Source organism: Eschrichtius robustus, chromosome 13 (genome assembly GCF_028021215.1).
Source record: "Eschrichtius robustus isolate mEscRob2 chromosome 13, mEscRob2.pri, whole genome shotgun sequence".
NCBI classification, from domain to species: Eukaryota; Metazoa; Chordata; class Mammalia; order Artiodactyla; family Eschrichtiidae; genus Eschrichtius; species Eschrichtius robustus.
The window spans coordinates 100,573,285-100,713,569 of NC_090836.1; the positions used below are offsets into that span (position 1 = coordinate 100,573,285).

General features: G+C 53.2%; 4 protein-coding genes and 1 pseudogene across 10 annotated transcripts; 1 reads left to right on the plus strand and 4 right to left on the minus strand.

Moving 5' to 3' along the window:
- Positions 1 to 571: 571 nt before the first annotated feature.
- TTLL1 (TTL family tubulin polyglutamylase complex subunit L1) lies at positions 572 to 44,181 on the minus strand. Of its 6 annotated transcripts, XM_068561000.1 has the most exons (13): positions 44,037 to 44,181; positions 40,641 to 40,672; positions 35,906 to 35,979; positions 35,367 to 35,507; positions 32,449 to 32,565; positions 19,222 to 19,430; positions 17,358 to 17,538; positions 16,033 to 16,167; positions 15,156 to 15,264; positions 10,907 to 11,050; positions 7,219 to 7,305; positions 5,256 to 5,419; positions 572 to 821 (listed from the first exon to the last, which is right to left on the minus strand). In XM_068561000.1, the coding sequence occupies exons 5-13, from the start codon at positions 32,559 to 32,561 to the stop codon at positions 692 to 694; spliced, it is 1,272 nt and encodes a 423-aa protein (XP_068417101.1). In that variant the 5' UTR covers positions 32,562 to 32,565; positions 35,367 to 35,507; positions 35,906 to 35,979; positions 40,641 to 40,672; positions 44,037 to 44,181; the 3' UTR covers positions 572 to 691. The 6 variants fall into 6 exon arrangements, with proteins under 6 accessions (XP_068417101.1, XP_068417100.1, XP_068417102.1 ...); XM_068560999.1 differs by lacking the exon at positions 35,367 to 35,507; XM_068561001.1 differs by lacking the exons at positions 35,367 to 35,507; positions 44,037 to 44,181 and adding an exon at positions 43,812 to 43,940.
- A 7,410-nt stretch (positions 44,182 to 51,591) lies between these two features.
- LOC137775873 (mitochondrial import inner membrane translocase subunit TIM14-like) lies at positions 51,592 to 61,539 on the minus strand (annotated as a pseudogene).
- A 24,620-nt stretch (positions 61,540 to 86,159) lies between these two features.
- On the minus strand, positions 86,160 to 95,040 carry MCAT (malonyl-CoA-acyl carrier protein transacylase). Its single transcript, XM_068561742.1, has 4 exons — positions 94,584 to 95,040; positions 93,306 to 93,393; positions 90,469 to 90,686; positions 86,160 to 87,472 (listed from the first exon to the last, which is right to left on the minus strand). Exons 1-4 carry the CDS (start codon positions 95,001 to 95,003, stop codon positions 87,053 to 87,055), a joined length of 1,146 nt encoding a protein of 381 aa, XP_068417843.1. The 5' UTR covers positions 95,004 to 95,040; the 3' UTR covers positions 86,160 to 87,052.
- A 6,993-nt stretch (positions 95,041 to 102,033) lies between these two features.
- Positions 102,034 to 113,737, plus strand: TSPO (translocator protein). 2 transcript variants are annotated; one of them, XM_068560617.1, is made up of 4 exons: positions 102,034 to 102,136; positions 110,579 to 110,789; positions 112,687 to 112,825; positions 113,303 to 113,737. In XM_068560617.1, exons 2-4 carry the CDS (start codon positions 110,608 to 110,610, stop codon positions 113,489 to 113,491), a joined length of 510 nt encoding a protein of 169 aa, XP_068416718.1. In that variant the 5' UTR covers positions 102,034 to 102,136; positions 110,579 to 110,607; the 3' UTR covers positions 113,492 to 113,737. The 2 variants fall into 2 exon arrangements, with proteins under 2 accessions (XP_068416718.1, XP_068416719.1); XM_068560618.1 differs by having other exon boundaries at positions 102,063 to 102,136; positions 110,561 to 110,789.
- A 3,852-nt stretch (positions 113,738 to 117,589) lies between these two features.
- Positions 117,590 to 135,672, minus strand: TTLL12 (tubulin tyrosine ligase like 12). The gene is made up of 14 exons (XM_068560615.1): positions 135,384 to 135,672; positions 131,494 to 131,666; positions 129,170 to 129,368; positions 128,167 to 128,326; positions 127,953 to 128,086; positions 124,910 to 124,986; positions 123,607 to 123,723; positions 123,276 to 123,470; positions 122,828 to 122,939; positions 121,928 to 122,079; positions 121,474 to 121,555; positions 119,787 to 119,855; positions 119,047 to 119,185; positions 117,590 to 118,583 (listed from the first exon to the last, which is right to left on the minus strand). Exons 1-14 carry the CDS (start codon positions 135,591 to 135,593, stop codon positions 118,432 to 118,434), a joined length of 1,971 nt encoding a protein of 656 aa, XP_068416716.1. The 5' UTR covers positions 135,594 to 135,672; the 3' UTR covers positions 117,590 to 118,431.
- Between the last annotated feature and the right edge of the window lie 4,613 nt (positions 135,673 to 140,285).

The following is a 140,285-nucleotide window of genomic DNA, read 5'->3' on the forward strand; positions in this document are numbered from 1 at the left end:
TGGCCAACGATTTAATCAATCATGCCTGTGTAACGAGGCCTCCATAAATATCCCCGGACTATGGAATCTGAAGAGCGTCCAGGGTGGTGCCCCCGGAGAGGACATGGAAGCTCTGTGCCCCTTCAACCACACCTCGCCCTGTGCATCTCTCCCATCTGGCTTTTCCCGAGTTGCATCCTTTATGTAAACCAGTAATCTAGTAAGCAAACTGTTTTCCTGAATTCCGAGAGCCCCACTAGCAAATTAATTGAACCCAAGGACAGGGTTGTGAGAACCTCCAACTTACAGCCAGTTGGTCAGAAGCACAGTTAACAACATGGGCTTGCAGTTGGCGTCTGAAGTTGAGACGGTGGGGGCAGTCTTGTGCGACTGAGGCCTTACCCTGCGGGATCTGACTCCAACTCCAGGCAGACAGCGTCAGAACTGCGTTAAACGGTAGGACACCCAGCGCCGCAGCAGAATTGCTTGGTGTGGGAAAAATCTCCATACATCTGTTCTCAGAGTGTTGTGGGTGTGAGCGTAAAGGAGAAACAGGGACTTCTTCCCAATAATAGGCTCCTTAACCTTCCAAAGAAATGCCTTTATTTATTTACAGGGTTTAGGAAAGGAAAAAAGCTCTAGAAAAAGGAAGTTTCCAAAATAGGTCTTCAGCAAGGGTGGGTGCAGGCTGGAGTCTTGCTCTCGCTGGTGGTCACTTCCAGGTTGTGAGGACGGTCCTCCCGGAGTCTCTCGATCGGCCCCCTCTGGGCCCCAGCGACTGGCCCGGCCGACTTCTCAGCTCTCGGTCAGCCCCGTCGCCCTGTGCCAGCTCCTCGTCGTACCTAGAAACAGAGAAGCATCTCCAGGGTTCAGCGGCAGTGTCGCCATGGCTGCGGTGCGGCAAAGGCCTGTCACCCGGAGAAGCAGCCTGGCCCCGTCCCACACGCCTCCAGCCCACCAACCACTGCCCCAGGCCATGGAACACGAGTACAACCGCGTCAAACTGTTACTGTGGGTGGTCCCCACCCCGGCAGCTGACATTTCATGCAGGCCGCCAGACTGAATTTGGCAGTGACCCCAAGGAAAGGAAAGAGACCTCAGGGGAGCGAGGGAGAGGAGTGATGTCTGGAAATACTTTACACGCAGCATCTCGCTCAGCATCTGTGGGGCGCGGATGACTAACTCCGTTTCAGACAGGGCACAGGGTGTGAGTGGCCTGCGCAGGAGGAGGCCAGGACAGGGAGAGGCCCTGCAGCTCGCTCACAGGCAAGGCCAGTGCCGCCTCCACCAGCTGTGACCCCCCCCCCCAACTCCTCCCCACCAACGTTCCTGCATCAGGCTGATGCAGCACTAAAGCACAGCCTGGATAGAAAGCACAGCCTGGGCTTTTGCATCAGAAAGAACTGGCCTAGAACCTCAGCGCCCCTGACCATTTTGGCATCTGGGTGACCCTTTCTTGCTGGGGTGGGGCCCCTCTTTTGGGGGTCCCATGAGGGTGGTGAAACCCACAGCACCTGTTGTGTGCCCTGGCACCACGCAGGCTCCAGCGAACAGGGTCTCCTACACCCCCCGCTGTGGCTTCACATCACCCTCCTGACTCAGACCAGGAGGTATTATGATTCCCACTCCCTGTTTGAGGAACGTGGGGCTCAGAGGGGTTTAGTCAGTGTGCTAAAGTCACACAGCTGGTACACGGCAGAGGTAGGATTAAATAAAACTCAGGAGTCCGGATTCCTAATTCGGAGCTTTTTACCCTGTAGCTCAGAGTGTGAAGTTCCTGTCACTGCTGAAGTGCGTGCGTAGGTATCACTGCTGACCACACCCTGAGGAGCCTCTGCTACACGTGTGAAGACGTTCACATCAAACGCAAAAGGTACTAAGATGCTCAGTTGTGTTGCATTAGCTACATCTTGCTGACTTCTGGAAGAGGGTGTGCTTCCGTTATAAGCTCATTCCCAGAGTCAAAATCTGTGGGTTGAGTGTGGGTTAGAGGCCTCTGAGGTTGAAGAACACATTCCTGCATTGGGCTTCTGGTGGCAAAGGGGGCTGAAAGGGGAGGGGAGGGAGGAGGAAGGCCAGTCGCTGAGTGTTATCTACGTGGCAGGCACAACGGGGTCTCCCTCTGCCGGACGTAGATGTCAGACCACAACACGTGGGCCCCCCTCTCCTCCCCGTCTCCCTACAGAGAGACGAAGCTGGACAGAGGACTCCCCGGGGACACTGGCGGTTCTGCCTGTGGGGGGCTCTCCCGGAAGGCGCCCTGGCCCCTCCCCTCCCCCGGGGACTCCCGTTCACACGTCATCACTCTATTGCCTGCGCGCGTCTGCAGTACCGACTGAAGGGCTGGAGTGACCCCTCCCCGCCCCCCCCCTCCCCCCGTCTGCTTCATGGTCCTCCCCCGCATCTCACCCGTGGGGTGGCGTGCAATAAGAATCTGCTGAGTAAACAGAGGGGAGACCCACAGGTGGGCTCCCAGTTTCACTGGGTATTTGTGCGGCTTAAAAACAAAACAAACTGAAATGAGCGTTTGGCAAGCGGCTGGCATCCGGGACGGGCTGCTCCCAGGGGTGGTGTGCCCACGGACAGAGCGGGTGTGGAGGAGAGTCAGAGACCGGATGGCTCTTCTCAGGCCCCTCCTGTGCTGGTGGGCTGCTCTCCTGGCCTTTCGACAGGCAGAATCCACTCACTGTCAGGGTTCAGAGCATTTCTCTTTTGAAAGGCTGTTAAAGTAGAACGGGCACCTTCTGAACTGGGCCCCGGAGGGAGCAGATGCAAAGTGCCAGGCCCCGTGGTCCCAAGGCCAGGACGGCGAGCTGGGGCAGCGGCAAGAGCGCCTGTTTCTGGGTGCCACACCAGGGCCGCCGGCACCCTCGCTGGGACGCTCTGAAGGGCTCCTGTGAGCACGAAGCAGAATGCAGAGAGGCTGGCACGGCAGGAGGGCAGGGCGGGGCCCTCCCCACGCGCCCCAGGGCTGTCAGCCCACCCGGGGCTCTGACAGGCCCTCTGAAGCACCGGGAGCGGGTCCTGAATGGAAGGATTCAGAACTGTCGGCCCCGCGCTCGAGCTTTCCTTATCACCTCAGCTGGGGAGAGGGTGGCTGAACGGATTGAGGGGGGCCCACCTTTTTGTCTCTCTAAGTAAAAGCACTGAGGCTTCGGACCACTGTGTCTTCAACTGGAAATGGAGTGTCTGCCCACTCCCTCAAGGAGGCAATGGGTTGATGGGGGCAGAGGGTTCCACAGGGTTCCCACAGCCCGCCTCCCCGCCACCCTCAGCTGGAGGAAGGCGGACCCACCAGACCCTGGCCAGACTCTTTCCCCACACAGCCCCCCATCTGTCTCAGGACTGGGCCCACGAGGCCCTCCGTCACAGTCTGACGTGAGTCCTCCAGCACAGCCCCAGGTCAGGTCACCCACGTGTCACCCTGCACGCCCACAATGCCAACCCCCGAGGCTCTGGACGGGTCCCATCCTGGCCCCACCAGCAAACTCTCCCTCCCTCTGTGCACTCAGAGCTCTGTCCATCGTCAGCAATGGACAGAGCACCCTCCATCCTCCACCTCATCCTGGAAGGTCCCCTTCACCTTCCTGCTCGGCAACCTGGCTTCCCCTGCAGCCCCTGGAGTGGGCCTGTTTTCCCTCCCACTCTGGAGGAGACCCTCCCACCGCAAACCTCCTTCCCAGGTCAGCAGAATTCACCACCCTCACCCGGCCTTGTTGGTCACCTCTAATCCTCTGTGTCACTGCCCCTAATTCCTTAAGATTCAGCCTCTCGGCTCCCTGTTGCTGGTGACCACAGTGACCAAACAGATGGGACCCCGATTCCCTGACCTACTGCCCTCTCCGATGACCTTGTCCTCCACCCCAGCTCAGCCCCGTTCCCAGGGCACCCGACCTTGCCATGTTTGGCGACCGCAGCCCCTGCAAAACCTCGGCCGCCAGCCTCACTCTGACCTCTGCCCCTTCTCTTCCCAGTTCACTGTCCTACAGCCCTGACCCCTGACCCCATGACCCCTACCCACCCCCGCACTGTCCTCATCTGCTCACACCCTGATGCTTCCTTGCCCTTCTCCCGCACCTGGCGAGCACCCCACCCTGGGCACTTCCACCCTCTGCCTACTCTCTACCTCACCTGCATGGCAGACGTGCTGGAGGACACAACCGACCGGCCAACTGGTCGCCCTTTCAGTTCCCGACCACCCTCCCGGGGCTGCACACTTACGTCCACACGGCAGCAGCGCTACCAGCCAAGAGCCTGGCATCTGTGTGCTGTGTAAAGTTCACTCACCACTTCTTCATTTTTTAAAAATGTTAAGTTAAACGTACGTGTTTACTTTTACAGACTCACGTAATGTGATCCTAGCATATTCAGTCCTTCGGGATGGGTGCTGTTTCCCTCTCTTCCTGGCTCCCCTTCCCCGGCCCACACCCCTGCAGCGGTGGTGTCCATGCTGACCCCCTAATGCGTGTCCCTCCATGCTTCCTGGCCCGTCCACTCTCAGAGCAGACACCACACGTGGAAATGCCCATCACACCGAGGGAGGGGGCACCGGGACCACTGCCCGTTTCACATGGACCACATCAGGCACCCTTTCCTGCAGCTCGCTTTCCTCCCGGGCCCCCGGCACAGCCCCAGGTCAGTCCTTTTAAGGTCCACTCACTCTTCTATGGTGAGAACGAACTGGACTTGCTCGACCACTGCCCTCCTGATGGGTTCTCACTTTCCCCCGCTTTATGTCACTACCAACGTGCCACGTAACCCCTCTGAGCCTTTGTTTCCACACGTGTAAGATGGAGCCATTGACAACCCTCACCTCACAAAGTTGCTGGAGAAATGAAATGTGACAACACGTGTGTCAAGCCCTCAAATGCTACATTTCTTTTCCTCTCAACGCTGTAAGACAGGTCGTATTATCCTCATTTAAAAAAACGTACACACGGAAGCTCAAAGACATCGATTAGTTCCTCAGTGTCACACAGCTCTCGGGGTGGACCAGGGCGTGGCCAGCCTCTGCTCCACGGCAGGTGACCAGCTCCTACTGCCCCAGCAGCGAACGTGGCAAATGCTTTGTTAACGTTTCTCAGGCACAAGACTAGACAGAGGCCTGGTTCAGCACGCAAGCACTTGTCTGCTACAAGATCAATCCCGTAACACCGAAAAACAAAATACTCTACCCGATAAGGTGAGTCCACATATACCTAGAAAATCCCAGTTGGGCCCTGGTATCCCCCCAATCTGACACACACGAGGCCAGCTGCACAGACACACAAACTTACAGAATTTCGTAATTGCCAAGGACTTCCTTTGGGGGTGATTTGTTCCATTTACAGTCTGGAATTTCGCCGTTAGGGACGGCGATGTTGAGGGTGTCATTAATCAGGTTATACTTAAGGATTCGGTCGTTGGCAGTGCTGGAGGTGAGGGATGGGGACGCGTTCACCTACAAGAGGAAAGAGAACACATCCTTTGGCTGGACCACTTACTCGCCAGGAGCGAGGGCCCCGCAACACAGATAAGGTTGTGATTCACACTGTTCATACCTAACACCTTCAGGGAGCATTTCGTGATCTATCTCATTAGCTGTTAGATGAAATACAAACGATATTTAAAGACAGGACTAGGAACAGAAGCTACAAATCCGTCACCACGCAAATAAAAATCGTAGGTCAACATCCATCACAAACATAATTTCAGCATCTACCTGTGTGATGAGCTCTGTCCTCAGCACCAAAAGCTGCCCAGAGCTTTGCTGGAATCAGTGACCCAGTGGCCCTGACCAAGCAGCATCGTGGGTTGAAGGAAAAGGAAAAGGACCCCTTCTGCTGAGAGAGTAAGTACTACCTCACCAACAAAGCAACATTCTGACCAGGTGAGGAGCCCATCCAGGCCTCTGAGGAGGTCAGCCAAGTCACAAAATCCACGTGTTAAAACGTGGCCATTTACTCCGCCGAGAGTCCCACGGGCCCTCAGTCAGCACCTATTTACCCTTATTTTAGGCACAGTTGTAATGACTTTGGTGGGCTGTTTTCTCAGGCCGTGAGAGAGAAGAGACAGCAAATGTGCAAGTTGTTCAGGCTTCCCCCCTCAGTAGTCAGACTGTGTCTTTGTGCCGCCAGCAGGGTGGACCTCGGGTGCCCCTGAAATTACCACCGTGGTTGATCGTATAATGCTGTAATTCTTATTACAAATATGCTACAGTTAAGACCTGTTATTATTTTAGAAGTAATGTTCACAATTAAGATCCTAGTTCATCAAGGAAAGCTTGAGTTCCATTCAAGTTATTTACTCTGTTTAAGATGGAGGAAAAGAAATCATAAGTATGTTATATCTAAGGACTGACCTATCTGTCTATCTGTATGTACATTTATCTACACACACACACACACACACACATATACAGCTTGCCCTCCCGTAACCTGGTTCTCCTGGCAGCTCCCTGCAGGGCCCCCGCTGACTCCCCTACAAGGGACCACTCACTGCCACTTGCTCTTGTGACTCAGCTTTGGCTGGAAACAGGACTGAGCTAAAGGGCCTGAGCCGTCCCGTCCACATGGGTGTGGTGAGAGGACACGGCACTCAGGGGCAATAGCGGGGAGATGAGTCACCAGAGTGGGAGCCTGCACCCTTTCCGCCCATCCAGCCCTGCGCCCCTCAGCGGCCTGAGCCCCTCTTCCTGGTAGCAGAGCAAAGCAGGACCACCCGGCAAGGTGGGCTCCGTGTCAGGGCCTCAGATGGGTGTGCCAGCGCCCGCTGCCACTGTCATCAGGAAAAGGGTGTATGCACCTCGCCCTTTCTAGAACGGCCATCACTACATCCTGTCTACGCCTTGAAACAGGCAAATGAGTCTCCTTCCAAACTACGCCTTCCTCCCAAGAGGTTAGCGCCCCTTATTTCCGGACAGAACGCTACCGCCTCCCAAGGGCTTCTGGGTCTGTGAGCTCCTTTCCTGAATGGGAACAGCGTCCGACAGGGCCGGGCCCCAGGACCTGGGCTCACCCGGAAGCACCCATTCGGAAGGGGGAGGATGGCTCGGGCTCTGTGGGCTGGGCTCGCCGGAGGTGACAGACCGGGAGTGTGTATTCCCCAACCATCAGCAAACCGTCAGACCTGAACATCTGCCCCCGTCCTGCCGCGCCCACCCCGGCCTGGGAAACATCTGGCTGGGGCTGCGGAGCCCGAGGCACAGGCACCGGGAGGGTGTGGGGCGACCAGGCACGCGGGCATGCAGCGCGCGGGTACCTCGATCAGCCAGGGCTTCAGCTTGTCGTCGATGATGATGTCATAGCCGTAGCACTCAAAGCAGTGTTTGTCGTTGTTCATCACAGGCTGCAGGGAGAGGACCGGTGGGTTACAGAGCCAGAACTGGGGGGCCCAGCCGAGACCCACATCATGGAGATGCGGGACGTTAAAGCGGCAGGACCCTCCTCACGGTGGTGATGCCAGCGGCTCACTCCTGTGACCAGCGGCTCCCCATCTCCGCCCTCCCCCCTCCCCCCTTCCTCCCAGTGTTTCTCCCACAGGGTCAGGGATGGAAAGGGGGTTCGTGAAGCAATCACTGTCTCCACGTCTCATTCATCAGAGGCTTGACGACCAGCAATGAACGTCTCCATCGGCACAAGACCGTCCTCAGAGTGGACAGAAGTCCAGCTCCAAGCCCAGGCACCCAGAGTTCAGGCCTGTGCAGCTTACACACACACACACACACACACACACACACACACACACATACACACACCCAGAGCCCACCAGGCTGTCAGTCCCTTTACAGACCCCTCGGGATGAGCTTATGAACCTCTGTTCTCTGTGACAAAAGTCAAAAGTCAAATCCATTTACTTAAAAGTTTTGGATTTTCTTAGGTTTCTTTTTTTTAAATTTATTTATTTATTTTGGGGTCTTCATTGCTGTGCAAGGGCTTTCTCTAGTTGCAGCGAGCAGGGGCTACTTTTCGTTGCAGTGCGCGGGCTTCTCACTGCGGTGGCTTCTCTTGCGGCGGAGCGTGGGCTCTAGGCGCACGGGCTTCAGTAGTTGCAGCACGTGGGCTCAGTAGTTGTGGCTCGCAGGCTCTAGAGCGCAGGCTCAGTAGTTGTGGCACACGGGCTTAGTTGCTCCGTGGCATGTGGGATCTTCCCGGACCAGGGCTCAAACCCGTGTCCCCTGCATTGGTAGGCGGATTCTTAACCACTGCGCCACCAGGGAAGTCCCTTCGTCTCAGTTTTTAATTCCATTTCAAAAACTGTTCTCCAAGTGCATAAAAAACCCACCAGCCGCTCGTTTACAACACAGATTTCCAGGCTGCCCAAGCTGCCTGGATTAAACCCTCCAGGAGAGGCCCAGGCAGCAGCAGGGCTACGCACTCCCCGGGGACTCTCATGCACCCCACAGCAAGGGGAGCACACAGACACGACCGTGAGGATGGTGAGGCCTATTCATACGTTAGTGATGCGTGGACTCTCCCTAAAACACTGGACTTAGAACAGGAAACGTCTAAGGGGGAGAGAGCCCAGTGCAGCCCCACTCACTGGAGGAAAACCAGGCTGGGGGGCTGTTTCATCACGTGGAAATTTAGTGGAATTGCTGCATTTCCACTGAAAGCCTGGTGTCCTAACCCGGCCAGCGCACACACCACTGTCCCCCAAAGCCTCTGCAGCACAGAGGGAACAGAGGAAAGTCACTCACCCTCTGTCATCCCCCAGCCCCGCTGTCTCTGGCCCTCTGAGCATTCTGCTCCCCAGCTCTGCCTCTCGGCTTCTCCGTGGGCCCCCCACGTGGTCCACGCCCTGCACCAGGCCCTCCTCACGAGTTACCGCAGCCTCCTGTTTCCCTGCCTGCCTCTCCCCTAGAGTCCCTGAAGGCAACAACCTGGTAAAAACAAGGTGACCAAATATTTGCTAAATTAATAAAAACTGCATAAATAAATCCCTGCTCCCCAAAGCCTCAGAGCCTTAGAAATCCAACAGCTTTTCAGCTCAGGAGGCTGAGGCCCAGGAGAAGACGCCCAGAGGCGCCCGGAGGATCCAGCCTCGAGACAGGCTGCATGTCCGGGGCCAGGACACAGGTTTTCTTGATTAAACAGCCAACCGTTTCTCAGAGTCCTGCCAATCAGGCCAGGACGGGAGCGGAGGCACTAAGGCTCCCACATCGCCTGTGTTACAGCCGCTGCCATTTACCTTCCCAGCCCGTAAATTAGCCTCCGCAGAGCGTGTTCACACAACCAGCCCGAGACATCAGGGTCGAGATCCCAATTTCACAGAGGAGACCCCCGAGGCCCACGGAGGGCAGGCACTTGTGCCACGTCGCCAGGCGGCACATGGTGGCTTCGGCTTGAAATCTGAGCCCAGGACTCCCCACACATCTGCACCATGACCCCCACCCAAGCGTCGAGGTTCAAGGCATGGCTTCCGTGGGGTGAGAGACGTGGAACGTGGCCCCTGAGACGCCTCTCTCCAACAGCTAACTAGACTAACTAGACCCTGGGTTTTTCCCCGTCGAGTCCTCCCTGTGGGCCCGAGACGCAGACTGAAGGCACAGGCAGGGCTCATCAGCACTTGGTGAAACAGGAAGAGCTCGATTCAAGACACAGGAAAGCCAAGGTGTCCACTGAAGGGTCACCTTTCCTGTCCATAATTTTCTTTACACAGTTGTTTCAACAAAGCTTTTCACGTACAGGGGAATTAGTATAAGTTGGCATTTTCAAAGATAAAAATGGGAGAGCAAATTCCCCAGTGGTCCAGTGGTTAGGACTGCCGTGGCCCAGGTTCAATCCCTGGTCGGGGAAGTAAGATCCCGCAAGCCGCACAGCGCCGCCAAAGGGGGGGGGAAATAAAAGGGGGGAGAGAGGGCCTTAATCTTCCGCTGAGAAGCTTTCACATAAATATTTTCACACAGATCCACCTCGCTGCCAAACCCACATCACACTTTCTCCAGAACAGCAATCTCCCCACGTTTCTGACTCCAGCGAGTGAAGCTCTTTTCACAGCCCCTCCACTCCAGTGTGTGGGCGTTACTCCAGTCTGCCCACCGGTATCTGCACCAGAAATAGCGGCCTGCATGCTGGTGCTCCAGGGTTTATTTTCTTTTCCTTTGAAAATAGATGCACACCTGCTTTAGAACAGTGAAACGAAACACAAAAACTGCAAGCCAGCCAACAGATATGAGACTTGAGTAAAAAATAAGAGAGGATCTCTCCAGCCCTAAATGTCTATGAAATAGCAAAGCAGGAAGCCTAAAAATAGGGAGGCTGCTGAAAAGTCCATCTCCAAAGCATCACCTATGACAAAATACTCATGCTCGACTCAGTGGGCACAGAAGAGCCGATGATGACGTCACGAGGTCCCTGCCCTTCTGCAGAGGTTCCAGGGCCACGGCAACGCCAGCCAGGAGCCAGCCCCTCTCCCTTCCCGAGGCCACCCTGGCCTCTGGCAGACGTGTAGGAGGTGAGACCATAAAAACAGCTATTTTTGGGCTTCCCTGGTGGCGCAGTGGTTGAGAGTCTGCCTGTCAATGCAGGGGACACGGGTTCGAGCCCTGGTCTGGGAAGATCCCACATGCCGCGGAGCAACTGGGCCCGTGAGCCACAATTACTGAGCCTGCTCGCCTGGAGCCTGTGCTCCGCTACAGGAGAGGCCGCGATAGTGAGAGGCCCATGCACTGCGATGAAGAGTGGCCCCCGCCTGCCGCAACTGGAGAAAGCCCTCGCACAGGAACGAAGACCCAACATAGCCATAAATAAATAAATAAATAAATAAAATTTTTTAAAAAACCAAAAAAACCCCCAAAACCCTCAAGTAAGAAAAAAACAAAAAAAACCCAGCTATTTTTAACAAAAGAACCACCTGCACCCCCAAATCCCAAACTCTTGCTGGGCTTGCGTGGTCTCCTTCGCTCTCTCTGCTCCCGGCCCCGCCCCCCCGCGCTCCTGGGACTCACCGCCACGGCCTTCAGGGACTGCACGATGACCCAGTGGATCTCGTCGAACAGCTTGCCAGTCACCTCCCTGCCTCGGGTGCTCTCCAGGTACAGCCGCAGGTTGTTCACGGCCCACTTGCCCCCGTGGATGTGGTTGTAATCCTCCTGGCCACAGAAAAGGGGGTGGGGCCCCAGGCAATGCTCCCAGAGGCACCCCGCGCTTGCTCTCACCCTTGAGCGTTTCCTGGTGCCCCTCGGTGTGCGGGGCGGGGTGGGGGGGGTGGTCAGGCACCCGGGAACAAAGCAGATGGGCCCTGCCCCTTAGAGATCTGGGCCTCCTACACATGCAATTTTTAAAAAATACAGTTGTCCCTCGGTATCCACAGGGGATTGGTTCCAGGACACCCCTTGGATTCCAAAATCCTTGGACGCCTAAGTCCCTTATATAAAATGACACCGTATTTGTCTGTAACCTACACACATCCTCCCCATCTCCTGTGTACTTTAAATCATCTCTAGATTACTTATAATACCTAATGTGATGTAAATGCTATGTAAATTGGTGTAAACACAACAAAAAGGCTACAAAAATAGTTGCCATTGAGCAGCAAATTCAAGTTTTCCTGTTTTGGAAATTTCTGGAATTTTTTTTTTTTTCCTGAATTTTCTTTGTTTGGTTGCTTCACGCAGCTTGCAGGATCTTAGTTCCCCAACCAGGGATGGAACCCACGCCCCCTGTGGCGGAAGCGCAGAGTCTTAACCACTGGACTGCCAGGGAAGTCCCTTTCCGAATATTTTCAACCCACGGCTGGTTGAACACACAGATGTGGAGCCCTGGGATATGGAGGGCCGACTCTACTCAACTCTGTAGTGTTCTCATAATCAATGCTTCATCCCCTACAGTGCATGCTGTGGATGGAGTGCCACCCAGACACCCCTTCAAGACCAAGGCGCTCCTTCTTGCAGCACAGACCCTTTCAGGTAGCTGCCCTTGGTTAAAAGGACCTGCTTAGTCCAACCCCTCCTCGGGCAGCCCACAGCCGGTGAGGGGTTGGTGCCCGGGTATTGGCCCCTGTCTCTGTCTGGGACAACTCTTCAGGGGCACCCAGCTGCAGAGCGCGCTGAGGTTGGCTGGGGCCCCTGCTGCAGCTGTGTCCCCACTTGACCCCCCTCTGCCCCATCCGGCTCCCCCCAACTCCTGGTGTTGCCCCTGACATCATGCCCCAGTAAACCTCCTGCATGCTCATCTCTGCCTCTGTTTCCTGGAGAAGCCAACCTGGGACACACCGTGCCCCGGGCACGATGGTTTAAGAGACCCACACGTGAACCTCCCTCACAGCGTCCCAGCTGTCTGAGAGACTCGGGCTCAGAGAGGCCCTGTTACTTGCCCAAGCTTTCATCCTGGCTGTGACAGAGCTGGGATCTTAGCCCAGGTTTTCCGATGCCAGTTCAGTGCTCTTTCTATTTCTCTGACCCTGAACATTAATTCTCCACACACTGCCTCTTTGGAGGCAAAAAGCTAGAAAATACTGAAGTATATTAGAAAGTTATGAGATGGAGATTTCATTTTCTAAGTATAAAGTTCGTAACTGTGAACTAAAACAAAATCAGCCTAATAAGGAACAAACTCAAAGCAGACTCTGTTTACATATAAAAGCAAAGAATTATCCATATTTTTAAAAACATCTTTTCAAGGTCAGAGACAAATTCCTTTTACATGTCAGTTCTTACTAAAATGCCTTAAAAGATGAGGTGCCCAAGCTTGTTCACCTCAAACAGGCTCTCAAATATATTACTTGGTGTCTGTATTCCTAAAAAAAGGACTGTATCCCTAAAATAAATTATAGGAAAAACTAGGCTAACTGTCCAGCAATACCTTTTCTTTTCCTATATACAGATTCTCTTCACTATCAAGACAAAATTTGTTTACTTAAAAAAAAAAGTTCCAGAGGCATAAAGTATACACTTTATGCAAAACACTGTCTTACACATGCATAGATATAAAAAGTATAGATACAAAGTAATGATACAAAAAGCGCCTGCCTTTTGGCCGTAGGAAAGTTATTTTATCAGAATTATCTCAGAACATTTTTCTCCTATCAACTTGCAAACATTGCGCATTTCAGGACCCACCCCTTCTCTTTCAGCTCCTCCCCCTCCACCCGGGGAAACCCGCCAGCAGTCATGGTTAAGCCAGCCTCCTGGCAGGCCCCAAACCCCACCCCTGCACTCTCAAGGCAGCACTGAGGTCTCCTGACCTTTCCTTACACTCAGTCCTCTGCAGTCTGCCCCTCTGGCTGGACTCTGAGCTTCCTGAGGGCATGGATGTGTCTCGTCATCCTGCCCCAGAGTGCGGGGTGGCGCTCTGCCCCCAGGGGCCCTCCGTGGGCAAGCAGATCCACTGGTCCGCAGCATTTCTGTGTTCAATACAACATCTATTCTCTACGCAATGTTAAATTAGAGCCATGTGAAGCTTTCATTCAAGGGCGAAACAGAAGTTTCTCGGAGTAACCTCTTTCTTACATTAAAAAGCGAAGCATTTAGAAACAGGAAGAATATGGAAAGCACCGCTGCTTCCGGTGCATGTAGAGATGCCAGGCTGAAGACAGCCTCAGCTCTCTCCTTCCGTCTTTTTACAAGAATGGTTTCTTTTCCTTATTGATGGAAATAGTGACCTCATGTCTGATGTCCTGAGAAGGCTCATCAAATGGGACCCTCCCACTTTCAGTCTGGCCCCCCCAGGGTGAGGCGGCTTAGCAGGCCAACACATCATGCACTGTCCTCAGGACACCAAGTGGACTCGAGGTCGGTCACTGTCATTTCCCACCCCTGCCCAGACTTCACGAAATGTGCTACTTGGCTATGAAGGGTGTGGCGTCAATGCTCAGCTTTCCCCAGATGGCTGAGAAGTTCTGTGCTGTGTCACCTGAAAGACCATTTTCCCAAATTCATATGAACAAGGCCTTGGCCGAGTCACCCCTTCTCCTCTAACTGTGAACACTGTAACGACAACACTCTCTCAGTTTGCTCTCAGGAAAACCCGATGGGCAGCTGAACTGGGGTCAGCCCCCCAGGGAAGCCAGTTGCCACGACCAGCAAGGTAAAAACCAGGGCTCCTGTTTGAGAGGGAGGCTGGGTGACTTGCCCAAGTCACCCAGAGGTTAAGTGATGGGCATGGGATTGGGCCCAAGCTGGTCTGACCAAACCCTTCAGTAGGTTACTCAGAAAAGCTTGTTTTCTATCAATATTTATCCTCTTTCTACTCAAATGATAAAAAGACTAGGGTATTCAGGCTTCCATTCAAGCAAGACCCAAATAGAAGAGTCTTTCCTATAGAAATGAGACCTTCAGGCCTTGTTCGCCAGGACTGGATTATAGCCCCAAAGCCTGCACGGAACCTACCACGTCCTGTGTCCCGGCCTCTGCTGGCCTCTACAGGGCCCTCTCACTCCACCCCCCTCGCTCGGGGGCTCCAGCTGCCCCGACTCCTTTCAGTTCCTGCGATGCTCCTTCCTGCCACGGGGCCTTGGCACGTGCTGTGCCCTCTGCTAGAATGCTCTTTCTACTCCTCCACCCAGGGAACCCCCGCTCAGACTTCAGCTCTCTGCTCAAGGCCACTTGTGCGGCGGCCTCCAACCACCTGGACTCCAGGCTCCTTCATTCCAAGCTCCTCCAGGCCTGCATCTCTACCTGCAGAACGCGCATCTCAGTTGCAGTGTGATAATTTGATGACTGTCTTCACCCCACAGGCTCTAGGCTCCATGAGAGTAGGGGTGAAGGAAGTTTTTGCCCATATCTGTAGCCCTCAGCATGGGACCAACCCAGACAGGTGCTCAGTATCTGGTCTTTAACTGAATGACCAAGCACAAGTCCTCTCATATAATCCTCCCACAAGCCCCACAAGGTAATAATACTATCTCCTTTTACAACTCGAGAGACCCAGGCTCCGAGAGTCAATTAACTTGCCCAAGGTCCCAGAACTACTTGAATGTGGGACTTTCTCCAAATGCCCCACCCCCAGTGGGACAAGCACACTGGATATTTGGGGCTCCCCCTCCCAATCAGTGCCAGAGCATCTTAAATACAACTCCTATACCCACCCACCCTCTCCTGCAAATAGAAAAAGGAAGAAACCCACAAAACCCTCATCAGTGCCAGGGCATCTTCAATTCAACTCCTATACCCACCCAACCCTTCCTGCAAATAGAAAAACAAAGAAACCCATAAAATCAGTCCATTTCCTTAAGCTCAAGGGAAAAGAAGCACTTACCCCGTGTTTCTGAATGGCAACGTTGGTGAGATGAACAAACATGTTGTCCAGCTCACTGGTACTCGGGGTGTATTTTACTGTGCAAAAGCGGCAAAATCCAAGTTTATACCTAAGTGGGAATTCAGATTAGTTCAATACTCTGAGGACAAGCGTAAACAAAATACAACACTTTTTTTTCTCTTAAAAGAGCTGCTTTTTGTTTTAAACTTTTTAAACAGCTGCTTTGTTATTTTTTATGGTTCTTTTTATACAACAGCTTTATTAAGATATAATTTATGTGCCATATAACTCATCCACATAAAGTGTACAACTCAACAGTTTTTGGTATATTCAGAGCTGTGCAACCATCACCACAATCAATTTTACATCTGCATCACCCCAGAAAGAAACCCTGCGACCGTCAACAGTCCCTTCCCAACCCTGGTGTTGGGCAAACACTGATCTACTTTCTGTTTCTACAGTTTTGCCTCTTCTGGGTGCATCATATAAACGGAATTGTACAACATGTGGCCTTCTGTGTCTGGCTTCTTTCTCTGAGTATCTTTGTAAGGGTAAGAGTTGCTTTTTGTTTTCAAGGTTCACATTCGTGTCAAAGTTACTGCCTTACTCAACATGGATCACATGCCAGGCACTACTCCTCGTACAGGGAGTTCGACCAACCCTTGCAAGGTCTCCGAGGAGTAGGAAGTATCGCGTCAAAGCATGGTCTTTTTTTTTTTTTTTTTTTTGGCCACAGCACGCATTATGCAGGAATCTTTGCTCCCCAGCCAGGAATCGAACCCGGGCCCCCGCAGTGGAAGCCAAGTCCTAACCACTGGACCACCAGGGAATTCCCAAAGCACTGTCTAAAGAATGGAAACAAAACTCCAGCTCTTACATGTAGCAGCGCAGTGGGCGGTACGTAGACACCAGAACATACAAGCGCAGGTCAAACTTCCTGCCGCCGATTAGTAATGGGTTGTTAATGTACAGAGAGATCACGTAGGCTTCCTTGGTAGACTGAGTCATGAACCTGGGCGTGTCAAAGTCGAGGTTAGATGCAAAGACCAGAGGTCTCATAGAGAACAGACTTGTGGCTGCCAAGGGGGAGGGGGTCAGGGAGGGATGGATTGGGAGTTTGGGGTTAGCAGCTGCAAACTATTATATATAGGACGGATAAACAACAAGGTACTACTGTACAACACAGGGAGATATATTCAAATATCCTGCGATAAACCATAATGGAAAAGAATATGAAAAAGAATCTATATATGTATAACTGAATCACTTTGCTGTACAGCAGAAATGAAAACAGCATTGTAAATCAACTGTACTTCAATAAAATAAATTTAAAAAAAAAAAAGACCAGAGGTGTTTAGTCGGCTGGTGACAAGCTTGCTGCCTCTCATTAAGTGAGAGGCCGGTTCACGGGGAGAAAACAAGGGTGGGGGTGGGTGGGTATCCACAGAGGAACCCCCGGGTGCTGGCATCATGCAGTCAGACTTAAATGCAGGACACAAGGAGGCATCCCTGCCACTCCTGGGAATTCAGGGGAGCCATCGGCCCACCCGGAAAGGATGGCACCAATGGTGGCCTCCAGGCGCTTGCCGGCAGTTAAGGACCTCGAAGAGGCAAAGAGTGAGCCTTAGACTAAATCTCCTAGTGTCCTCCGTTCTGAGGGGCCCCCAACCCTGAGAGGAGACCTGACCTGACCGCCACTTGGGTCTTCTCTTACACTGACCGCACACACTGCCTGGTGCTTGGGTCCATCCCCACCTCGACCCCGTGAGGCTGGTGCTATTTGTGTCCCCAGTTTACCTGGATGAAGAAACTAAGAGTCTATACAACAAAACTTACTCAGGTGGTGAGTGCCAGACAGGGGTTCAAGCCCAGGCACCCAGGTGTGAAGCATGTGCTTCGCCACCTCAGAAGCACCAGGACTGGACGGGTCTCCCCCCAGCTTTCAGGACAGAGAGCGGCCGGCGAGGCTCCCTGCTCCTGTGACCTTACGCCAGTTTACCCACCATCCCCAGGTGAGATTCTACGACTGGTGACGCTACAGTGGCCACAGAGCCTTGCCCTGCTGCCACGTGTATACCTGCCCAAATGCTGCGCACCTGGAAAAGCAAGAGAGGGCCCCCCCCCCCCCCACCGGCCGTGGCCAAGAGACTGAGGACGACGTGAGATGGCTGGGAAGCACACGCAACGGGCTCCCCCACTTACGAAGATGTTTTGCTGTCCCGGGACCACTTTTTGATTTGCGAGAGCTTGTTGATCAGAAAGATGCCCTTTCCCTGGGCTTTGCCACAAGGCTTCATGATCCAGGTGCTGGAGGGGCTTTTCCTGAACTCCTCCACGAACAGGTTGTAGTCGGCGGGCAGCATGTAGGTGATGGGGACGAAGTCTGAGGGTAACAGAGAGGGGACAACGGTGAGCCAGCCCTCCGGGGGCCACGGACAGAAAGATGCTGCCACTGACTCTTCAGGGCCTGTTTCACTACCTCACGCCCCCGCCCAGCATCTAACAGGGCAAGGGCTTCTGCAGTTCAATCCCGGCACAACACAGGCACACCTCGTTTTACTGCGCTTCACAGATAATGCGTTTTTCACAAACGGAAGGTTTGTGGCAACCCTGCGTGGAGCAAGTCTGTCGGCACCATTTTTTCAACAGCGTTTGTTCACTTTGCGTTTCTGTGTCACGTTTCGATAATTCTCGCAGTATTTCAAACTTTTTCATTATTATTATGTTTGCTATGGTGATCTGAAATCAGCGATCTCTGATGTTACTACTGCAAAAAAATTACAGCTCACTGAAGGCTCGGATGATGGTTAACATTTCTAAGCAATAAAGTATTTTTAAATTAAGGTACGTAGGGACTTCCCTGGTGGCGCAGTGGTTAAGAATCCATCTGCCAATGCAGGGGACACGGGTTCGATCCCGGGTCCGGGAAGATCCCACATGCCGCAGAGCAACTAAGCCCGTGCGCCACAACTACTGAGCCTGCGCTCTAGAGCCCGCAAGCCGCAACTACTGGGCCCACGTGCCACAACTACTGAAGCCCGCGCGCCTAGAGCCCGTGCTCCGCAACGAGAAGCCACAATGAGAGGCCTGAGAACCGCAACAAAGAGTAGCCCCTGCTCCCCACAACTAGAGAAAGCCCGTGTGCAGCAACAAAGACCCCACGCAGCCAAAAACATAATTAATTAATTAAGGTATGTACATTGACTTTTTTTAAGACATAATGCTATTGTACACTTGATAGACTACAGTTTAGTGTAAGGATAACTTTTATATGCAGTGGGAAACCAAAAATATTCATGTGGCTGGCTTTTATTGCGGTATTCACTTTATTTTATTTTATTTTAAAACTTCATTCTTTTTATTTGTTTATTTATTTATTTTTGGCCACACCATGCAGCTTGCAGGATCTTAGTTCCCTGACCAGGGATCGAACCCGGGCCCCTGGCAGTGGAAGCGTGGAGTCCTAACCACTGGACCACCAGGGAAGTCCCATTGCAGTAATTTGCTTTATTTTGGTGGTCTGGAACTGAACCCACCATACCTCTGAGGTCTGCCTGTAATGAGTTTTCTCTTTTAGCTGTGTGCTAAGTACTTTACAAATCTGTATCATTTAATCTCCACAGCAAACTGTGAGATAGGTATTGTTACCATTCCCATTTATCAGATTAGGAAGCGAGGCCCAGAGAGGTCACTTACATACTTTTCCCCAGCTGTGCAAAAGGGATTCTGAAATTACCCGACAGCCCAGCTTTTCTCACCAGGCGGGGCAGGGATGCACTGCACTCCCCAGGCATTGCTGGACACAGTAACGATCCCTCCTGGCAGTCTGTAACTCAGGGAGTGTCCCCCATGCCCAACACCTCCTGTGCACATTCCCAAGGCACTCACACAAACTCAGATTCCAAGTGGAGCCCCCTCCCCCAATTCTGGAGACGCCTGGAATGAAAGAGGTGCCCACAAACACGTTCACCCCTCAAAGCCAACAGGCACCATCTCGCGGTCTTGTGCCACTGGAAAATACTCCACTATCTATTTAAAACGTGAGGCCGGTGGAAAGGACACAAACCCAGGTAGAGGTATTTTCCACTTTCGTCCTTCTCTGCCAAAGGACTCCCTTCCTTCTCCAGCTCTTTCCTGTATCTCTTGATGTTTTTCACCATCAGATCCTTCCGCGTCAGTTCATAGTGGTTCGGGAAATGGTTGACTATTTGATCATCTGAGAGCCGGTAGCCAGTTTCGACACTAAAAACATTGCGGATGGTTTGCACACTCATCCTGAAAGAGAAGCACAGCTTAAGGGATGTGCAGGACAGAAGCTCAGAATGTGTCCACGTGGAGGCGGGTGTCGTTAAAGCCCGGGGACTCCTGACCAGGAAGCAGGTTCCGTCAGAGCTTACCCGTCCCCAAGCCGGCACCGAGCCAGGAGGTGCCTGGCCCACAGCGGCAGGCTGTGTGTCCGCTGACTGTACCTCAACTATCTGAGGCAGGGGCTGTTTTGACTCTCTGCCCTGATTGGTTGTACTCTCTGGCACAGAGTAGATGCTCAATAAATGTTTATCAGTTAATGATAACATTGATTTTGATACCAAACTAATGAAAGTCAGACTCTGAAGTCAGGAAACTCATTCACTCAATATCTGCACCCAAAGTCAGGAAGGACAGGGACCCCCTAAAACCAAAACCCCAGGGACTTCCCTGGTGGTCCAGTGGTTAAGAGTCCGTGCTTCAACTGCAAGGGATGCAGGTTCCATCCCTGGTCAGGAACTACAATCCCGCATGTCACGTGGCAAACCCAAAAAATTAAAAACAAACAACAAAAAAACAGGGGTTAAGGATTAACCAAGATGGCGGAGTAGAAGGACGTGCTCTCACTCCCTCTTGCGAGAGCACCAGAATCACAACTGGCTGCTGGACAATCACTGACAGGAAGACCCTGGACTTCACCAAGGAGGATACCCCACATCCAAGGACAGAGGAGAAGCCACAGTGAGACGGTAGGAGGGGCGCAATCAGAGTAAAATCAAATCCCATAACTGCTGGGTGGGTGACTCACAGACTGGCGAACACTTATACCACAGAAGTCCACCCACTGGAGTGAAGGTTCTGAGCCCCACGTCAGGCTTCCCAACCTGGGGGTCCGGCTACGGGAGGAGGAATTCCTAGAGAATCAGACTTTGAAGCCTAGTGGGAATTGATTGCAGGACTTTGACGGGACTGGGGGAAACAGAGACCCCACTCTTGGAGGGCACACACAAAGTAATGTGTGCATCGGGACCCAGGGGAAGGAGCAGTGACCCTGGGGGAGACTGAACCAGACCTACCTGCTGGTGTTGGGGGGTCTCCTGCAGAGGCGAGTGGTGGCTCTGTTTCACTGTGGGGATAAGGACACTGGCAGCAGAGGTTCTGGGAAGTTCTCCTTGGCGTGAGCCCTCCCAGAGTCTGCCATTAACCCCACCAAAGAGCACGGGTAGGCTCCAGTGTTGGGTTGCCTCAGGCAAAACAACCAACAGGGAGGGAACCCAGCCCCACCCATCAACAGTCAAGTGGATTAAGGTTTTACTGAGCTCTGACCGCCACAGCAACAGGGAGGGAACCCAGCCCCACCCATCAACAGTCAAGTGGATTAAGGTTTTACTGAGCTCTGACTGCCACAGCAACAGTCAGCTCTACCCACCACCAGAGCCTCCCATCAAGCCTCTTAGATAGCCTCAACCACCAGAGGGCAGACAGCAGAAGCAAGAAAAACTACAATCCTGCAGCCTGTGGACCAAAAACCACAGTTACAGAAAGATAGAGAAGATGAAAAGGCAGAGGGCTATGTACCAGATGAAGGAACAAGAAAAAACCCCAGAAAAACAACTAAATGAAGTGGAGATAGGCAACCTTCCAGAAAAAGAATTCAGAATAATGATAGTGAAGATGATCCAGGACATTGGAAAATGAATGGAGGCAAAGATCGAGAAGATGCAAGAAATGCTTATTAACAAAGACCTAGAAGAATTAAAGAACAAACAAACAGAGATGGACAATACAATAACTGAAATGAAAACTACACTAGAAGAAATCAATAGCAGAATAACTGAGGCAGAAGAACGGATAAGTGACCTGGAAGACAGAATGGTGGAATTTACTGCTGCAGAACAGACTAAAGAAAAAAGAATGAAAAGAAATGAAGACAGCCTAAGAGACCTCTGGGACAACATTAAACGCCACAACATTCGCATTATAGGGGTCCCAGAAGGAGAAGAGAGAGAGAAAGGACCCGAGAAAATATTTGAAGAGATTATAGTCGAAAACTTCCCTAACATGGGAAAGGAAATAGCCACCCAAGTCCAGGAGGCACAGAGAGTCCCATACAGAATAAACCCAAGGAGAAACACGCCGAGACACATAGTAATCAAAGTGGCAAAAATTAAAGACAAAGAAAAATTATTGAAAGCAGCAAGGGAAAAACGACAAATAACATACAAGGGAACTCCCGTAAGGTTAACAGCTGATTTCTCAGCAGAAACTCTGCAAGCCAGAAGGGAGTGGCATGATATACTTAAAGTGATGAAAGGGAAGAAGCTACAACCAAGATTACTCTACCCGGCAAGGATCTCATTTAGATTTGATGGAGAAATCAAAAGCTTTACAGACAAGCAAAAGCTAAGAGAATTCAGCACCACCAAACCAGCTCTACAACAAATGCTAAAGGAACTTCTCTAAGTGGGAAACACAAGAGAAGAAAAGGACCTACAAAAACAAACCCCAAACAATTAAGAAAATGGTCATAGGAACATACATATCGATAATTACCTTAAACGTGAATGGATTAAATGCCCCAACCAAAAGACATAGACTGGCTGAATGGATACAAAAACAAGACCCATATATATGCTGTCTACAAGAGACCCACTTCAGACCTAGGGACACATACAGACTGAAAGTGAGGGGATGGAAAAAGATATTCCATGCAAATGGAAATCAAAAGAAAGCTGGAGTAGCTATACTCATATCAGATAAAATAGACTTTAAAATAAAGAATGTTACAAGAGACAAGGAAGGACACTACATAATGATCCAGGGATCAATCCAAGAAGAAGATATAACAATTATAAATATATATGCACCCAACATAGGAGCACCTCAATACATAAGGCAACTGCTAACAGCTATAAAAGAGGAAATCGACAGTAACACAATAATAGTGGGGGACTTTAACACTTCACTTACACCAATGGACAGATCATCCAAAATGAAAATAAATAAGGAAACAGAAGCTTTAAATGACACAATAGACCAGATAGATTTAATTGATATATATAGGACATTCCATCCAAAAACAGCAGATTACACGTTCTTCTCAAGTGTGCACGGAACATTCTCCAGGATAGATCACATCTTGGGTCACAAATCAAGCCTCAGTAAATTTAAGAAAATTGAAATCATATCAAGCATCTTTTCTGACCACAACACTATGAGATTAGAAATGAATTACAGGGAAAAAAACGTAAAAAAGACAAACACATGGAGGATAAACAATACGTTACTAAATAACCAAGAGATCACTGAAGAAATCAAAGAGGAAATCAAAAAATACCTAGAGACAAATGACAATGAAAACACGACGACCCAAAACCTATGGGATGCAGCAAAAGCAGTTCTAAGAGGGAAGTTTATAGCTATACAAGCCTACCTAAAGAAACAAGAAAAATCTCAAGTAAACAATCTAACCTTACACCTAAAGGAACTAGAGAAAGAAGAACAAACAAAACCCAAAGTTAGCAGAAGGAAAGAAATCATAAAGATCAGAGCAGAAATAAATGAAATAGAAACAAAGAAAACAATAGCAAAGATCAATAAAACTAAAAGTTGGTTCTTTGAGAAGATAAACAAAATTGATAAGCCATTAGCCAGACTCATCAAGAAAAAGAGGGAGAGGACTCAAATCAATAAAGTCAGAAATGAAAAAGGAGAAGTTACAACAGACACTGCAGAAATACAAAGCATCCTAAGAGACTACTACAAGCAACTTTATGCCAATAAAATGGACAACCTGGAAGAAATGGACAAATTCTTAGAAAGGTATAACCTTCCAAGACTGAACCAGGAAGAAACAGAAAATATGAACAGACCAATCACAAGTAATGAAATTGAAACTGTGATTAAAAATCTTCCAACAAACAAAAGTCCAGGACCAGATGGCTTCACAGGTGAATTCTATCAAACATTTAGCGAAGAGCTAACACCCATCCTTCTCAAACTCTTCCAAAAGATTGCAGAGGAAGGAACACTCCCAAACTCATTCTATGAGGCCACCATCACCCTGATACCAAAACCAGACAAAGACACTACAAAAAAAGAAAATTACAGACCAATATCACTGATGAATATAGATGCAAAAATCCTCAACAAAATACTAGCAAACAGAATCCAACAACACATTAAAAGGATCATACACCACGATCAAGTGGGATTTATCCCAGGGATGCAAGGATTCTTCAATATACGCAAATCAATCAATGTGATACACCATATTAACAAATTGAAGAATAAAAACCATATGATCATCTCAATAGATGCAGAAAAAGCTTTTGACAAAATTCAACACCCATTTATGATAAAAACTCTCCAGAAAGTGGGCATAGAGGGAACCTACCTCAACATAATAAAGGCCATATATGACAAACCCACAGCAAACATCATTCTCAATGGTGAAAAACTGAAAGCATTTCCTCTAAGATCAGGAACGAGACAAGGATGTCCACTCTCACCACTATTATTCAACATAGTTCTGGAAGTCCTAGCCACGGCAATCAGAGAAGAAAAAGAAATAAAAGGAATACAAATTGGAAAAGAAGAAGTAAAACTGTCACTGTTTGCGGATGACATGATACTATACATAGAGAATCCTAAAACTGCCACCAGAAAACTGCTAGAGCTAATTAATGAGTATGGTAAAGTTGCAGGATACAAAATTAATGCACAGAAATCTCTTGCATTCCTATACACTAATGATGAAAAATCTGAAAGAGAAATTATGGAAACACTCCCATTTACCATTGCAACAAAAAGAATAAAATACTTAGGAATAAACCTACCTAGGGAGACAAAAGACCTGTATGCAGAAAACTATAAGACACTGATGAAAGAAATTAAAGATGATACCAACAGATGGAGAGATATACCATGTTCTTGGATTGGAAGAATGAACATTGTGAAAATGAGTATACTACCCAAAGCAATCTACAGATTCAATGCAATCCCTATCAAATTACCAATGGCATTTTTTACGGAGCTAGAACAAATCATCTTAAAATTTGTATGGAGACACAAAAGACCCCGAATAGCCAAAGTAGTCTTGAGGCAAAAAAATGGAGCTGGAGGAATCAGACTCCCTGACTTCAGACTATACCACAAAGCTACAGTAATCAAGACAATATGGTACTGGCACAAAAAGAGAAACATAGATGAATGGAACAAGATAGAAAGCCCAGAGATTAACCCACGCACCTATGGTCAACTAATCTATGACAAAGGAGGCAAAGATATACAATGGAGAAAAGACAGTCTCTTCAATAAGTGGTGCTGGGAAAACTGGACAGCTACATGTAAAAGAATGAAATTAGAATACTCCCTAACACCATCCACAAAAATAAACTCAAAATGGATTAGAGACCTAAATATAAGACTGGACACTATAAAACTCTTAGAGGAAAACATAGGAAGAACACTCTTTGACATAAATCACAGCAAGATCTTTTTTGATCCACCTCCTAGAGTAATGGAAATAAAACCAAAAATAAACAAGTGGGACCTAATGAAACTTCAAAGCTTTTGCACAGCAAAGGAAACCATAAACAAGACGAAAAGACAACCCTCAGAATGGGAGAAAATATTTGCAAACGAATCAACGGACAAAGGATTAAGCTCCAAAATATATAAACAGCTCATTCAGCTCAATATCAAAGAAACAAACACCCCAATCCAAAAATGGGCAGAAGACCTAAATAGACATTTCTCCAAAGAAGACATACAGACGGCCACGAAGCACATGAAAAGATGCTCAACATCAGTAATTATTAGAGAAATGCAAATCAAAACTACAATGAGGTATCACCTCACTCCTGTTAGAATGGGCATCATCAGAAAATCTACAAACAACAAATGCTGGAGAGGGTGTGGAGAAAAGGGAACCCTCTTGCACTGTTGGTGGGAATGTAAATTGATACAGCCACTATGGAGAACAATATGGAGGTTCCTTAAAAAACTAAAAATAGAATTACCATATGACCCAGCAATCCCACTACTGGGCATATACCCTGAGAAAACCGTAATTCAAAAAGACACATGCACCCGAATGTTCATTGCAGCACTATTTACAATAGCCAGGTCATGGAAGCAACCTAAATGCCCATCAGCAGACGAATGGATAAAGAAGTTGTGGTACATATATACAATGGAATATTACTCAGCCATAAAAAGGAACGAAATTCAGTCATTTGTTGAGACGTGGATGGATCTAGAGACTGTCATACAGAGTGAAGTAAGTCAGAAAGAGAAAAACAAATATCGTATATTAATGCATGTATGTGGAACCTAGAAAAATGGTACAGATGAGCCAGTTTGCAGGGCAGAAGTTGAGACACAGATGTAGAGAATGGACATATGGACACCAAGGGGGGAAAACTGCGGTGAGGTGGGGATGGTGGTGTGCTGAATTGGGCGATTGGGATTGACATGTATACACTGATGTGTATAAAATTGATGCCTAATAAGAACCTGCAGTATAAAAAAACAAACAAAACAACTAATACTAAACTTTTATTGGGTTATTTGTATGGAAATATGTTAATATAAATGTTTCAGACATTACATGAAATTTCTAAAAATCTTATATTTGTATTTGTATGGAAATATGTATGGAAATATGTTAATATAAATGTTTCAGACATTACATGAAATTTCTAAAAATCTTATATTTGTATTTGTATGGAAATATGTATGGAAATATGTTAATATAAATGTTTCAGACATTACATGAAATTTCTAAAAATCTTATATGTTCTGGTATAATGTTATAAGTAATAATCCTAGTTATTACTTTAAAATGTATATCTCAGAAATAACTAATTTTCTTGTCAACTGCATTATTATGAACTTTCATCAAATCTTTAACCGTGGTCATTTTTAAGTCTTTTGTCATTTACAGACAGTTCTGGGTGTACTCTGATGATTTTGCAAATATGTTCCTATAAAAGGGTTTCATCTTCAAGAAATTCATGGAAAAGACTCTGACAAGTACAGGTTTCTGGTAACTGACTGTACTGCTGAACTGAATGAATAAGCATTTTCAGAACTCTAATGAAAAACTGATGAACTCATAAAAGTGCTAACAAAAGATCAAGATGAAAAAAAAAAATTAATTACATGGGACTGAGTGAACTGATGAGGATGAGTATAATTTTTGTGACTTTCTGTCTGAATTAAAAAAAAAAAAAAATCCCACAAGGACTCAGAGGCAAAGAATATACAAATCAATTTTCACTGCAAAGTAAAGGAGCTGTTACAGTGGAGGAAAAAAAAAAAAAAAACCAGGGGTTATTTAAGGACCCTGAGTTGGCATGTGATATTCTTGGAGAGACCCGACAGGCCAGCTAAACTGCAGAGCCCCCAGTGAAATGAGAGTTGAAAGAGAAATGGATTCCTTCTCATCCTCTAAGAAAGCCAGTCTCCCTGCCACATATGTCTGACTTCCCTAGCGCCCCCCACCCCCAGAGAAGCAGGAAGGACGGAAGGGCTGGCACCCACAAGGGAGTCCTGGAGTCACAAGACAAGGTCCTCTCTGTACTCCCTGCCCCCAACCCGCCCCCTCCCCATAGCACCAACCAGAGGGTTTCTTTTGATTCCATAATCATCAGAACAAAAAGGATTAAAAAAAAAAAACTTTTTATTATGGGAAAGCTCAAACACACGAAGAAGTATAGACAAAAGTGTAACAGAACCCCGTAATCCAGCTTCAACAGTCACCACGAGGCCAGGCTTGCTTTGCCTGTACCTCACAGCACTGGCTTATTTTGAGGCACTTCCCAGATAACATATCATTTCATCCAAAATATTCCTGTTAGAATCTCTAACAGTTAAAGACTCCTTTTTATATTATATGATATCCTATTTTATACTGTTATCACAACTAAAAAAAAAAAGGAGCACAGCCAATTCCATTTTGGTTTTTTTTTGCCTGCACCACGCAACTTGCAGGATCTTAGTTCCCAAACCAGGGATCGAACCTGTGCCCCTGCAGTGGAAGTGCAGAGTCTTAACCGCTGGACCGCCAGGGAAGTCCCAGGAGCAGTAATTCCTAAATATCATCAAATATTACTCAGTGTTCAAATCTCCCCAGTTGTCTGATAAATATTTTTTTACAACTTCTGCAAATAAGGGCCAGGCCTTCTGATTAGTTGTTCTCTCTCTCACACATCTCTTTAAATCTATACATTCTCCCCCACCCCTCCTTAATTTTTTTCTATGCAATTTATTTGTTGAAGACACCAGGTAGGGGTTCTCACAGCTTCCTTATTTATCATGCTCCCCAGGGCCCTGTACTTCCTGTAAGTTGGGAGTCAGACCTAGAGGTCTGATGAGCTGCAGGTCGATGGGGGCAGAGCTGCGTCCCGGGGTGGCATCCAGCCGGAGAGCCTCTCCCTTCGGGATGTCAGTGACTAATCAGCTGCACCGCCCAATAGAAACAGAATGTGACCCACAGCTGAGTCACATAGTGAATTTTCTAGTAGTCACATTAAAACAAAAGTTAAAGAGGGACTTCCCTGGTGGCACAGTGGTTGGGAATCCGCCTGCCAATGCAGGGGACACGGGTTCGAGCCCTGGTCCAGGAAGATCCCACATGCCGCGGAGCAACTAAGCCCGTGCGCCACAACTACTGAGCCCACACGCCACAACTACTGAAGCCCACGCGCCTACAGCCCGTGCTCTGCAACGAGAAGCCACCGCAACGAGAAGCCCGCGCACCGCAACGAAGAGTAGCCCCCACTCGCCACAACTAGAGAAAGCCCACGCGCAGCAACGAAGACCCAACGCGGCCAAAAAAAAAAAAAAAAAAGTTAAAGGAAAGAGGTGAAAGTAATTTTAATGTATCTTATTTAACCTAATATATCCAAAATATTATCATTTCAACATATTACCAACATAAAAATTTGTGATGAGGAATTTTACATTTGTTTCTTCGTGCTAAAACGGGAGCATAGGTCACACTCCGGCACATACACCTCTGTCTGGACCAGCCACACTTAAGTGTCCTGTTGTCCTGTGGTCAGCGGCCTCCGTCCTGCACAGGCGTAGATCCTTATGTCGTGAGGGGTTGCAAAACGGTGAAATTCTCCTTTTTCATTCCTCCTTCATTTATTGGCAGGAATATTTCTACAAGGAGAAACTTCCCTGCATCAACAATTTAGATAAGCCATGAATGGTTCCTACAGGGAAGACTGAGTAAGTGTGTGATTCTTTCCCTTTACCAGTTTTCAAAACAGTGAGCTGGTTCCCTACCACCCGCAGACGTGTGATGAGCTGTGTCCTGGGAACCTGTCCCTGCAAAACAATTACCCAACGTTAGCTACTTAAGACAACCACCATTTTATGATATCTCGAGGTTTTGTGGGTCAAGAACTTGGGCAGGGCTCAGCTGAGCGCTCTGCCCCACGCAGCACTGAGGTCGCTGGGTGGGATTCAGCCGGCTGGTCTGGGGGCCCCGAGAAGGCTTCTTCCACATCTGGCACCCTGGCAGGCACGGCTGGAAGGTGGGCGCAGCTGCAACCTCTCTAGCACGACGGTCCCGGGACGGTCAGGCTTCTCACGTGGCAGCTCGGGGCTCCCGCCGGGGGTTCCCACACAGGAGGAGGAAGCTGCTGGTTTCCTAAGGCCTGGATCACACTGACCGGATCACACTGACCGCATCCCACTGGCCAAAGCAGTCACAGAGCCCACCCAAGGTCAGGAGGAGGGGAACGAAGACCCCATCTGCAGAGGGAAGTGGTGTCAAAAACGCTGTGGCCATTTTAACGTGCCACAAATTATGTGGGGCTTTGTTCCGTTTCAGTTCTTTTGGGGGCCATTTTTATGAACTCATAGATTCAAACATGATTCATGAGTTTCAGTCTGCTGTAATTATTCTTACGGAAGCTCTAGTTGTCCCTATTTCGGGCAGAAGGAACTCTGTAAGTTGTCTCCTGAGTTTTATTAACGTGAATCCAGCAGGCCTCGACGACGTCCTTGCTTTCCCATAAGACAAGCTATTCCGAGCTCACCTTGTACATTTCTTCCTGAGGCCCAGCATCAGGCATTTCTCCAAGGAGCAAAGGACCTTTTGTTGTAAATAAATGTTCACCTACTGTGTAGCCTGATTGTAAAAAGGGTCCCAATTGTCCACCCCTCAACTCCCATCAGGAGGTAAAATATATTTCCCCTTGAATTGGGGCTGACCTAATGCCTTTCTTTGGCCAAAAAGAAGGGCAGAAGTGATGGCGTGCCATTTCTGAGACTAGCCCCGAAAGGCCTTGAGAGCTACCACCTCCCTCTTGGGCCCCCGACACCACCACAAGCCCAGGCTAGCCGGTTGGAGGGATGTGAGAGATTTGTGGAGAGAAGCCCCTGTCGTCCTAGCCAAGGGCATCCTAGACCAGCCAAGCCCCAGATGACCCGCCAGGTGACAGTAGATGTGTGAGTGAGCCCAGGCAGGAACGGTGAAGTTCTGCCAGACCGAAAGAACCGCTCAGCCAAACCCACAAACTCATGTGCAGCAAAAAATGGTTGTTGTTTCAAGCCCCTAAGTTTGTGGTGTTTGTTACTCACCATCAGTTTGGCAATGGATAACCCATACACCCCCTCCAGGAGAGCCGGTGTTCACCTGTTTCACTCTCCTTCTACTTCCTGCCCACATGCAAGCTGCTTTTGCATAGCTGTTATCAGAATACAAATACAATTTCGTAATATGTTTTTCTTCACACTTACTGTTATTCAGTTTCCCAAACTGCTTTATAATCGTCACAATTATTTCAATGGCTGTACCGTAATCCACTTGGTTAATCTATTCACCTTTCCCCAACCAGTTAATGTTTAGTTGTTTCCAATATTCTTCCCTAACCAATTTTTAAGACCCGACAGGACACTTAGTGCTTAAAGCATGAGCTCTCAAGATATCTCAAATATCCAAACTTATCATACTGTTTAGCTCTTTTCTTCTCTCTGTCATTCCCTTGTTGGTTAAGAAGAGCTCCAAAACGCTTCTCGGCATGAAGAAGCAAGCACTCAAATCCCCCATCCCTGGCATGTGACCAGCTGCCCAGAGAAGCCGAAAGAACGCGCTGAGTTCTGCTGGGCCCACAGCACTGGGCAGTGGGACACAAAACAGCAAGTACAAAATACTGTCCTGTTCAGCCTTCTTTTCAGAGCTCCCATGAAACAGGGCTCTGGATAAAGGATTTCCCTTTACCTTTGAGAAGAAAGAACGTAAACTTGACACTAAACCATACACAGGCACTGAACTACTCCATAAACGCCCTCCCTCTCTGCAGTCCACGCTCCTGAAGGGAAATTAGGTGGCAGTTTGTTTGTTTGTTTGTTTATTGGCCATGCTGCCTGGCTTGTGGGATCTTAGTTTCCCAACCAGGGATCGAACCCAGGCCCTCGGCAGTGAACGCGCAGAGTCCTAACCACTGGACCGCCAGGGAGTTCCCAGGTTGCAGTTTAAAGGGCAGGTGACTTCACTGCTGTCAGAAGCAAAGCTAGGGTCATGTCTCCATCCACCGCTGGAGCTGGAGGCTGGGTGCTGCCTACTCCGTGCCCAGGCCCGGCCAGGCTCCAGGGATGCTGGGATAAGCCAGGCCAGGTCCTCATTCTCCAGGGGTTCACAGTGACACTGGAAGAGGGGACAGGCCGGGAAATCACAAATCACGGCACTCAGCATTTGCTGCCATGGCACCTGAAGAGAGCAGCCCGGGAGGGCGCGAGAGGCAGAGGTGGCTTCCAGGGCAGGTGTGCTGGTGCACAAAGGACAGTGACGGCACGCGCTGATGGGGCGCCCGCCACGCGCCAGGCCCTGCCCCGAGTTCTGTGCTTCACTGCTTCCTTGAAACCTCAAACAACGGTGTTTGCAGAGAGAGGCCAAGTCCTCTGCTAACAGCCACACAGACGGCAGTGGAGGAGCCAGGGCTGAAGCCACGCGTGGCTCTGGCTCCAGGGTCTGGACATGTAACCCCTGGATGCACTGCGTCTCCAAATGGGGGGCTGAGGCGGCTTAGAAAGCAAAGCACGTACAAAGATGGAAAAGAAAGATAGTTTCAGCAGTGGGTCAACAGGGGAAAACGTGCAGCCTGCTGCACTGGCGGGGAGTAGGGGAGTCGGGGGGAGAAGTGGCTGAGAGAAGCCGAGTAACATCTCTCAAGGTGGCGGCAGGGAGAGTGAGTCTGGGGTGGCGGGATGTACAGGGTGACAAAGCCCCTGCCGACCCCGACGTGTGCCCCCACTGGCCCCCTGCCCCCTCAAAGGTTCACTGCAGCGCTCTGGACCCAGGAGCTGCACAGGGTCGTTGAAGTGTCTGGCTGAGTAACCCAGCAGGGATGTGGAGGCCGCCCCGAGGGAGGGAGCAGACCAGGCCTGGACCAAGGAGGACACAGGACCTCACCCTGAGGAAGTGAGAGGCGGGGAGAGGAGTCTAGGAAGACTCCAGGCTCCTGGCTGGGTGGGTACCACCCGGGACTCAGTGCCCACACCCTGCTTTTCTAGCCTAACTCGCCTTTCCGTGGTTTCTCAGTCAGTCCAGCCAGCACCCTCCTGGCCTAACGAGAGGGAGGTGAAAGGAAGCACCGAGCTCTCCCCACAGTCCTTTCCCCATCCTCCTCCCCACCCCACCCCAGAGGATGCTGACCTCCCCGCCCCACCCCACAGGATGCTGACCTCCCCGAGGTGCCAGGCAACGGGGCACCACTGTGACCAGCACGAACTGGAGGCGGGTGGGGCTCTGTTTCTCACCCAAGTTCCCACTGCCGTGTAACCGCACTCAGCCGTGCTGAGACATCCCGGGACTTCCTGATAACCAGGAGCATGGGACACTCCGCCACGTATACTAACCCAGGGCCTTCTCCCCGCGCGCACGAAGGGCCCGGGATGAGAAAAGTGTAAGGGGGAGGCGGCACGATGGCGTGGAGGCGCCTGCACAGGACAGTCCGTGCGCCGGTACGGGATTAACCACGCTGACAAACGGGCTCTGCAAGACAACCAAACCCTGGTTTATACTTACCAGTAAAAATTCCAGTCCTCGTTCTCTGTCACTTGGACCCATCCTCTCTTTTCAAAGTTATTTATCAGCACCGACTTCTCGATATCAGTGACCCATTTCACTTTTCCTGCCATAATCCTGGAAGAGATCACCTTATCGGAGCCATGAAACTTAACAACTCACGTCCTTTCGCCCAAAGGAGTCCTCTACACAAGGTGAGCAGACGTCCCCCACCCCCAGCTCAGTCCTCCCCACGGTGGCTCTCAGCCAGCGCAGGTCACCCCCTGGGGGACATCTGGCAACGCCTGGAGGCACTTTGCTTGTCAGGACTGGGGTGAGGGATGCTTCTGGCATCTAGAGAGCAGAGGCCAGGGACACTGTTCAACACCCTCTGACGTACAGGATGCCCCGCCCCGGCCCCCGCCAACAGAGCATCCAGCCCCGAAGGCCAGTTGTGCTGAGACTGAGAATCCTGGTTAAGTGGGAAATAAAGGCGATACACGCTGAATGGCAGCTGTGACTTGAGCCACGAGGAGAGGCACAAGGACAGGCACCACTGTGAGAGCGGAGGCAGCTGGGAAGGCTGCTCTGAGCGGGGACCCTGGCGCTGACTTCTGACGGGCGGGTGGGAGGACTCACCCCAGTCTGGACACCCCCCCGTCCCCTCAAGTTCTGCCTATCTCCCTGCTGCTTCCCGATTCGCTACACCAATTCACTCTCTTTAACTGTGGGTGATCTTTTTTTTTTTTTTTTAATATTTATCTATTTGTTTATTTATTTTGGCTGCGCCGGGTCTCAGCTGCGGCATGCGGGATCTTTTTAGTTGTGGCATGTATGCGGGATCTAGTTCCCCGACCAGGGATCGAACCCGGGCCCCCTGCATTGGGAGCACGGAGTCTTAGCCACTGAACCACCAGGGAAGTCCCTAACTGTGGGTGATATTAAGTGTTTGTCTGACCACATCAATCCCGGTGAACAAGCAACGTGGCTCTCACTGTACTTAAAATACACAGCCCCCTGGCCCTCACCTGCTTTTCCAGGTACATCTTGTGCCACCTTCTCCCTCACCCGCTGTTCCTGCCACATTGGACTTCTCTGCCCACCTCCTCTTCTACCTCAGGGCCTTGGCACATGCTCTGCCTGCAGCACTCCGCCCTGCTCTGCCTGGCCAAGCTACCGCCCACTCGTCTGCCAGCATAAGTGAATGTCATTTCCTCCACAAAGCCTCTCTGACTCTCCAGACCAGCTACATGGCCCCTTGGCACCCTGCAGTTCTGTCCTTGCTAGAGGGCAGGAGCTGGCTTTCTTTGTCACTGCTTTGTGCCCAGGGCCTGGCACCGTGCCTGGCATGCAGCAAATGATCACTTCAGAGAGAATGAGTGACTGTGGTCACAGGCCTGTCAGTACCACCATGTGACTCTGAGAAAGTTTCTGGACTTGTTTCCTCCTTTGAATTCTGGTTTTCAAACTGCTGGGGCAGTCCAGGATTCCAGGCTCCCACCCCAGCTCTGACCAGAGAGGGCTGCATTTGTTACACTTCTGTGTACCTCTTCACAGAAGGTGAAGGGTTTTCAGGAAGAAGGGCTTCCGTGAAAAACTGGGCTTGAAAGCCAGGGGACCTGATGAGCCTCGAGGGCCTTTTATGAAAGGAGGCACCTCCCCCATGGACTTGTAATAGCTTCACATTTGGGGCAACTTAACATGGCAGAAAAGGCATGGGACGAAGAGACGGGGATCCAGGTATGTGTTGCCTGGGAGAGGAAAAGCGAAGACACTCTCATGATAGAATCCACCAGGATTCTCGGGGTGCTTCCACCCAGCGTCAGCCCACTCCCTCCTCGCACTGCCCATGAGGCGGGTAGTGTCATCGAGGGGGGACTGTGGTCAAGCATAGGTCCCGGAGCTTGGGTTTGAGGCCCAGCTCCACCACTCACTAGCTGTGTGACTTTGGGCAAGTTACTTAACCTCTCTGAACTTGTTTCCCCCTCTGTAAAATGGGGATAACAACAGTATCTACCCATGTCATAGGCTGGAGTGAGAAGTAAATGAGTGAACACATGTAAAGCACCGAGAACAGTGCCTGGCACGTAAGGAAGCGCTCAGGAAACATCTCATACTACTGTCATCATCCCCGGTTTTCAGATGAGGAAGCTGAGGCTCAAAGGTTAAGAGCCTGTGTAAGAACAGACCAAAGGGACTGATGGTGGCTTGAGCCAAATCTAGGGTGACCCTACTCTAAACCTCTTTCCACACAGCCCATCCCTTCCCTCTGTGAACTTGGCCTTCATCAGGATGATGACAACGCCCACAGGGTCACAGTGAGGAATAAATGGAACCGCTCTCTGCAAACTCTAAGTGCCACATGACGCCACATAAGGCTGCTAACTGATCGGTCATGACCCACGTGCAGGTCAGCAGCGACCACACGGAAATGATGGCAGAAGCACCACAGAAGCCGCGTCCCCGTGTGCCGGTAACTCACGTCTGTACCGGAGCAAACCCCGCACGCCTCACACCCGCTTGCACTGTCCGGGCCGACTGCTGAGGGGAGTTTACTTTTTCACCACGGGTGATTTGCACATACTGCATGTTACAAATTGAAGCTTTGTGGCAACCCTGCATCGAGCAAGTCTTTCGGCACCATGTTTCCAACAGTATTTGCTCACTTCGTGTCACTGTGTCACAATATTCTTGTAATATTTCACACTTTTTCATTATTATGTATGTGCTACGGTGATCTGTGATCTAGTTATCTTTGGTGTTACTACTATAACTCACTGAAGGTGTAGGTGATGGTTACCATTTTTTAGCAATAAAGTATTTTTTAGTTAAGGCATGTACCTCTTTTAGACAAGTTGCTAACTCCCAATACAGTCTGCAGTACAGTGTAAAGACAACTTTTAAATCCAGCGGGAAACTAAAAAACTCATGTGACTTGCCTTCTTGCGATAATTCGCTTCACTGCGGTGGTCTGGACCGGAATCTGCAGTTATGTCTGAGGTTGGCCTGTATTTGATTTCAGTCTGAACAGCCCTGCATCCCTGACCAATCCTGCTCGTACTCTGCCCCCTAGAGTCCAACTGCAGACACAGGATTTCGGTGAGAACCACCCCCAAGCCAGGTAGCGCCTACACCACAACCCACACCCTGCACTTCAAATGCCAGTCTCACTGGGCGACCTCACTCCCGCCACACCTCCCACCTGGAGATGACGCAGAAGTAAGAGCAACAACGCAGAATAATGATAAAGGTCGTACTTTACACGTGTGCTGCGCTTCAGTCATAAAATAGTCTGAAAATGCTTCCAAGGGTACAATCCTAAACCCAATAAGGCTGATGGGGCAAACATTCTCACCTTCACTTTACTGAGCAGGAAACGGAGCCTCCGAGAAGGGTGGGTTTCCTCTCGGCCCCCTGCCCCCTCCACCTGCTGTGTGGATGAGGGGTCACCAAGGAAAACATCTCAGCCCGGACCTACCATAGGTACTTATGGAGCCAACGGGAACGTCCAATTTCTCTTCAGTTTCACCAAATTTTGACTCGGATTCTTACCTAAAATAAAATACACAAATGATTGGCACAAAAACAGACATATGGATCAGTGTAATAGAACAGAGAGCCCAGGGACTTCCCTGGTGGCGCAGTGGTTAAGAATCCACCTGCCAATGCAGGGGACGAGGGTTCGAGCCCTGATCCGGGAAGAGCCCACATGCCGCGGAGCAACTAAGCCCGTGCGCCACAACTACTGAGCCTGCGCTCTAGAGTCCGCGAGCCACAACTACGGAAGCCCGTGTGCCTAGAGCCCGTGCTCCGCAACAAGAGAAGCCACCGCAGTGAGAAGCCTGCGCACCACAATGAAGAGTAGCCCCCACTCGCCGCAATTAGAGAAAAGCCCACGTGCAGCAACGAAGACCCAACGCAGCCAAAAATAAAAAAATAAATGTATTTAAAAAAAAAAAAAAAGATTAGAGAGCCCAGAAATAAACCCACATACCTATGGTCAATTAATCTTTGACAAAGGAGGCAAGGATATACAATGCAGAAGACAGTCTCTTCAGCAAGTGGTGTTGAGAAAGCTGGACAGCCTCATGTAAATCACTGAAGTTAGAACACACCCTCACACCATACACAAAAATAAACTCAAAATGGCTTAAAGACTTAAATATAAGACATGACACCAAAAAACTCATAGAAGAGAACATAGGCAAAACATTCTCTGACATAAATTGCACCAGTTTTCTTAGGTCAGTCTCCCAAGGCAATAGAAATAAAAGCAAGAATAAACAAATGGGACCTAATCAAACATAAGCTTTTGCACAGCAGAGGAAACCATAAACAAAATGAAAAGACAACCTATGGACTGGGAGAAAATGTTTGCAAATGATGCAACTGACAAATGCTTAATTTCCAAAATATACAAAGAGCTCATACAAGTCAATAACAACAACAAAAAAAAACAACCCAATTAAAAAATGGGCAGAAGACCTAAACAGACATTTCCCCAAAGAAGACATACAGATGGCCAACAGGCACAAGAAAAGATGCTCATCATTGCTAATTACTAGAGAAATGCAAATCAAAACTACAATGAGGTAACACCTCACACCAGTCAGAATGGCCATCATCAAAAAGTCTACAGATAACAAATGCTGGAGAGGGTGTGGAGAAAAGGAAACCCTCCTACACTGTTGGTGGGAATGTAAATTGGTGCAGCCACTATGGAAAACAGTATGGTGGTTCCTCAAAAAACTAAAAACAGAGTTGCCATATGATCCTGCAATCCCACTCCTGGGCATATATCTGGAGAAAACTAATATAATTTGAGAAGATACATGCACACCAATGTTCATAGCAGCACTATTTACAATAGCCAAGACATGGAAACAACTTAAATATCTATCAACAGATAAATGGATAAGGAAGATGTGGTACGTATATACAATGGAGTATTACTCAGCCATAAAAAAGAATGAAATAATGTCATTTGCAGCAACATGGATGGACCTAGAGATTATTATACTAAGCGAAGTAAGTCAGAAAGAGAAAGACAGATATCAGATTTTAGATGGAATCTAAAATATGACACAAATGAACATATCTATGAAACAGAAACAGACTCACAGACATAGAGAACAGACTTGTGGTTGCCAAGGGAGAGGGGGTGGGGTAGGGAAGGATTGGGAGTTTGGGATTAGCAGATGCAAACTACTATATATAGAATGGATAAACAACAAGGTCCTTCTGTATAGCACAGGGAACTAAATATACTCAATATCCTGTGATCAACCATACTGTAAATAAATATGAAAATGAATATATGCATGTATAACTGAAACACTTTGCTGCACAGCAGAATTTAACACAACATTGTAAATCAACTATACTTCAATAAAATTTTTTAAAAATTAGGGGAACTTCCCTGGTGGCCCAGTGGTTAAGAATCCACCTTCCAAGGCAGGGGATGCAGGTTCGATCCCTGGTCGGGGAACTAAGATCCCACATGCCGCGGGGCAACTAAGCCCGCGCGCTGCAACTACTAAGCCCGTGCGCTGCAAATACTGAGCCCGCGTGCCTCAACTAGAGAGCCCGTGTGCCACAAACTACAGAGCCCAGGCGCCACAAAGAAGAGCCCGCACGCTACAACTAAGACCCAATGCAGCCAAAAATAAATTAAAAAGAAAAAAAAAATTAGGGACTTCCCCGGCAGTCCAGTGGTTAACACTCCATGCTTCCAATGCAGGGCGCACGGGTTTGACCCCTGGTTGGGGAACTAAGATCCCACATGCCATGCAGCACAGCCAAAAAATTAAAAATTAGAAAAAACATTAATATACAGACGAAACGTACACAGCACAAGATCAAGAGGTGTCCTAACAGTTTATGAATATAGCCAAATGATGACTAACCAGAATATTCGGTGGAAGGCGTCTTCTGTTTAAGTGCCCAACGGAGGATGCCTTGGGTTCCTCTCTTGTCGTGATAAGTACTTCTGAATTAATTACTTATTGGCTCCCGCTGACCTTCCCAAGCTGCCAGGCCACCCCTTCACTTCACGCAGCCCTTGCTCTGGCTGAACGTACCCCCCTCTGCTGCTCCGTGCTCACGCGCTCACCCGCGAACCAGTGCCCGCGCTGTCCCTCCATCCGAACGCCTCTCTCCGCTGCTCTTTATCCAGCTCCACCAACCACGCGGGGCACAGTTCAAAGGCCACTTCCCCCAGGGGGCCATTCTCATCGCCTTCACTGGAATTAGTGTTTCCCTCCTCAGGACCCCCTGCAGACCCTTCCTGCCATCCTTGTCGGCACTCAGAACTTCCCACCTTGCATTTCAGTTCTTTACGTACGTTCCTTCCATAAACGTGTGAGGCGAGGGACTCTCGTAGTCACCCGTTTCCCTCTCAGCCCACTGATTCTAGATTTAAAGGGGAGCATTTGCAGCGAACCCCGCAGTTCATTTGCCCGACCCCATTATCTCCAGCCCTTCAGCACATGAGACGCAAACAATGACTCCTTGTCGTGTGAGTGACTGAATGGACAAGTCCTCAAGGCTGGGTCCTTGGAACCTGACTCATCGCTTCCCTGGAAATGTTATGGGTTGAACTGTGCCCCTGAAAAGATACATTGAAGTCCTAACCCGGGTACCTGTAAACATGACCTTATTTGGTCAAAGTAGGGTCTTTGCAGTTAAGATGAGGTCACTCGGGTCAGCCTTAATCCAATGACAGGTACTCTTATGAGATGGAAAGTTGGACACAGACACACAGGCAGGGAACGCCTTGTGAAGACACAAGGACGGAGAGACAGAGGGAAGGCAGCCATGTGCAGACGGAGGCAGAGATCGGAGGTAATGCTGCAACGAGCCAAGAAATGCCTGGGGCTCCCAGAAACTAGAAGCCGCAAGGAACCCTCCCCTAGAATCTTCAGAGAGAGCACGGATCTGCCAACACCTTGATTTCAGGCTTGTGGCCTCACTGCGCCACCCAGTTTGGGGCACTTTGATACCGCAGACCTAGGAAACTAATACAAGAGACGACCATCCTAAACACTAGGGAAAAATGAAGAATAAGAAATTTACACCCATAAGGAGGTTTACATATATATATTTGGGGAACAGAGCATAGTAAAGTGCTGAGCAAGAAGACAAAAGAGTCATTTACGGTTAAAAAAGGGAAAAATGAAGTAAGGCCCCCTCTCCTTTAAAAGAACCTCTTTTCAGAAATGCCCCAAATCAATGTGGAAACCACCACTGAGAGCAGATGAAAAGGCAGCCTTGGGAAGAGCCAAAGGAGGGACGGCAGTTCCCTCCACACCTGAGGCTTAGAGACCCAGTTCGCTTAGAGACGCGTCTGAGCCACAGAGCAGCCGTGGATCCTGGCATGTCCTCTCCGGGCCTCAGCCTCCCCAGTGAAATAAATGGGAAAGAACTGATTCACTCTGTTACAAAGCAGAAACTACCACACCACTGTAAAGCAATTATACTCCAATAAAAATGTTAAAAAAAAAAAAAAAGGAAGAAAGTGACAGCTCCTGGGCGGTGCTGCTGGGATTACCGCAAGGTCAGGTGGGCGTGGACCTGGCACACAGCAGGTTCTCCGAACAGTCAACTGGGTTTGAAACGAGGGCATCAGGCAGAAAGAGCTTCACCCTGAAGCTGCCCCTGATTCGGCTCTGCACGTGCCTCCTTTCCAGCTCCTCCTCCCGGCGGGCGTGCCGGGCCCCGCCCTCACACAGCAAGTGAGTACGTACTTCTATCATCGCTGAAACAACAGCTACCACTTCCCGAACACCAGGATGCATCAGGCCCCGGGCTGGGCGGTGTGTGTAGATCCTTCTCTACTGGGTACATGGTTACGGCTCACCTGAGGCCGGCAGGCAGGTACTCTCCCCACTTACAGACAGCAATGTGGGGCTTGGAAAGCAAGAGGCAGAGCAGAGACTGCTGCCTTGGCAACCCGCACAGTCTCCCTCCCACACGGGGTGCCAACCGTCATTACATGCATCCCCCTTGTCAGGTGTCATCGACCCCACAGGGCAGGGGGTGGGTCCCCCAGCACCCAGCCAGGGCCAGGCACAATGAGGGGGCTCAGGTATCATCTGTAGAACAGACTAAGGAACCAGCTGGCCAACCCCCACATTACAGAAACCAGGGCTGACGCCTTCCCAACCCTAGGAAATACTAAGCCTTATCTATTTATCAGGTAAATAGATAAATACCTGAGGTCAGATTGTTTTCCTGTGACTTCCTCCTAAAATAGAAGAGAAAAAAAAAGTGGAATTAGCGGTATTACGTGATGAACTTGACACGTTGCCTCTCTACTGGTTCATATGAACTGACGCCTCAGAATTTTAAGCCACAGGGTCGGCTACTTTCAAAACTGAGCATCATAAAAACCTAATCAGGAAAAGCAGCAAGAGATGTGCTGGTCCTCACGCTGCTCACAGCCTGGAGTCAGCGTGGGCTGTCACTACCTGAGGTATGGCAGCCTCGGAAAGCCATCCTGAAACCAGACGGTTGCTGGTTATTTCCAGAACACCGTGGGTCCCACTCCTGGGGCAAGTGGGCAGGATCTTCACAAGCTTGAGAAAAGGTTTCCGCCGGGACATCCCTGGGCGTCCGGGCCACCGATAGTGGTGGCCATCTCCTCCATCCACTGGGCACCGAAGGCCACTCCGTGCCAGGCGGGTGACGGGAGATGGAAAGCCACCCGGGACCAGGTGCTCCTGGACAGTCCCGATCCAGGGAAGGCAAGAGACGCGTTCAACCAGCGGCAGCCCCGGCGGCAAAGTGCTTTAACAACCTAACAAAATCCAACCTCAGTCCTGGGGAGGAAGTAACCATCAGTCCAGTCCAGCAGCAAATCATGCCCGGTCCACCCCCAGAAAATTCCGGATCCGTCTGTGTCTCTCCCCAGCACCCCCACAATCCAGGCCACAACTGGCTTCCTTGGTCCCATTCTCACCCCATTGCAACACAGACCAATCTTTTCAGACACAAAGCAAATCTTGTCACTCCTCTCATAAGCCCGCAGCAGCTTCCCACTGCACTGAGAACAAACCTAGCAGCCCACCCACGGCCTGCAAGGCTGGCCCAGCGTGACCCGGGACCCCCATGCCTCTCGGGCCCTGTCTCCCAGTACCCTTCCCACCTGTCTTCCCTCTCCAGGCCCCAGCCTCTTTCGGCCCCTCACACCCACCAAGCGGCATCCAGTCTTAAGGCTTTGCTCTTCCCCCACATCTGGCCCTTTCTCAAAGGTCAGCTCCTCAGAGTGGCCTTCCCAACCTCAATCCTCCCCCTTTACGGAGCTGTCGCTTTCCTTCTCCGTGGCGCTCACGTTGTACACAGTTGTTTAGTCGGTACTCAAAGCATGGTCCGCGGACCAGCAGCATCTGCATCACAACCTGGAGCTCGTTAGAAATACAAATCTTCCAGCGCCCGCCATGCGCACACAAGAGTGTACACGTTCAGACTCTTTGGGAGCGGGGTCCGGGAATCTGTGTCTTAACAAGCTCTCAGGCGATTCTTATGCAAGCACAAGTTTGAAAAGACCCGGTCTATGAGACTTCCCTGGTGGTCCAGTGGGTAAGACTCCATGCTCCCAATGCAGGGGGCCCGGGTTCGATCCCTGGTCAGGGAACTAGATCCCGCGTGCCTGCCGCAACTAAGAAGTCCGTACGCTGCAACAAAGATCCCGTGTGCTGCATGCAATGAAGACCTGGCGCAGCCAAAAATAAATAAATTAATTTAATTTAATTTAATTTTTTAAAAAAGGGACTTCCCTGGTGGCGCAGTGGTTAAGAATCCACCTGCCAATGCAGGGGACACGGGTTCGAGCCCTGGTCCAGGAAGATCCCACATGCCGCGGAGCAACTAAGCCCATGCACCACAACTACTGAGCCTGCGCTCTACAGCCCGCGAGCCACAACTATGGAGCCCACGCGCCACAGCTACTGAAGCCTGCATGCCTGGAGCCCGTGCTCCGCAACAAGAGAAGCCACCGCGATGAGAAGCCCGCGCACTGCAACGAAGAGTAGCCCCTGCTCACCCCAACTACAGAAAGCCTGCGCACAGCAACAAAGACCCAACGCAGCCAAAAATAAATAAATTAATTAATTTTTTTAAAAAAGAAAAGACCTGGTCTAGTTCATGTATTTGGTTCCTTGGTGACTATCTGTCTGACACAGATATGTCACACTGTGAGCAGCAGTGCTGTTCCGCTTTATCTCCTCCTGAATCCCCAGCACCCAGAACAGTGTCTAGCAACAGCAGGCTCTCAACCAATATGTGATGAATTAACAAAAATAAAGACGTGAGTTCCCTCCACACACACAATCAAACAAGCACTGTTTGTGCCAAGCAGTGAAGTAGGCGCAGCCCAGCCCTACAGGGGCTGTAAGTCCCAAGGGGGAGACCCTGGAAACAGTCACCCATAAACACTTCCACAGCTTTACCCTGGTGAGAAATAGGAAGCCGGGAATTGAGCTGATTTCCGCTGAGCAAGGGAACACCTTGGGAAATCTCTGTGCCTACAACCCCAGGAGGACAGAATTCTGCCAAGAGGCCTTTTACCTCCTGGAGTTATGACTACTCCCAGACAAAAGTCAGAACCACCTCTGAGGAGAAACAGCAGGGGGCGGCGGGGGTGGGGGGGAAGAACTCACACTCATGGGAGTCACTTCACTCTTCTGGGTCCAGCCATCGGAAAATGGGAGCAGTCTCTGCCCTCATCCCCCTACCCCAGACACTTTGATCACTATCAGTTTCAATAAAGTCCCAGCTAGGCCAGGATCCTTGGACACTTGCATTCTTTTCCAGCTAGTTAAGTCTTTTTTGAAAAGGCAAAAAGAGCCATCTTTAAATAAAGTAACAATATAAATGACGACTTCACATCAGTGCCGTGCAGCATTCGGTCGCAGTTGTGTTGCCCTGTCCGTCTCCTCACCCCCATGCTCCACGTACCTGTTTACCAGTGCCTGTAACTCCCTGAGTGCAGGGCAGGGTCAATCTTTTTGCACTGCCACAACCCAGCACCCAAATGTGCTCATTAAATATTTCCTGAACAAAGAACCGCTTTGCAAACAAACCTCCAAACGGCTTACAACGACCAGATACTTTGAGGTCTAGAATGAATCCCCTGTAATGCCCCAGCTACTCTAGGGGTGTATGACTACCACCATCCCACCCCCTCTACTGATGGGAAAACAGTGCCCCAGAGAGAGGTGAGCAGGGCGGGGAACACTTATCTCCTGTCTCCTGTCCAGAGCTCTAGCCACAGGTACACCGCGCCCTGCAAGATGCCAATAGGAACAATACAGATTGCAAATGAATGAAAAAGCGTAGGAGCAATGAAATTCTGGGATAACCAATAATAAGAAGAATGCAATTACAAGGATCGAGCGGCACAAGTTAAGTCACAGGAACTCGGAGGAGGAAGAGGGGCACAGTGGTCAGCGCAGGCTTCCCGGGGAACGCGAGTCCAGCGAGCAGCATCTAAACCGCACCTTCGCGGCCCCGTAGACCAGGGCCCACAATTGTTCGCGCATGCGCACTCGCCCACCAGCACGGCCACACCCTCGGTCCCCAGAGGCGGCGGCCTCAGCGGCGGGACCTACCTGTGGGCGCACAGTGCGGAGGAACGCCCAGGAGCGCGGAGCACGGCGGCCCCACGCCGCGGTCCGGCCCCGCCTCCAACCCCACTCGGTGCTCAGAGGAGGACGCAAACCGCTACCCGGCGCGGACGGGCTCTACTTCCGGGGCGGCGCCCTGGCAACCGAAGACGCGGCCCTGCCAGCGCCGCGACTACTTCCGGGGTCAGACTTTCCCTGCCGGTCTCTACACCCCTATCCCGGTGGCCCGCTACGCATGGCGCTGAGATCCTACGAGGGAGCCAGCCGTCCACCCCCCGGAGCCTTGCAACCTTCAGGGCCCAGAAATGAGGTTGCGAGGGGTCGGGATAGAGCCTGATAGTGGGAGGTAGAGCGGTATGATGCCGGGGGCCCTCGGTCCAGTCGGCTCTTTATCCCCTCTGCTGCTCAGCTTCAGTATCTGTAAAACTAGGACTGTTCATAGCACCTCCCTCGTAGGGTTTGTTGTAAGGATAAGAAGTTGTGCTCAGCAACTAGTAATCAATAAATGGCCTACTCAAAGGTAACCTCATTGGTGAAGTGTTCCCTGAGCGTGGGACAGGTTTAGTTCCTCAAACTAGATATTTAAAACGCCTTCTGTTAGGAAGAGGCAGCCTAGCCTAGTGAGAAATTTAAAACTGAAGCCAGGGGAATTCCCTGGCGGTCCAGTGGTTAGGACTCCGCGGTTTCACTGCCGAGGGCGCGGGTTCAGTCACTGGTTGGGGAATTAAGATCCCACAAGCCGCGCGCGTGTGGCCAAAAAACCCAGAAAAACAAGCCAGGCCTAGATTGAATCCTCGCTTCAAAATCTACTAGCTTTGTGGCTTTTGGCAGGTCACAGTCACTTCTCCTGCCTCAGTTTCTTGTCTGTAAATGGAACAACAGCACCTATATTGAAGGGTTGTTGGAAAGATTATTTAAAAAAGAAAAGGCACAAATACTAATTGCTCAAATACTTGTTGAATTAATACACAATAAAAGAGCATGTACCCCAGACATCTGTCGGCCATGAAAGTGTACTTGAAGGCGGCATGAAAGAAGAGAAACAGAATTTACATCCCTGCTCTGTTATATTCTAGGTGTCTGGGCATGGGAAAATCCCAGCCTTTTTTTTTTTTTTTTTTAATAAGTTTATTTATTTATTTATTTATTTATTTATGGCTGCATTTGGTCTTTGTTACTGTGCGTGGGCCTTCTCCAGTTGCAGCGAGCGGGGGCCCTCTTCATTGCAGTGCAGGGGTTATCATTGCGGTGGCTTCCCCTGTTGTTGCGGAGCACGGGCTCCAGGTGCGTGGGCCTCAGTAGTTGTGGCACACAGGCCCAGCTACTCCACGGCATGTGGGATCCTCCGGACTGGAGTTCGAACCCACGTCCCATGCATTGACCGGCGGATTCCTAACCACTGTGCCACCAGGGAAGCCTCCAGCCTCTTAATTACAGTTTTTTCATGGAGAAATGGGAATAATGATCTCCATCTCTCAAGGGTGGAAAAGTGTTTAAATTCCTAGGTGAATAGCACCTAGGAAGATGTTTAACATGTCTTACCATGTCCTGCCCCTGTGCAGAGTACATGCCACTCCAAACAGCATCACCAGCAGCCAAAATACCAGAAGACTTAGGTGCAGGCAGTGGGAGGAGACCAACAGCACAAGAGCAAATAGTAGGAAAAATTCTGGCCAATGTGAAGAATTAACTGGGAGCTAGGTAGTCCCAGGAGAAAGACAGGAAACTAAGAATCTCAATGCTAATCTAATCGTGTAAATCTAGTTAAGTCTTTAAGGACTTTCCATTGCCATCAAGATAACATTCAGATTCCTTAATATGTTATTAGTTTTAATGTAGTTAAAATCTGTTAACCTTTTTCCTGTATAGTATCTCAGTTTCCTGTTGGGCCTAGCCTAGAAAGATCCATCTTCACAAGTTGTAAAAACGTAACTTATAAGAGGCCAAAAATACAATCAACTAAGTTAAATGATAAACTGAAAATGTGTCCATCATCTGACAAAGCATTAGTTAATATCCACAATATACAAAGAGTTTGCACAAGCCAATAAGAAAAAAATACAAAAATTGGCAGAAGAGTTGGAACCACAAATTCCAGAGCAGAAGGATAAAGCAAGATGGTAAGTAAAAATATGAAAATATGCCCAAGTCACTAAAAATTAAGGATATTAAAATGTTTAATGAGGTATTTTTTACTGACAAAATTGGCAAAAATTTAAGATATAGTTACAACTAATGTTAGAAAGGATATGGGAAAAAGCACTCACATCCACTGCTAATAGAAGTGAATATTAGCATAGCTTTTAGAAGGCTGGCAATTTGGCAATATTCATCAGACTTTTAATACACGTTTAATTATATACTCTTTAACCTATAAATTCCAGTTTTAGGAGTTTATTCTATAGAAATTCTCTCACAGGTAAACAAAGATATGTGTACAATAGCATTTAAAGCAGTATTATTTCTAATAATTAAAAATTGGGGGCTTCCCTGGTGGCGCAGTGGTTGAGAATCTACCTGCCAATGCAGGGGACACGGGTTCGAGCCCTGGTCTGGGAAGATCCCACATGCCTCGGAGCAACTAGGCCCGTGAGCCACAACTGCTGAGCCTGCGCGTCTGGAGCCTGTGCTCCGCAACAAGAGAGGCTGTGATAGTGAGAGGCCCGCGCACCGCGATGAAGAGTGGCCCCCACTTGCCGCAACTAGAGAAAGCCCTCGCACAGAAACGAAGACCCAACACAGCCATAAATAAAAATAAATAAATAATTAATTTAAAAAAATTGGAAAAAATATAAATGCTTTTTAGCAGAAGTCTTATTGGCTAAATTAAAGTTCATCAATTTAATGAAATAGTATTGACCTATTCAAAGGGATAAAGTGGATCTACGTATGCTGACCTGGAAACATATACATAATATATTAAATGAAAAGTGCAAATTACACAACTTTGTATAGTATGATTTTTAAAATCATTAATATGTATATGCATTAAATATAATTTAAGAGGCATAAAAAAAGCCTGAAAAAAGATATGCAGTTACTGTTAAGAGTCATTCTTTTCAGGAGTTGGAATAGAAAGTACTTTCTCGGGCTTCCCTGGTGGCGCAGTGGTTGAGAATCTGCCTGCCAGTGCAGGGGACACGGGTTCGAGCGCTGGTCTGGGAAGATCCCACATGCCGCGGAGCAACTGGGCCCGTGAGCCACAATTACTGAGCCTGCGCGTCTGGAGCCTGTGCTCCGCAACAAGAGAGGCCGCGGTAGTGAGAGGCCCGCGCACCGCGATGAAGAGTGGCCCCCGCTTGCCACAACTAGAGAAAGCCCTCGCACAGAAACGAAGACCCAACACAGCCATAAATAAAATAAATAAATAAATAAAATTTGAAAAAAGAAAATGCTCCCTATTTCACTTACAAAATTAATTAAAAAAAAAAAAAGAAAGTACTTTCTCTTCTTATAGCCTATATTTTTTATTGTCTGAATTTTTTAGTAGCACAAAAGTATTATTTTCTAATTTTTTAAAGCTTCAGTAAAGTAAAGTTAAAAAACAAACTTTTGGAACTTCCATGGTGGTCAGTGGTTAAGAATCTTCCTTCCAATGCAGGGGATGCAGGTTCAGTCCCTGGTCGGGGAACTAAGATCCTGCATGCTGAGGGGCAACTAAGCCCGTGCACCACAACTAGTGAGCCCACATGCTCTGGAGCCCGTGCACCACAACTAGAGAGAAACCTGTTTCGCAATGAAGAGCCCACCTGCCGCAACTAAAATAAAAATAAATAATAAATAAATAAATAATAAAAATAAATATTTTTAAAAATTAAAAAAATAAAATAAATAACTTTTTTCCATTTTGAAACAGCTGACTGAACATCTTTTCACACCCCAAATCTCACTGAAAAGGCAGAAGAAGAAATAGAAAAATACAACAGAAGATTAACTATCCAGGAATCTGAATACCAAAAACATCCAAATAAAGGAATTTCTCTAAAAGGTTTTGTTTTAAGATCATCTGTTTCTGGGAATTCTCTGGTGGTCCAGTGGTTAGGACTCGGTGCTTTCACTGCTGGGGCCGGGTTTCCATCCCTGGTTGGGGAGCTAAGATCCCGCAAGCCCCGAGGCACGGCCAAAAAAAAAAAATCATCTGTTCCTAGATCATGCCTTTGTGGCTATTGAGGATCCGTTTGCCATGCTGTGTTATCACTGGTGTTCTTAGCTCCACCAGGCAGGCAAGAGGGATTGCTCATATGGGGCAGTCCCATCTTCCTCACATGGGGAGAAGGACTCAGGCACAAGGGGAGATGTCACCTGGGGGTATCACAGCACAAGTTATGGCAGATCCCAGTTTATACGTTTTGAAGGATAACCATTGTATAAAGTACTGAACTGCAATTGTGCAAATATACGTTGGTTGTTAAATTCTTTTCAAAGACATGTCTCCCTTTTGGTGTTAGGTTAGTTGAACTAAAGGAATAGTCTTAATCCACTTTCCAGATTTGGTTTTCTGCATAAGTGATCATCTGCTGGAAATCCGTGACCTAGTTGGAAGACTAGGAGAAATACTCCCTATAGACAAAACAGTGAGGAATTCCTGGAAGATGAGATAAGAACAGATAAATGGGCAACCCCAGTAAAAATGAGGACAAATGCTCCCCACCACGCAAAAGAGAGAAGTTCCCCCCAAAATTAGTTTTCTGAACAAAACTCTGAAATTACCCTGAGATAAGAAACAGTGACACGGACAGTTGGCCAGAAAATTAAGTAAGGTAATCACTGGTCGGTCTCCTTAGAGAGCAGACAGTCCTCTGACATTTAGGATAAAGCCGTGCGTCTTAGTCCGTTTGGGCTGCTAGAACAAAAACACCAGCGACTGGGTGCCTTCTAAACAACACATGTATTTCTCGCAGTTCTGGCGCCAGCAGATTCGGTGTCTGGTGAGGGCTTGCTTCCTGATTCATGGATAATCATCTTGCTGAGTCCCCACATGGCAGAAGGAGTGAGGGAGCTCTCTAGCGTCTCATACAGGCACTAATCCCATTCATGAGGGCTCCACCCTCATGACCTAATCACCTCCCTAAGGCCCACCTCCTAATACCATCACATTGGGGATTAGGATTTCAGCACAGGAATGAGAGGGTGGGGGTCGGGGGTGAGGGGAGACATAAACATTCAGTTCAGTCCGTGAACCTTGAGAATAGTTCATAAAAGAGAGCGTTCAGACACTCAGCCAAAAACATTGAAGACCAAGATCATTCAAGAAAGGCACAAAATTCAGCAAAAGGAAAACTGAATGCCAAGGAAACAGTTAACACAGTTAAAATACTAGATCAAGAGTCAGCAAACCACTGGCCAAATCCAGCCCCCTACCTGCTCCAGAAAGCAAAGAATGATTTTTACTTGTGACCGCTTGCAGCCGATTGCAGCCGGTTGTTAGGGAACACGCTAACTTCGGACCCCAATTAAGTGAAATTATCTCCCCTCCTGCCCCCCAAAGAAATCCATTCTTCTCATTAGTAGACCTGTATTACAAAAAAATATATACTCAATTGTTATTATATTTTTATTTCATCAGTTAAAAAGTTGTGATTTTTTTTTAAAAAAGCAATGAAAAGCTAGCAAGAATATCAAATAAAACTTACATTAAGCAAGAAAAATAAATAAATAAAAATTAAAAAGTTGTGAAAATGTGTGGAACTTTTAAGTGGCAGAGCCTGGATTTGAACCTAGGAAACCTGATCGTTCACACTACTGCCTCCCTGAAAAACAAAGAGCCGCCTTCTGGAGAGACGACTGCACTTTCAAGGTGATGCTCTGAGCTTTGCTTGCGGGCATCCCAGGAACCTCCGCACAACCCCTCCCTGGCCCGTCGAGCTCTTTGCGCCCATCATTATTTACGTTTAGCGCCATCTAGTGGAGCCAGCGCTAATCTGGAGCCCGACTGGCCAGGTTCACACCCCACTGCTGCCACTGGTCCCTCCTTGGTTCCAGGCCTCAGTCCTTAAACCCAGAATGTGAATGAGAACGGGAGGATCACAGATGGTGTGTTTACCGCTGGCTCATAGTAGGTGTTCAATAAACACTGTTTCCCGGATGAGACATTCTTTCGATGGCTGGTTTCTGAGGCTGGTTCCTTGGGGCCACGGTCTGCCGGGGGGGGGGGGGGGGGGAGGGGCGGGGAGACTTGAGATACCAACTCGGGGATGGTCGGGGCCCCATCTTGGGGTGATCCGGCCCAGCCCCTTACCAGCCTCTGCTGTCTGTGGCCCTCTCCTCCCTTGGCAGGTGGCCCCACTGCTCCTCAACCCCCAGGGAGGGGTGCTGTTGTCACGTGGCCCCCATACCCTTCTCCACCCCCAACACGGCACATCCTTCACCCGCTCTTTCTGAACGAGGTTAATGGCAAGGTCTGTCCAGGTGTCTTTTTCACTAAGAACCACCAGCCTCCCATTGGCTGAGGGGCAGAACCAGCTACATAATTTGTAGGACGCCATGCAAAACGAAAATGCGGGTACCCTTGTTCAAAAATTATTAGGAATTTCAACACAGCTACAGCAGCTCTAAACAAGTGAGGGACTGATCTGAGCTCAGGGGCCCTGTACGGCTGCCCAGGTTGCAGGCCCATGAAGCCCGCCCCTACTTTGTGCAGGACACCACCCTAAGACCTTAGCCGGAAATCCCCTCATTACACCCTCTCAAGGACCCTGCCTGGTGAGTAGTGTTATCTCATATTTTTTTTTAATGTGGCAAGATACACACAACATAACATTTATTATATTAACCATTTTAAAGTGTACAGTTCAGTAGTGTGATAAAGTATATTCACGTTGTTGCGTAACCAATCTTTAGAACTTAATCATCTTGCAAAACTGAAACTTTTCTCACTAAACACTAACTCCCCATTCCCCTCCCCCCAGCCCTGTTGACCACCATTCTACTTTCTGTCTCTATGAATCTGACTACTTCAGGTGCCTCACATAAGTGAAAACATTCAGAATTTGTCTATTTGTGACTGGCTTATTTCACTTAGCATAATGTCCTCAAGTTTCATCCCTGTTGTAGCATGTGTCAGAATGTTTTTCCTCTTTAAGGCTGAATAATACTCCATTGTATGTATTTATCATTTTGTTCATTCATTCATCAGTCAATGGACATGTATTTGAGTTGTTCCCACCTTTTGGCCATTGTGAATAACTCTGAACATGGGTGTTCAAATATCTGTTCAAGAGTCTGCTTTCAGTTTTTTTGGATATATTCTCAGAAGTGGGCTTGCTGGATCCTATGATAATTCTGTGTTTCGTTTTTTGAGGGGTGTCTACACCATTTTAAGTTTTGAGGCACTTTATTTAAAAAAAGTTGGTACTCAAGTACATAAATGAATAAGAACTTAAAACTCATCATATGGGAATTCCCTGGTGGTTCAGTGGTTAGGACTCCGTGCTTACACTGACGAGGACCTGGGTTCGATCCCTGGTCGGGGAACTAAGATCCCACAAGCTGCGTGGCTCGGCCAAAAAAGAAAAAAAGTAAAATTCATCATACATTTATTTCATTTTTCAGTTTGACCTTCTAGTAAATCTTTAGCATCACTGATTTGGGGCTGCTATATAAGGAGATCCCCCCTTGTTGTGTGATTTAAAAGCATAGCTCGTTAATAAACATTTCTTATTTTTCCTTTATTGGCAGTAGGGCTTACACTAATTACCATGCTAATGCTGCTTCCCATTTTGTCATTTTGGGTTCAAACCCACCTCTGTAATAGCCACCACAGAAGGCACATTTTGGTAGACTTTGAAAAACTTGTTTTACTTGAGGCTCCATGTGTTCCCTGGCTTGCAAAGCACAAGACAGCCGGCAAATCCTGCAGCAGCAGTGGCCAGTCCAAATGCTACCACTGTACTGGCCGTGGCTCCCGCTCGGCTCCCCTGGCTCCACCCGGAGCGAGGTTCATCCCAGCCCAGAGGCCTCGACCACCCTGGCTACAGCATTTTATACCCCCGCCAACAGGGCACAAGGGTTCCAATCTCTCCACGTCCTCACCAATACTTATTTCCTGTTGTTGGGTTTGTTTATTTATTTATTTAAATAGCAGGGATCCTAATGGGTGTGATATCCCCACTCTTTAATATGGTATCTGGAAAAAAAAATGGAATCTGAGGCTTGAAGGCACTAATTAACTTGCCCAAGGCCATGACGCCCATTAATATTATCAATCCATCTGTGACTGGCACTGAATGACCTGCCTGACTCATGCTGCCTCCAAGGGCGGCTTGCCATTGTCAAGGTGCCAGCCAGAACCATTCAAGGATTTTGATGGAGCCCCAGACCAGTTCCCTGAGGCCATGACGAACCTGCGATGGCGCCCAGCATTACTACAGAACCAGCACCAACCCACCACCCTGCTTAGGCTCAAGCCAGCCGGCTGGCCCTGCCCTGCAGGTACACAGACCCCTGCTCCCCCCACCTCACTGGGGTCCCTAATACCCTCACCCCGGGCCCTTGCTGCGTGAGGCCAGAAGGCCAGAACCACGATCCAGACCGAGCATCCGCTAAGGATTGAGGAAGGAACTGGACACTGGAGCCCAGCTCTGGTTTTGTCACAGCCATTTCTGGCCCCAGGGTGAGGGTGTGGGGAGGCAGGCTGCCTGGCCTGGGGCCAAAAGAGTAGAGTCCCTCAGAAATGGGTGAAATGGGGGTTTCCCCGGTGGCGCAGCGGTTAAGAATCCGCCTGCCAATGCAGGGGACACGGGTTCGAGCCCTGGTCCGGGAAGATCCCACATGCCGCGGAGCAACTAAGCCTGTGCGCCACAACTGCTGAGCCTGTGCTCTAGAGCCCGCGAGCCATAACTACTGAGCCTGTGTGCCACAAGTAGAGCCTGCGTGCCCGCGCACCTAGAGCCCGTGCTCCGCAGTGAGAGAGAAGCCCACGCACCACAACAAAGAGTAGCCCCTGCTCTCCGCAATCAGAGAAAGCCCGCGTGCAGCAACGAAGACCCAACACAGCCACAAATAAAAATAAATAAATTGAAAACAAAAAAACCAGAAACGGGTGAAAAGGGAATTCCCTGGTGGTCCAGTGGTTAGGACTCCATGCTCTCACTGCCGAGGGCCTGGGTTCAATCCCTGGTCGGGGAACTAAGATCCCATAAATTGCACAGCATGGCCGAAGGAAAGCAAAACGGAACGGGTGAGAACAGAGCCTCTTGGGAAAACCCCTCAGGAGTAGTATCTTCCCTGATACTGTGGTTGCCCGAGAGTGGGTTGTGAGCTCTGCTGAGAAGGCAGGACCAGCATTAGAAAAGGAACATTGTCATGATCATTTGAAAGGTAATTACGGGGCCCTTACCCCAAGCTTGGCTTCCGTGGGACACACACAGGTCCCTCGGGGGAGAGGGACCATCAGCGCATAAGAGAAGAAGTACTTATGTACCATCTGCGGACAAGAAATACACACGGGCCCCATGGGGCCGGTGATTTCTGACCTCTGCAGCCTGTTCCGGCCTCCTCCACTTCACTCCTTTGTCTATAAGCTTCTTCTGTCACTTCCTCTTTCTCTCCTCCCTTTTATTTGTTTGCCTCACCAGCATGGCTTGCGGGATCTTAGTTCCCCAACCAGGGATCGAACCCGTGCCCCCTGCAGTGGAAGCGCAGACTCTTAACCCCTGGACCACCAGGGAAGTCCCATCTCTCCTCCCTGTTCTTCAAAATCGGTGGTGAGTCTACCCCGGGCCAGGCCCCTTGTACGCTTGTCCTTCCCCTCATCCTCCGCCACGCTGCTCCCCACTCAGGCAGAAAACACAACCCCGAGCACCTTGGTTTCCCATTTCGTGCCCGTGTCCCAGGCCTGGCCCTGATACGCCCTGTGGTCCTGTCCAGAAGCCCGGGCTGCGGGGCCGGGGCCCAGGCTCCCCATCCAGCCCCCAAGCCAGGGCTGGCACAGGGTAGCTGAAAGAGGGGTAAATCTGCAAGCAGGTGCCGGGGGACACATGGCCGCTTCAGGCTTCAGCCGTGTCCCAGCTACACGCCCCAGGCGGCTCACGGACCCAGCAGAGGGAGGAGAGAATCCCCAGGGCTCTGAGGCTGAGAGGGAGTTCAGAAGTCAGAATGCCTGTCACCGCACAGAGTGGACGCACAGACAGCTTCTGGAAAGAGCCTTCCATGCCCAGAGCCGGTGGGCGGGTGAGGGCGGCTCCTCAAAGAGCAGCCGCCTGGGCTGGGGGGGCGCTTCTGCAGGGCCCAGCTCTCAGTCCCCTCCCTTCTCATCCCTTCTGTGCCCACGGGAGCTCTCCCTTGGTCTTCATGCTGCGCTCCCCCCACTGTCCCCCAGCCGGGCTCCCAGGTGTTCAGGCCTTCTGCCAGGTAGCGCCCAGTAGGTGTTCAGTCAGTGATAGAGGAAGGAGCCGCCCCACCACAGGCTGTGGCTTTGGACGCCTAACCTCGGGGTGTTGGTGCGGGTCCCTCCTCTTTCAGATGGAGTTACTAGTAGGTAACAGAACCAGCTTAGGGGGATGGGCGCCGTGAGGATTAACGCAGGGCAGGATATCGAGGACAGTTCAGGCACAGAGGGCGCTTTCTATCGTTATTGTTGTTGTTATTGCTATTCATCATTAATGAAAAAGAGGCCCTCAGATGAGGATCACATGCTCTGTGTGTGTGTGTGTGTGTGTGTGTGTGTGTGTGTGTGTGTGTGTGTGTGTTCACCCACAGCAGGACCCAGGTTTGGAGAGTTGGGATGAGTGTCTGGGAGGGAAGGGACTAGAGTCTAGACCTTCTCTACCAGACAGATCTCAGATTCCTGGAGAATCTGCCCTTCCCTCCCTCCCAACCCCTGCAAAAGGCCCCCAGCACAGACACAGAAGCCCCCGAGGGAGACCGGGCTGATCTTCCCAAGACTCAGGGTCCTGCACGCCCCCCATGCCCAGTGCCCAGTGAGGCTCAGGAATCGAGCCCTTGCAGACACTCTTGCCTCAGCCTCCTCCATATGGCCCAGGCGAGGGCCACTGAAGGATGGAGGGAGCTGGCAGCTGCCAGAGGGATCTGAGCCCAGGTCTGGGGCACTCCGCCTCTGGGGCTCTTTCTTCCATAGTAGCTGGCGGCAGGGGGACTGTGGACAGACAGTTCTGTGAACTGTGGAGGCTGAGAAGTGGGGATACAGGTAAGGGAGGCTCAGGGAGCCCATCTTCTGGGGCCGACCAGGACCAGTCCCGTGTCTGCCTCCTCTGCCTGCCTGTGTCTGCTCATCTCTGTGCCCCATGGAAGGTGACCAGTAAGAACTGGGAAGAAAAGGCCTGAACCCTGATCCTTTTCTTCAGATCTGAGCTCGGTCCTACAGTTTCCTTTCTGGGCCTCGGTTTCACATCCCGGAGTGTCTGTGCACGTGGCCTTGCAGCACTGCCACTGGAATTCAACAAACTGTGCAAGGTGCACGGACCCGGATTTATTTATTTATTTATTTTTAAAAAATCTTTCTTTCCTCTTTCTTTCTTTCCTTTTCTTTCTTTCTTTCTTCCTTCCTTCCTTCCTTCCTTCCTTCCTTCCTTCCTTCCTTCCTTCCTTTCTTTCTTTCTTTCTTTCTCTTTCTTTCTTTCTTTCTTTCTTTCTTTCTTTCTTTCTTTCTTTCTTTCTTTCTTTCTTTCTCTCTCTCTCTCTCTCTCTCTCTCTCTCTCTCTCTCTCTCTCTCTCTCTCTCTTCTCTCTTTCTTTCTTTCTTTCTTTCTTTCTCTCTCCCTCTCTCTCTCTGCACTGGGTCTTAGTTGCGGCACCCAGGATCTTCATTGCTGTGGCATGCGGATTTCTTAGTTGCAGCATGCCTGCAGGATCTAGTTCCCCGACCAGGGATTGAACCTGGGCCCCCGGCACTGGGAGCGCAGAGTCTTACCCACTGGACCACCAGGGAAGTCCCCGGACCCGAATGTAATATGCCCTCGTCCCTCCCTCTGGCCCAGCACACCACATGCTTTACCCCCGCTCCCCGAAACTGTACCACTGGCCGCTGTTTATAGACTGAGGGTGTGGGGAGGAAAACATCTGGAGGTGGCCGACAGGGAGGGCTGGTGTTGGTAAGGAGGTCATAGAAAAGTTCCTGCCAATGAATTAAGCTACCCAGCCTCCCATGGGAACATGAGAACGGAGACCCAGCTCACACCAGGGTCTCCGCATCGTCCCTCTGTGGCCTTGGAGGCTGACACCGTTATCCCTGTTCAGCACAGATGGCACCTGAGGCTCATGGAGGCAAGGAGGCTGGCCCAGGCCCCTCAGTTCTCCTGGGGCCCACACAGACCTGGGCCACGTCCCATAGAAAATTCGCAGGGCCATTCTGGCCCAGGCAGACATTTGGTCCTGAAAGGGCTGCACTAGGTTTCATTTCTTCCCTCAGATGCAACAATCCCACCCTCAAAGGCACTGGGGTGTCAGAGGACTCAGACCTCTACGCCATTGGCTGAATAGTTTTTCCCAATTCCAACCACTCCTCTAGAAGCTGAGTCCCCTGAGGGCAGAGGCTTTGGACACCCTCTGTTGTCCCCAGAGTCATGCTGCCCAGGGGAGATGCCAAGGGGAGCTGGGAATGAACGAATGAGGGACCTTGAAGCTGGACGTCAGTCACACCTGAGTTCAGATTGGAGTTTTATGGTAGACCCGGCCTGCGGCTGAGCCTGTCAGCTTGCTCATCTGGGAATTGGGCTCATAAAACACGCTTCCCCAGATTATAGAAAAAAGAAATAAATGCTGCAAGGGCTTCACAGGCTGTGCACACCAGCCCAACACAGGCAGCTAAGCATCTGTTTCCAACCTCGACCAGGTTCCAAGCCGGGGCCTCCTCTCCAGAATTCTCCTTCCCCTGAAGCGCATTCGACTCACTGAGGGCTCAGCCCAGTCCTTGCGGGGACAAGTATGTCCTGCCACCTGGCTGGGCTAGAAGCTCCCTCCCTTCCGAGGCCAAGGGCCAGACTAGCCTTTTCTGTCAAACGCCCACACTTTAGCTTTCCGATCTCCACACCTTTGCTCACGCTATCCCTTCTGCCCAGAATGTCCTTATGTGAAATATCTGGGTCAGAGAACACGTGCATCTGGCATGTTTTGAGACGCTTACCAAGCTGCCCTCCTAAGAGGCTGCATCCACGTGTATTCCCAAGAAGTGCCCAAGAAGACAGGGTCCCCACAGCTTTGCCAGCGCTGTGTGTTATCAAAGGCTTAGATGTTGGACAGTATCATTACTGCTTTATTTGCACTTCTTTTGTTATTAGTGGGGACATGGGAATACATACACTTCCTCAGAAAAAAGGACAAGGCTTCAGATTTTTTTTTTTTTGCCTCACATTACAGCTTGCGAGATCTTAGTTCCCCGCCCAGGGATTGAACCTGCAACCACGGCAGCGAAAGCACAAAGTCTTAATCACTGGGCTGTCAGGGAATTCCCCTGAAGAATTTTAAGTAAAAGGAAATTGTTTCCTGGAAATTCCTTAGCAGTCCAGTAGTTAGGACTCCACACTCTCACTGCCAAGAACCCAGGTTCCACCCCTGGTTGGGGAACTAAAATCCCACAAGCCGCACAGTGAGGCCAAAAAAAAGAAAAGAAACGAAAGAAAGAAATTACTTCCTGTGAGAGAAACCATCCCCAAATGCTGTCTCCCTCGTTCTTCCAAGCAGGAGAAGGGAAGTTGAGAGAGTGGTGATTAGCAGTCATGAGACAGGGAAACCCAGGGCCTGGAATGAGAAACTGGCTCCTAAGTCGGGTGCACCATTTCACCTGCCTGGCCTCAGTTTCCTCCTCTGTAAAGTGGGACCTTCAGTTCTTAGCCTGGAGGGTTGTTGTGAAGATGAAACGGGATGGCGAAGGGGAAATTCACTCATCTGTGAAACAGATGGCTACTGAGGGCCCAGCATGTGGGGTGCAGAGCGGTGAAAACGTACACGGCCTCCCGTCTCGGGGTACAGACCAGGTCTTCCTAGGGGCTTCCTCCCCCAGAGCAGAGGTGCGGACAGCAGCGGCCGCTGACACCACGGCCAGCCGTCCCTGTTGAGTGCCGGCTGAGGGAGCTGCTAGGACTGCTGTTATTGTTTTGAAAAAATCTGCTATCATGCTGATAAACTCGACTGTCAGAAGGGATGTTATTTCTGGGTGAAAGGAGATTCTGCAGGACTGGGGCTCCTTCCTGCCGGCACCCACGTGGGCCTCGTCCCTCCCGCCAGACCCAACTTGAGCGATAACCTGGGGCCTTGAGGCTGCTCCTGGCGGGGCACAATGGTGGCCATCACTGCAGGATGTCCACAGCCTGCTGTCCAGGGCCTCTACAATGCTTCAGGAGCAGATATCACCCCCTCCCTGACCCCGGATTCCTGGAATTGTCTGACCGAGCGGAGGCTGTTCTCTGTCCCCCTGACAGGTTGCATGAGATTAGGTTATTTTGGTCACACGGGCCATTTAGTCTTTTGGCCCTAGCGCGTGTCTATTAAATTGGCGTGGCTCTGAGCTGAGCGACCTGGCTGGTTAAGCCTCGTAATCTGCTCTGAAACATGCTGCTTCTGTTTCCAGTTGTGATAGTCCCCTTGTCACCAGCACAGCTGGCCTCTCCGGCTCCACCGTGGGCTCAGCCTGCCAAGGACCCCTGGGAGCTGTAAAACTGGGTCTTGGTTAAAATCCTCACTCCTGGCTGTCTCAGGTCCGGTCATTGTGCTTTGTTTTATTACACTTTAGTTTGTAGTATCACGTTTTCATTCACATACCCAAAAGTGCACAGATCTGAAGCATTCCCCTCAGTGCATATTTACATGTGTAGGTACCCCTGCGACCACCATGCACATCAGTCCAGAAAGTTCCCTCATGTCCCTTTCCAGTCAATACCCATCCCACCTCGAGAGGTGGCCACTAGTCTCACCTCCATCATGAGGATTAGTTTTGCCTGTTCTTGAACTTCATATAAATGGATTCATACGGTATGTTCTCTCTTGGGTCTGGCTTCTTTCACTGTTAAAAACTTACTGTTTTGGGAATTCCCTGGCGGTCCAGTGGTTAGGACTCGGCGATTTCACTGCCGAGGGCGCGGGTTCGATCCCTGGTTGGGGAACTAAGATACCGCAAGCCGCGCACGGCGAGTCCAAAAATTAAAAAAAAAAAAAAGTTGCTGTTTTATGACCGGAAACATAATACATGTTTATGGCAAAAGTTACAAGTAACGTACAAGAGAAAGAAAAGACCAGTGAGTGATATCCACACCTGTTACCCAACCTTGACCTTCTCGTGTGTTCCTTACAGAACTTTCAAGGCAAATGAAACATATTCTTCTACGTAAATCAATTCACATTATACTTATTCTACAACCTTTTTGTCTCATTTAACACAGCACAGGTACAGATGTCTTTCCGTGTAAGTACATGGGGGTCTACCTCAGACTTTCACGTTATAGTCATTAGAAACAAGTCCCCAGGGAATTCCCTGGTGGTCCGGTGGTTAAGACTCTGCACTTCCGCTGCAGGGGGCACGGGTTTGATCCCTGGTTGGGGAACCAAGATCCTGCAAGCCGTGTGGTATGGCAAAAAAAAAAAAAAAAAAAAAAGAGTCCCCAGATCTGGCCCACATTCAAGAACAGAGCTGCCATCAGCTGAGATGGGGAGACTGTGGGAGATGTAAGTTTGGGGGAGACGAGTTTAATTTGGCTGCATTGGCCTGAAGTGCCTCTTACATATCAGGTGGGGAGATGGAGGAGCTTCTTTGAGGTCTGTTGGTTGCCCACTTCTGTTCTCCACTGGCTTTCCTGGGGGCCTTAGCCGTCTGTTTCCAGGCCCCTTGGTCCCAGCTCCTGGCGGCGCTCTGCTCCTGGCTGGCGCTGTGGCCTCCCTCCAAGGCCAGAGGCTCTCCTGCATCAGGTGCCCCCGCCAGCTTCTCATGTTCAGAGGCCCTCTGAGCCGGCCCGAGGCTAGAAGGGGCCCAGGAGTTCAGCTGCCTGGAGTTTGGGCAGCGCTGCTGGCCTTGGGCCAGCTCATTACAAGGGGTTTGCAACAAGCAGAAAATTTTAAGGGGCCAGAGGGGCAGAAATCCATCTGCCTATTCATGGCTGTGAGGAGGCTCCTGCCAAAGCTTTGTGGGGGGGGGGGGAATTGAGGGAAAAGGTGGCTGGGGTAACTCTCTTCTCTGGGTTTCCAAGATGTTATTCAAGCTGCCAAGAACCAGCCTTGACTTTCAAAAATCATCTTACTGCCACTGACTCTTGTCCCCAGGGGCCTCCCCGGGTGACACCCAGGGACCCCAACCCACTTCTGACTTCCTCTCCATCTCCACTGCCCCTCGGCCGGAGACCCACCACACACCAGGGTTCAGTCCTTGGCCTTGACCTCGGTCACCCCTGCAGTCCCTGGGAGTTCTCAGAGAGGCCGAGCGCCCTCAGCTGTCACACAGCCTGGACTCCGGACCCTGGAGCCTGGGATCCTCGTGGCTACACCGGTCACACAGCCTTGCCTGGCCCTGTGTAGAGTCAGCCTACACCTGCCTGGCAGCAAGTCTAGGCAGGGCTGGCCTGATCCAGGTCTCTGAACCCAATGCCCAGGGGAAACTGAGCCGTGCAAAGGTTCAGCTCCCCCGCCCGGGACCACCATCACCAGACTCCGGGAGGGACCAACCCCCATGGGCTCCGTGTGAATCCCCCCACCTTCCCTCACAGCTCCAGGGACAAGCGTGTAAACGCACACCCTCACCCCTACGTGGGGTCCTACAAGGAGCAGCATGACCTTCCGCTCACACGCCTTGCTAAAGAAGAAAAGGAAGCTGTGAGCAATTTAAAAATGCCGTTCAAGGGGGAGAACTGTCTGCGCGTCTGAAAAACGAGGGAGGGACAGAGGGAGGGAACGGACCAAAAACAGACGAGCGTGTTGGCCCCAGAATGCTCACCCTCGTGCATTTACTTGCTCTGCAGGTATTTACGGAGCACCTACTACATGAGCTGTGAACAAGCCAAGTCTGGCTTAGCCTCAGTGGGGGGCAGGGAGTCAGGCAATAGACGAGTAAACAGGTAGATACATGTGCAAAGAGCAGAAGGAGCTGTGAAGGAAGATAAAGCAAGCGAGGGAAGAAGGGGAGCAGTAGCCCCACCAAGCACTGGGTGACCCGAACAGTCATGATGTATGAGTTCGGTGTCACCATCCCCGTTCCCCAGAAAGTGAGGGAAAGTGGAGCTCTGATGCATTAGGCCAGGGAAGGGAAGGTCCCATCTCTCATCCCTCAGCATCCACACCTCTCTACCCTGCAGCTCAGCTGGCCTCTCTGAGCCTCAGTCTTCTTACCTGTAAAATGGGGATGTAATAAGGTTCCCAGAGGCTTCACGACAGCTCTGTCCACAGAGGGCCTCACTAACTGGAGGACAGTGAGTATGGTTGGGTGTGGAACACAAAATAAAGGAGGAGCAGCTTTGGGGGAGGGGCAACCTGGGCACTGTTACCAGTTGGATGGAGGCTGGGGCGTCCCCGTTCAGGAGCCCTGGGCATTCTCGGAGACTCCGGGGCATCATTTCCCCTCTAATACCTCCCCCACATGGCTGCCAGATTCCAATTCCCAAAGGTCTAGCCCCTCTTCTGCTCAGAGGCCTTCCATGGCTCCCAGGTACCCACAGGACAATAAGGCCGAACCCACCTTTCTGTTGCAGTTGGAATCCAGTCCCTTCTCCAGGGCGCCCTCAAATACCTCCTCCTCCAGGAAGCCTTTCCTGATATGTTTGCCTCCTCTCTAGGATCCCAGCTCTTAGTTTTCCCTCTCCTGAGCTCCTGTACTTCCTGCCTAAGACCCATTGTGTACTCTATCCTGGTTCTGTCTCACTTGGAGCAAAAGGCACTTGCTGCTGTCTCTGGCTCAGCTCTGGCCTGGGACGAGACCAAACATACTTTTCTTCCTCTTCTTGGAATAAAAAGCGATGTATTTCTGATACTAGCATAAGTTAATATACTTCTGTATAGAAAATCGGGAAGATACAGAAGAACACAAGGCCAAACATTAAACCGCCTATCACCCTTATGCCCGGAGATGATCACTATTCCCATTTTGCAGGGCTGTATTTCCTTCCAGACTTTTCTATATGGATTTTTTTTTTTTTAATGTGGGATTGTACTGGACACACTGATCTGTAAAGTGTATTTCATTTAATAAATGACGCATCTCCAAGATACAGTTTCTTTTGTGAATATGTCAAACTCTTCACCAGTTCTTTGCTTTTTTTTTTTTTTTTTTTTTTTAAATTGGCTGTACTGCGCGGCTTGCAGAATCTTAGTTCCCTGACCAGGGATTGAACCCGCGCCCTCGGAAGTGAAAGCACAGAGTCCTAACCATTGGACTGACAGGGAATTCCCTCAAACTCTTCAGCAGTTTTTAATCCCTGTCTGCAATAACAGCCTCTGGGTTTACCCATCACCTACTGTGTACCAGGCATCACGCTGAGGGCTTCCTGTGTGTTCATCCTCACAGCAGCCCTGGGAGGTGGGAAATTTCACAGAGGCTGAGACTGAGGCTCAGAGAGGCCCAAGCACTTACCTGAGGCCACGCAAGTTTTAGGTGGCAGAGTCAAGATTCTAACTCAGGGCTGTGTGACCCCGAAGTCCCAGCCCTCACCCACCAGGCTGCAGGTTCCCTCCCCAGAAAATGCTTTTACCCCAATTGCCATTTTGTTTCACTTCAGGGGGTTCACAGACTTCCTGAAGCCTAGCTACAGACCCCCAAGTCAGACAGGTCAGAGAGACCTGGGTTCAAGCCCCAGCCCTGCAATCTCTTGGCTGTGCGGTCATGGACCTCTTAGGACCCATCTCCGAGGCTCAGTTTCTTCATCTGTGAAATGAGGAGATCTACCCTTCAGGAGGCCACGTAGGGTACCTGAACTCACCCAGGCAACACGCTCAGCCCACCAGGCTCTCAACAGCCCCTTGTCCTGGGAAGGTATCCCCACAAGGTGTCCACCAGGTGGGCGTGGGTGGATTGTCACCGTGAGGTTGCTCTAGCTCCTGGCAAGAAGCTCAGGCCCAGCTCAGGAGAGAACCTCGAAGCCCTCTGATGGGTCCCTCCCGATATTACAAAGTCCCTGTCAAAGCTGGAGGATTTTCCAGGTAAGGTGTCCCAAGGCTGGGACAATATTCTGGGATGGCACGTGGAAAGACAGCCATTTAAAACCTGCTCTGGCGTCTGGCTCCACAGGTGGGCCCTGGATGCCAAGGCCAGCACTTGGCAAACATGCTTGGCCAGCCCTCTCCCTGGGGCTCCCACCTGCCCTCTCCTCCCCTCCTGGGCCTTGGGCATAGGAATGTTCTCATCTCTCTGCAAGGCGTCCTCACTTCTCTCGAGCCTTTGCAGGAAGGTTGGTTGCATCCTCACCGAGGCTTCCCTTGACACCCTGGTTAAAAGACCCACCCCGCCCCCACTCTTCACACACTGCCTGGCTTTACTCTCCCTCCTTGAGTTCGTGCTGTGTGCCCAGCTGCCCAGAGCTCTATTTTCCCGTCACTGGTTTCTCCTCCACTGTCTCCCCCACTTGGATGTGGGCCCTGTATTAATGCCATGAATGCGTCGTCTCTAGATCCCCATCACCTACCCCCGTGCCTGGCATATGGCAGGTGTCAATCAATATTTGTTAAATGAATGATCAAAGAAGGTCACAGTAAGGACAAAACTCAACCCTAAGTGGGAGCAGAGGGTCTGCTGGGTCATGGATCCCTAAACTGCGGAGAGACATGGTCATGGCCTCAGCAGGAGGGGCTTGCCTGGGGCTGGGAGGCTCCAGAGGCTCCAGAGCAGGCAGCTCTTCAGGAAGGAGGCTCCCAGGGAAGGAAGGGACTGCCCACGGGATCATGGTGTTTTCTGACAGCAGGATCCACAGCCTGATGGCCCTGGGACAGGCCAGCAAGTCCCGATGGGGAAGGGGAAGGTGAGGCCCAGGAGGTTTGGAGGCCAGCCATGGAGGGTGGAAAGGACACTGCAGCAGGAGTAGGGAGACCCAGGCTTCAATCTGCTTCTGCTGCTTAAGGGCTGGGTGGTCTCCGGCAAGTGGCTGGCCTCCTTTTTCAGAGCCTCGGTTTCCTGATCTGTAAAATGGGTCCACAAGGTCTCTCTTGCCTGTACATGGACCCTTTGTGGGTGCGCTGGTGTCTGTAACATGGGACAGTGGTAAGAATTATAGGTGATAATAGAAAGTGCTTAGCCCTGGGGTTGAGGGATCTGAGGAGATCATGGCAGCTACTATTGTTATTGTTATTGCTATTATCGTTTGCCATCTAATCCTTTTTGGACTGATAGGAAGGCAAGGCCTTCTACAGGCCCAATTCCCATTCAAAAGGTTTTTGCTTCCTCCTGTCCATTTGATCTGCATATTATTTGGGGACCTTGCAAGGCAAATATTTTCACCCACCCCCTCCTTGGGCACTTCTATCCCCCATCTGTCCCTAAACTGTCCTCCTTCCTCCAGCTGTTCTGCTAATGTTTACTGAATACCTACTCTGTACCTGGCACCATGGCTTCAGCCTTGAGACCCCTCTGGAAGCATTCTTACACACATAGATGAGACCATGCCATTGCTTCCCCTCTGAGTCTCTGTTTTCTCATCTGAAGAGCGCTTTTGGAGAGACGCCTCTATTTTGGAGGGCTCCTCCCTCCACCTGTAAAGCACCCTGTGGCTATTAGCAACCCAGGCTTTGTAGGGCTTGGAGTCAATGTGATTTGGGAGGCCCTCAAAGAAAGGATTACAAAATCAGAAGAGGCCGGAAGAGAGGGTGGGAGGGGCCTTGAAGCTTAAACTCTGCTGGGAGTTTACTAAACATTTGATGATTATCTCCTCTGATCCTCCCTATAACCCTATAGGGTGTGGGGGTAGGAGGGGGCACGCCATCAGCCCATTTCACAGATGAGAACAATGAAGGAAAAATCCGTATCAGTGTCATCACTTCAGAGATGGGAAGAAGGGGTGAGGGGATCTCCAACAGGTAGCAAATGGCAGAACTAAGGGGAGGGGAGCTCCCCGGACCCTGCTGTTTCTCTGTTCCAAGAGGCAGCAGGACTGAGGTAAACAAGCTTTGTTTCGTTCCTGGGACAACAGCTACTTTGTAACCCCAGTGCTCTGCTCTGCATTCCTCTACCTCAACACACCCCAGCAATAACAGGTTGGGGACTTGAGACCCTACACCTCCTTAGCCCACCCCAGGGCTGGGTACCACCCTGCCTGGACCTTTTCTGATTTCTCCTCCCTCCCCCGAGGCTTTGGGGGCCCTTCTCTGCCACCCACCTCCCCCTAGGCCCAGGAGCGCCAGAGCAGGGCGGGCTGCCCCCACTGTGGCAATGGGAATGGAGGTGTGATGGATGGTGCAGCTGGAAGGATGTGGGGTAGGAAGGAGTGGGGCAGGAAGACCCCAGGCTTTGGTAGGATGCTGCTGATGCTGTTTTTCTACAGAAGTTTGAGTCTTAGTTTTCACATTTGTGAAATAGGTTTAAAAATACCTAACGCCTGATGGTTGCCAGGACCTGGGGGAGGAAGGAATGGGGAGTTATTGTTTAGTGGTATACAGTTTGTTTTGAAAGATGGAAAGTTATGGAGATGGATGGTGGTGATGGTTGCACAACATTATGAATGTATTTAATACCAGTGAACAGTACACTTAAAAATAGTAAAGATGGCAAATTTTGTTATGTGCATTTTACCACAGTTTAAAAAATTGAAAAAAAAAAAAACAAACCCAAACAAAACCTAACTCCTGAAGCTGCCAGCACAAAGAGCGCCAATATTTGAGCGCTGAATTCATGCTGTCATTTAGCAGGTCATTAAGTCCTCTTTGAGCCTCGTGGGCAAGAAAAAAAGCATCAATCCCCTAGGAGTTCTTTGAGGATATAAAGATCCTGGAATACCCACCCAAATGCAGCCAGGGGATTCATCCACAAATATTCCCCGGAGCAAACCAGCGCACGCGACAAAACAAACTTGCAGACCGCAGGAGGCAGAAAGACAGTAAACAGATCACACTTGTAGCAGCTCTGTTGCCATTCGGACCCGACTGGGTCCTGGAGTTCGTGCTATCGGCCGGGGAGGCGGCCCTGAGGGCGGGCCGGGGCGGGGCCCGGCGTTTTATATGGTCGCGCGCGCGGGCCCCTAGCCGCAGACAATACGCTTCCCGGCTCCAGCGCTGCGGCCGCCGCCACCGTCACAGCCACTGCCACCGCCGACGCGAGGTGAGTCCGAGCCCTCCCCACCCCCTGCTGTGACCCTAACTCCGCTGGCGTCCGCCCCTCCGCCCAGCCCGAGCCCGGCAGGTAAGCGCCCGGGGGCTGCCCTGGGCGCCGGCTGGAAGGTGGGGGACCCGTACCCAGGTTTTCCTGTCCCGGGTGTGTTACTCGCGGGCGACGTCTGGGGACCCCGGCTCCGAAACACCTCCTCGCTGGCGGGGGTTCCAGTTCCCGGTTGGCGATCGTGGCAGCCGGGCCCCCTGCGGGCCTCAGTCTCCGCATCTGTGTAATGGGGCGGCCCCTCTGCGCCGCGCCCCGGGAACCCGGCGCCGCATCGCCCCGCTCTTCCCTCCTGCGCGGCCTCCGGGGCCGCGCTCCCACGTCCTCGGGGGACCGGGCCAGAGAGCGGGGCTGCCAGCCCAGGGCCGAGACGGTACAGCCGCGCGGCCACCAAAAAACGGAAGATGGCGTCGAGCACCGGTCCCCGCCGACCCCGGGGCGCCCCGGAGCCGCGCACCTTCGAGGGGCCCGAGACCGGCCGGACTCGGGACGCGGGGAAGTCCGGAACAGGAACTGCGCGCCGAGCGGGCGCGGCGCCCTCCTCCTACCCACGCCCAGTGCAGGTGCGCCCCGCGGGGAAGGCGCCCGGCTCGCTTGTGTAAACCGGGGACCGCCGGGCGCCGCGGCGCTGGAGGGGCCGCCGGGCGCGTTCTATCCGGTGACCACGAGGGGTCCAGCCGCCAGCCCCGCGCGGCCCCAACCAGCCCTGGGGGTGGGGGTGGGGGGTGCTCCGGCCTCGTTACCTCCTGGGTGTGAGTCGTTTTGTAAACCGTTCATTGTTACTGTAATTTTCGCCAGAAGGAGCCACCCTGGGGGCCGGGTGTTGTTGCTGTTGCTCTTGCTGCCGCTGCTGTTGTAACATTTTTCAAGCACCCATGTGGCTTGGTTTTCTGCGCAGGCTTCGCTCCAGCTGCCCAGGAAGGGAAGAAGGGAGGGTTATCGGCTTTATCCTTACCACGCTAGGGAGGGCTCTGTGCTGGCCAGCCTCCAAGGATGGGAGGCCTCATTTTACAGATGGAGAAACTGAGACATAGTTCAGGAGGCATTACGAGCCGTTTCCTAGAAGCCAGGCCAAACTCTCCACGCAGCCACTTTCCAGCTGTGTTGTCTTAGACGCGCTACTCCGCCTCTGAGCCTCAGTTTGCTCATTCTGTGAAATGGGTCCATGAGGTTTCCCAACAGGGACGGAGGAACACCACCCCCAAGTGTTGGTGACTGTTACTGACTTCTCTGGAGTTAACACTTTAACCTTATTTCTACTTATTTTGGACATGCCCTTGGAATGGGTCCTTAGGCACAGCACTTTTTGGGTGATTTGCACCTGATCCCTAAATGGCCTGGATTCCAGTCTCAGCATCTGGCTGCTGGTGCTGCTCTTCTCTGCACCACGCCCCCATCTCCCCTCCCTTCTCATTCCAGGATTTGGGGATTTCCCACCATCTTAACCTCAAGGTCACTGTGGCTTCTCCAGGCTTACCAACATTAGACTGTACAAGTTTATTTTTGCTTGGGTTTGGTTTAAAATGTCTGAGGGGTCTGGAGGGGGTGGCTTCCAGAGTGTGGGCTTTCAGGGAGTGCCTCAAAATGTCCTTTAAGGTGGGGAACTTTTTTTTTTTTTTTAATTTCTTTTTGGCTGTGCTGGGTCTTCGTTGCGTTGCTGCGCGCGGGCTTTCTCTAGTTGCGGCGAGCGGGGACTACTCTTCGTTGCGGTGCGCAGGCTTCTCCTTGCGGTGGCTTCTCTTGTTGCGGAGCGTGGGCTCTAGGTGCGCAGCGTGGGCTCTAGGTGCGCGGGCTTCAGTAGCTGTGGCTCACGGGCTTAGTTTCTCCTCAGCATGTGGAATCTTCCCAGACCAGGGATGGCACCCGTGTTCCTTGTGTTGGCAGGCGGATTCTTAACCACTGCAAGGGTGGGGAACATTTTTAATCTACCTTCTAAGATGGCTGCCAGGTGGTCTTTCTTTTTCTTTTTTTTGGTGGAACTATGTCAGCAGGAATATTACTCCAAGCATCAGGGGTTCTGTGCGGCCTTGCATGGGAGGGTGTGAGGCCTAAAACAAATGGAGTGATGCGCTTAGCAGCACGGGTCTTTGTGGATGTCAGACTCATCATCTCAACTCAGTTGCTTCCTTCTCTGAGAAGTCTTCCCTGACTACCTGATCTAAAGCTACAGCCCTCCCACTCTTCCCAGCGGTTCCTCTGGCCTAGTACCTTTTTTTTGGATAGGTAAGAAGTGGATTTATTTAGAGAGATACACATTCCATAGACAGAATGCGGTCCGTCTCAGAAAGTGAGGAACAGTCTTGGAAGAAACGCTCCAGAGTGTGGGCTGGCCTAAGACTTGACTTTACTGTCTTCAGGACACTCAAGACAGTGTGGAAATTGTGTGTGCTCACTTCGTGTGATTTACACTAGGCTGTAGTTCCATTAGAAGAGGAATGTAGAAAGGTCACACTCGTTAGAGCATCTCCAGTGCCCGTCACAGCCTGGGCACTCTGGGAAGAAGCTGGTTAGAGGGTTGTATGTATGTTTATTGTAAATTTTATTAAGTGGTTAGTAGGTATAAAAACTGAGCTGCAAAGAAAGCAGAGAGCAGTGTTATTCCATTTTTTCATGTCCAATCCTCTAGTAAATGGAAGGGGGTACACCGCGAAGGGCTCCATCCATCGGTGGGTCTTGACCCTGACCTCGGAGGTGTTTTCCCCTCTCCCTGGAAAGCATCCTGTTTTTAGTGAACCCATTAAGTTTGTAGACAATTAATGGCTTCTTGCTTCCCCTGCCGTGGACATAGTGGATCCCACGAGAGTCCGGCTGTTTTTTTCTTGGCTCAGAACAATTCCAAGGGGTTTCAAGGAAGTTCCCGGCACGCTCGGGATTTTGTTGTCGGCAGCCACCAGGAAGCCTGCAGCGGGTCTGGAGTGGACGTGTGCAGCCGTGGCTTTGTCCTGCCGCGGGTTGGTTGGGGCCGGGCGCTGGATGTAAGCAAATAAGTCCCCGGTCCGAGTCCCTCGTTGGCCCTGAGGCAGGCAGGAGAGGCCAGGCCTGGTGGTCAGGGCACTGGGGCGGGCTCGGGGGAGGGCAGCTGATTATCCTAGTGTCAATATTAGGATGTGACAACACAAAACACCCGCTGGGCCTTGTCAGGCACTGCTTGGTAAACCTGTTTTTCTGGAGGTGGGAGAAGACACGGGGTCACCCAGAGTCTGAGAGGAGATGCAAGCTCTGGGCCGGAGCGGGCAGCCCCACGTGGCTATCTGGGGAGGGTCACTTGTGTCTGGCTTGGAGCTCAGAGGAGGCGCTGAGGCCGGGCAGGGAGATGGGCCGGATTTCCCGTGTGCCGACAATGACGCATCCGGGAAATCCCAGCTCTGACACGGGGTGGGCGTGCGCCTGTCCTGAGCTCCAGGCTCACCAGACGAGAGCTTCCCATTAGTGAGCGCTGACTGTGTACCATGCACGCAGCCTCTGCCTCCTCTCAAAAGGTGAGGCTGTCCAGTCCAGGGTGCCCCAGCCAGGAGCTGACTGTCCTGTGAGCCCAGTTCCCTCATTCTATTGGACATTGTACTGTCTGGTTCCCACTGGGCTGTCCCCGCTCACCGGGTTCCTGCTCTGAGCCGGGGCAGATAGACAGGTAGACATTTAATGAGACCATAATGGGCTAAGCGCCTAATCCAGGTCTGTTTACGCAGGATGCTGGGTACGGAACAGATAATTCTGTCCTGGAAGGAGGTGGGTTCTGGGCTGGGCCTGGAGGAAGAAGCAGGTCCCCGATGCCAACCTGGGGAAGGCAGAGGGAGGGTGTAAAGGTGGGGTTGAGGGTGTGAAAAGGTGGGAGTGGGGAGCTGAGATCTGTCCCAGGGAGGAAATGGGAGCCCCCAAGGCTGCCGACTGGAGCAGTCCGCGACAGGATCTAGTGAGTGGTTGAGACGCCATGGCGCTGGAGGGAGACCCAAAACTGAAGAAAGCAGGGCGTAGTCCTTCACTTCAATTCTTCTTAGGAACTTTAACTGAAGTATAGTTGATTTACAATGTTGTGTTAGTTTCAGGTGTACAGCAAAGTGATTCAGAAAAAATATATATATTTTTCAATTCTTTTCCATTATAGATTATCACAAGACACTGAATGTAGTTTCCTATGCTATACAGTAAATCCTTGTTTACTTTATATATGATGGTGTGGGGACTTCCCCGGTGGTCCAGTGGTGAAGACTCCGCGGGGAAGCGGGTTCGATCCCTGGTCGGGGAACTAAGATATCCCGCATGCTGCATGGCACGGCCAAAAAACAAAAAAAGTATATGATAGTGTGGATCTGTTAATCTGATACTCCTTATTTATCCCCCCCTTCCCCTTTGGTAACCATAAGTTTTCTGTGTCTGAGTCTGTTTTGTAAATAAATTCATTTGTACTGTTTTAGATTCCACATATAAGTGATATCATGTAATATTTGTCTTTCTCTGTTTGAGTATGATAATCTCTAGGTCCATACATATTGCATATTGCTGCAAATGGCAATATTTCATTCTTTTTTATGGCTGAGTAATATTTCATTGTGTATACACACACACACACACACACACACACACACACACACACCACGTCTTAAAACCAATCATGTGTTGATGGGCATTTGGGTTGTTTCCATGTCTTGGCTATTGTGAATAACACTGCTATGAACATTGGGGGTGCATGCGTCTTTTTGAATTTGAGTTTTCAACTTTTGTAGATATATGCCTAGGAGTGGGATTGCTGGATTATGTGGCAGCTCTATTTTTAGTTTTTTACGGAAACTCCATACTGTTTTCCACAGTGACTGCATCAGTTTACATTCCCAAAAACAGTGTAGGAGGGTTCCCTTTTCTCCACACCCTCTTCGGCATTTATTGTTTGAAATACATGCTTCTTAAACTTAAACTGCAGACCCAAGCGGTATCTTGGCACCCTTCCTTTCTAATGGTGATGGAGAAACACAGGGGCGTCAACAAGGACTTGGTCGACTGGGATCCCCTCCGACCTGGCCTTCCAGGGTCTTCTCACCATGTTTCCCCTGCCTTTTTTCTGTTCAATTCATTGAAGTGTGTATTCTTACAAAATACCACAAGCTGGGCGGTTCATAAGCCACAGACATTTATTTCTTGCAGTTCTGGATTCTGGAAGTCCAAGGTCAGGGTGCCCCAGACTTCCTGTATCCTCAGTGGAGGATGGGGAAGGGAGCTCTCCTGGGCCTCGTTTAGAAGAGACGGAACCCACTAGCAGAGCCCTCATGATCTACTTGCGTCCCAGCGGCCCCACCTCCTTTTCCCATTACTGGGCATTAAGTTTTCAACTGAGGAATTTGGGGCGGGACAGAAACTTTCAGACCTCAGCGAACTGGTTGAAAACCATTTCAAAATTAGTTAAGAGAATTATTAATCTTTTACACTTTCTCTACAGTTTTGTTTTTTTTTTAATGGATATTTGAGCAGGAAAGGACAGAAAAGAATCTGTCCCCAATGCTTGTTTTACAAGTGAAGAATTAGGGGTCCAGAGGGGCTAAGGAATTTGTCCAGAGTAGCACAGCCAAGCTGGAGCGGAACCCAGGTGTGCGCCCAGCCCAGGGTCCCTTTTTTACAGCGTTTCCATTCATAAATACTGTGTAAGCAGTGAGACGTAAACATTTGCATAAACAGCAGGTCCTTTGCTTGCTCTTGTCACTCACGGCTAACCGTGACTTCTTTCCATGCTACCCAGAGGCCCCAGCTCCTTCCATTTTTGCGGTGGCCAACCTGCCCAGGTGGGGAGGAGAAGGGGGCGCTGGTCTTGCATCATTCTTTCCGCTGACATTCCGGAGCTCGTTGGGCCAGGCGCTGCGGACCTGGAGCCCAGACAGCCCTGAGCAGCTCCAGCCAAACTGTGACCTTAAACTGCGGCCAAGAGTGTGTCCTGGAGTTGAGGCCAGATTTAATGTAGCTCCTCCGCATACGTGTGTGACAAGCCCTTCCCTGTTCCAACCCTCAGTTCTGACGGAGGCTGGACTCAGTAGATGCAAATAAAAAGGGTGTGGGGTTACTGAGCGTTAAGCACCAGGCCCAGAGTGGGCAGCCTTTGCCTGAGGCCACCCCGGCCGGAAGCCAAGCCGAGGCTGGATCTCTTGCTCAGTGGATGGCAGTGTTTGCACCTGGTCCCAGGTGGCTCAGGCCAGCACCTGTGCTGGGGTTCAAGGTGGAGGGAGGGCTCCGGTGCCGCTGCGGTAGTAGGACTTGAGGGGGGGGGGTCCTTTCCATGCTGCGGCTTTCTAACTCCTGCCCACCCCACAGGTGCATTTCCAACCTTTTGCTTGAAATACCTTTCCCTCTCCTTACTTTCCTCTCCCTCTCCCTCCTTTCTTTCCTCTCTCCTTGTCCCCCAGGTATTTCTCTGTCACTTAAGCGAAGTGACCCCACCCACGTCAGACCAGCTGCTTGGGGCATCTGCAGGTTCATAAGTCTGGACCTCTCCTGCCAGGTGGGAGGGGCGGGGAGTGGGGCTGGGAGGGGTTGGATGCCTGATTCCTGAAACAGACCTTTAAGACAAACAGCATCTCAGACCTGCAAATTAAAGCTATGAACTGGAAACAGTTGCTTTTGCTTTCTTTTTTGAATCAGTGATACCAGCACATGTTCAGGAAGAGGAAAACATTTATAGTAAAAATTCAGTCTCCTTCCTACCTTTGTCCCAGAGAGGCCCCTTCCCCTCTTTACTCATCTCCTTTCTCCTTCAGGAGATGCACTCACGCGGGTGGAGGTGTTTGTCTTTTCTTCTTACCCCTGTGGCAGCACAGTTAAGCCGTGCTCCTTGCTGTGTGCACGCGCCTTCAGGATCCTGGCGCAGCAAGATCCTGCCAGGTACAGGCCGGCCTCAGGGAGGACACATCTCCGGAAATCAAAGGGTTGTGTGCATTTGTGACTTGGGTAGAGACTGTCAAATTGGCCCCCAGAGAAGTAGGGACTAGCTGTTTCCCATTCCCTTCTGGGTCTGTTGATTCCTTAACCAGCTGTGGAGCCCCTGCTAGGTGGCAGAAAATGGGCAACAGTGGTATCCTTTATTCCTCTGAGCAGTCCTGGAGGCTGTGCCACTTCTGTGCTCGAGAGCCCTCTCTGGTTCTGGTCACACAGCCGTAGCAGAGCTGGGACTGGAAACTGGGTCTGTCTTGCTGAGGTCGGGGCTTTTCCGCTTGATGCTTTGAGCACTGGGTGCTCTGTAAGCCAGGGCACTGCCCTGCTCATGGAGGGGGCGGGAAGCCCCAAAGGAAAAGACTGGGGACCAGGGCTTTCCAGCTGGATCCACCCAGCAGCCACTGGCCTGGCACCCAGCACTCCATTTACCAGATGGCCCTGATGTGGTCCCAGAGGGGTCATCACCTGTTCCTGCTTTGCTGCAAGGCCTGCAGGGACGGGGGAAGGCTGGGCTTAGGGCAACTGAGGGTCCCTCCTCCAAAGAGGGGGCAGCTGTTCCCATCTCAGTGTGTGTGTGTGGAAGGGGCACAGCCAGTGACACTGCAGGCTGGCTGGTCCAGAACCTGCCCTCCCGTCCAAGCCCTGCAGGCGTCCTCATGGCTGTGGGGACAGCAATTTGCATCCCGAGCTCTGGAGGAAGATGGGTTTCCACTGAGTGTGCAGGAGGGTATGTGTGGGCTGCAGCCTGGGTGGGTGTGCCTTCCTTTCACCAAAGAAGGGTTTTAGACTACTCATTTGCAAATATGCTGGAAAAAAATAGATGCTTGAAACCAGTCCAGGCTCCTGGATCCGCAGCTGCAGTGACCTCAGTACTTGGCTTTGTTTAGTCATTCGACAAGCATTTATCTGCTCTGTGTTGTGTGCCAGGAAGCAGAGATTAACAGTAACGGCAGCTTCTTTTTATTTTTATTTTTTGGCCACGCCATGTGGCTTGCGGTATCTTAGTTCCCTGACCAGGGATCGAACCCGGGCCCCCTGCAGTGGAAGCTCAGAGTCCTAGCCACTGGACCGCCAGGGAAGTCCCAGCTTATGTTTGTCCCCCGTGAAATGGCTATTGTTAGCGTCCTTATTGAGGAGTGAGTAAGCTCGGCACAGAGGTTGACTTACCCAAGGACACCCAGCAGGGACCAACAGGGATGTCAAAAGGAGACTGAGGATGGCCAGTGGCACTGCCCAGGCAAAGACTAGAGGCTTGGCACGTCTGGGCACGTGCTCTTTAGTGTGGTGGGAACCGGGTCCAGGATTGGGGTGGCAGGGCTAAGGCGACCAGGGGGAGAAGAGGGCCCTGGTAATGGTGTAGCATGTCTCCCGAGGGGACTGGGGAGCTAAGAAGGGGTGGCAGGGTCAGATCTGAGGCTGCTGAGTGGAGATCAGATTGGAGACCCCAGCAGGAGCAGGGCCAGGCAGGAGGGACCGGCCCTGGGCCTCCACTGGGGTGATGGGGCAGCTGGGAGGGACCAGCGCTGGCAGGCTGCTGTAGGGACCCTGCCCCCAGCCCTCTGGCCACACTGTTCTCTCACTCAGATCTAGAGGCCCAAGGCCAGCCTAGGCCTGGCTGCTGATTCTCCTCCATTAATACCAGCCAGAATCTTTGCATTCGCTAGGGGCAAGAGGGCTGAGGACTTGGATTCAATCTTCACTTCTCTGACTTAGATACAGGATTAAGTGGGGAGCATTTTAGAGTTAATCTGTATACAGGGAGGGCTTCAATCACTGCCTGACGATAGTAGATACCCAAACATGAGCCAGAATTATAAGACAGTTAGTGCTGGTTCTTGCCTGGAAAAGGAACCCTATTAGCTTGGGACCATTATCCCCATTTAACAGATAAGGAAATTGAGGGTCTTGCCCAAGATCTCACTGCAAGTGAGTAGGTGGGTTAGGACGTTAACCCAAGATTCCCCCACCTGCCTTGGAGCATCCGTGCAGGGCTCAGATGATGAGCAAGGGGAGAAGAGAGTCTGGTGTCTTTCTTCTCTTCCCAGGCCAGCTCAAGAGAGGTCCAGAGGGGTCTGGGGACCCACATGAAGGTGCAGACGCAGGTCCTGCCCCCAAACAGTTCAGTCTGGTTGGGGAGGCACCACTCCGTTGCTCAGCCATCCATGGAGCTGGTCAGACGCAGCACAGGCCTCACCCCCAGCCTGGCCAAGCTGCCAGTAGCCACTGTCCCTGGTCAGGCACCTGCCCGGTAGGGCCCCTCATCCCATTTGGTACCCAAGGTGCCCAAGGATTCTAGGCATGTCTACTGGGGACGAGGGATATTGGGACGGTGGGTCAAGGTGAGGTTCAGGCCACGTGCCCAGTGAAGTCCCCTTGTGACCCCTTGGGAAGGGGTGTCCGCGGGAGCATAAGCCATCTCTGGGAAGAGAAGAGCCCCATGCCCAGGGGGCTGGGCTTGGGTGGAGGGGTGAGGGATCGGGGAGACTGATGCAAATGACGGCTGGGGCAGCTTTCCCTGGAAAATAGCCATTTGCATAGACACCCTGGGGCCTGAGGGCAGCAAGAGCTCCTGGTCACAATTCCTGAAATGCCAGCCTAACACAAGGTCAAGTTCACAGGGCTTACAACCTATGCAATGTTAAAACCTGCCTCCATTTATCTGGGTCTTTTAAGTCCTTTAATGGAATTTAAAATTTTTGTCCATAAAGATTTTAAGCATCCTTTCTTAAATTCATTCCTGATCAAAAAACTTATATTTCTGTAGATGTATTTATTGTCTATAATATTTTCTAGTTGCCTTGTAGGAATGCTGTTTTTGTATGTTGATCTAGCTTGTTAAGACTCATTTACAATTTTCTTAAGGTAAACCTAACTTAATTTAGTCCACCCCGCCCCAAAGTGGTGTCCATGCACCGCCCCAACCCCGCAGGGGTCTGGGGCCTGGGAGTAGGATTTGTAACCTTGGTTCAGCCTCCCCTAATCAAAAGGGGAAGGGATGAAAGTCAACCCTGGCTACAAAAGTGGCTTCAAACTATACTAGTTTTGTCATCTACTTTTTCCTCAAGGATGGCAGGTGGATCTAGATTCACCTCATGGCTTTTCACCGATACCCAGCAGTCTCTAGAACAAATGTGTGAAGATTTAGGCACCCAGAGTGGTACCTCTGCTGGGTGTGGGGTCTTAGAAAAGTCCCCGTGACTCTCCCTGTAGGTGTGTGCTGGCCTGCTGGTGTGGAGGAGTCACTGGGTCAGGCCTGCTTTTAACACTTTGCCTGCAGGTGCCCTCAGCAGGTGGCAGCACCCTTCCCCCAACACTGCCGGGGGCCACCCTCCCCCTCCACCCACCAGATCTGACCTGACAGCTCCTTTCAGCCCACAGGGGAAGGGGCTGTCCTGACAGGTGCGGGTGGCATATGTCAGGCCGGGGCTCTTTTGTGGCCTTTGTGGCTGTGTTTACACGTCTGATCTCTCCAGCCCCAGCTCCTGCGGACCTGCCTTTCACACTGAGCTTTCATCTGGAACAGATGTAAAACTGTTTCCCTCTTAGGAAACTGAAACAGCCATCTCTCTTTGATACGAATTCTGGGCATTTATTCTCTCTGGAACAATGCTGTCCTTATGTAGTTTTCTTTCTCAAAGGCCAGAGTGCCCCAGACCCCCAAATACCTGTCTGCGCCCTTGATGACGTCATGTCCATCTCTGCATGCAGTTTGGATGCATTGTTGAGAATAACTTGTCTAGACTTGCCCCGAGACACCTGGAGGACCCAGGAACCTTACCTGTGTGCCCACGAGCCCCTGCCCTGTCTTTCTTTGCATTTCCAGCCGTCACCCTTTAATGCTGAAAGCATGTGGTAAGCGCACGCACGCTTGTTTAGCTCCGTGTCTCTGTGCCCGTGCACGTCCTGCCTGCAGTCCGCTTCAGGGATGAACGCTGGTCCACTCTGGCCTGGGGAGCAGGAGGCTTGGGTGTAAGCCAAGTAGTTATTAATACAATTAATTTTTTTTTGGCTGTGCCCCACGGCATGTGGGATCTTAGTTCCCCGACCAGGGATCGAACCCGTGCCCCCTGCAGTGGAAGCGGGGAGTCCTAACCACTGGACCGCCAGGGAATTCCCTACAATTTATTATTATTATAAGAATAATGGCCTGAAGTACAGAGGTCATAACAGTGCCTGTTCCCCCCGTGTTGCAGGCTCTGCTCAAAGTACTTAAAGGAGATTCCTTCATTCCCCTACAGCCCAGTGGGGGGGCCTCTTGATACGTTACAGATGAGAAAACTGACATCACACAGCTGCTGAGTGGAAGAGCTGGGACTTGAACTCAGGCCCTTTGGTTCTTCATTCACTATATTCTGGACTGAAGGCTGTTTGATACAGTGTGGGGTAAATTCTGGTGAACACGGTCACACCTCACCGGCTATCACAAGCAATGATGTGAACATGTAAACAGAGCTGCCCAGGCCGTGTCTGCTCCCTTTCAGCCCCCATGTCAGACTTCTGAGACCTCATTGACCAGAACTGGGTTACATGCCCACCACTAGCTGCAGGGCGTGCCAGGAAAGTGAGAACAGGAGTGTCGGACTGCCTTAGATGAACACAGATCAGGGCCACCCCAAAGAAAACTAGTTCTATTAGCAAGGAGCCAGGGGGGTGGAGAGGTGAGACAGTCAAGCGAAGAAAGGAGGTTATAAAATACTATGTAAGGAGTGATCCCATTTTTTTTTTTTTTAGGTTCTCATTAGTTATCTATTTTATACACAGTAGTGTATATATGTCAATCCCAATCTCCCAATTCGTTCCTCCCCCGCCCCCCGCCCCAGGAGTGATCCCATTTTTGAAAATGTGTGTGCTGTGCATGTGTTTAGAAACTGGCAATATCCCTCTGGGAGTTGGGATTGTGGATGCTTTTTCTGCTCGAGGGGCGTAGCAATTGGAAGCTGGCAGAACCCAAGGAATTGGCTCTCCTGCTGGAGCCCAGCCTTAGTCCACTGTGACACCAGACACTTGGGTTTTTTAGTTTGACTACAGGCCTCTTGGGGGCCAGTATTAGAACCTTACGTTTGTAGTCTGGTTTTCTCTTTTTTTCTTTTCGGCCGTGCCCCACGGCTTTCGGGATCTTAGTTCCCCGACCAGGGACTGAACCTGGGCCATGGCAGTGAAAGTGTCAAGTTCTAACCACTGGACTGTCAGGGAATTCCCTGATTCTCTTTTCACAAAAAAAAAAGAGAAAAAGGCAAGGGCACTTATGAATCTTCTCCAAATCCCTGAGGGGTGTATGACAGAACAGAGACGCACGGTGACTTGCCCAGAGGCACACAGCCAGCATACACAGCAGGATTCACGCCAGGGGGAGCTAGGGTAGAGGTAAGGTGACTAGTGAGTGACACCCCAAAGCATCCAGTCTACGTCTTTTTTCTCCAGAGAAGAAATGTATCAAGCAAGACCCCTCTCTAGGAACCTCTTTTTGTACACCTTCCTGCAAAACCATGGCCCTGGCTTCCTGGATGACCAAGGTGAGGGGCTTCCCAGCGTGACCAATATCTTGGAGTTCCACCCTGTCTACCCCTACAGGTAGGTCCCAATTGCCTCTGGGCCCCGCCCACCCCCATTCCTGGTCAGTGACCGTGGCGGGGTGGTTAGCAGAGCCTTCTGGGTTCTCCAGGCAGGGCTGCAGAGTGGAAATTCCCCGGGCGTGGTCATGCAGGCAGGTACCCTGGGCAAGGCAGCTGTGCTCTGACAGCAGCTCACAGAGGGGCCCCTCAGAGCACCCAGCATATTCTTAGTCCCAGGATGGCCCTGGGGCACTGGCCATCAAAATGACTCAAGCTTGTGGCCTTAAGACAGGGTGCCTCCTGGCCCTCAGGACAACAGTCACCTCAAGGCCTCTTAAGAGATGGATTCAGTTTTAGAAAATCCGAAGGAGGCCACTTCAGATGCAGACCTGACCCCAGTTGTCAGGGCAGCCAAGAAGAGATTGTCCCAGCATCAGCACCAGGGTTCTGGACGCTTCCCCCTGCTTTAGGCCTCAGGAATCTCTTAGCCGTTAGGTCCTGGACTTGGGGTTTGGGACTGGTCGGGGTTTTAGGGCTGGAGGGACCTGAAAATCTGCCACCTTCCCTTCCACGCTGCATCTGTAGATGGAGCCCGGGCCAGTGTTGTCCTGACTTCAGCCCAACCCACTACCTGATTGCCAGCCAGCCCTCCCTAGCAAACCCCTACCCCAGACTGGGCAGGTGGCCAAGGCTAGGCTGGGAGGGGCTCGGAGCTCTGGGAATTCCCAGCCAAGTCACCGGGATGGAATGTGGGCAGCCCGCTGAGAGCAGAGCTGAAGCTGGCCCAGGTGCCCGGTGGGCGTGTGCACACCCCCGTTTCCATCAGGGACTCATTCAGTGAGAATGGGGGGCCTAGACAGGGGCCAGGTAGCCCCCCCTTTCTGAGAAGGGGTGGTGCCATCAGAGGTAATCTCAGGATTGGGGTCCAGGGGACATGTGCCAGGGTCCCTCCCAGGGTTCTCTGGGGCACTCAGTTGTCCTGGGAGGGGAAAGGGAAGCTGACGGCTGGCACAGGCTCTCAGTGTCTCCCTGCACTCCCACAAGGCGGGGCGGGCACAGGCTTCTCCTGGGCAGCCCTCTCCCCGGGGTCTAGGACTTGCACTCCAGGGGAGGGCACCCCACGGGCTTCTTCTGAAGCAAAGTGGGAGCCAGAGGAGGGGTGTGTGAAGGTTCCCTGCCCCTGAACCTCGCGACGAGCCTGTCGGTCTGGGGCTGTGGGTCACCAGCGCAACCACACCTAGCTCCCTGTGGCCTCCCTGCAGTGACGGCCCCCACTACTTGGCCATGCAGCTGGCCTCCATTGCCGACGAGATGGAGCTGAGGCTGCTGCTGCCCCAGTTCGTCGAGCCCATCCGGATGACCGTGTACAGGTGACGAGCCCCTGCCCGGCCCAGGACCCCCACAGCCCAGGGCTGGCCCCCGGTGGCTCCGCTCCTGGGCAGCCCTGAAGCCCGCAGCTCCCCCTTCCCCCGCTGGGTCCCCAGCTCCTGCAGCTGGCCTGGGCCACAGACCCCAGCGCCTTTCTCTCCTCCCCTCGTCGAGCCGAGATAGCCCCTTTCCAGCAGAGCCTTGACTTAAAATGACAGGAATTGCTGAGTGAGCCAAGATGGAGCTCTGTGCCCAGCCGTGTGGGCAGAGCCTTCTGCATGGGACGGGGCTCTTGCGTGAGGACTCAGCTTCCGGGAATTGCTGGCTGCCTTGCAGGTTCTCAGAACCTCACAGAATTGCCCAGGTGGGGACGGAGAGACCCTACCACAAAAGACCGGGACGCAAGCTGACATGGTCTCTTGGTCTCCAGGGGAGGCAGCCTTCCTTTGAGGAAGAGGCCCGGGCCTCTCTCAGAACACGGCTCCTCCTCCCCTGGACCTGCCTCAGTGGGCCGGTGGGCAGTGGAGCGTTGCCCTGGGGCCAGCTCCGGGACGCAAGTCCAGACCCCTAGCAGGATGAATACGGGACTAGAAACAGCCCATAGAGAGAGGCCTCTCATTGGTGGAGGCACCCAGGGAAGGGGGATAGGGTGACGGTGGGAGGGGACAGGCCCTCTTCTCCCCACAGTTGTCACCTACAGTCAAGGCCATCTCTGCCCCTGTTCCTGCATAATGGCCCTGCCCCCCTTTGTCTTACAGCTTGTTTTTCCCTACAGCCACATAGGACTGAGGGACGTTCTTAGAAGTTTTATGGTGGCTTTCACTAACCTCGGGGAGAACAGAAGGCTCTGGAGCTTCCTGACCCTCAGGGACAGGGTAAGCCTTGATTCCATGACCTTGACTTACATTGCTGCAAGTGGTGCCAGCTGTAGAGCAGCTGCTCCCCGGGGCATACCCTCTCTGGATGCCACAGTCCCCACCACTCCCTACTACCTGGTCCTGCCTGCTTCCCCCATTTCTACTGCTGCCTGGTCCCAAAGGCCTCTGGGTTTGAGACTCTGGTTTGTGGACCAGGTGCACGAATCCTTGCCTGCTTCCACACCTGTGCCGTGCTTTTCCCTCTGCCGGGAATCGCCTTCATCCGGCGGACTGGTTGCTCACAGCTGTTCCTTGTCCTGAGCAGCTTTCCTGACTGCTCCCTTTCCCTCCCCACCAGCACAGTAGCATGTCCCTCCCACCAGTTCATTCCCTCACACCAGTTCCCCGCAGACAGGCAGCCCCTGGTGGGCTGGCCTCCACTCCTGCCGTGTCCTCAGGGCCACTGGCCTCTCCTACCCCTCCTGTGCTCCTCATCTTTCTGGCCACCTCGCCCCAGGCCCCCCCCAGTTCTGAGCGAAGTGCTCCTGCGTCCCCCCCCCCCCCACAACCGACTCCCCCGCCCCGCCCCTCGCCTGCCTTGTCCCCGCGGCCACAGAGCGGGTGTGGAGCGAGGAGGCCTGTTGCAGGCTGGAGGTCCTCACTTGTCCCCACCTTCATCCCACAGGTGTCGCCCAGGCCGTGGCCCGAGCTGGCGCTGTCCCTGCTGGTGGTGGTGATGCTTAGCTGGGGGTGCCGCCTCCCCTGACCCGCTGCTGGCCCGTGTGGGGTGGGGCTGGCCCCCCGCCCGCCCAGCCGCCACCCTGGAGGTGGCCTTGTTGGTTTGGCTGTCTCTTAACTGTTTTCTGATGACCCTTTTTTATATTTAAACTCTGAGTGCTGGGACACTGAGGTTCATCCTAGTTTTTCCCTTGTTTTTTGTAAGAGAAATGAATTTATTATACCTCTGGGGTCGTTACTGGTTAATGACCTGCTCTCCTGGCCCCGGCCCGCTCTCCGGTGGCCTGTCCTGCGAAGCAGCCTCCCTCTCTGGGGTCGGTCAAATAGCGGGCAGCGGGGGGAGTGCTGGTCACACCCCCGTATCTGTGATGCCCGTGGCAAAAAGAATCTGCTGGAATAGATTTCTGCGGGGTGAGGGGAGCTCAATAAAATGTTGGTTTCCAGCCAGCCTCTGGTCCTCTCCGGGGGTTTGCAGTGTGGGCTGCATTTTGCCTGTGGGGTCGGGGGAGGGCAGGGCGTGCTCCTGGCCACCTGTGCACCTGCGCGTACCACACAGCCTCCCGGCTCCTTCCTACACCTGCAAATGCTGGCGTGTCTGGCCCAACACAAGCTGGCTTATCCCTCCTTGTCATGCCTTAGTGCCTGAAGTCTGCCATTAGGGATTATTTCCTTTGGGCTGTCAGTGCCTCTTATAACTGGGCTGCCTGCTCTCCCCACATCTGCTTATCCAGCGCTTCCTTCTGGAGCAGTGCAGTCTGTGGGGATTCTCGCATCAGTGTGGTGCGGAGAGGGGGCTGGGCATGGGGCACGAGGGGCAGGATGCCAGGCCTCCCACCCTGCGGGCTCGGCCCATCCCAGACCTGGACCCAGTGCTGTTTCTAGATCCTGCCAGGCCCTTTTGCCTCTCCCCACCCCCAGTCCCCTACCTCATGCCAACCGTGGGCTGGGGTGAGCCACCTTCTTCCAGCTCCCCCACCCACATTCCACTCCCCCAACCCAGGACCTTCTGTAGCCTCGTCTTCCTGCCCCCTCCAGGGCCCAGGGTTGGGGAGCCTTCCCTGCCCTCACTCAGCCCCGGAGCTGATCCAGCAGATGCAGCTGACTCTCCACCTTCCAGCCGGGCTGGTGAGACCCTGCCCCCTCCAGACCCCGCAGGAGATGCACCCTGCCCACTCCCCAGCACCTTCCAATCCTCGTGACTGAAGGGACCACCCGGCCCCCAGGCCTTAACGCCACAGCTCCCCAACGTCTGGCCCTTCGCAGCTTTAAGGCCTGACTTTACTATCTTTCCTCCCTTTCCTAAGGTGTCACTATGTCCGGCCCTCAGAACCTCACAGGGTGAGCCCAGAATCTCCCAATTCCCAGGCAATTGCTCGGATGCCCCATCTGTGGCAGGCTGCTTCATCTGGAAAGGTCACTTTCTATCCCAGACAAATACCCCATCCCCACCAAGCTTATAGACCTGGAAGTGACCCCAGGCCTCACCCTGTGTGGATGTACCGACTCCAAGGCCCGGGCACCCACTGTAGAATCAGAGTGCCTAAGGATGTGGCAAGGCCAAAGCCAGAGGCACCTCTTCCAGGAAGTCCTCCCTGACCACCCAGCTTGCTCCATCCTGAGCTCTCAGGCCAAACTGCCCACCCAACCATATACCCACGTGGTTGTGGCCAGGGTTGCCTGTGGCTTCTCAAGGAGTTTGGGGCTCCTCAGAGAAGAGACAGACTGGAAACACTATATGGGGCCCCCAGGTGGCAGCTGATGCTGGCTGGGCAGTGGTCTCTCCCTGCAGGAGTCTGGGGATACATTCCCCAGGATCATCCTGTCCTGGGGTTTGCAACATTCTTTCCACCCATGGGTATCAGGAGCCCCCACTGTACTACATCAGCTCTGGTGCAGGTTCTGGGGATGTGAAGACAGCATGGGTGCCTGCCTCAGATCTCACACTCTTTTTAGGGAAGGAAAAAATGCACATAAATCAGCTAAGAGTATTGTCGGATGTGTTCTGAGGGCACCAAAGGACAGAGAAAAAGTGATGGGGCCTGCGGTGGGTGAGAAAAGTCCTCTCTGAGGAGGGGCTGGGGGATCCGAACTGCAGTACAAAGGCCCTGGGCTGGGAGACAGGCCTGGGCATGGAGGCAGACTGGCCAGCTTGGGGCAGCGTCTGACCCACTGTGTCTTCCAGTTCACGCAACCCTGGGGCCTTGATGAGCTAGCTTGCTACAGCTTTAGCTCCCACACGGCGCTTGACCTCCTGAGCAAATGCGGTTCCGGCCGTTTGGGCCAGCACCTCACTCTCGTCTGCTCCAGACAAGCCCACCCGACTAGGGGTAAGCTGAGGCCCAGAGGCAGGGGACTTGACCAAGGGGACCCAGGCTTGCATCACACCAGGATCTTCCCATCCCCATCAGATTGGGATCCAGAGTCAAACCCGCTCTGGCTGCTCCACGTGGCAGTTTCCACAGTAGCGGAACGATGCTCAGCCCTTCGGAGCTGAGAGTGGCTTCCATTTGAGTCAACAGCAATACCAGAAAGCACTCTCCAGTCCCTAAAAGGAAGAGCCAGAGGCCTGTCCCTCTCAGGTAGAGGGCAGGGGTGACATGTGGTCACCCACTGGCCTCATGATTCCTAGAGAATTTCTACACAATGCCCCCCCATCTCCTGCAGCAGTTCTATGGCAGGCCCCGGGGCACTGCCGCACGCATAGTGGACATACAGACCACGGGAGGGGAGCGGTGCCCAGTTCCAGGTAGACCTGGGGAGTCAAGTGGCTGGAAGGAGAAGCAGGCAAGGTTCTCCACGGACATGGAACCAGAGATGTGGTGGCAGGTGCGAGTCCCAGCTCGGGGTGGGCTAGATCCTGCGGACCAAGGACAGCACTGGTATCTTCCCCAAGGGAGCAGGAACTGGCCAAGGTCCTGCCGAGGAACAGGATGTAGGGTCCACCATGGCCCCCAGGCCCTCACCCTAGGACTCCTCCCAAAGCTCCCTTCACAATCTCCCGCCTCTGTCACTTGTCCAGATTCAGGGTCAGCAGGGGCAGGGGAAGGGCCTGCCCACCCAACCCTCCAGGGCTCCTGTAGTAGAGATGCAGCCCTGCCCACCTGCGTCCCTGAGTTCCCTCCTACTGGGCAGCCCTTGAGGCAAAGAGCTGTCCAGAGGAGCAGTAGGGCCTGCACGCAGGCCCACCCGCCCTCCACCGCTACTCCGGCTCCCTTGCGTGGCACTGTACCCAGAGCTGCCTGCAGACCAGCCAGACATCCACAGCCTGGACCGTGCAGGGAGCTTGCTTTCTCAAAGCTCTCAGCAAAGGGGATTCCAACAGCCTCAGCATTGTTAAAAAACAATAACAAAGTTCTCTGTGAAGGTTTGAAATTTTCTAAAACAAAGTCTGAAGAAATATAATAGTTCTTTCTTCATTGTGCTCCAAAGAGCACGCAAACTCAGGCCATGGTGAAAATGGGGTTCTGTGGCAATATATGCAGTGGTTCTCAGCGTGGAAGGGCTGTGCGAACGTGTGGGCATGTTTGGGGTCACAATGCCCGGAAATGCTACTGGCATGTAATGGCTAGGGGCCAGGACAGCTGCCCACAAGCGCGGGACAGTCCCATACAATGAAGACCACTTCTGCTCAAAGGCCAACAGGGCCCCAGTTGAGAAACACAGAACTAAAACTGAGAAACCCTTAGGAGTTTTTGGGGTTTGAGTTTGAATCACTTTGCTGTACACCAGAAACTGATACCAACTAGACTTCAATTAAAAAAGAGAAACCCTACCCAGGGTTTGACATGTGCCTACACAACAGCAACATTTAAAGACAAGCTCAGGGGACTTCCCTGGTGGTCCAGTGGTTAAGACTTCCCCTTCCAATGCAGGGGGTGCGGGTTCAATCCCTGGTCAGGGAGCTAAGATCCCACATGCCTCGAGGCCAAAAAACCAAAGCAAAACGGAAGCAATATTGTACCAAGTTCAATAAAGACTTTAAAAATGGTCCACATCAAAACAAACAAAAAAAGGGCTTCCCTGGTGGCACAGTGGTTAAGAATCCGCCTGCCAATGCAGGGGACACGGGTTCGAGCCCTGGTCCGGGAAGATCCCACATGCCGCGGAACAACTAAGCCCATGCGCCATAACTACTGAGCCTGCACTCTAGAGCCCGTGAGCCACAACTACTGAAGCCCACGTACCACAACTACTGAAGCCTGCGTGCCTAGAGCCCATGCTCCGCAACAAGAGAAGCCACCGCAATGAGAAGCCCGCGCACCTCAACAAAGAGCAGCCCCTGCTCGCCGCAACTAGAGAAAGCCCGCGTGCAGCAACGAAGACCCAATGCAGCCAAAAATAAAAAATAAAGAAAAAAAAAAAAAATCTTTAAAAAACCCCAAAAGACAAGCTCAGAGATTTCATTCCCAATATGGTTTTCCTACTATTGCTGAATAATGAAAAAAATCACCCAAGAAGTATAAAATTACTCATATTTAATATTGATATTAGGAGCAGAGAGTCTGCGCCCGGCTCCTGGTGCGGAGCAGCCGAGGATAAGCTCTGCGGGTGGGCCTGAGCCGAACCAGGCCCCCGCACACAGCAGGCACTCCATGATTGCAGTCTAAAGGGATGACTGGGGGTGGGGGAGGAAACAGGGCCCTCAGCCGCCCTCCCCGCACCACTCCCGCCTTGCTAAAGGACCCTCTTCCCTACCAAGGCAGAGGCCACTCACTCCCTGGCATACAGCAGGCACTCAATACTTTCTGTGCAGTAAGTTAACAGATGGGGCCCTGGGTCTCCCAACTGTTGAGTGAAGGGGTGGACAGAATGGCTGCCAAAGCCCACTGGGTCCTAAAGCCCTTTGGCTTCAGTGACAAAGGCGCTAAGGCTTTGGCCGTGTGTGGCCAGAGGATGCTGGGGCAGCAGAGGAGCCCGTCTGGCACTGGTCAGCCTTGTGGCCATGCCACCTGCCCACGGCACCCACACGGCAGCAGGCCAGGCCTTCCCAGTCCTCAGAACACAGCTGCCAGCCAGGTCGTTCCAGCCCCTTGTACAGAGGAGCCCCTGAGCCCCCGAGAGGCGGACAGGCCTGCCCGAGAGGCAGGGCAGGAACTCACCAGTCTTCACAGAACCGTCACAGCTGCATCTCTCCCCAGCACTCAAACGTGTTTCAAGGGGGGAGAAATGGACTGTGTCATGTAAAGAAATACTCATTTTCAGTGCTCTTTATGTGGCATTCAAAGCACTCTGCAAACAATCCCTCCCAATCACTTGGAGGAGGCGGCCTGGCTGGGCTCGGCCCACTGCAGCCCCTTCGGCCTCCTCAGCCACGCCCCCTCCACGCCAAGGTCATGGGAGGCCCCTACACGCTCTAGTCCGGGTCCTCGTCAGCCTCCTGCACCTCCACGTGACTGTAGGACCTCCAGGCCTGCAGGTTACAGCTCTTCAGGATGGTTCCCAGCTGCTTCCCAGGTCCTACTTCAAAAGTTTTGGGGAACTCGGTGCCTTTCTTCCTCTCATATATGGCGTGCATTGTCTGCTCCCACTTCACCGGGGAGACCACCTGCTGGACCAGCAATTTCTGGATGTGTTTGGGATGCATGTATCTATTCCCATTAACGTTTGAGTGGACGGACACCAGAGGCTTCTTGACATCAATTGCCTTTAAAACTTGTGCCAGGGGCTCCAAAGCTGGCTCCATGAGGCTGGTATGGAACCCACCACTAACCGGCAACATCTTGGTGCGTCTGAAGTGATACTTGGAGGAATTCTTCTGGAGAAACTGCAGAGCCTGGAAGCAAAAGAAGGGAGGTTTATGCCAAGCAAATCGTAGGGGAAGAAACACACAGAGAGGCAGGCACCACTGGCTGATGTCATCACAGTCCTACGTGTAGGATGTGCTTCTCTCTACACACCAGCACGTGTTACTTCATCCTGCACAGCTGCAAAGTCAGTGACCCAGAAGCCCTCACTAGCCCGGTGGCCCCAGGCAACCTCTTTGAACTTCTTTTACTCCATCCATAAAATGAGCACAATTTCACCTACTTCACAAGATTGCTGGCAAGTGATCAAATAGGAGGTATCTGATGAACGAAAAAGCAGTATCTAGTGTTAGTTTTCAATTAGAATTCTGCTACTCTTCATAATTTTTTTAAGCCTGTTTTCTTGTTACTCCATAACCTTCAAGATGAAAATTCACAAGATTCCAAGCCTCATTTCACAATCCAAGGTCTGAAACCCCTCATCTGGGGTTCTCTAGAGAAGACAAGAGCTTGATTAAAAGGGGCCTCTGGGACTAACGGGCCCAAATTTAGAACCACTTGCGAACATCTTTAAAACAGTATATATTCTTAAGAGACCCTGTGCCCTCAGGACACAGCCCAAGACCTACCACCCTGACAGCCCTTCACTGGGATCCACCAAAGGCCTTCCTAGGCACTAAACCGTCTGCCACGTCCCTCCAACCTGACACCATCCACGGCCTGCTCAGAAGCTGGGCCAGCTGCTCCTGAAGACTCAAGGTAAGTCATAGCAGCTGCATGACCTTGCGCACTTTTACTTTACCTGTCAGTGCCTTAGTTTCCTCACCTGTAAAACGGTGATAACAACAATAGTTACCTCATAGGCTATGAAGAACTATGCTTGGTAAACAAACCCTATAGAAGGGTAGCAATTATTAACTTGTTACCAAGCCCATCCATGTCCACTGGAAAAAATACAGCAGGGTCTGGAGTTCCCTGGTGGCTTAGTGGTTAGGATTCCAGGCTTTCACTACCATGGCCCGGGTTCAATCCCTGATTGAGGAACTGAGATCCTGCAAGATGCGCGGCACGGCCAAAAAAAAACAAGAAAAAAAAGAAATACAGCAGGGTAACTATTTGTGCCCCCGAAAGGTAGGAGGGACTAATATTTTTGGTTGGATGGAGCTCATCGTCCCTCTCTGTGGGCCCCGCCCTGCAGGAGTTTAGCCTGCTGCCCAGGCATGGCCAGTTCAGCCCGAGGCCCATCACGTGTCACTTCCCTCTGCCGTGAGCGAGTCTATCTGTTCCACACCGAGGCTGTTCAGCCGCCTGAGCCTCGGGGCGAAATCCAAGTGGGGCAGAGCCCAGCACAGCGAACTGTCCCGGAGCGTGAACCGTGCGTGTGGGAAGCACGGAGGGGTCTGGGCTGTCACTGCAGCAGAGCCTAGCCTGACCTGACTGACCTGGTGCTTCACACCCAATTCCACGCTCCATCCATCCCCACCTCACTGAGGGATGCGCCCCCCACGCCTCTCTGAACAGAAGACTCGGACTTCACAGCCCAAGCCCTTCCCACCACGCCTGGACACTTCTGATCACCGGCATCTACGGAGACAGCTGCTCGGTGGCACTTCTGCACCACTGCCACGGTCTCTAAGTGCTTCCCATGGGAAGTCTCTGGATTCATCCACCTCAAGCCCCAGGTCAGGGCCACAGGAGTCAAGGACACAGCCTCAGGGTCCAGAGGCTCCTGTGGCTGGCTCTCAGGCCAGGCGTGGGTCTAGCAAAGGGCAAGGAGTTTCTTCACATCCACTGTTGGAAAGGGACTCACCTGCTCAGGGGACCCTGCCCGCACCTGAGCTCTTTGCTGTAGCACTTCCAACAGCACCAAAGGCCAAACCTGGGAATCCCAGGAATCGCCACCTGCACTGGATGCCCGCCTGTCTGGGAACCTGGGAGGGAGACTCCTGCCTTGACTGGGGGGCCCCTCCTGGCCCACTTATGGGCTTCCTTCCAAGGATGTTAATGGGAATAAGCAACCAGCTCCGTGATTCGCTTGGGGCCACTGTAACTTGTCTTCCCGTCATCTCAGAACTGCCCCAGAGGCTCTCACTGATTCAGAGGAGATACGTAAGGACATCTGTCTACTGGCAAGGCCTTAACAGGGAGATGAACCAGCATGGTCAAGTGGAGGAAACCTGGACTTCAGAGGGACATGGGCGGGAGCTCTCACCCTGCCTCCACCACCACTAAGCACTTGGCTCTCTGCCTCAGCTTCCCGGTCCACAGAGCACAGGACCAGACGGAGGACCGGAGGAGACAAGACGGGGAAGCACCCATCCGGTCTGCACTCAACGCTCCCCAGCCAGGCACGCGGTACAGAACTGCCCCTTCTGTCGGGCGCTCCTGTCTGCCTGGGATGCCCCTGCTCTTGGCCACCTCACCCTCCAGGCACCGCCTCCTGGCACCCTGGTAGTCAGCCTGACCCTCACTGTGCCCTGAAACCTGGAGTCATCCGTTCACAGCCAGCCTTCCTTTAACAGCAGGAACCCTGGCTGATCCATCCGTGTGTCCTCAGTGCTTGCCACACAGGAGCTGCCCGAGAAAGGATGTCTGGGGCAGCAGTGAGTGGAAGGATGGACAGAAGGAAAGGGTGCAAAAACAGACACCTAAGAAAAAGTAGAGCAGGGCAGAGTAACCCAGCAGGAAACAGCTTCTCTAAGGAAGCAACTGGATCAGAGGCTGTGAGAAGCCCAGAACGTATCACAGGAAGGCCCTGGAGATCATCTGGTCCAGCCCCTTGACTTTCCACGTGGGCTGGGAATTTGCCCACGGTCTGTACGTGGTGGAGCGGAGACAGTACCCCAGCCTCCTGCCTCTCTCTGCAGTGCTCACTCCACCACACACACCCCTGGCCCACAGATGCCTCCCAAGGACCAGGGCTGGGCAGAGCACCTGTTACGCTCTGTGCGCTCCCAGGTGTGGAATAATTCCAACCTTCTGTACTGGACTGGGGTCTAGGAAGGCTGCTCCCGTGAACACCAACCTCCAGGTGTCCTGAGATCACCCTGCAGTCAGGAAAGAGGTAGCCGGACACCTCGCACACGGGGTTCTCTATGCCCAAAGTCTTGCAGTGCTCCTGGGCTTCCAGACAGGCAAAGGTGAACTTGGACTGAGGCTGGCCGAGGACGGACAACATCCCACTGGGGACAGCTTCCGAGGCTTCCTGCATGGCCTCAGCTCGGATTTTCACTGCATACAAACCTACCCAGAGAGAAGTGCATTTGGAAAAATCAAGGCACGTTAATGGAGGAGAGAAGCCCAGACCCGAAAAACAAAGCACAAATTCCACACTGTGTGCTGGAGACACTGATATTGGTATCCATCACCAGTCTACAAGCCGCAGTTCTACGTATCTGAACCATACATATATGGTACCACCATCATCAAAAGGCAGGGTGCTGTCCCTGGTACAACCTCAGTGTCCACTGACAGATGGATAAAGAAGACGTGGCACATATATATGATGGAATATTAGTCTACAAAAGAATGAAATAATGCCACTTGCAGCAACATGGCTGGACCTAGAGATTATCATACTAAGTGAAGTAAGTTAAAAAGACAAATACCATGTATCACTTATATGTGGAATCTAAAATACGACACAAACGAACATAGCTACGAAACAGAAGCAGACTGTGATACAGAAAACAGACTCGTGGCTGCCAAGGGGGAGGGAAGGTGGGGGAGGGAAGGATTGGGAGTTCGGGATTAGCACGTGCAAACTATTATATACAGGATGGATAAACAACAAGGTCCTCCTCCAGAGCACAGGGATATATATCCAATATCCTGTGATAAACCATAATGGAAAAGAATTTGAAAAAGCATGTATGTATAATGTAACTGAATCACTTTGCTGTACAGCAGAAATTAGCACAACATTGTAAATCAACTATACTTCAGTAAAATTTAAAAACAAAACAAAAAAGAATGGACTGCAATTACTGGACAGCTATCATCCTGGTCCTGGGCCTTCTCCCTGCTGGGGAGGGAGATGACCAGACCAAGGAGCGGTTAAGGGACCAACCCAGGGTCTGATGGGACAACAAAGTCTGAGGAACAAACCCTGCACCCTTTCTCTCTAACACACCTTCGTTTACCCGGCACCGTATGTATCTGTACTGGACTTTTAGCCCTTACACAAGCAGAACTGTGGAGCAAATACGTTAAAAGCCTGTGTTAGCAGGCAGGAGAGAACCCACAGGAACGTGGAGACCCTCCCAGGCAAGCATTAAATAACTATGCAAATTGTCAAGTGAAAAAACACAGAATGTCAATAATCCTGCAAATTACATACACATAAAACTGTATTTGTATAAAATAGTTTTATTAAGATGTGGAAATATAAAAAATTTTTTCCACTTCCTTGATAATGCTTCCTTCCTATAATGCTTTTTTAAAAAACAATGAGGTGAATTTCACATAAAATATAACCAGTTTCAAGTGTATAACTCAGTGGTATTTGTTGTGTTCATGTTGTACAACCACCAGCTCTAGTTTCAAAACTTTCCATCAGCCCATAAAACACCTCATTTCTCCCTCCCTCCATCCCCGGTAACCTCTAATCTGTTGTCTCTCTGGATTTATGTATTCTGGACATCTCATATAAAAATATGTGATTTTTGTGTCTGGCTTCTTTCACTTAGCATGTTTTTGATGTTCATCCACGCTGCAACATAAGTATTTTATTTCTTCTTATGGCTGAATAATATTCCACTGGATGGATCTACCACAATTTGTTTATCCATTCGTCTGATTATGGACATTTGGATCATTTCCACCTTTTGGCTATTATGAATAATGCTGTTATAAACATCTGTGTACAAGTTTTTCTGTGTGGACATATGTTTTCATTTCTTGGGTATAGACCTGTGAGTAGAACTATTGGGTCACATGGTAATTCTATGTTTAACTTGAGGAACCACCAAATTGTTTTCCACAATGGCTGCACCACTTTACATTTCACCAACAATGTGTGAGGTTCCTACATCCTTGTCAACACTTATTATTTTCCTCTTTTGTTTTTTAAATTAAAGCCATCCCAGTGGGTATGAAGTGGTACCCAACTGTGGTTTTGATTTGCATTTCCCTAATGACTGGTGATGTTGCACATCTTTTCATGTGCTTGTTGGTCCTTCGTATATCTTCTTTGGAGAAATATCTATTCAAATCCTTTGTCTGTATTTAACTATAAGCAAAACTGTTTACCTGTTTATACACAAAAATCTTAAGAAGTGGAACTGATATGGCTCAAGATCAAACACTGATTTATTCTTTTTCACTTAATGAGAATCTATTGATGATCTACCACACAACAGGCACTGGAGGTACATGAGTGGACTAAGAATGCACAGTAGTGGGAGACACTAAAGCAAGCAGATTTCACAAGACTACAAGAAGAAAGAAATTCCCTGATGAACCCTTCAAGCTTAAAAGGGAATCAAGGTGAAGTCTGGTCCTCAGGTCCCACTGTCATCCCCACCCATGGCTCCCTTCTCTATTACCCCTGAGTAGGTCCAGAATTATTTTTGGCAGTGCCCCTTGTCCTCAGTAAGCCCAGCAAGACAATACCCCATGCATAAAACCGAACCTTGGGAGTTCCCTGGTGTTCCAATGGTTAAGAATCCGCCTTCCAATGCAGGGACGTGGGTTCGATCCCTGGTCACGGAACTAAGATCCCACATGCCACAGGGTAACTAAGCCCGTGCGCTCTGGAGCCCGCGCTCCGCAACGAAAGATCCCCCATGCCACAACTAAGACTCGATGTAGCCAAATAAATATTTTTAAAAAACCCAAAAAACCAAACCTCTTCCTATGTACCTTCACAAAATTCCATGGCTCCAGCAAACACTAGGGCTGCAAATTCTCCCACACTGAATCCAGCAGCAGCAACACAGTTCTCAATGACCTGCAGTGACACATGCAGAAGAACATGAGGCCAAGTTCTCAGGCGAGTTCAGCCCGGGGCTCTGCACTTGCAAGCTGACAGGGGTTCAGCGGTTCAGTGAGCCAGGTTCTGCTGGCCTGGTGCTCCAGCTAGAAGACAACACACAGAAGTGGCCTTGACTATCACTGATCCAGCCCTTTACTGATGAGGAACTTTAACTGGCAAGGCACGTTAAAGCCGACTGGCGGACTCCTTGGTTGAGCTGTGATGCCACCCCAGGGCTCTGGATTCTCTTGCTTCTGCCCTGGTGCTGCCTCTCAGGCTGATGGAGACAGAGGACGCTCAGTACAGAAGTTAAGGGCATGACCTCCAGAGTCACCGCTGGATTTGATTCTTAGCCTGGGAGAGTTCCCTAACGTCTGCGCCTCAGTTGTCTCATCTGTGAAATGGGGAGAGCAGCAGGACCGACCTCACAGGGCTGCTGAATTACATGGCGATAACACCCCTAAATCGCTCAGCACAGACCTGGCCCAGGACAGGCACTGGATGAATGTTATTATCATGACCTGACATGACCACTTAAACTAATTCCTTTAATATCTCTGAGTCTTCTTTCCTTACCCACAAAGTAACAGTACTTACCTCACAAGGTTGTTGTGAGGATGAAATGGGGTAAAGTACGAGCTTAACAATTACTGTTGTGATAATAAATCTTAATAGCAATCATTTTACAACTTCAAGTGAACTGATACTTTCAGATATCACCTTCTCAATGATCCTTCCTTTAAGGGTGAAGCTTAATCCTTCTAAAGTCATTTAGTAATTAATTAAATGATTAAGGATCATTTAAAATCGCAACCCGGCCCTCCACTCCCCGGCCCCTTTCCCTGCTCTATTCTTCTTTCTGAAACACTTATCTTTAACACACTACGTAATTTACATAGCATATTTATTCTCTATTACCTATCTCCTTGCCCTAACATGCAAGCTCCCCAAGCGCAGGGATCCTTGTTTTGTTTGTTGTAGGCTGTATCCCCTGGGCCTACAACAGTGCCCCGCACGGGTGGGAACTCAGTAAGGATCTGCCGAACACATCAGACGTTGGAGCACGCCGGCCTGGCAGGCGGGAGCCTCGGCTGGACCGCGACCTAGCTGTGAGAGCTCGGGCAGAGCCCATTCTCCCCGGCCTGCCACCGGGCCTCGGGCCTCACCGCGGGCTGCAGGTGATGCAGTTTCTCGACGGCGGCCAGCGAAGCCACGAAGACGGCAGGCTGGCAGTGCACGGTGCGGTCCAGGGCCTCCTGCGGCCCATGCAGGCTCAGCTCCAGCAAGTCGTAGCCCAGCACGCGGCGGGCGGCGGCGTAGAGCTCGCGGACGCGCGGGTAGCGGAGCAGACCGCGGCCCATGCCCACCACTTGGCTGCCCTGGCCGGGGAAGAGCAGCACCGAGCACTGGCCCGGCAACCGCCGCACCGAGGCCTCCCGGGGCCCTTCCTCCGCCGCTGTCCCATCTCGCAGCAGCTCCTCCACGTCCACCGCCCCCGAGGGAGGCAGCAGGTGGCTCGAGGCGCCGCGGCGGCAGCTCACGCCCCGGCCCCAGGCCCACGCAGCCCGCGCGACCCGGACGTTCATGCTGAGGAACCAGCCCCACGCGCGTTACCAGGGCGACCGAGGCCCGACTGCGGCGGCGCAGCGCGGCGCGGTCCTTGACGCATTTCCTGCCGGGCGGGCCGAGGCATCCCCGGGCGGGAAGAAAGGTTCCGCTGTTACCGATTCCGCCCCTGCTCTGAAACCGTCGGCTGTGCGCCGGGTGCAGAAAGTGATCCACACGCTTACCTAAACCTCCGCAGGCAAAAGTAAAACACGACACCGCACCACAATGAGCCCTCAAAAATATTTATTAAGTAAACAACTCAATGCAATGTAATATTCAACCTAGCATGGGAAAAGTGCTTGAAACGCTTCCACATTCTTTCTTGTATCTGATTTTCCCAGCACTGTCCTCTCTTTTGTTTCCTACAAACCAGACACGGTGCCAGGCACAAAATAAGCATCCAATTAATATTTGTTCCATTGAACAAAGCCCTCGATATTTTTCAGACATTAGTCTGTTTAATTCCTCACAGCAACGCTGTGATGAATAGGTGCTATTATTACCCTCAATTTACACATGAGTAGACAAGGGCTCAAAGACAGGTGGTTAGTGACAAAAGGAGGATTGGAAATTGGGGGTGCGAGGCTGGGTCAGAGAGAGTCTAATTCTGACCTCATCTCTAACTACACCCCTTTACCCCCCTGCTCCTCTTTCATTCCCTGCCAGCCTCTTCTAAGGAGCCCAGGACACACACACACACACACACACACACACACACACACGGTCACGCCACACCTCAGAATGAGAAAGATCTAGGTAGACCTGAGGTAGGAGGTAGATGGGCCGCTGAGCTGCACAGCTGGGGTTTGTCAAGTGGAGTAAAATTGAAGCTTCGTTCTCACCCAGGCACTCCAAGGACAAAGCTAGTGGCAGAAGCTGAGCTCTGCTAAGGTAAAGAGATAAGGCGCCCACTCCTGAGGTCAATAAAAACTTCCCTGTCTGCACATGCGCAGGAAGGCTCCTTGGGGGTCAGAAAGGGAGCAGCCGCCACCCCATAGTATGTGTGGACATACACCCAGCTAGAAGGCCTCTGCAGTGGGCTCCATCTTAGCAAAATGTTGCACATGCATGTTGGGGAGGGTCCTGGGACCCGTCAGCTGTGAAAAAAGAAACGAGATAATTGGCCAAATGTAAACAAAGACCCGAAGAACTGTCCTATATACGTGATTTAAATCACCTCTTTACTGAGCTCCTTATTCAGGACTCCCACACTCCTCTCTGCGTGTGTATTTCTGGCTAGCTTCTGACTTACTGCCCTCCTCCTCGTTAGAGAGGAGGCCCATATCCTTTCCCTCCAGGTGTGTATTTCTGCCCTGCTTCTGTCTTAAACAAACAGACTGTTTGTCTGTGTGCTCTCCCACATGTTATGCTGTGTCTCTAATAATAAACTTTGTACCTGATTTTACAGTTTTTGCCTCTTTGAAACATTCTTGCTTTCTAACGGCGGAAAGAGCTAGGGCCCCTTTGCTTCTAATCTCTTGCCCCTCGTGGTCTAGCGGCTACGATTCCTGGTTTTCATCTAGGCTACCCAGGTTCAACTCCTGGGCAGGGAACTACAATCTCTCTTAAGGACCGCTCACTGCTGTCTCTCCGAGATCAGACTCACATCATCAAATCTACTACAGTGAGCTTGTCCTGAGAAAAGAATCAGATGAGCTCTCAGGTCATCCGCAGCAGCCTTGCTTTTGACACGGAAAAGGAGGAAATGAGGTGCATATCCAGCAAGAGGAGATTAGTTAAATGAATGATGGCAAATCTATACAATGCTGTGGTGATAAAAGATATGGAGGAGGTTTTCAGGTTAAGACATGAACAGAGCACACGCTGCCTCCAGAAGCACATAAACCCAGAGGAAAGGAAACTTTTAAAGACATAAAACACAAGGACAGGGAGAACAGGAAAGGGGACCCCAGCAACAGAATCTCTTCAAGCTGGAAACCAGGATGACCAGCATTACCTGATTCAGCAGACTCCAGACAGCCGAAGGCTGAGAACCAACCCTTATTCGTACAACAGAATCCTTAAACGCTTAGGAACTGGTAGCCCTAGCCACTTCTAGATCTAAGGGTTAAAAAAGGCCGAAATTAAGAGAACGATTTGAAGGTGTCTTTGAAGAACAGTTAGATCTTTAGATGTCTTCCCTCTCTCTAGCCCCTGGGTGATACCCCTCCCTCATTCTGGCAAATGCTTAGCTTTGGAAAGGGCTGGGCAGGCCAGGGATCATGGTGAACGTGGGTTCTCTGCTGAAACAGGTGGATCCTGACTGCTGAATGCAGAGATCTCCTCCCATGCTCCCCACCACCGGGCTCCCAGAAACGTGCCACCAGACCCCTACCCTCCAGGCAAGAACTGGAGGGCCTGGGGGAATCTGACCAGTACAAGAGGAAAATGCTGAAGATATTGACAGTCCAGGAAGTTACCAGACAAATGACCACCAAGTTCAACTTACAGTGAAGCTAATTCAACAAATACCATCCAAAGACTTATTTTCCTTTTTTCTTCTTATCATGAGCAACCAGCCAAAGATTCCCAAGCATCTGAGGAAAGCCTCTTACATACAGAAAAAAATAAAATAAAATAACTACAATGCATAGGAATCAGAGACTATGATGAGAGAAGAAAATAATTGTTTTAAGAAAATTATCCTTGATAGTTGAGAGGTAAGAGAAGACATTGCATCAGTGAAAAATGTATAGGAAGTTTTTATTTTTTTTATACTTTTTTTTTTTTTTGGCCACGCTGTGCGGCATTCCGGATCTTCCCCAACCAGGGATTGAACCTGTGCCCCCTGCAGTGGGAGCACGGAGTCTTAACCACTGGACCACCAGGGAAGTCCAGGAAGTTATTTTTTTAAAAAAACAACCTTCAGAAAACAACAACAACAAAAATCCCTTGGAAATAAAAGAATAGGATAGCTGAATTTTAAAAATCAATAGAGGGCCAAGAAGAGAAAGTTGAGGAAATGTCACAGAAGTTTACAAAAAAAGAAAAAAGCAAACCATGAGAAGCAGGCGAGGAAGGGAAGTTAGAAGACAAGCCCAGGAAGTCCAGGATTCTGAGTGATAGGGATTCCAGAAAGAGAAGTGAGAAAATGGAGGGAAGGAAATCATCCCCTCCAAAAATTCAGTTTCTGAAAAATAAAAGATATGAGTTTCCTGAGAGCTGGAACATTGGATGAAATTAGACCCACATCGAGGAATATCAGCATGGAATTCCAGAACTCTGGGGACAAAAAGCTTAAAATCTTCCAGGAAGAATAAAAGGGGTTACACACAAAGGCTCAGAACACAGGATGGCTTCAGTCTGCTCATCAGCACCATGGCAGCTGGAAAACGGCACGTCTCCATGATGCTGAAGGACAATGATCTCCAACTTTGAATTTTTACTCAGTCAAACATCAGTCAACCACGGTATAGAGTGCAAGATCTCAAAAAAGATACCTCCTATGTAGCCTTTCTTAAGACTGCATCCTTGGGGACTTCCCTGGTGGCGCAGTGGTTAGGAATCCGCCTGCCAACGCAGGGGACATGGGTTCGAGCCCTGGTCCGGGAAGATCCCACATGCTGCGGAGCAACTAAGCCCACACGCCACAGCTACTGAAGCCCACACGCCTAGAGCCCGTGCTCCGCAGCAAGAGAAGCCACCGCAATGAGAAGCCCGCACCGCAATGAAAAGTAGCCCCCGCTAACCGCATCTAGAGAAAGCCCACGCGCAGCAACGAAGACCCAACGCAGCCGAAAAAAATAAATTAAAAAAAAAAAAACAAAAAACTGCATCCTTGGAGGATGGGCTCATCACAAACACGGGGGAACCAGGAAGGGCGAGATGTGCTGTCCAGGAAATGAGGAGCCAGCTCCCAGAGGGGTCAAGACCACCCCCAGGCTGGTGGTGAAGAGAGATCCCAGGATGACCTGTACACCAGGCCTTCGAGCAGCCGGTACATCAGAGATGCACAGAGGGCTGTCATCACCAAGTTGCCACCTGTCACTGTCTGCCTGTTTAGGAACTGAATATCTGGTGAGCCTGGCCTAGATTCCCGTCCACACTTGGCTGTCTTCATCACAGGCTGATGAGACCCTGTTCTCCCTTCCATGCCCTGCTGCCTGGCTCGGTGAAGGACACTGTTCCGCCTCACGGAAGCGTCCACCCCTGCTCCTGAGGTCTGGACACAGGTGCAGGGAGCTCAGAAGCAAGAAGACACACAGCCCATGCCTCTGACTAGTTCATGTTGAATGTCCACACCACAGCCTGGCGGGATGTGCCGACAGGGGAGCTGCACACCCAGCCTTGCCCACCGGCTGCCCCAGATGGACTCCTGTCGATGCTCAGGGAGGCTAAGACCAGTCTGTGCCCCAGAGGCTCAGTTCAGTTTCACCTCCCTAGGGGTCTTCCTCTGCCCCGGCCATCGTGTCCACTCTCTCCAGCCAGCTGCATGCTGCCCCTCAGCTGTTTGAAGCGAATCAATATAGGGCTCAGGGAGACATACCTAAGGGTCTTAATAAAACTCTAAAGGAAAGTAAGGGCGTGTTTACCCCAAAAGTCAAGATAGAGGTGACCTCTGGAGTGGCCGGAGCAATCACCAGAGAGAGCGCCAGGTTCCTAGGGCACTGGGAATCGTCTTCTTATTAACCTGGGGGGTGGACAGACGGGCGTCTTGTTATTACTCTAAAGTGTACACGTGTTAAATGTAGACAAATGTTTGATAATGTAGAAAGATGTTTCTGATTTATTGTAAGGGGAAGAAAACAAATTACAAAACCAATTACTTCATGAAGGCATTCTTGTAAAGAAACATGTGCATATGCTTAGAAAAAGGCATAGAAAAACTCACAAAGTGTTGATTGTGCTTGGGTAATGGGAGAGTGGGTGACTTTTTTTCTTTGTGTCTGTATTTTCCAATTTCCTTACAATAAATATGAATTATTCATGTAAGAAAGTAAACACACAAATAAAATATAAGAAAATACTGTACTCAAATCACAGAATTGAGAAGCCTAATGAATGACACAATAGTTAAGAGTGCAGGCCCTGGACTGCCAGGGTATAAATCCTGACTGCATCACTGACAGGCTGTGTGACCTTGTCATCTCTCTGAGTATTCTCTGGGGATTGGGAGGGTGTTTTCCATGCCTCCTTCCTCGATCGACTGAGGCCGGGGGCTGGGTTTGCTTGTGTCGTACCCTCCAGGGTTGAGCCCAGAGCTGGGCAACCTGCGGTGCTCAATATATATGTCCCTTGAGGTTGGCACATGCCAAATGCCCAGGAGAGGCTCCGGTGCTCAGTGCTGTGAAGTTCAGAGGTCACTGCCCGATTAGAGTGGGGGTGGTACAGAGTCGGGGTTCTGGAAGAGCTTCCTGGTGTGACACTGGGGAGCAGTCAGACTTGGACACGTGGAGTTGCCCAGGGTGGGCGTGAAGGATCCTCTGTGCAGGGGGAACAGTGTATGCAAAGGCACGGAGGTGGGATGGGGTCAGGTAGTCAGGGCCTTGAGTGCCAGGTAAAAGGCTTGGACTGTATCCTAAGGGAGCCACAGAGGGTCCCGAGCAGAGGAGGGGCATGGAAGGGACTCCCTGGGGGCCAGCTAGGGAGGATGATGGCCGCTGCCCAGGCTCAGGTGGGGTGTGTGCGGTTGGGCAGAGGGGGGCACAAGTAACGGGAGGCTTCCCGGCACCCCAGGAGGGACATCCACATCTCATCTAGACCTGCAGTGTTAATCCCTCCGGCGGCCACTGGCCCTCTGAACTGCAGGGGCTCATCTGTGAAAAGGGTGGGCCTAGTGTGTTTGTTCTCTGCCCCCCACACCGGGCCCTGGTGCCCAGCAAGTATTTGGGACCAGAAATCGCTGCCTCCCAGGATACCCCGTGGGCCTAGAGCTCTGCAAGCAGGAGGGGAGAGGCGGGAGGGAAGCTGCATTGCCTCCCCACCACGGGTCTTCCGGGGCAGGCGGGTTTGCCACTCGGCCAAGCCACTGGGCACCTCCTTACAGGAAGAGGGTGAGGGCTGGCAGCTTGCTGGGAGGCGTGGCCAGACCAACTTCGTGAGGAACAGTAGCCACAGTGTGTGGGCCCATGGTACCTTGAGGGATCCAGGAAAATATTTTAATTTCTTTTAAAATCACAAGAAAAAGATGAAAAGAACACAGCCTGGATTATACCTGCCTTTATACAAACACAGTCAAAGGTAGAAGAGGCCCATGAAGGCAAAAAAGGCAGGGCCTCGGAAAGTCAGACTTCAGCTCAGGAGGAGCAGGCAGAGTTCACCTGGGCCTCCCGACCCCCACCCCCAAGTGTCCAGTTTGGGCAATTGTGGTTCTGGCAGTCTGCGGGCCCTGCCAGGCCAAGTTAGTCAAGGGGGCAGTGACAGGCCCTGGGCTGCAGTAATAAAGCAGTGCGTGCAGATGAGGCGGTGAAGTGCTCAAGGCCTGCTCCTGGACATGCTGTCCCATCAGGGTGACCCTGGCAAACTGGAGGCCACCTCTGGGCTGTGATGGTCACTGAATGCCAAGCGTCTGTGGTCTCCTGCATTACCATGTGGCATCCTCCTTAGTCCCACCATGCTGTGCCCATTTTACCGATGAGGAGATGGAGGCGGAGGGAGCCAGCCACAGAGAGGCTGGGCCAGGACTATGAGGGCAGCGCTGCCTCCTGTCCTGGGGCAACAGCTAAAGGAACTGGGGTTCTCCTCCGGAGATGGTGGCCAGGGTTGTTGCGTAGAAGGATGTTCAGGGCTCTGCCGTCAGGCGACGTAATTCCCCTATCTGAGATTGGTGATCTCTATCGTCCCACTTTACAGACAGGAGAAATGAGGCAGAAGAAGAGACGCGACCTGCCTGCAGAGCCGGCAGTGTCTGCGCGGCGGGGCGGTCACGGTGGGAAGGAGAAGCGGCCGGGAGGCGCGCTCGTGCCCGGGGGAGGCGGAGGCGCGTCTTCCTGGCAGGGCGGCGAGAGGAGGGAGCGCCCCAACCCGCGGGGCTGTAGGCGGCCGCCGTCCGGGTTTCCAGCGAAGCCGGGCGGGGCCGGGGTGGGCGGGGCCTCGCGGGCGGGGCCAGGGCCGCGCCCGGGCCCCACCTCCCGCCGCGCAGTGCCCTTCCCCTAGCGAGTCCTCGTCGCTGGTGAGTGGGGACGGGGCTTCGAGGGGGCGGCGGGAAGGGGGGCCCCGCGCGGCAGCGACCCCCGACAGGGCCCGCCCGCCGGCGCGGGGCCCGAGGAGAAACTGCGGCGGGAGGTGGCGGGGACCCGGGGGGCGGCCGCGGGGCAGCACTGGGGACCCGGCCATTGGATCGGCCGGCGGTTGGGGGGGGGCGGTGACCCCTCTCTCCCTCCACCCGGCCCTGGCCTCCGCGGTCGGCGCTGCTGCGCGGCCGGGTTCCGGCGGGATTGGGGGCGCGGAAGGGGGAACTTGGGCAACCCCGCCCCGCCGCACCCCGCCGGGCCCTCGGGTCCCGCGGGAAGCGGAGCCGCGGGAGGGACCAGGCACCCCCCCTTCCCGCCCAATGCGTAGTTGAGCAGCCGCGGCCGGCAGAGGGCGGGAGTGGAGGAGCGGGATACCCTGAGGATCACAGAGTGCCTGGGAGACCTCGGGCTCCTGATCCGCTTGAGACACCCCATTTCTAGGGGAGGAAACCCAGGCCAGAGAAGGGGAGGTTATTTGTCCAGAGCCAGTGAAGGCCCCGCGGAGCCTTAGAACCGGGTCCCTAGATCCCCGTCCAGTGCTCAGGTGCACTGTAGCCTACACATCCCGGTGTGGGCAGGGCATCCCCTGGGACTTGCCTGTCCCCTGCCCCTCCTGCAAAGGAGCTGGGAGCCCAGGTGGGAGGGGTCGTGGTGTTCCCGGAAAACTGGGTTTGCCTCTCGGGTGGGTGCCGAGCCAAAAGGCACAACCAAGCCAAAGGTCGGGACAAGGAAGGATTTATTACTTCCAACAAGTAAGGAGAGCACCTCGGAGCTTTCCCAAAGAAGTGTCTCCCCAAACAGCAAAACTGGGGAAGTTTTAAGCTGCATAGTCATGAAGGGGCTTGAGCAGAGGAGAATTCAGCATAGAATTGGGGCAGAGGTCTGTAGAGTCCAAGCTTTAGTTGATTGAAGTTACAACGGGTCAGCAAAGGTCAGCTTCTTATCCCTTAGGTTCCAGTTGATCTGGTAGCTGAGCACTTGAGGTGGGGGTAGGGAGATGTGTTTAAATTCTGCAAAACAGCTCAAAAACGTGTTTCGGGGTAACCTTTACCACTGAGACAGAACTGGGAGTCTTTACAACTGATTTATTATCTTTGCTATTGTTACTTCTCTTGCCTGATAACAGTTGTCTGCTCTTTCATTCCCTTAAGATTATTAGAGGCCTGTTGAAGGGCAAGCACTGTGGCCAGGCTTAGATCACAAAACAGCTTAGGCCTAAAATGGCTTCTCTTGTGTCAAGAAAGCCATGCGTGGTTCTCTTCCTTGGGGGGCACTCGACCCTCTCTGCTTACAGGGGGGCTTCCAGCTGTGAACACCTGGCTGAGTGCCAGAGCCAGCCTCGCCGAGGCCTGTGGCCTGGCCTGGATTGGGAGCCTCTCGGGCTGGCCTGCTAGGGCATGATGGTCCCTGGTACCAGCCACATGCTGCAGAGTGGACGGCAGGAGGGGCAGGACTCGAGCCTCCCCTAAGAATGTGTGACTGAGGGGGTTCCAAAGGGTCACGGCCAAGGAGAAGGCTGTGTACAAGGAGCACGGCCCAGAGTGCCTGGTACACAGCAGGCCCGCGGCCCAAAGGCCAGGCTGCTTGGATGTGGCCCGAGGGCCCCAGTGTCTCTGTGGGGAGTGGCGTGGGGACCCCGACACAGGGCAGCGGGAGGCCAGGGGCCGCTCCCAGGAAGCAGTAGCTCTTGTCCACTGGTCGGGAAAGGAGCTGAGGAACAAGCCTCTTCGGGGAGCAGGGAGACAGGCTGCTCAGCCTCCCCAGGGGGAGGCTCAGACAGAATCCTGGGCCGCCGAGGGAGCCCTTTGAACGGGGGGGGGGGGGGGGGGTGGGAAACTGCCGGAAACTGCCCAGAGACACAGAGCAGTGCAGCTGGGGTTCAAATGCTCATGGTCTGATTTCAAAGCCCTGCTTCCTCCACAGTGCATGCCCAGAGGAGTGTGTGCCTGGAGTGTGTGTGCGTGTGTGTGCGTGTGTGTGTGTGTGTGTCTGCCTGGCCATGACTGAATGGTGTCCAGCTGGTTCAGCCAGAAACCAGAAACCGTTGACAGTGGATCGCTGAGCGGGGGTAGGGGAGGTGCTGACAGGGGCTGAGCCTACTTTGTGCCGTATACACTGTTGACTTTTCATTAGTTCATTTCTGAATCTGTCTCTTATTTGTATTTTCTTTTACTTATTTTTTTTTTTTTTAAGTATTTGTTTATTTATTTATTTATGGCTGTGTTGGGTCTTCGTTTCTGTGCGAGGGCTTTCTCTAGTTGCGGCGAGCAGGGGCCACTCTTCATCGCGGTGCGCAGGCCTCTCACTATCGCGGCCTCTTTTGTTGCGGAGCACAGGCTCCAGACGCGCAGGCTCAGTACTTGTGGCTCACGGGCCCAGTTGCTCCGCGGCATGTGGGATCTTCCCAGACCAGCGCTCGAACCCGTGTCCCCTGCACTGGCAGGCAGATTCTCAACCACTGCGCCACCAGGGATCTTTTACTTATTTTTGATTGTGCAAGCAATGCCTGAGCATGCTCTCTGTCTCAATAGTCATTCTCCGTAAAGCAGATTCCCCTTTGTCACCCCCGGCCCCACCCCATCCCAGACCAGCTGGGTTTCCAGACCTGTTGTCTGTTACATTGGATACTTTCATAATGAAAAAGATTAACAGAGGTTACAATGAGGATGATTAGCTGTGAGTCATTTAAAAAAAAAAAAAAAGGAGCCTTAAAACAAGTCCCTGGGACCATCGGTGGTGGCTTGAAGGAGAGATAAGGCCCAGGAGGAGCTGGGTACAGCTTGGAGGTGGGGACCGGAGAAACGGCAAAACTCTGTTCTGTTTCTGAGCAGCAGTTTCTGTCACCTTCTATAGGGAGGCCTCAGAGAACAGAAGGCTCCTCCAGAGGCCCACTGCCGCAGTCCCCCCTTCACAGACGGGGGCACAGAGGCCCAGGAGTGAAGCATCACTAGGACGAGAGATCCTGAGTCTCACCCCAGGGGCAGGGAGGATTCAGATCCCGAAACTGCTGCCCACGGGCCCAGCTGGGACCTGATGCCTCGTCAGGGCTGGGACACTGGCCCTGGTGCTGGAGAGAGTGAGGCTGTTGGTCCTGAGAGAATCCTCTGGCACCAAGGCAGCGGGTGGAATGGCTGAGGTGGGGTGGGAGTGGCCTGAGATGAGCCCTGGGCACCCCCCCCCCCCGCCGCAGCTTTCTGGGGCAGGGCTTAAGTGCCTTGTCACGATGGAGGAGGAAGCTGAGAGAGGGGAGGTGACACAGCCCATCGTTGTGACTGGCTGTGTGGCCCAGAGCTGAGGCCAGCAGACTCCCAGATCAGGAACTGGAGGGGTGTTTCAGGAGGTCTCAGAGTCACCCAGACCTGGAAAGTTCTGTGACTCCCTGTGCCTCGGTTTCCTCATCTGGAAAGTGGAGTCCACTGTGGAGGCCGAGAGATGTGGAACTCGGGGCCTGAGAAGAGAAGCAGCTGGCCCCACCCCTGCGGCTGTTGTGAAGCTGGAGTGAAGCCGTGATGACCCAGGATGAAGACAGCCGGGCCCTGCACCAGGCTCCGCCCCCCCGCTCACTCCCAGAGGCCTTGCACGGTCTCCTGACCCCAAGGCCTGAGCTCTCTGCTTTGCCCGTTCTTGGCCTCTGTTTCAGTGGCCCCAGGCCTTGAGGGCGGGGCCTTTTGGAAGCATTTTCACCCACTGAGTGTTGGGTGACCAACTGGCTGACATTTTCTCAGCCTTGGGTCTGCGCCATGTGGCTGCTTCTTCTCCTGGAGAGATAAGTGGTCCCCAACACTGACCCCCACATCCCCTGGCTTATCTGGACCTCCCTTGAGCCTGCCCACGACCCCATGAAGCACGCAGGGCAGGTTACAGCCACCTGATGTAAGGGGAAACCGAGGCCCAGAGAGGAGCTTCGGCTTGGCTTCACCAAGAAAATTGGAGGCAGAGCCAAGGTTTGGGCTCTTAGTCACCTTCTGACGGAAACAGAAATAAAGGGCAGGTGGGTGGCTTTGCCTCTCTGCCTGAGCCCTGAGCCCCCTCCTGGCCACTGGAGTGGCTCTAACCCAAACCCTAACCCTAACCCCATCACAGGATGGATCTCTCTCAGGCCTGCTTGGGCCAGCTGCCCTGCCCTGCCCAGCCCAGCCCAGCATGACTCAGCTTGGTGGGTCCCCTAATCGGGTGATTCAAGAGCCTGGCAGTCCCCATGAGGCCCCAGGAAGCTCCTTGCCTGGGCTCTCTCCATGTGGGGCATTTGACCTACCTGTTTTCTGACCCTCAGGCTGGGCAGACCCTTTAATCCCCTTGGCCCAGTGGTGCATAAACACAGCAGCCTGGAAGGGTGAGCAGAAGCGTGGGCTCAGGCCTTACTCTGTCACCACAGCGGGGAGAGCCACCACCTCTTCCTGGGCGTCTGTTTGTTCTGCACAGCAAGGGACCAGGGTGGTGGGCTCTCCAGCCCCATCAGCTGGCACGCTGGGGATTTCCTGGGCACCGGCTGGCTGCCGTGGCAGGGTGACATGAGCGCCCCTGCCCACAGCGCCTTGGGGAGAAGTATGGACCCAGGCTACAATGTGGGTGAGCCTCGAAAACACGCTCAGTGAGAGAAGCCGGACCCCAAAGTCCACATAATGTGTGATTCTGTTTATGTGAAATGTGTGGAAAAGGTAAATCCACAGAGACAGAAGGCAGATGGGTGGTTGCCAGGGGCTGGGGGAGGGAGGAACGGGGAGTGAGTGCTGATGGGTGGGCGTCTTTTGGGGTGATGGAAATGTTTTGGAACTTGGTATGGATGGTTGCACAACATTGGGAAACGTACCAAATGCCGCTGAACTGTGCACTTTAAAATGGTTCATTTTATGTATTATGACTCTCATTTCCGTTAACCAAAAGCAATAAGAAATAAAAACCAAATGGTCAGGAAACTCTGAGGGGCCTTGGTGGCAGGTGGGTCAGGGGTGGGGCTTAGGGACCGAAGCAGTGACAACACTATCAAGGAGAAAGTAGGAGATTATGCGCGTTAGTGTCCAAACCAGGATCCTTCTTTTCTTTTTAATGTTTCATTTTGAACTAATTTCAGATTTGCGGTAAAGTTACAAAGGTAGTGCAGAGGGTTGCTGCATACCCTTCACCCAGCTTCCCCTAGTGGAACCAGGAAATTCACACCATGCCGGTAACCCCACTAACGTGCTCAGCTGGCCCAGGACCCCGTCCGTCTGGGATCCCACATTGCGTTTGGCTGTTATTTGCCCTTAGTCGGTGACATTTCCCTCCGTCTTTCCTTGCCTTTCATGACCTTGACCCTTTTCAAGAGTGCTAGAGCGCAGGCCAGGTATTTGGTCGAATGTTCCTCCGTCTGGGATTGTGATGTTTTCTCAGATTGGCCTGGGGTTTGTGTTTGGGGCACGAATACCAGAGCGAGTGTGTCTACCTCTGTGAACAGTGTCATGTGTCTTACACCGGTGGCGTTAACCTTGGTCACCTGTGAAAGGAGCACTGCTGAGAGGGAGGGGGGCCATTCTTTTGGGACAAAGTGGGCATAAATTGGGACCTTCCTGGGAAAAGGCACAGTTCAGCCCCCGACCCCCTGGGCCTCAGTGTCCCTATCTGTGTGTGAGAGTCAGTGTGAGGTGAAGCCCTCCCACCTGCCCAGCTCATGTCACGGTCCAGGGGACCCCTCAGGCACTGAACACAGCTTGTTAACGGTTGCCCAAGGGCTGTCACTTGGCTGCGGATTCAACACATTTATTAAACAGGCTGAGCAGGGCTGTGCCCCATGGCGTAGGTGAGAAAGCCGGCTGAGGTGGCCTGGGCTCCCCCGAGATGACACAGTGGTGACTGGGTCCCAGGGCTCCACATCCACCTGGCAGCAGCACTGGGCCAGCGCTCTCCTGGCCCCGGGAGAGGTGGGCCTTCATACTGTGGTGAGATCAGCCTCTCAGCCCCACCCCAGGACCAGTTGCGTGCACCCTGGAAACCAGAGGGCCGGGGGGTGGGGTGGGAGAGGCTGGGGGAGAAGCACAGGAAGCTTTACTTGTCACCAGCCAGCCCTGGGCAGTGCTTATCCTCACGGCTCATCTGTGCAGTGATCGTGCGGAATGAGCTCACTGTGCCCACTCGACAGGCGAGAAAAGAGGCCCAGGGCGGGAGGAATCAGGGTCACTAGACGGCAGAGCCAGATTCTGCTGGATGCCTAACACTCTCCGACTGTTCCTTTGAAAATTATGCTCGTTATAGACATTTCGGAAAACAATAACAAAGCATCGTAAATCCCTCTGCTGAGTGTGGGCCTTAGACTCCCAAGCTACCCGCTTGTGGGGGGGCCCTGGGCAAACGCCCCCGCCGCTCTGCACCTTGGGTCCATCGGCAGGTGCGATAAGATGGTGTGGTTCCCTTGCGGGGTGAGGACAGAAAGACAGTGTTTGGGTCGGGCCTGTGCCCAGGCCGGGCTCACAGCCGTTCCCCAGGAGGCGTTTGCTTTATGAGGGTGACGGCTGCTAACATCCTCACGCGCTTGTTACCGTTTTTAAAATGCACATCCATTTTTTGCTAAAATTGGGATAATTCTGTAGTCAATTTTATATTCTGCTTTCTGCACTTAATGTTATGTTGAGGACAGTTTTCACATCATTGAAGAGTCCTCCAAGCGGGACTTGGGCGTTGACCCATCCTTAACAGTCCCCAGTGTTGGGCACTGAGGTTGCTTCTGCATCTCACGGAGCTTCGTGGTGCCCCAGGCTAGCAGCTGCCCCTTCTGCCCTGGGCAGCCTTCGCCCTTTGCCCGGAAGCCCCGATGGCTCCCCACTGCCTCCGGATGGGCACAGCCTCTTCCCTGTACCTGCTGCCCCGTCTGCCTCGTGCCTCTCTCCACCCCCGCCGCTTTCCCCTCCCGTGTTCCTGGGAGAAAGTGCTCCTTGTCCTTCCAGCACCGTCTTCTCTCTGATCCTGGGTCGGGGTGCCCTGTCTGAGGTCTGGGCCTCTTCCGCTCCATCCACCGTGGGTGCCCAGCCCCCATCCTAGCAGGCCATCCTGCAAGTTTGCTGAACATAATCCATCTGTGTGGCTTCTTATCTCCTACAGACACTCCCGGCTTCTCCAACTAGAGTCGGGGCGTGTTAGCAGGAGCTCAGCCCCTTCATTTTGTGGTGGGGAAACCGAGGCCCAGTTAGGGGTGCTGATAGGCTTGGGGTCCCACAGCAGGTTAGGCAGAGCTGGCCCCCGACGCCCAGCCCAGGGCTCTGCTTGCTGTCTGGCCGGACTCTCAGCCCCAATGAGCTCAGCTCCCTGGGAGCCTTGAGCGCTGCTGGGCGCCTAGTAGGTCCTCAGCGCAGACCTGGGGGCTGCTGGGCAAGGGGGAGTGTTTGACGAGCAGAACGGAGAGACCTGAAGATCGGGTCCCCTCTGTCCCTGCCTGGGGGGCTCCAGCCCTGGAGGTGGTGGTGACAGCATCCAGGCCTTCCTTGCCCTGAGCCCCGTCAGCCTCTCAGGGCTGCTGAGGGGCCCTCACCAGCCTTAAACTCTGTCCCTTTCCACCCACCACGTCCGTGGCCCTGGGCGTCAGGGCCCAGCAGCTTTTCGACCTGGGCAGAGCCTGACCCCAGGGTGCTGTGTGACCCCAGGGAGGCTGCTTTCCCTCTCTGGAACACAGGGAAGGGGAGGTGATTTCAGGGTGGGCCCGTGGGATGGTGTACAAAGAGACCCCCCTGCACTGGGCTGGACCCAGGTCGGCCACGTTGATGTTCTGTTCGTTTGCCGGAGGCCACAGTGTGTTGGCGGGGAGCGGGTATTTGAGCCAATCTCTGTCTGATACCTGTCGTTGCATGAATGACGAATGACTGAATGAGAAGTATTGGAGCGTCAGGCGCAGGGTGTGGATCGAGGCGGCCTCGCAGTACCGGCCCGGGGAGGGAGGGCTGGGCAGCCTTCTTGGTGGAGGGGACCCAAACTGGCCGTGATTGAGGCAGCAGAGAGGAGGGGTCACTTGCCAGGAGACCCAAGGTCAAGGGTGAGGGCGAGAGAGCACAGGAGCCTGGCAGCTGGAGCAGGAGCGGACGTGGGGCCGACGGCAGGGGCACCTGGGAGGCTCCTGCCTGTCAGGGCAGCCTCGTGGGTGGGGGTGGGAGTGTGGGTGGAAACGCATTCCCTGGAGCCCTTGGGCTGGCAGGGGCTGCAGGGCGGACTCAGCACTGACCCCCCAACCTCACACATCTTTTCTGCACCTCCTGCGTGTTCCATCAATCGATTGGTTGATCCACGAGTGAGTGATGAGGGGCTGGTAACAGGCCCACCCCGGGTCTGTGCACAGTAGGTCCTCAGGAAACGCCGGGGGAAGCCCCACCCCAGCTCTGGCGCATCACCGCCTCTCGCCCCAGCCCTGTCTTCTCTTTCAGAACTTTCCAGAACAGCAGCTGCAGCAGCAATGGCCCCGCCCTGGGTGCCCGCCGTGGGCTTCACGCTGGTGCCCAGTCTGGGGGGCTTCCTGGCCTCCCACTATGTCCGCGGAGAGAGTCTCCGCTGGTACGCCGGCCTGCAGAAGCCCTCGTGGCACCCGCCCCGCTGGACGCTGGCTCCCATCTGGGGCACGCTGTACTCGGCCATGGGGTAGGTGGGCATGGGTGCCGGCCTGGCAGCTGGGTCTGTCCACCTGCCGGGGCCGGCAGGGCAGGGGGAGGCCCAGGCCTGAGGGCAGAGCTTCTCCTCCAGCGTGGGAACTGTCCAGGTGTTCCCGGGGCAGCGGGCACCGCTTCCTGGCCTCGTTTGGCAAGTGAGGGTGGAGAAAACTATGGGGCCTGTTGGTTGCACAACTGAACTTTTTCCTCTGGGGCCTCCTGGGAGGGGCGGGCAACCCCATACTGGCATTCTGGCTGTTTTCACAACAGCAGGGTGAGGCCGGCTCCGTGTGCGAAGTTCAGACGTGGGCATGTGGATGCTTCCAAGATCGGGGGAGTGCCCCCCGCGCCCCCGTGGCTCCGGTGGGAACCGCACCCAGGAGACTGGTCGGCTTCCCACCCTCCTCTGGAAGGTTCCCTGCATACTGGTTCTGTGCTAGCCCAGTGCAGGGTGGGACTGCAGAGGGCAGGTAGCAGAGACCAGGCTGATGCCCCAGGGTTCTTTTTTTTTTTAATTTAAAAATTTATTTATTTATTTTATTTTTATTTGTTTATTTATTTTTGGCCGCGTTGCTGCACGCAGGCTTTCTCTAGTTACGTCAAGCGGGGGCTACTCTCCTTTGCGGGGTGCGGGCTTGTCACTGCAGTGGCTTCTCGTCGCGGAGCGCGGGCTCTAGGCGCGTGGGCTTCAGTAGTTGTGGCTCGAGGGCTCTAGAGCGCAGGCTCAGTAGTTGTGGCGCATGGGCTTAGTTGCTCCACGGCACGTGGGATCTTCCCGGACCAGGGATTGAATCCGTGTCCCCTGCATTGGCAGGCAGACTCTTAACCACTGTGCCACCAGGGAAGTCCGCCCCAGGGTTCTGATGGGAGTAAGATAGTCCTCGAAACCTGGGTGTCACCTGGGCCACACCCTCTGCCAGCCCCAGTTCCTGCCCAGTCGGGCTGCAGCACTTCCTGCATTCTGCTTTCTCCTCCCCATCCTGGCCCAGGCACCACTGTTTCTGCCTTAACTTGCTCCAGCCTCCAGGCCTCCCCCCACCATCAAGATCCTGATGGAGCATAAATCTGGCACCTGTCTTGTGGAACCCCGTGGAAACTCCCTGTGGTCCTGATAAGGTCCAACCCCTCACAGAATAAAAAGCCCAGGCTCTGGCCTCAGACCACTCGGGTTCAAATGCTGACTCACCTACTGATTGCCTGCCAAGAGCTCTTAGCGCTTTGACTCTCTGTGCCACAGTTTCTGCACCTGTAAGATGGGGGTGGTAGTACTGCCCATCTCATGACGTTATCATGAGAATGAATGAGCTAATGCTCGGAAAGAGAGCGGTGCCTGCATGTGTAAATGCTGGAGGGCATTAGATATTATTATTGGTGGTGTTATTGTTGTCCTTGTGGCCCTAAGAGCCCCATGACCAGGCCCTCTTCTGCTTCACCTCCCCAGTGCCCCCCAGACTTCACCAGTAACATAGGCTGACTCAGGGGATCTCGGGCATGCCTCTAAGCCTTTGCATATCCTCGTTGCCTCCCCCTGGCAAACTCATCCTCATCCTCTAAGGCCCAGCCCAAAAGTCCCATCCTGTTTACTTGCATGCCCTATGTGCTTCCCCCTTTACAGCACTGATAATAATGTCAAATATTTATTGAGTGTCCCAGGTGTCAGGTACTGCCCTGGGCACTGCCAGTGTGTTAAGTAGAATCTCCACAGCAACCCCGTGAGAAACAAAGGCCCAGAGAGGTTAAGCAACTTCCCTGAGGTCACACAGCAGTCAGTGGCAGGGCGTGCCTGAGCCATCAGTGTGTGGTCCCAGAGGTGAGCGTGGCTCCTGGCCCTGCAGGGAGGCTCCTGGCCTCTTCCCTGTTGGTGCCCTGACCGGAAGCCTCTCTTTCAGGTATGGCTCCTACATGATCTGGAAAGAGCTGGGGGGCTTCTCGAAGGAGGCTGTGGTTCCCCTGGGCCTCTACGCTGGGCAGCTGGCTCTGAACTGGGCATGGCCTCCCCTCTTCTTCGGTGCCCGACAAATGGGTTGGGTAAGTGTGACCTTGGCTTGTCTCCCTGGTCCCTGGAGACGGCCCCTCTCTTGGGGGACATGGGGCCTCACATCCCAGACCCTCAGGGTCAGGGTCTAAAGACGGGGGCAGGGGAGGCACTTGGCTCCTGGTTCACGTCTCCTCAGACGCTCTTAGGGGACCAGTGCCCCTCAGCTGCTCTTCTTCCAACGCAGGAAGCCTTGCGGGGCTCTGATGGGTTTAGGGGCCGTTGGTATAGGAGAACCCACGTTACACCTGGTGCTGTGCACCCCACACATGGCATAGTCAGGGAAGGGCGATTGTTCCCATTTTACAGATGAGGAAACTGAGGCAGAAAATGGGGGCGGGGCTTGGCCAGGTCACTGAGAGGCGGATGGAGAGTTCCCTCAGGCATAGTGGTGGTGGGCCGCTGGGACACACAGCCCCATGGGTACGTGGAGCCTCAGGCCTCCCTGTCGTCCCTCTGTGTCTGTGCAGGCCCTGGTGGACCTCCTGCTGATGGGTGGAGTGGCAGCAGCCACGGCCGTGGCCTGGCACCAGGTGAGCCCACCGGCCGCCTGCCTGCTCTACCCGTACCTGGCCTGGCTGGCCTTTGCGGCCATGCTCAACTACTGCGTCTGGCGGGACAACCAGGACGACAGCCGTGGCCGTCGGCTCTCGGAATGAAGGCGCCCCGCCCTCCGAGGACTGCAGCTGCTGCGGGTCAGGCGTTGCTGTTGGTGGTGGCCCCCGGGCTCTCCTGGCCACCAGGCTGCCGGTGTGTCCGGTCTCAGCCCAGGGGTCACCAGCAGTTTCAGAGGTGCTCCAGGCCGAGCCCCCACCCCAGAAACAGTGTCCTGCGCTTTCTGCACTGCTCGAAGCTCGCTCTCAGAATGTGGAATTTTATAAGCCAAATAAAGTTTTTTAACCTCCTGGCAGTGGCCTTTTTACTTGGGTGGGACCCTCGGCCGTGGGGAGGGCGAGGGGCTCGTCCTCTTGCTGGATGCGTCTGGGCTGTATCATCCAGATGACGCTGGACCCGGCCAGGGCTTCGCCACAATTCTCGGGACCCTTCCAAGAGCGGAGGTGGCCCGTCCAGGCTGGAGCAGCAGACACTGGCATAGCTGCAGCTGAGGGAAGAGGCCCTGCCCACCCCCTTCACGTCCAGGAAGCCCAGCCCAGCCACTTGAAGGGCACAGGCCCGCAGCCTGCCTGGTCCAATGCCTGACTCTGCTCGGGTGCCAAGCGTGGTCCTCTGCTGGCCTCAGCCAGGATGGGGCTGGGCCCAGAGCGGGGGACGCCGACCAACCTGTCCCTTGGGTTTCGGGACTCATGCCAGCCTCACCCCGTCAGGGACAGCCTCACAAACACTCCATCTGGGAGGGGCGGTCAGAGGCAGTATTGGCCATGCCCCAACCCAGCAGACAGCAGCCCCTCCCTGGCCCAGGTCCGCCCAGATTTGGAGTTGTCACCCCCGGCTTCGAATTGGGTGACCCGTGCCCTGTGCGGGCAGCTGTTGGGAGTGGGGCCGGGCAGAGCCTCTTACCCGGGCTGCTGCTGGAGCGCCGACCTCCTCTCCCTCTGAGTTCCTACAACCTGTGCTGCGCCCGGCAGCAGACTCCTAGGACCAGGGCTGGCCCAAGCTGCTGGCCTTTTTGTTGCTGTCTGTTTTGGTTTCGGTCATTGAATAAGTTAATTCAAATGAAGTAAAAATAAAATTTCCGTATTTAGAGCTCACACTCATTTTGGCAGCCAGTGGCTTTTGCCGCTTCTCCCTCTCACCTCGCCTCTTCTGTCCTCACATCCGGACGTGACTGAACAGTACGAAACGCTCCGGGAGATGGGCAGACAGCTGACTACATTCTTCTGAGAGAAGGGGCAGCTCTTTCAGTGGCTGTCACTGTGCCCACACTCAACCCTGGTGGAATTTCACGTCCCACAGATCGTGCTCAGGAATCCAGCAGCTTGGTAGCCACGAGCACTTAGCTGAGCCCTCGGCCAGCTCCCCAGTTCTTCTTCTTCTTCTTAAAAAAAATATTTATTTATTTATTTATTTTTGGCTGTGCTGGGTCTTAGTCGTGGCATGCGGGATCTTCATTGCAGCATTCGGGATCTAGTTCCCCAACCAGGGATCGAACCTGGGCCCCCTGCACTGGGAGCACAGAGTCTTACCCACTGGACCGCCCGGGAAGTCCTTCCCCAGTTCTTCTGATGCTCATTGCAGCAGAAGAGTCAGATGGGGGACTCTGCACATCCTTTTCACTAATTTATTTCTAAAGTTCTCCAAGACGGTCAGGGGTGCTCCTTGAAGCATCGTGGGCACCCGTGTGCCTGCCCGACTTAGCACATTAAGTGTACCTGAGACTTCTGGAATCTTCTCAGTGGCGCTCATGCAGAGCCCTTTTTTCCATTCCGTACATTCGTGGGTTTGTTCATCTCTAGCAACATCCCACATCCTTTCTACTGGCCACAAAAACACACACGGCCATAGAAACACCTGGGAAAACGGGCGAGAGGAGGGTGCGTTTTGCTGTTTTGTTTGCTACTTTCTCACGATGCTCTCCCCGTCTTCATGATTAGATGGCCTTTCTGAGCTGTCGCCACCCACGAGGGACTTCAGGGTTGTGACAGTCTCTGTGTTGGTTTCATAGGAAAATCCACAGCACGCAGATTTGTCAAGTCCTTCTGGTCTGCGTCTTTCCTGGAGCTGCTTCATTCAATTGAGATCTCCTTAAATCCGTGCGTCTGAACCCTTCTCGGTCCGACTAGCCATAAAGGATGCAAGCAAGAGTTCACACAGCCCAAGAGGGCTCGGCTGGCTGGTCGTCAGCAGGGAAGTGACAGCGTCTCTCAGTTTGCCTGGCGTTTTGATGTTATGGTTGCTGCTCTGGACCCTGCAGGATGAAACCTTGCCTCTCCTATAGCAAGAGATTCTATTCTGTGTCCACGAAAGAGCTGCCGTGTTTATGTGGCCATAGGTCATCCCTGGGGACGTTTTCTAAATTTCACCGTCAGCATCTCAAGCTTTACCTTTTGGATTTCTTCTGTGTCACCCTGTAGAACTTTGGTACAATTATCACTGCTACTGGGACTCTCCTGTCAAGCCCAAACGTCAGAGTCTGACTTCTGATGAATTCTTAACACAGAGAAACTGACTCAGGTGGAGATGGGTACCAGAAAGTATTTAGAGGGATAAGAACTGTCTCCACTGCAACGAGTCTTCTGGGACCCTGGAAGCCCAGCTTGATGGTCTTCCTGGGGGTTGTCTGATTTTTCACTGATCAGAGGTGTAAGGACCTCTGGAATTGGGGAAAAGCACATTTATAATTACGGAAAGGCTGGATCACGTGGTCCTCTGATCCCAGCGACTATGCTGATTCCACTAGGATTGCACTGGGCAACCAGGTTCTAAGTTAACTGGGAACGGACAGGAGCATCCTGGGAGGCATCTGATGAACAGCCTGGTGTGAGCACCTCTTCTGAGGGGCACGGGAAGGACCCTGGCCTGGGTGTCAGGGGCCCTCTGCCTTTGTTTTAACCTTCAAAACCACCAGGGGGCGCCACTGTGCTGGCTGACAGGGCCCACGGACCACCCCCTGCTGCCCTGTGGGCAGAGTCTCCTATTATCCCCACCCCCAGGATGAGGAACCAGGCAGGAGGGAACTCCACCCCGAAGCCCCCAGGTGTAAGCACGGAGCCAGGATTCAGGGCTCACAGGGGGACTGAGGCTCCCGGGTGCTGGTCATGATGCAGAGATGGGCCTCAGCACCACATCTGTCCCTACCTCATCCCACTCTGAAATGGAACCAGTGCTAGGAAACCAAGCTTTGGGTCAGGAACTATTGCCTATTTATACCCTCAAATTCATGCTGAAATCCTAACCCCCACTGTGACAGTTAGTTGGTGGGGCTTTTGGGAAGTGAGTGATTAGGTCATGAGGGTGGGGCCCCCACATATGGGATTAGTGCCCTTATAAAGGAGGCCCCAGAAAGCTCCCTTGTCCCTCCCACCTCACGAGGACACAGTGAGAATACAGCCAATTATGAACCAGGAAGAGCGTCCCACCTCAGGCAGCAAACGTGCCACCCCTGTGACTTGAGGACATCCCAGCCTCTAGAACAGCGAGAAAGAGACCTCCGTTGTTTAAATCACCCAGTTTATGATATTTTGTTACAGCAGCCCAAAGACAGGGACTTGGAGGCCTAAATACTATCTCATTTCTTCTGTTTCTCAAAGCATACGTCTTGATATTTTGGTTTTCTTTGACAATGAGCAAGGAAAACAATTGATACACCATGCAGGTCTGTGGTTCCAGGGCCCCCAAAGAGAAAGGGAGGCAAAAGTAGAGAAGGCATACTTTACTGCGGTACAAATCAAGCCCAGGAGGGGACAGGACGCAGCAGCTCTCCCACAGAGAAAACCAGAGATGAGGTGTCCTGCCCTCTAAACCTCTCCTTGGCTGGAGGAAAGGGTGTTTCCCAGAACACAGACTGAACTTCTGGTTAGCAGAGACAGTGGACAGACACACCCCAAAAGACACGGAAGTGGGAGGCGCAGTCAAGTCCAGTTTTGCTACAAGGATCATTCTTGGCTTCAGAATGAAACAAGCACCTCCCAACACACGCATGCATGCACGCGCACACACACGCACACATGTACACACACATGAAAGCTCTGCAGGCAGCTCCTCTACGAAAGTCAGACCCGCCGTCCGGTTAGCTGGGCTGGGTACACTGTGGCAACACAAACTACCCTGGAAACTGACTCAAAATTTCAGAAACAAAATTAAGAACGAAAATTTTGTATTTTCTTCCCATAAATGAAAAAGTTACAAAAACCCCACATTCTGACTCTAGCCGGTGGAAGATGGCATTCTCCCTGGAAGCATCTTTCTCAGCCGCCCACTGCCTGGTGCTCTGCTGCCCAACACCTGTCCCCGAGTCCCCTCACTGGAGCGTCCCAGCCAACCTCAGGCGAGGCTGGAAACACTGCAGTGCCCAGCGGGCGGGGAGGTGCTGGTGCCACATCTGGCCCTTTCCACGGGGCCAAATGGGAAGGCAACGGCAACCAAAGGCAGTGGCTGTCCTGCCCTGGAGCCTCGAGGGAGGTTGCTGGTGAAGGGGGAGAAGGCTGGGTCTGAGAAGCAGGCTCCTAGGGGGACCTGGGGACGCCTGTCACAGGGCCTGGGGTGGAGCGTGGGAAGCAGCCAGTCTGGGCCTGTTAACCGCTGGGCTCCCATGGGCGCTCCTAGGGAAGCTCGTTTCTGAGAACACCGCGGCGTGCTCCCCAGACCCCTTTCACTAATGCCCTCTGGAAGCACAGCACCCCAGAAACCAAGCTCTCCGGAATAAAGCCCTTGGCTGAGCTGAGGCTAATCACCGCACAGACGGCAGTGAGGGGGGTGTGAGCAGGGGCCTAGCACTCAGCCCCGGGGGCAACATGACTGGCCCTGCTCCTGACCGACGGGGGAGGGGGCCCCCGAGCCCCCAGGGTGTGAAGCTGGGGCCACGGCTCACACGGCGGGGGGAGGAGGAGCGGAGGCGGGGGTGGGGGCACGGTGCAGAAGCAGCTCCGGGAACTGAGGCTGCAATCCACCCACGAGCACCCACAGAAGGGCCAGCGGGTGCCTAGACGAGGCGGGTGACGGGGCAGCTGTCAGGCTCGTCCAGGTACAAGGTGCTGAAGACATCGTTGAAGAAGGCCGGGTAGCACCTGCAGGCCCGCTCACAGTCTGGGTTGAAGTTCACCTCTAGGAGCTGCGGCTGCATCACTCGCTTCCCTGATGGCGCAAAAGCACGGGCATCTCACTCCTGGGAGGTGGGCTGGGGGGCCCGCGAGGGCTTCTCTGGGGGCCTGGCCTGAAGCCTGCTTGTCCAGGGGAAAGACCGGAGCCACCTCCAGCCCCAGGAGTGGCACGAGCCACCACATCCCGGGGACTCTGGAACGAGGGTGCCCGGCCAGGGCCGCTGCTCCCCCTGCCTTTCACGTAGGGTTCCTTCCCTTGTGAGCTCTCTCCCGACACCACTGCCGCCCACTTGCCTTTCCTGCTCGTGCTCTGCCCTGCAGGCCGTGGCTCCTAAAGGTGGGCCTTCTCTGACCCAGATCTCAGGCTAACTCGAGGCAAGTGCTGACCATGGCGAAGGAGCGGCGACGCCCTCCCCCTGTCCCTGTGTGGGCTGAATGACCACCTTTGGGTAAGTGGGGAGGGCACTTTGGATTACGGGGCAGGGGAGCCCCCTCACCATCTGGACGGCTGTCCCACTTCAGCATGAGGTCGATGGCATACATGGCCCGGGATGAGGGGTAGTCGCAGAAGCCCAGCGGGGGCGGCCTGGCACACGCCACCTGGAACAGCTCCGTGAAGGCCTGGAAGATGGCAGCCTGGGGGCCGGGGGAGGCAGGGTCAGGGGCTTGCACGGCTGACACTGGGCCCAGCCCTTCAGAGCAGCCTCTCCGTATGGGGTCCACAGCCCCTTCCTGAGCCCTGGTCCCCAAACAGCCAAGTCACCTCCCCCGACATCCTTTTTGACACCAGACCTGGCCAGAGCCACCTGTGCCCTGCTCCCTCACTCCTGGCATCCACCTCCTGCAGACCTGCCTGGGTCCCCCGCCTTGGAGCCCACGGTCCTTCTGCACCAAGCCAGGCAGCGCAGCTCCCGAAACGCTCACTCCAGCAAGTGGCGGCCAACTTGTGTCTCTAAGCACGTCCCCGTGTCCCCTCAGGTGTGCAATTCCTGGCACACACAGAGCCCTTTGCCGTTTGGCTGTCCCAAGGGTGTCCTGAATGCCCCGCCAGGCCCCCTCCAAGGAACCCTCACAACACCCCACCCGGGCCAGAGGGGAGGAGGGGTCTCAGCCCACACCGTCTCCCTCACCAGCCCTGGTGGGAGGAGCAGACCATCCAGAGGAGGCAAAGGCCCCCACCCGCCTGACGCTGGCCCACGAGGCAAGCCCCGGCCCCTCCAGCTCTGCCAGGACTCACCTGGACGCTCTTCCAGGGAAATTCTGGGTACTGCTTCTCAAACTCCGGGACGAACTCATCGTAGTGCATCTGCAACAGACACAGGGCCCGTCGAGCTCTGCCCGGGGCCTCCTCTGGGCAGGGGCGGGGGAGGCCTGGCCTGCCCTGCTTTCACGTGGAGCCCTGATACTCGCCGGGGCCCCAGGTTGGCGCCAGCAGCCTCTCCAGCTCCACCCCCGCAGGACACAAATGGGAGGCAGGACACGGGGTCTGAGCTCTGGACACATTCACTTCTCGGAGTCTCAGTGTCTCCATCTGTAAAACGGGACAACGCTCCCCGCCCAGCAAACCCACTTTGCACGGTTGCTGTGAGGCTCCAGTGAGGCACGGAACGTTGGGAGGCCCAGGCCAACGTGTCACCACGTCCCTCTCACGGTGGTCACTGGACGCAGAGCTCGGACCCAAGTCTGCAAGGCCCAGGCCTGAGCTCACTGCCCGGTCCTGGCTCAAAGTGCCTGAGGACAGCAAGGGCTTCTCAGGCCAAGACGTCACCCAAAACACACCTGAGCAAGCTGGCCGTCAGCTCAGGTTTCTCCCAGAGAGGACCAGGACGGGCTCCCTATAGAAGCCCAACGTTCTCACCCTGCTGGACACGCGTCCCCACACGCGGGGGCTTCAGAGGAAACGTGACCCTCGGGATGACACCTGCTGTGTAGAGGAAAGGCACTCAGGTCCTCAGAGACGACCTCTGCAACATCCCGGGACCCCGGCGAGGGCTCGGGCTCGGGCTCCTAGGGACCAGCTGTCAACACAGCCCAGGACAAGAGGAAGGAGCAGCAGCGGCCCTGCCGGCCGTGCACGTGGCCTGGCCACTCGGACGGTGCAGCGCCCCCTAGAGGACTTCTCAGACATGGCACAGCGAGAGCTCAGGGCGGCACACTTACTAACAAATCACCACGTGCGTGCCTCGGAAACACAATCCCCACATTCAGCAGTGGCTGCTTCGAGGGAGGTGGGGACCAGAAGGCCACCTGCAGGCCTTGTATGGAGTAGAGTGGGAGAGTGCCTGGGCCCTACTTCCCGTCTGCCCAGAACAGCCATAACCAACCTGCTGGTCCAAGAGGACTTCGTGGACAACACGTCGGGGGCGCCTATTTCTCCTTCCCTTCTGCCTCCACCCAGAGCCGGCCTCTGTCTCTGCCCAGGCTGTGCCTCCCCTACCTGTCCCAGGTGCACCACTGGCCAGCTGGGGGATCACGCCCTCACCTCGAAAAGGAGCTGTGCTGACGCCCTCTGCTTGCGGTGCCCAGAGAGCACGGGCAAGACAGAGGGCCCAGGGTCCAGGCAGGGTCGCAGGCCAGCAGAGCTGCCCGCCCTGGGGGCCGCGGGACACGAACCTGTGCGCCTCCCCACCCCTACCCGTCCTCACGCTCAGCGGGTGCCGAACAGAAGGCAGCCTGCGCTTCCCGGCTGAGACCCTGCCCTGCTCAGACTTGCCGGGGGACCGGGAAGCCCCAGGGGCCCCCTCAACCCAAGCACGTGCCCCTCAGAGCTGCGGGGGCAGCTGTGGGAGGGGACGCAGGTACCAGAAGGCAGCTCCCCTGACCGCTACGCAAGCTGCCCGGAAGACAAGCTGATGGGTGTCGGGTCCCGTCTGTGCCAGCCTCCACGGGAACCCCTCCCCAGGCCCCGCCAGGCCCCTCCCTACCTGCTTCAGCACCAATTCCGGGTCGTAGTTCATGACGGTGAAATGCTTCTCGTAGTCGTCCAGGTCGTTGAGTGCGAAGGGCCTGCAGGACGAGCGGACAGACGCTCGAGTGGGTCCCGGGCACGGCAGATGCTCAGAGCCCCCTGGCCGGGCGCCGGTTCCCCCGAGAGTGGGGCGGTCCCACACTGCCCCCGCGCCCCCGGCCAGGGGCTAACCACGAAGACCCCCACTAGGCCGGTAAACATCGTCGTGGTTTGAGGGGGCAGGTGCCTGTTCCACAAGGTGGTGGTGACACAGGCGGGGCGAGAATTACTGCCGTTTCACAGAAACGGGCTCAGCGGGGTCCCTGCTGGGTGCTTGGTGGTAAAGGAGCCCCCGCGCAGGCATTCTCATCCCGAGTAAAAGAGGGGCCCTGTCGCCCAGCCCCCAGCCCCAGCCCAGTCTCCCCATTTACCGGTTGGAGAACCGCAGCCAGAACACGTCATAGACGAACAACGTCAGGGGCTTCACGGACCGCAGGAGCACGATGTAGCGGATGTCGAACTTGACCCTCCCCACATCTTCTCGAAGGAACAAGACGGGACTTTCAATGTATTTGGACACAACCTGAGAACACAGATGCAGGCTCACAGGTGGCTTGTCGCACCTGGGCCAGGACAGAGCACCCCGACCTCCCCAGCTGGGGCTCCCACTCGTGGGACGTCCAAGTGCTGTCACCACATCTGGAGGAAGACTGACTCCTGAGCCCACCTCCCGTCTCGGTGCCATGAAGGGACCTGCTCCCTGCACTCCGGGTCCTCCTGTCTTTTCAAACCTGTGTCTTAGCTGCAATGAGTTCTTTATCTTCATCTTTAATTGAAGAGAAAGATGCCACAAGTTTTTAGCTTTGAAAACTGAATACAGATTCTCAGCCATAAATCCACCGACTCCCCATCCCACCGCTGGAAACCTTCACAAGGGTCATCGCAGCGGCACTTTGTCTTGAGCCTCTGTCCAGGTGCAGAACCCTGTGTCCTTCAATTCCCCCACTGATGGGCCCCGTGCCACTACAGCACCTTCGTCCAGTGCCCTGCGGGGCTCCCTGGCCTGGCCACCTCCCTCCTGCCAGGTGGTCCTGTGAGGCGCGGTGCGCATGGGGATGCAGGTCAGACACACCCAGGGGGGCTCCCTCCTCTCACCCGACTGTCACACAGCCCCACCCCCCCCGCCAGGCAAGGGCAGGGGAAGGAGTGGGGGTGGTGGCTTCGGAGACTCCTGTGAGCTGAAGAACGCTGACACCGGGACCTACCCACAAAGGTCCTGGCAGAGCCCGGCGCGGCCCCCCGCACCCCCGCCCGGCGCCCCAGGGCCCCACCTTGGGGGAGCTCTCGCGGTGCCGGATAATGCTGTGGAGGCTCTTGGTGATGTGGGTGTCCAGGCTGCGGGCCAGGTTCCAGGGCTTGCAGATCCAGTGGTTGTCCTCGCCCCTGGGAGCAGAGGGGATGACCAGGCTGTGCCCTGGGCCCACCCTCCCGGGCACTGTGTCCCCAGTACTGTGGCAGCATAGGAGGGGCTGAGAGAGGGGTCCCAGAGGAGACTTTAGGGGCTGGGCCTCGGGAGTGAGGAGCCTGACGGGGCCAAGGGAGCCGCCCTCCAGGAGGAAGGGCCGCCGGGCAGCAGCACAGTGAAAGCCCGCAGCTCCCGGAACCGTGGCCGCCGCGCGGCAGGCGCTCAGCCAGGGGGCGGGCCAGGCGGGGTGGCGGGGACCGCGGGAGCCTGACGGGCGTAGGGTCTCGGCCGCTGCGGCTCCGGGGGGTCCTCACCGCCTCTCCCGCTGCTGGAAGTAGCTGACGAACTGGGGCAGCTCGGTGCGCAGGTTGAAGGTGCGGGGCAGCCAGGCCGGGCCCTCGGGGCCGGCCGCCCGGCGCGCGACGGAGGCCAGGCAGTCCTTCACCGTCAGCAGGTTCTCGCAGGGGAACTGGTTCAGCAGTACACTGGGCCTCTCCCGGCTCAGCCTTCTGCGGGGCCAGGCAGGCGCCACCGGTCAGGGGAGGCGGGGCTCCGGGGGAGACGGGGCTCGGGGGAGGCGGGGCTCGGGGGGAGGAGGCGGGGCTCGGGGGGAGGCGGCGGGGACCGGGCTGGGAAGCACCTCACCTGTAGTCCTTGAAGTGCGAGAAGTTGTAGAGGATGTCGGCATCCGCCTCGCTCTGAGTGAAGGTGAAGCGCGGGTGGGTGAGGTGGCTGAGCACCTGCCGGATGTCCGTGTAGACCCTGCGGGGGGTGGGGTGGGCTGAGGTCGGCCTCCGACCCACAGCCTCTGCTTGTCCGCCCAGTGACGGGGCCTCTCGGACCCTGGCGACCCCGGGTTCCCCATCTGTAAGATGGGACCACAGGGCCACCTCACAACTCCTCCTGAGGACGAACCAGGAGAACCCGAGCGTTTTATCAGGCACGGGCTCCCTCCTCCCACGTGGAAACGGGACGGGTCTACCGCTGGGACCTCTGCCCTCAGAGAAGGGAGCCGGAGCCCTGGGGGCCTGCATTCCACACGGCCCGGCCCTGGGCGGAGGAGAGGACAGGGCCTGGGAGCCTGTCTGCCGGGGGTGGTGGGCGCGGCCACACTTGGGAGTGCGAAGGCAGGAGGGAGGCCTGGCCCTGGACAGTGATCCAGGGAGGAAGAGAGGCGCGGAGCTGGCTGCTCGGGCGGGGCAGGCACGGGGCGTGTAGTCCGCTGCTGCGGCGCGGAGCACAGCTGTGGGGAGGGGGCGAGGCTAAGGGGGCCTCAGTGCAGCCTCTGACCTGAGGAGGTGGAGGGGTGCTGGGTGGCGAACTCAGGTAAGGGGAGGAGGGCCGGGCCGAGGGCCAGTGGGAGGAAACCCCCAGAACCTGGGGGAAGGGGCCAGTGGAGCATGGTGTCTGTTCTGGCTGGAGCAGGTGTGGGCAGCCAGAGGGAGGGCCTCCCCCTGGAAACAGAGGCCAACCTGCCCCTGGCGGACCCGGGACCCGCCCCCGAGCCAGCTCGATGCCTGGTGGGCGTCCCCCAGGACCTCCACTTCCTCACCCGTAAAAGGGAGCATCTGCTTCCACCCTGGGCTTGCTGGCCTGCCTGGCCTTACGTTAAGCTGCCAGCCCACACCTGCAGACACCTGGGAGTGGCCCCCCGGCAATCTGGGTGGCTTTCCTGGGTGCCCAGCACCGTCACTGTCGGCACTGGCTCCCTGCTTCCAGAGGTCGTGCGCACCCCAGCTCACCCTCACTTCTCGGGCGCTCTCTCTGTGACCCTGAGACCCCACCCGTGGCGTTTCTGTCACTGCTGTGCTGCCAGGGGGCAGAGGACTTACTGAGGCCGCCCTGTACCGAGCACTGTTCCAGGAGTCGTGGGGACCGTGAGGAGTGCGTGAGGAAAGGGACCGAGGCAAAGGCTCATCACAGGCTGGGGGCAGGGTGGGCTACGCACTTGAAGACGTGGTCGCAGGGATACACCGCCGGGTTGATGGCCACTGGCAGCTTCTCCTTGTTTTCCTCCAAAATAGCCTAGAAGGAAAACACTGGAGGTAGAAACAGACCTTCAAAAAAAGGAGCACACGCCTCCCCATCCTGTATATCAGGGTTTTGGGATCCCAGGGGGCACACCTGGACCTCAGGTAGAGCCCTTCGCAGGCACCGCAACGCCCAGAGCCCTCTGACCACCCCCAGCCCAGGATTCCGGGGCTCAAGGCCCCTCAGGTGCCGAACAGCCTGTTTTGTGTCAAAAGAACAATGTAAACATTGCTCTGAATCTTCTCATTGTTCTAAATGCTTCCTCCAAGTCACAAGCAGCCCAGAAGGTGCCCAGCCTGTCCTGGGAGGGGGCTACCTGGTCCTCGGGAGCCCCCAAAAGCTGCTCTGAGCTTAAGCCGTGTGATGGTTTAAACCATGTCCACAGGGACTTCCCAGGTGGTCCAGCGGTGAAGACTCTGCGCTCCCAATGCAGGGGGCCTGGGTTCGATCCCTGGTCAGGAAACTAGATCCCACATGCTGCAACCAAGAGCCCGCATGCTGCAACTGAAAAGATCCCAGGGGCTTCCCTGGTGGCACAGTGGTTGAGAGTCTGCCTGCTAATGCAGGGGACATGGGTTCGAGCCCTGGTCTGGGAAGATCCCACATGCCGTGGAGCAACTAGGCCCGTGAGCCACAACTACTGAGCCTGCGCGTCTGGAGCCTGTGCTCTGCAACAAGAGAGGCCACGATAGTGAGAGGCCCGCGCACCGCGATGAAGAGTGGCCCCCGCTTGCCACAACTAGAGGAAGCCCTCACACAGAAACGAAGACCCAACACAGCCAAAAAAATAAATAAATAATAATTAAAAAAAAAAAAAAAAAAAAAAAAAGAAAAGATCCCACACGTGGCAACGAAGATCCCACGCGCTGCAACTAACACTCGGCGCAGCCAAATAAATAAATAAATAAAATAAAATAAAACATGTCCATAAACTCTTCTATATTCCTTTTGAAAGGCAAAGTTCATTCATCTTCCCTTGAGCATAGGCTGGGCTGAATGAGTTGTTTATAACAAATAGAAAGAAGTGGAACAACAGTCTGCTATTTCACGAAAGGCCCTGCAGTCTCCTCCCCGCCTTCTTCTCAGATCACTTCCTCCGAGAGAAGTCAGTCACCATGTCCCAAGGACACTCAAGCAGCCCCGCGGAGAACCCCATGGCTGGGGAGGAACTGAGGCCTCCTGCCCACAGCCGGCGCCACCTTGCCAGGCATGTGAGTGTGCCATGTGGGAGCCGGTCCTCAGCCCCATCAAGCCTCAGACGACAGCCTGAGAGCGCTCACGAGAGACCCTGGGCCAGAAGCACCCAGCCGGGCCACTCCCCATCTCTCTACAGAAAGCGAGAGATAATGAATGTCTGCTGTCTTGAGCTGCTATGTTTCAGAATAAATTGTTACCTGGTGCTAGCTAACTAATACAGGCAACCCCAGGGCCCAGGGCACAGGCCTGATCCAGATGGGTCAAATGGAGAAAACCAACCAGGATGTTTTAGAAAACCAGCGTCTGGACTCTTTTCTCCTCTTCCTGGCCAGTGGAGGGCATCTCGCTCAACCCCCCACAAATGCTAATTTCAATTCATGTTCCTTTAACAACCTCAAGATCAGGAAGTCTTTGTTCCTAAGCCCTTCTTAAACCTCCCCCCTTCGCATTCACTGACTTGTTCAAGTGTTTAAGCACCTACTAGGTGCAGGCACTCTACGAGGCTCTGAAACACACCTCTGAATTGAGAAGGGTGATCCCTGAGTTTTCGACAGGATCAGTTCAATTACCGCTGGCTAAGGCTAAATTCAGAGGGAAAAGTGCCAACAGGACCACTGTGTCAGCCCAGCCCTCCCAGCCAGCAGCCTCACAGAACCGCTAACGCCACACACACTTCCCACTCTAACGCGAGTTAACTAGTTCACTCCTTTGCACAATCCTCTGGGGCATTCAGCGAGCATGTGATGTGCTGGTGGGGGCAGGGCAACTGCAATATGTGGGGCAAGGTTGGAGCCTCTGCCCACAAGTTACCAGGACCCCTTGGTTTTGGACTCCCGCTCTTCCGCCAGCCGTGTGGCCTTCGGCAAGTTACTTAGCCTCTCTGTGCCTCAGTTTCCTCATCCTCAGTAAAATGAAGATAAAAATAGGTCCGGATGTCCTATTGTAAGGATTACAGCAGAGCATGCCCGTGAAGTGCTAAGCAGAGGCCTGTGCATCCCTTGGTTTCCAACTGGGACCGGCTGACGGGAAGCAGTGGCAGGAGATGAGAGGGCAGGGGAGGAGGAGAGAGGGCCAGGGTGTTACTTCCTGCTCAGCCCTGCCTGGTTCTGTTCCCATAGGCTCCACTTGCTGCCCTACCCCAGGCTGCACCAACCCTGGCTCCCCAACCTGGCCTGCCTCACCGACTGGGCCCTGCACTAACTCACCACCAGCCAGGCACTTGTCAGTGGTCCCTGGTGGGACCCAGACCGCGGACTGAAGCACTGCTGTCATCCCCAGCAAGGACACCCATGACGACCACTTGCTGGGGGCCTACTGTGAGCCAGAAGACATCCCATGCTGTGTCTGAACACAGTGTCCTCACATCCCTGGTGAGGGAGGTGTCAGGAAATGGAGAAACGGTACGGAGCTGGGATTCATAGCCGAGCCACAGAGCGCCCACTGCCCCCGCCCCCCGGCCCCTGAAAACAGGGAAGAGCAGCACCGACCTCCAGCCCACCAGCTCTACCCAACCCTCTGGAAGGACGGTTCCCAGCAGCGGGACCCCGGGGTCTGGGCTCCAGGCTGGTGCCCAGCTGTGTGGCCCCGGGCAGCTCACGTCTGCTCCCTGAGCTCTGAGCCGCCCCTTGTCTCTCAGACACCCCCAAACTCTCCTCTCCCTCCCAGGGCAGCCAGCTGGTGCTCAGCAGCACGTGGCGGCTGGGTGAAGAAAGTTCCAGGAGCCACCAGCAAACAGGCCCAGGGGTCGGGGCTGGAGGCCACACCTGGTAGTGCTCGTCGGGTGGCTCGGGCGTGGAGGAGCTGAGGTCCTGCAGGTCGGCGGGGGCCCAGGGCAGCAGCACACACCTCCGGATCAGAGGGTCGGCCTCTCCGTAGGCAAAGTCCCGGGTCACCTCCTCTGCACCAGGACACGCGGGCAGTCAGGGGGTGGCAGAAAGGCGGCCGGCCCCTCCTTGGGGTGGGCGGGGTTTGACTTACCGCCCGTGTCCAGGTCCCTCAGGGGCCAAAGCAGCGTGTAGGCCACCCGCTGGGGCACGTAGAAGAAGGGCGCGGTGGCGAAGCTGGGCACGTCCGCGTGCTGGATGCGCGAGCCGAACTCGTCCATGATGTACCACACCGGCACCTTCTCCTCGGCCGTCTGCGGGCAGAGCACACGCCACCCTCGCCCACTGCTCCGCCTCCCCGCCCCTCCCGTCCGCGCGCCCTTCCACGCATCCACGACCCAAACACCTACCACCGGCCCGTCTGTGCCCAACTCTCAGAGCCTGGAGCACCTACCACACACGGCTTCAATCCCTTGAACCCGTGGCCTCTGGGCTGGCGGCCCTGCCCTGGCAGACAAGGACAACAGGCCAGCGGGCTGCCATGTGATCACGTGTGTGGCAAAGGTGTACAGAAAGAAGGCACTTAGCCTAGTAGCTACATGGATGTGTTTGGTTCTGTGTGCAGGAGGAGGAGGGGGGAGACTTCTGAGTTCAGGGAAGGCTTCCTGGAGGAGGCAACAGCTAAGCTGAGATCAGGAGAAGCAACTTTTGCCTTTTCCCGGACTGAAAGTGGTGAGGGGCTGGAACGTAAGGGTGGGTCTGGGGAGGCCGGGGAGGGGGTTGGTGATGTAAGCCCAGGGACATGCTGAAGGGACTCGGCTCTACTCCGGAAAGCAGCAGGGTATCACTAAGGGCTTTTAGGAGGGTGAGGGAACCAGAAGAGGCCAGGAGAGTGGCAGCCAGGTCACCGGGGTCCGGGAGAGGGTTGTGTACTGTGAGCCCAAAGGCCGCATGGATGCCTGGGTCCCCGGCACTGGCTGGCCCGAGGCAAAGAGTAACAGGCCCGTGACAGAGCCGCGGGGAACCAGGGTAGTTTCCACTGACCACAGAAGATGAGTTTCCTCACTTGCAGGGTAAAAGGACACCTCCCGCTAGCCCTGACGGCACGGGGCAGCGAAGGCCTGTCTGCCTCCCCTGGGGCCCGGCTGCCCACTCACCCCGTGGGCCAGCTGGTAGGTCTGGTTGAACTTCCACATCTCCTCCAGCACCAGGTCCACGGCCTCGGCGCTGGGCAGCTCGCCGTGGAACTCGATGCCCATCAGGTTGGCCATGCGGTGCAGCAGCCCGGGCACCTGTTGCAGCTGCTGGCGGGCGTGTGCCATGCGGCACGTCCAGGCGTGGTCGATAAGGAAGATGCTGCGGGCACAGGCTACAGGTGAGCGCGAGGCTACCACGCAGGCAGGGCAAGAAGGGAGGGCGGAAAGAGGGCCAGCAGGCGGGATCTGCCTGAGGAAGAGGCCGGGCTGAGGCCTGGACCCCGCACCGTGCCTGGGTGGGGATCCCGGCTCTGCCGACCACCCGCCGTGCGGGCCTGGGCAAGTTCCTCTCCCTTTTCCAGTTTCTAAAACAGGGCAACACGGTCCCTACCCCCCATCACCGGGCTGACGCGAGCATCAAATGAGACAAAACAGCATGCTGACCGTACACTGAATCCTCATGTACTCAGTTATGACTACAGTGATCACCGCGACAGTTAACTGTCCTCAACTGGAGTTTGAACTGCTGGAGGGCAGGCCCACGCCCCCCAACCTTGCTACCTGCAGGCAGACACGCAAAGGAGCCCCACTCAGAGCTCACTCGTGCTTGCCCGGGACTTCTGGGCACTTCTCGTGAAGCGCCAGGGATTTCTGCGGGAGAGGCTTCAAGGCCCCACGTGTACGGACACCTGCAGTCTACACAGCCCGGGCGCCGCAGGTGCCCGGTGGGCCAGCTGCAAGGCTCTCACACCAGCGTGGTGGAGGGTGGGGTGTCCCCACTGCAGGCCCAAGGACATGACTGCCCCCAGCCCACAGGTCAGGCTGCCCGGACACCATCCAAGCCCTGCTGGACTCGGAGGCTCCGAACACCCCGGGTTCTGCCTGCTGGGGAAGCAGCCCTGGCCTGGCCCCCTGCTAACACGGAAGGAACAGCCACCGCTCTGGTTCTTAGGCTGGGGGGGCAAGCTCAGCAGTAGTTATTTTACTGCACTTATATTGTCTTTTGTTCGCATATCCTGAAACAAGTGATTTATTCCTGTCCTCGTGCGTAGAGTTTGTGACCGTGTGAGACACGGCACAGAGCCATGCCTTCAAAGTGGAGCATCTGGGGGTGACCTGGGCAGACGCACACAATGGCTGCTGGACACGGTGGGTGCGGGGGAGGATGGCGGCTGGGGCCTGGCCATTGGGGCGGGGTGGGGCAGACTCACAAAGGTCTGGAGGGAAGAAAGGCCCCGGAGCAGGAAGGGCGGTGGAGCCGGGCTCCCAGTCCAGACACCATCCCCATCCCTCCCCAAACCTGCCTGGTGGTGTGCGTGGAGGGGGCAGAGGCCAGGAGCTGCTCGAGGTGGCCGCTGGGCCTGAGCCCCACGGCTGGCACAGGCGGCAGCAGAGCAGGCACCTGCGCAGGTCTGCTGTACCGAACGTAATGAGAACGGGGAGCCTGCGAGTTTCTGAGTCAGAGGGCACGGGGGTGGAGGAGCTTGGCTGCTGTCACTACCCGTGGGGGCCCTCCCACCCCACCAGGGGCTGGTGAAGGAGCCAGACTTCCTGGAGGAGCTACGGTCACAGGTGCCCGGAAACCCCCAGAGGCCGGCAAGTTTCTCCACCAGGGTTCCGGCAAAGTCGGGCAGAGGGACCTGTGGGCCTCTCCTGGCGGAGGACAGCCCCTCTTGGCCCCTGGGAGGCAGGAAGCCTGGGGTCCAGTCTCGGCTCTGGCCTTTCTACCCTGTGGCCTCGTGCAAGGCCCAGGCCCACTCCCAGCCTCGGCGCCTCACGCGAGGAATCAAGCAGGCCACACTGCTCACATGCCGGGGTGCAAAGCCCAGGGCTCCACCCAGAGACTGAGATCCAGCAGGAGCGGGGGCAGGCCCGGGGTCCCTGGAAAAGCCCGGGCTCATGAGCTAAGGCTGCCCTGGGGTCGACACCCACGATCTTAAGCCGCTGTGTGACCCTGGGCAAGTCCTTCCCCATTGTTTCCTCATTGGCAAAATGGGAACTTGTCACACCTCCATGGAGGGACCACTGTGACAGTTAAGAGGCATCTGGGGGGGATGCTGCTCTCAGGACAGCATGAAACACAACCAACGCAGGAGTGTCGCCAGTGTCGGGGCTGACAGGCCCTTGTCTCAGGGCTAAGGGACCAGCGCCTGGCACCCAGGAGCATGAGTGCTCGCGACGACAGCTTCTCCCTAGTGGCGACGACCTTGGTGACATCTTTCTAAAAGGCAGCCCGGCCCTGACGGCCTCGGTGCGGACGAAAGGCGTCGGCCTGCGGCTCCTACCTGTTGGGGTCAGCCGCCTGAAGCCCATTCTCATTGGTCACAATGACCTTGTAGCAGAGCTCGCCGCCTGGGTTGGGCTTCTTCCGCAATTCCCGGGCCGCTTCGTCCTCGCCCTCATCCTCCTCCACTTCTTCCACTTGCATTATCCCGAACATCTCCCCAGCGTCGAACACCTGGGGGCCGCAGGAGGGGGTGTTGGCAGGAGACCCCATTCCTGACCCGTTCCTTCCGCCACACCCCGGCCTCGAGGACAAACTGAACCCCTAGGAGAAGCAGGACCTCTTTATTGCCCCGCTACCCATTTTACAGGTGGGGAGACGGGTTCCTCGTCAGTGAGAATGACGCCCTAACCTCCCCCACTATCGCTGGCGCTATCGTCCAAGGCCCCTCAGCCCGTGGGACCCGAGCTTGGAGGTGGGGCTGCACGCATGTGTCCCATGATATCTAGTCTGGCCTCCTGCATTACAGGGAAAATGCAGCTCAAAAGGCAGAGCGGGTGGCTCCGGTCACGCGGGAAATGACTGGGAGAGTAAGGAACTTGGTGGCTAGGGATTGCACCCCCACTCTGCTCTCACCAGCACCACCAAGCCAACACCAGGGCAGCGGAGGTGACCGAGAAGGAAACGGGGGCCCAAGAGCCTCCTGACGCCACCACGCCAGCCCAGGTCTGCACAAACCATGGCCTGGGTCTAGCCTCCTGAGGTCCTGGGCCAGGATGGGACAGAAGGTAAGGGCCTTGGTCCTTGAGTTTCCCTGGCAAAGGGCAACTGCCAACCACGTGCAGCTGGTGAAGGTGACAAGCCAGTCGGTCCCCATATAGCCACACTCATGTACCTGGTGTCTGCCACAAGTCGGCAAGGGGCCTTAGGGCAGATTCGGCAGCCAGGCTATGTGACCTTGAACAAGACACTGAACTACTCTGTGCCTCAGTTTCCCCATCCATAAATGGGGATACGAGAACCTACCTGAGGGGCTTGTTGGGAGGATTAAATGATTAACGCACGTGAAGAGCTTCGAAGAAGCTAAGCTTGGCAAACCCCCTGTAAGCACTTGCTACCATCACGACACTTTTGAGACTAGTCTCTCACCTGGGAAGGGGGTATCATCCACCTTCCAGGAGAGCTGAGAGCGTATTACATCAGTCAAACAGTACACACAGAGTCCGTGGCACATAGCAGGGACTCAACAAAGGCCAGCTGCCCCGAAAACCTTTCTCATGACTCTATTAAAAATGGAAGATAAACTCATCCCAGTAGTTGGAAATCAGCCATCTATTCAGGCACAAGCAGCTTGGATGTGCTGGGCAGGACGGGCACTTGGGGGTATGAGGATGACTCACTCATGACCTCTCCCCGAGTGGCAGAGGGGCCACCTGAGACGACCAGGTAAGCGGTGCGGGGGCCTGGAGGGCCGGGTAAGACTTTACGGGGAAGCCGTCACCTGAGGTGAGAGGTGAAGGAAGAGGAAGATTTAAACGTGTGGCCATGCCGTGGTGGTGCAAGGACTCCAGGTAGAGAAGCTGGGGCGAGAAGGGCTGTGGAGCCGAACAGATCCATCCGCAGGGGAGCTCGGGCACTTTTTGGGACGGCACTTTTAACCCCCCCCAGAGCCCAGGGTGAAGCCACTACCTTCCCTCCGGTTTGGAGATGAGAAGAGAGCGGCTCAGAGGCTGGGACTCACGCCTCGGGCTTCCACCCAGAACCCCGTATCTCCAGCCCTCTACCCCCAAACCTGACAGGAGGGAGGGGACAGTACAGGGCCTGGCTTCTCCCAGCTGTGAAATGGGGGTGACCACCATCCCCTCACAGAGGGACTGGAGGAGGCCCTAACGAGGTAAGGAAGGGGAATGGTATTGCAGCTGGGAAGTTCCTGCAGCCAGAAAAGAGCTGAAATTTACTGTAAAACACTCCCCATCCTTTCCAAGGCACCGGGGTCCCCAGCCTTCGGGGGGCTGGAGGGGCCCCATTCCTTGGTCAGCAGGTGCCTGTGGACCTCCCCCACACCTGGGCCCACAGCAGCAGGTTTGTCAGAACAATGGCTGCAGGTTTGGGTCTGGCAGTGGTGACTCACAGCTCTGCCCATAACCCGTAACGGCAAGGGAGGGTCATGGAAAAGTACTGGCTGTCCCTCAGCAGAGCAGCAGTGGCCAGGCGGCCTGCAGATCTTGCGGCCAGGATGGAGGGGACATTACACTCTGGTGACTATGAGCTGGGCATGCCTCTCTACCCAATCCCCCACCAAGACCGTGGAAGTCGGAGCCATGTTTCCTGGTCCTCACCTTCCAGAGGGAGACTTGGACTCAGATGGGCAAGTGACTTGCCCAGGTGAGTTCACTGCCCGCAGAGGCTGGCAGGGCCGGAGCCAGGGTGTTTCCACCTCGTGCTCCTTTCACCCAGTACACGAGGACCTTTTTATCCTAACAAACCGCTGGGGTCCCCTCCTGCCCAGCACAGGCCTGGGACTAGGGTAAGTGCTCAGGAAATGCTGGCGAACTGAGGGCAAGTCATAAGGGGGAAGGGAATTCACTGTTACAAAACGTAGGTACCAATAACACTGCACCTTTTTTTATAGCAACTACTTGTGTTTTGGGCAGGAAGGTACCTGGTCCAACCCTGATTTCAGAGGCAGAGAGACCGGCTGAACGGGTGCGGTTTGTCCAGCAGCCTTTTTCTGGCTCCAGGGTCCCACCTCGCCGCCTGCACTGCTCAGTCTGTTCCGGCCCAGGAGGCAGCCCCTGCAGGAGCCTGGTTCCAGCTCAGAAGGCCGCAACAGAGGGCCCGTGAACGTGCTCTGGCTTCAGCACATGGGCAAACCACCAAAACCCAGGGCCCACCCCTCAGCCAGGACCCTGCGGAGGCCCTTTGGAGACACAGGCTAGAGCACAGGCCAGCAGAAGGGAGCCGACCCCACAAAAAGGGAGACCCTTGAAGCATCTGAGCTCTTTTCATTTTTGTTTAGATTCTGTCTCCAACTCCCACAGCCTGTCTTCATTGATCTGCAAAATGAAGGTGACCCGGGGCTCAAATCAGACGAAGAAACACGAAAGAACTCTATGACCTGAACAGTTAAAGCCACACAAACTCACTGGACGTCTGTTTTCCCTGAGGCAGGTAGCGGCTGAAAGCAAGCTTCTAGTTCAGAAGTCTGACAGACCTTGGGAGTGTCACTTCCTCTTCCTGAGCCTCAGTTTTCTGCACTGTATAAAGGGGGGGTGATGAATCTTACCACCCCCCAGGACTGCTCTGGGCTCGGATGTGTGGAGGACGCAGCCCAGGGCTTGGCACACAACGGGAGCCAAAGTTCATTTTAGTTCCAGTTTTTGCCGCAGCCCTGGCCCAGCCCCAGATGCTGGCAGGACCAGGGCCACAGGTACAGGCTCTGGCCGCCACTCCTAGGCCACAAACTGCCATGGAGGTAAAGTCTAAGTCGGTCGTCAAGGGATTCGTGGCTCTTCATCCTCAAACCACCGGCCGTTTTCCCTGCATCGTCCATCAACGCCGCCCCCCAACTCTCCGCTGCGCGTCTCACTGAAGCCCGCCCCGCCCCGGAACGCGCTCGCTCTCCCTCTCCCAGCCACCAACTCCCCCAGGCGCCCTCCCAACCTCCTCCGCACGCGTCCTCCAGGAGGCCCCGGGCCGCCCCACCCCAGCGGCTCTCAGCCAAGAGCCAGCCCGCAGACCACACCCTTCCTGGTAGAAGGGTCCAGAGCGACCCACCCCCGGCGCGCCCCGCGCCCGCGCTGACCCGGACTGGAGGATGCGCGCCTCGAGGACCTGCATCGCAGCTTCCCTGGCACCTCTCAAAGGGAGCACGGGGCGCTCCGGGCACGCCCTGCACCCCGGTTCTCCCCGCCCGGCGCCTCGCCCTCCTCGCGTCACCCCAGCCCGCACCTCGTGCTCCAGCTTGTGCAGGAGGCGGCCCCAGTACCGCTCGGGGACTCCCGACGCGCGCAGCGCCGGGCCGTGCAGCGCCGCGAACTTGGCCCGGGCCCGCGCGTCCTCCTCCGGGTCCGGGCCCAGCTCCGGGTCCGACTCCAAGCTCGGCGCCGACTGCGGCGTCAGGACCCGGCTGCCGCGCTCCAGCCTCGCGTCGGCCTGCATGTCGCCTCCACCAGCGCCACCGCCAAGCCCAGCGCCGCCGCAGCCCGCGGGCCCGGCCCTCCCGACTCCGCCCGCTCGCCAGCCCCGCCGCCAGCCCCGCCCTCCTCTGGGCTCCCCGCCCACCGCCGCCCGCAAGCCCGCCCACACGCCTGGCCTCCAGGCTCGCCGAAGGCAGCTGGGGCGCAAAGATGGGGCGCGGGACCCGGGGAACCCAAAGGCCGGGCCTTCCGAAGGGTGCGCGCGCGTCACTGCGCGTGCGTGAGCGCGCGGAGGTGGTGTGTTTGTGGCCTGGGGCGTCCGGCGTGTGCGCACGCGCGCCTGGTGGGGGCGGTGTTTTCTCTTTCAGCCCGCGGTTACCCCGGGGGATGCCGGGAGTGAGGCCTTCCAGCGTCCACGCGGTCGGAACCAGAAGGGACTCCAGGTAGTATCCAGAAGGGGAAACCGAGGCCCAGAGACACCGGTGTCCCGCACCGACATCTTCCCAAGCTCAGAGTGCAGCTACAGAATTTCAAAAATCATTCTTTGATCGTCCTAATTGTTCGAGTTCTGTTGCTTCCATAGGGATGGGTTTCGTTGTTTTCCCATTTGCAACTTATCAGTAATTGTAATTTGATGGAAAGCTCAAAGACTAAAGTTTTTTTTTTGTGCTTCAGTTGCTGAATATTTTGATTAAAACTTATTTATTTATTTTTGGCTGCATTGGGTCTTCGTTGCTGCACACGGGCTTTCTCTAGTTGTGGTGAGCTGGGGCTACTCTTCGTTGTGGTGCACAGGCTCTAGGCACTCGGGCTTCAGTAGTTGTGGCACGCGGGCTCAGTAGTTGTGGCTCGCGGGCTCTAGAGCGCAGGCTCAGTAGTTGTGGCGCACGGGCTTGGTTGCTCTGCGGCATGTGGGATCTTCCTGGAGCAGGGCTCAAACCCGAGTCCCCTGAATTGGCAGGCGGATTCTTAACCACTGCGCCACCAGGGAAGTCCTTGATTAAAACTTTTAAGCTGAATTTGAACAAAATGCACCAATGTAGAAGACTCGTTCAATGTGACTAGGACACTTAAGTTGTTATGCAAAAGCTCAAACTTCCAAACTCCAGTTGATGACGATGAAATAAAATTCATATTTTATGGCGAGATAAGAAAAACTTAAACATAAAACTTTTATCTGCCTGTTTGGTCCTCCTCCCTGCCCCCCCCGCCCCCGCTTTTTAATTTATTTTTAAATTTTTTTACTTTTTTTTTGCCCGTGCCGCATGGCATGTGGGGTCTTAGTTCCCTGACCAGGGATTGATCCCCCACCTGCTGCGTTGGAAGCACTGGACCGGTCAGGAAAGTCCCTCTCCCTGCCCTTTAGTGTATTTTGTGCATCCACATTAACCCAACCTCCTTGGGAGATAACCTTCTTTCTTAATCTCATCAAGGATCATTAGTCCTTAGGAGATAACCTTCCTTCTTAATCTTAGAAGAGGCCACCGTGACCCATGACCTACTACTTGTTTTGTACACGTAGATCTGGATTGTGTAAACTGTCGATAATATGTCATTTAACATATAGCCCTCTGTCTCAATAACTTATATCCCTGTGCTTTGACCTCTAACAGGCAGGACAGTCCTTAGAGCTCTCTGAAAGACTTCCAAGGTTATAATACTCAATTTGGCTCAAATAAAATTTTCCATTTCTTTCTTAGATCGACTGATTAATTTTTTTCATTGACATGGTGAAGAAACATGTTACAGGGAAAAACATGTTACTACCATGCTGAAGTGCTTGTTTTCTATCTAACATCAGCTTTGTCACAAAAATTTTGCAGTTCAATTACTCTGTGAAAAAATATTTGTAAATTTTTGACAACTATGATTTCTAATTCAATTGATATAATTTTACAGCTTGTTTGGATGTAATTATTAACCACATCCAATTCCAGGTGTATTTCTGCTTCATGGGGTTCTTTTTTTTTTTTAATGGCTGTGCAGCTTGGCACTCAGGATCTTAGTTCCCCGACCAGGGATTGAACCCAGGCCCTCAGCAGTGAAAGCACAGAGTCCTAACCACTGGACTGCCAGGGAATTCCTGAGGGGTTCTTAATTTAGTAAAAATGTTAGTCCCCCTATGCTGTGCCTGTTGAACTTTATGTGAGTATTATCACTGCAAGAAAAAAATGCCTTCGGTGTTCAACTTATATTAGCTGAGTAGCATTCACAATAATGTTAGTTTTGCACTTTGGATAGAATGAACTTCCAAAAGTTTAATTTTGATTCCATGAATCGGAAGCAAGAAATGACAGCATCTAATGACTCTGATAACAATATGGCATCCACACTGGAATAATTCCTCAGCCAGTGGAGCCAACACATTAACAGTGAAATGGACACAAGAAAACTTGGAATTAGAAAAACGAGTGAAGCTAGTGTATAAAAAGTCATTTGATCTAAATGAAGAGTCATGATTTACAGAATGCAAATGTCAACCCACTTCTGCAGCTTCACATGTTAATTCATTTTGGGGCACAGCCTTCTTAAAATAATTACTAACTTTCGAAGTCAATGTGATACTTATGAATGAGATTTGTGTCATCTGGTTTGGTTTGCAGTTAATATCTCTTTGGCCCCCGGGGTGAAAGGTAAATGTCCACAGACATTCTGTGGAAGTTTCAGTTTCATAACCGACTCTGAAAAATGGAAATATAAAACTTAGTTTTAAATTAAGTGTGGACTTTAAAAAATGTTTATTGCTCCTGAAAAGGTTTATTGCACAATAAGACAAAAAATACTAGTAAACAAAATATAAACAAAAAGCTGTGGATTTATACCGTACAAGAGGGGACAAAACCCTCTGAACAGCAAAAGTGTCCAGACTTCTCTATTCAATCTGCAGCAGGACCACTCAGCCTCTAACTCCTACATGTGACTCACGCACACAAACTCTGTAATTTCCCGGAGGCTTCATGCATCTTCTAGGCCACAGAACAGGCACAACTCAGGTGGTAGGTAGGTAGGCAGGGGCAGCAGGATGTCACTGTGAATATTTAGTACATAATATTACCTCATAACTAGGTAAGAATGACTGTGTACTTCACAGGCCTGATCACTAATAGCAACTATGTTATATTGTTTATCTTGCCTTATAGTCTATGCCTATGCAGATATATATCATACTTATAATAATTATTTTGTTATGAGCAAATATATGTTGCACTAGCTGAAAACCTGTCTGTTGTCTTAGCATCTGCATCTTCCGCCCCCTCTGTGTCAGTCTGTAGTTTACCCACTCCATGGGACAGTAAATCCAACTCAGACTGGCTTAAGGAAAAAGGGTATTTATTGGCTTCCACAGAGTTATGGACTGGATGTTTGTGTTCTTCCCAAATTCATATGTTGATGCCCTAACCCCCAATGTGACTGAATTTGTAAATAGGGCCTGTGAGGAGGTGATAAAAGTTAAATGAGGCCATAAGGGTGGGGTCCTAAACCAATAAGGCTGGTGTCCTTAAAAGGAGAGGAATAGATACCAGAGCATTCTCTCTCTTCACCTAGTGAGGACAGAGTGAGAAGGTGGCTATCTGCAAGCCAGGAAGAGAACGCTAACCTGCACCTTGATCTTGGACTTCCTAGTCTCCGGAAAATAAATTTCTGTTGTTTAATCTACCCAGTCTGTGGTATTTTGTTATGGCAGCCAGAACTATCACATAACACATAACAAAGGAGTTCAGTGGACTTCAGGTTCAGCTTGATCAAGGGGCACAAACATCATCAGGATCTACTTTTTCTGTCCTTGTCTCAGCTCTGCTCTTCTATGCATTGGCTTCCCTCTCTGATAGGCTACCCTCTTGTGTGATAAAGTAGCTGCGATAGCTCCAGCCTACATCCTGCCAGGGATCCAGTCCCACTGGGGAAGGGAGCCTGAGTCTAATAGATTTTCTCACACTGGTCAGGTTATGTGAATGTCTCTGACCCATCCCTTTGACAGGGCAGGAGGCCTGTTTTTCATTCTTCTCCCCAAATGCAAACCCAATCGGGTCAGATCCCTACTTGAAATCTTTTGTGATTACCCAGTGCCCAGGAATAGAAACTCAGCCCTTCATGTGACCTCGAAAGTCCTGCATGGTCCAGCTCTGCTGACCTCTTCAGCCTCCTTTCAGCACACTCTTCCCCTCATTTTTGAGCCCCACCTTGCTGGCCTTCTTCAGCTTTAGGAGTGCAATGCCTCACCATTGCCTCCAGGGTTTTCACGCGCTGTTCCTTCGGCCTGGGAGCCCTTGCCCTCTTCCCACCTTGTTAATTCCAACTCATTCTTCAGGTCTCAGCTGAAATGTTACCTCCACAGGGGGCCTCTGAATATGCAGTTTAAAAAGTTATTTATTTGTTTATTTATTTGGCTGTGCTGGGTCTTGTGGCATGCGGGATCTTTGTCGCCACTTGTGGGATTTTAGTTGCGGCATGAGGAATCTTTAGTTGTGGCATACAAGATCTAGTTTCCTGACCAGGGATTGAACCCAGGCCCCCTGCATTGGGAGTGCAGAGTCTTAACCGCTGGACCACCAGGGAAGTTCCTAAAAACAAAAAAAAAATTTTTTTTATTGGAGTATAGTTGATTTACAATGTCGTGTTAGTTTCAGGTGTACAGCAAAGTGAATCAGTTATACATATACATATATCCACTCTTTTTTAGATTCTTTCCCCATATAGGTCATTACAGAGTATT

Bases quoted from the DNA above. Each gene is read 5' to 3' on its own strand.
- TTLL12 (XM_068560615.1), bottom strand. From the start codon at position 135,593: ATGCAGGCCGACGCGAGGCTGGAGCGCGGCAGCCGGGTCCTGACGCCG. The intron at 124,987-127,952 runs GTGTGGCCTCCA...TTTTCCTTCTAG, and splicing joins CACCCGACGAGCACTACCAG to GCTATTTTGGAGGAAAACAA. The intron at 119,186-119,786 runs GTGAGTCCTGGC...CCCGGCCCCCAG, and splicing joins TTCCCTGGAAGAGCGTCCAG to GCTGCCATCTTCCAGGCCTT.
- MCAT (XM_068561742.1), bottom strand. From the start codon at position 95,003: ATGAACGTCCGGGTCGCGCGGGCTGCGTGGGCCTGGGGCCGGGGCGTG. The intron at 93,394-94,583 runs GTGAGGCCCGAG...GTGTCACTGCAG, and splicing joins TGCATCACCTGCAGCCCGCG to GTCATTGAGAACTGTGTTGC. The intron at 90,687-93,305 runs GTACATAGGAAG...CTCTCTGGGTAG, and splicing joins AGCCATGGAATTTTGTGAAG to GTTTGTATGCAGTGAAAATC.
- TTLL1 (XM_068561002.1), bottom strand. From the start codon at position 32,561: ATGGCAGGAAAAGTGAAATGGGTCACTGATATCGAGAAGTCGGTGCTG. The intron at 15,265-16,032 runs GTAAGAGCTGGA...ATTCCCACTTAG, and splicing joins CGCCCACTGCGCTGCTACAT to GTATAAACTTGGATTTTGCC. The intron at 5,420-7,218 runs GTACCCGCGCGC...TTCCTCTTGTAG, and splicing joins TGAAGCCCTGGCTGATCGAG to GTGAACGCGTCCCCATCCCT.
- TSPO (XM_068560617.1), top strand. From the start codon at position 110,608: ATGGCCCCGCCCTGGGTGCCCGCCGTGGGCTTCACGCTGGTGCCCAGT. The intron at 110,790-112,686 runs GTAGGTGGGCAT...CCTCTCTTTCAG, and splicing joins ACGCTGTACTCGGCCATGGG to GTATGGCTCCTACATGATCT. The intron at 112,826-113,302 runs GTAAGTGTGACC...GTGTCTGTGCAG, and splicing joins GTGCCCGACAAATGGGTTGG to GCCCTGGTGGACCTCCTGCT.